Raw genomic sequence first — 124,451 nt, forward strand, 5'->3', positions numbered from 1 at the left:
TCCCTGAGCGCCCGGCCGGGTCCTGGGGCAACCGATGCAAACACGGGGGCAGGAGCCAGGGTCAAAGGTGCTTCAAGAGGGGCCCGGACCCGAGCTCAGCGAGCCAGCCCCCGGAGTTGGGGAGCAGCGCGGAACAGCCCCGCAGGCCCCGGGCACAGACAGCCTGCCCCGGACAGGTGGACGGCCGGCGGCGCCGGAGCCAGGGCCCTAGGGCCGCGTCTCCACGCTCCCCCGGGCTCCCGGCGCAGCAGCACCGCCCGGAAGTGGGGTGGGCCGGTCCGGGCGGAGGAACCCGAAAGCTGACGACCCGCCGCCGCACTTCCGGCGCCCCCTTGACATCACACCCGCCCCAGCCGCCGGAACTACGCGTCCCAGGTTGCCCTGCGGCTGGGCGGAAGCGGAAGTGGGGGCGAGGCCCAGCTGGTCCCGGGGACGGGCCCATGAATGGAGGGGGCGGTGCGCGGGCGGCGGCGCGGGGCCGGGGCCCCGGGGGCGGGCGCGCGGCGCTGAGCGGGGCGCGGGCGGCGCGGGGGCGGGCTGGAGCCGGCCACGATGCCCCGCAGGAAGCAGAGCAACCCGCAGCCTGTCAAGCGTGAGTGCGGGGCGGGGGGCAGGGGCCGGGGCGGGGGTCACGGGCCGGGGCGCGCGGGGCCGAGGGGGCGCTGTCCTCGCCCGGCCCCGCCCTGACGACGCGCTGCCCCGCGCGCAGTGGACGCCGAGGACGCGCTGGAGGAGGCGGCCGGCGCGGGCCTGGTGCTGCAGAGCGACCTGCTGCTGGGCCAGGACCTGGAGTTCGACGACAGCAACGACCGCATCATGGGCTTCGAGAAGGACTCGGAAGGTTCGTGCCGGCCCTGGCAGCGAGAGGGGCCACGGTCACGCGCAGGCTCTGGGGCCCTGCGTGCCCGGGATGGAGGCAGCTGTGGCCTGAGCATCCTGGCTGCTGTCATGGTCTCACTCCCTGGTGCCCGAGCTCTGCCTGGGGGCCCCTGCGGGCGTCCGCAAGGTGCAGGGAGCTGCCAAGTGCCGGGCTCAGCCAAGCCAAGCGCCATGGATGGATGGTGTGCGCCGGGCCGAGCGACAGCCGGTTGCCTGGGAACCAGTGGCCTGTCCTGCTCCGAGCTGTGTGGAGCCGTGTCCTGGGTGCCCCATGCAGGCCCAGGGGTGGCGGCAGTGCGCCGGCCTGGCAGCGTGGCACATGGTGGAGTCTGTTTCTTATTTTCAGAAGCTCAGGAAATTCCTGGCAAAAGCGTTGGGGGAGGCAGGAAACGAGTGTGCCAGGGTCCCCCAGGCAACCAGGGCTCCGCCCCCTATGCCCCATGCCACTGCCAGGGTGTTTGGTGAGAGCCCCGTGCAGCCGGCTGTGGCCTGTTTCCCCCCAGCACCGGGGGGGGGGGGGCAAGGGAGGCAGGGCTGGGAAGGACATGGGTGAGGCAGCTTCCCAGGCAGTGGCTGGATGGAGCTGAAACCGGTGCTGTCAGCATGTGCTCCGGGGACAGCATCTGCCCTGGGGTTTTCTCCCCAGCGCCTGGCCTGCTGGGGCCTGTATTCCCCACCTAACTCCAGGGCGAGAAGCCCCAGCACCACGTCTCCCTCTGACATTTGTCTTGGTGCTGCCTGCCTGCACCTCAAGGCCCCATGTGCGGAGGGGCCACAGGAGGTGAGCGAGCTTGTGGCGGTGCTGTCTCCTTCACTGGAGTTCCCAAGGGGAGGCCGATCAGCGCTGGCAGGGATGGGCTGGAAGGAGCGTCCTGCATCCATGCAGGGGTTGGAGCCCAGACAGCCTTCCCTCCCAGTCCTCTCAGCCCTGGTTCTGTGGTGCTGTGTGTGGCCTGGGGGGTGGGGGCAGGGCCTTGCAGCTGTTCAAGGAGAGTAGAGAGTGATGTATGGATGCAACTGCCCCCTGAACACCTCCCCCCAGCTACTGTTGGGACAGGCCCAGCAAGGAGAATACCCCGCACCCTGGTTGGCTGAAGGCTGCTGCAGTATATGCGCTCAGGCTGTCAAGCCCCAGCTGTCTTGCAGCAGGACCTGCTGTCCATGCCCACCTCCAAACACCCTGGGGCAGTGCTTGCAGAGCTCACCTTGTCAGGCCCTGGCTGCAGGACAGGTTTGCTCTGCCTGTGCCCCTGAGCCCAGTGGCATGCAGAGCCTGTGCTGCCACTAAGAGCTTGGGGAGCTGGGGTGGAGGGTGCAGGCAGGAGATCCCAGGTCCTTCATGCTCTCAGGCCCTGTCTGTGACCATGTGGAGCCCTTGCACGTGGACCCGATGACAGCTGGGTGCACAGACTAGCGTAGTTTCAGCAGCTTGGGGAGTTGCTGGGGCAGGACTGTGCAGCCAGCAGCTGAGTGCAGGGCACAGCTGGGGGCAGGAGCCTCTGCCAGGCAGTAGGAATGTGGCTGTGGGGTTACAGGCAAGGCAGATGTGAGTCTTGCAGAGCACTGACCCCAGGCCCAGGCCTTGTGGGGGTGGGCAGGGGGCGGTGTCAGGACAGAGCCACACCTGTCAGTCATGGCTTGGGCTGGCCAGTCCTGGGGCAGCCTCTGCTGCTGCCCGGTGGATTCTCCAGTCCAGAGCTGTTTGCTGCTGGGACCTCACACAACTGACCCCAGGGAAACCTGAGGCTACCAGAGGCCTGTCCCCATGGCCAGCCTGGAGCAGGCCTGTTATGGCTGCCCTGGCAGGATGCAGCTCAGGGGAGTGACTGTTCCTATGGTGCTGGTAGGGGTGGTCCCAAAGCCCAGGAGGATGTTTTGCACCTGTGAGCCTGGCGGGGTCCCATTGGGGGATGACCCTGGAGGGCAGGGGTGGGGGTCCTGCTCCAGAGTTGACCATCGACCCTGGCCCCTGCTGCCCTCTAGCGGCCACATGAAGCATGACAGGAGCTCGCTGTGCTGATTTGCGGGGGGGTGGGGGCAGTGCCAAGGTGTCTGGCTAGATGCTGAGGTGATGGGCCCGGCCCCCTGGGGCACGGCCCTCTTCTGGCAGGCGCAGTCCAAGATGCGCGCTGTGGCAGGCCCAGTGTCATGGGGTGGTGGCTGCCTGCCACGTCTTGCAGAAGGCTCCTGGGACAGGCACGTGGCACTTTCCGGTGCCCTGAGGTCCTGTGGCCCCAGGATGGTCCTTCCAGCAGGCCCTGCCTTTTACGCACCCTTTTCTTGTAGGCTCCAGCTCCCTGGAGCATGGCCAGTCCTTGCTTGCTGACCCATAGCATGGACTGCCTAGCATGCGGCCTCCCTGCCCATGCCCTGGACTGGGCACCCTCCCCACCCCACCAACACTGCAGCTGTTGCACCTGTTTGGTGTGCACTCAGCTGCTCCAGGCCTCTCAGCTTCTGAGTCAACCTGTGGGACTTCGCTTCCCCAGGCCTGTCCCAATGTGAAGCTCCCAAGAAGCCTAATTAACTTGCCATCCCTGACTCACAGTTCAGTCCCCCAAGCTGCTGCTCTCAGCCCTCAAGACTCCTTTCATGTAGCATAGCCCTTGCTGCCCATGGTCCCCAGCAGCATTTCCCTTCGTGTGTCTCCAGGCTCAGCATGCAGTGCCTCACACTTCTAGCTCCTTCCTTGCTCCAGGCCAGGGAGCAGCTTGGCCAGCCATAATGGGTCTCTGCAGCAGGGGAGAGGTTTCCTGGGCAGGGGTGGACGTGCTGGGCATGTGGGCAGGCAGCTGTATGGCCCTGACCCTCTCCTGGTTTGTTTGCAGCAGACTCACTGGTGGGGAAGATTGCCATGCCAGCCTACTCACTAAGTGACGATGATTATTCCTCGGGCTACCAGCCACTGAGCGTGGAGAGTGATGCTGAGGAGGGCGATGCGGATGGGAGGCCACCGGGCACCGGCCTGGGGCAGAGCTGCCTGCAGTGTGCGGCAGGCACGGACACGGCAGTGGGCCGGGGCCAGCGCGTGGTGTACTCCTGCCAGCTCTGCCCCTTTGCCTCACACTACTCAAGCCACCTGAAGCGCCATATGAAGACGCACAACGGGGAGAAGCCGTTCCAGTGCCCGCAGTGTGACTATGCTTCGGCCCAGCTGGTGAACCTGACGCGGCACCTGCGCACACACACGGGCGAGAAGCCCTACCACTGTGGGGGCTGTGGCTTCACCTGCAGCAGCCTGGGCAACCTCAAGCGCCATGAGCGCATCCACAGCCAAGACAAGCCCTTCCGCTGCGGTGCCTGCGCCTACCGCTGCAACCAGAGCCGGAACCTCAAGAGACACATGCTCAGCCACCGCCCACCCGAGGGGGCAACGCACTCACACAACCAGCCCCAAGGTAAGGGTGCACTGTTCTCACCCCTGTGCTGGAGGGGCCTGGGGTGGGGTGAAGGAGGGGGGATAGCCCCATCTCTGTCACCTAGGCAGATCCTGGCTAGGCATTGGCTTCTAGGGCAAGTCCCTGCTGGGGAGACGGGAGCTGCCTGTCCATCAACCAGCTGCTCAGTTATTCTGTCTGTGTGTTGGGCCAGACTGTGCACAAGGGACCTACCCAGCACCCTGGGACAGGGTGTACCATGGCCCCCCCCCATGGCACTGGGCAGAACAGGGGCATTTGGGCGAAGGCTGCAGGGGCAGGGGTTTGGTGTGGGTAAGCCAGGGGTTTGCTTCCCCTCTGGCAGGCACTACTGTGCTTGGTCCTGCAGAGCCGCTGCTGCCGGAGCTGAGCCTGCATGGGGCAGGCGCAGGTGCCCCCTTCCTGCCCGGCTGCGCCCGGCTGCGGGGGGCTGAGGCGGGCACGCTGCCTGAGCTGCTCTTCCCCTTCACGTGTCGGGCCTGCGGGCTGGTGCTGGACGACGGGCTGGCGCCAGATGAGGGGCTGGCTGAGCCGACCTGTGCCCGCTGCAGCCTGGCAGCACTGGATGCCGAGCCAGGCACTGGCCCCCGCCCTGGCACAGCCAAGGGTTTCGCCTGCAGCCTGTGCCCCTTCGTGACCCACTACCCCAACCACCTGGCACGGCACATGAAGACGCACAGCGGGGAGAAGCCGTTTGCCTGCCCACTCTGCCCCTATGCCTCAGCCCACCTGGACAACCTCAAGCGGCACCAGCGCGTGCACACGGGCGAGAAGCCCTACAAGTGCGCACTGTGCGACTACGCCTGCGGCAACCTGGCCAACCTCAAGCGCCATGGCCGCATCCATTCTGGGGACAAGCCCTTCCGCTGCGGCCTCTGCAGCTACAGCTGCAACCAGAGCATGAACCTCAAGCGCCACATGCTGCGTCACACGGGTGAGAAGCCCTTCCAGTGCCGCGACTGCCCCTACACCACTGGCCACTGGGACAACTACAAGCGCCACCAGAAGATCCATGGCCACACTGCCGACGCCTGGGTCAACCCCCGCAGCACCAAGGCCCTGCTCACCCCGCCACCTGCTGGTGCCCCCCTGCCCTAGGGCGGCCTGCAGCCAGGCCAGGCACTGCCACACGGCCACCCTGGGAACTCTGCTGCCTGCTGGGGCCAAGGCAGTCTGGGTCTGGCCCAGGCTGGTGGGAGCAGTGAGGGCCAGCCCTCCCCTGGGGACACTTGCTCTGGGACCAGGCTGGAAGGACAGACAGAGCCAAGCTGTGAGGCCTCAGGTTAGAGGGGGGCTCTGTGGACTGAGCAGGACCCAGTCATGTAGCAGGCCTTGCCCCGCAGCCCCTCCCTGGTGGGGGGAGAGTGGGAGCAGGTCCTGTCACCACCAACCCCCTGCCATCCCTTCAGGGCCTAAGGCCAAGGACATGGGGCTCACACCCCTGCTTGCCCCCCACCAGGGAAACACTCATCTGAAGGTAGTGGCTGCAGCTCAGGGCAGCGAGGGGCCTCATGGGACAGGTCTGACCTCCCTCTCCCAGCTGGCACTTGCCCCTGAGCTGCGGTTGCCACTCAATTCTTGTGTAATTTATATTGTGTATGAAAGCATTAAATGGTCAGTTTCGTTACCTGGGCTGCCTCCCTGGGGAAGCCGGACATGGGCACAGGGGCAGAGTGAGCAGGTGAACAGATCCTCCTCAGTGTGCATCTTTGTGCCCCCCCCAACCCCACCCCAGGAGCCAGATGCAGCCTGTTACCAATCAGAATCTGCTTTTAATTGCCGTTGCCGTGTAAACATCGGTTAATGTCTGTTAATGCAGGGCCCACAGACTGTCCGTCAACAGCAGCGAGTGCGAGTTACAAGCCAAGGCAGTTACTGGAGGTGGGGGCAGGGGCGGGCAGGCTCTGCAGGGGTAGCTTGGCCCGGCCCAGCCATCACCCTGTATGCAGAGGCCTATGCACTAGTTTGGCATGGGGGGGTAGGGGCCCAGCTCGCCCCTCCCGCCCCGGCAGCGTGCGGGGACTGGCTCTAAGTGCAAGCGATGGTCCAGGGCTGCAGGCCCAGGGCAGGGGGGCCCTGGCTTGGCTCCACCCAGGGACACCTCTCTGGTTGCTGCTGCTGCTGCCCCTGCCTTGAGATGGAGCAGCCATGACCCTGCCGGGGCCCCTCAGAAGCCAGCAGCAGCAGCAGGGAAAGGCCGTCCCCGCCCAAAGGCAGCGGCAGGCAGGGGAACAAGGTCCCCATGTCCCCGGGGGGCAGAGGATGGTCCCCAGGTGAGAGGCACATAGAGGGTGACCCAGCAGCAGGTCATACATTCCTAGGGGTGGCCATGGCCCCTGGTTACTACAGGTCCTCGTCACCGATGCCCTCGAAGGCGTAGTTGCCGTGGAAGTCATTGTTGCCAACATCACCAGCAGAGCTGGAGTGGCTGATCCCTCGGAGGCTGACGGAACTGAGCTTGCTCTGCAGGTGAGGGTGCACATTACATCCAGCCCCGATATCCACTCCATGGCCCCCAGCCCCTGCTGCCATCCCCCCAGCCCCAGTGACTCACCGAGAGCTTGGCTATGGGCTCCCTGCTGCCATCCGGAGAGTCCTGCGGGGATGTGGACAAACACTCAGGTGGGAGTGGGGACTGGGGGGCAGGGGCAAGCCAGGGTGAGGCAGCACTTACCAGCAATGGGGGCGATTTCACGGCCTGCTGGCTGTCGGAGCGCCGCAGCCCCCCATTCGCTCGGCGTCGGAACATCTGGGGAGGGCAGGAAAGGCTCAGCAGGGCAAGGGGCCCCCTCCCTGCACAGAGCGTTCCTGCCATGACTGCCCTGGGTGTCCATCCCCACTCAGTCCAAGTCCCTGCCCATAAGCCATGGGGTTGCTCCTGGCAGCCAGATCCCCTGGGGTTGGTGGGGGCCAGCTACAAGCCCCAGTCCCATCCCCCAGGCTCCCACCTTGCGGATACTGCCTCCAGACTTCTTCACCATCAGCTCGTCCACCATGGACTGCAGGCAGATGCTCAGCATGATGGCCTGAGAAGAGCCACAGTCACAGCCAGCCTGGACCCCTGCCCCACTCCACCCAGCTCGCCAGGGAGGCTACGTGTGGCTCTGGGCACTGGTACAGCAAGGTGACAAGGGCAGTGTGGGGTTGGGGAACCTGCTCCAGAGCAAACCTACTGTGGCCCTGGAGCCCCATGCATGGCAGACAGGCTGGAGCCCCAGGAGGGGCTGCAAGGGAACAGGCCCTGGCAGTCTTGCACCTCGGGGCTCTGGCTGGGCACAGGGCCAGGCCAGCAGGGAACTCCCCCCCCCCCCCATTAATGTTTTATTGGCTCTTGGAGGTGGGGGCAGGGCTGAAGGGTCCCTTTCCTCTGGAGCACTGGCTACAGCTGTCCCTGCTGGTGCCAAGACAGCTGGGGATGAACTGTCACCCAGTTGGGACCAGGACTGACTCACCCTCCACCCAAGTCAGCTGGGTAGGGCTGGGGGGAGAGGTGACCCCCCTCTAGCATGTTCCCTGCCACCATGGCTGGGTGAGGCCCTTCTCCCCACATGCAGCAGGGGCTAGGGCATTTTTTTCCCTGGTGGGTGGAATTTATGGCTGTGCAGGGGCCAGAATGGATCATCTTGGGAGTCCTTTGGGCAGATGACAATCTGCAAATGGGCAGCCCCTTCTCCAGCACCAACCCCTGCCTCTGCAGAGGCACTAGCGTGGCTGTACCTGGGGGCTGGTGATGGTGACCCACTGCAGCCGGTCCTTGCTCATCAGGTACTCAAAGGCCAACTCCAGCTTCACCTCGGCCTTTCCCGGGCCACTCCCTGCTGGGCCATTGGTTGTGGGCACCTGTGAGGACTGAGGATGAGGCCAGGGCTGCCCCTTCCCTGCTGAGATCGTGGGGGCATCGAGCAAAGCCCCAGTGCCAGGCAGGGACTGGCTCCCACCCAGGACTGGGCCTGTGCCACAGGAGGAAACACAGACCTCCAGGGCCCGTGGCCCTCAAGGTGACGCCTGCAGATGGGCCCCGGGCCCCTCCCGTGCACTCACTCACCGAGGATGTGACACGCCAGCAGCGCATGCGGGTGACCTTGAAGCTGCCCTCCTTGATCTGCTCACTGGGCAGCCGCACCTGGAAGTTGAGCTCGTTGTTGCCGGCACTGACAACGACATGGCAGCCCCGCTCAGGGAAGTCGGTCACACAAGGGTCGAACTTGAGATAGCCGTAGTACTTCAGCGTCTGTGCCAGCCGGATGAACTGTGTGCAGGAGCCAGAGCCAGGCCCTGGGTCAATGTGGGCCCTGCACAAATCCACCCCCCTCCACCTTGCCAGGCCTAGCTCTCCACAGGCCTCTGGGGCTTTTGAGGTTCCCTGCCCAGCTCTCTGCCGGTACCTCAGGTGCCATGCTGCAGACAGAGACCCTGGGCCAGGGTCAGCAAGGGCCAGGCTGGCGCTCTCTAGCTGGAGACAACCTGGATGGCCATGGCAGTACCCACCTCCTTTTTAGAGACCTTCTCCTGCAGCGACTTGAGCTGCCGGTGCTGTTCCTTGTTCACCAGGATCCAGCCACACTCGATATCTGACACGGTCTGTGTAGGGGCAGGCCAGTCAGGCCAGACTGAGCTGGAAGCAGCCCCAGCACTGCCAGAGGCACCCCCCAGCCTGGGCTGCACTCACCTGGGCATACAACAGGTTCAGCCCCACGCGGTGCTCCATGACATCGTCGTCATAGGCTGAGTCCCAGTAGCTGGGGAGGCAGCGCAGCTCAGTAGTGCAGGCAGAGGGCAGCCAGAGGTACTCAAGATACCAGGCTGGGGCCAGCACTGTGGCCCTGGCTCTGCTCCCCCCATCCCTGCCCCACCACATCAGCATAGCCTAAGAGAGGGGCAGGAACCAGGGGTCTATGGAGAGGGGAGCTGGGAGGTCTGGGCCTGGCAGGGGCGATTGGGGTGCGGGAGGAGTGGGGGGGAGGCCCAGGGCTTCTTGGGTCTATGGCTGGAATGGAGAGGAATGAGTTTCTGCCAGGATACAGCATGGAGCCTAGCAGAGCAGGGGCAAGGAGTGGCCCAGCTGATCTAAACTGAGAGGTGTCAGGCAAGATGCTCTGGCCCCAGCAGTGCCCAGCAGGATGGGGGTAGGGTAGGACTCCCCAGTGCAACTCGCCTCTTGCGTAGGATGATCCTGTACTCAGGGTTGTGCAGGCTGGTGACGGACACATAGGGCAGCTCAAACTCCTGCAGCTTCCTCACAACTGCATGGGAGAGCAGTGCTCAGAGCCGCCCGTGGGGGGGCTGACAGGACCCCTCCCCTCCCCACAGCCCCCACTCACAGGAGAAGCCTCCATCCTTGGACTCTCTCACCAGGAAGAGGCTGAAGTAGCCAACCAGATCATCTGGCAGGTCCAGCTTGGAGGCTGTGGCCTGGGACGCATTTGCAGGAGGTCACTGGACAGGCAGCACTGGCCGCCCCTCCCTGCCCCACCCCACAATTTAGGCACTTTCTGCCCCAGGCCTGGGCTTGGGGGTGGAGGAGGGATCACAGCAGCCCCTGGGAAGCAGTGTCTGCCCCATGTCAGCAGGTCTCAGTAGTGACAGACTGGGGGGATGCCAGGGGCCATGCTGCCCCATGTGGGGAGGCTTCCACACGGTGCCTGGGTCTGTGGGCACCGCACCACTGTTCAGGGACAGTGCCAGACATGCGAGGAAGGCTGAGCACCACTGCCATCAGGGGGTGCTGGGATTGCCCCCGCCCATGCAGCTGCTTGGCAGGCTGCCCATGGTACCTATGTTGAGAGGCACTGGCACTGGAGGGGAGTGGGCTTGGATGCTGGCTCCACCAGGGAGAGGAGGCAGCTACATCCAGGGTCCTGGCCATAAGCCCAGTTGGGCAGGGGCAAGGGCAGGGACTCAGCTCAGCCGCCCCAGGGTCTCAGAGTCTGGAGAGGCAGGGAGAGGGGGCAGCCAGCTCAGCGCACCCGGGGCTCCAGCCCCCGAGTAGGGCCAAGAGCTCTGAGGCAGGGTTCTGTGCAGGGCCTGCTCCCTACTTCTCGCCCTTGACCCCAAGTGCAGCCATGAGGCAGGCAGAGCAAGCACCAGGTGGGGCCTAGGATCCGACTATCCGGTACCTCCAGGACATCCTCGGTCTGGTCTGAGGTGAGGATGGAGACCTCGACCTTCTGCCCGTTGGACAGCAGCACCTGCAACTGCACCTCTTCTGTTGGGATCTGCTGCGTCTCCTGGCAGCAGAGCGGGGCAAGGATGTGAGCACCTGACACTCCCCCATCCCAGCCTACCCCCACAGCACCCCTCTGCTCCCGTGTCCCATCTCTAGCCCCTCACACACCTGGCACCCACCCGGCAGCAACAACTGTGCCCCCCCAGCCTCACACACCTGCTGGGCTTTGCGCAGGAAGCTATTGAAGATCTCGCTGCCTCCCAGTGATGGGTCCTGCCGCACTGGGGATGAATGCAGGCGGGAGTCAGGTCAGGTGGCTGCCCGGAGCTCGTGTGGCATGGAGTCCATGTGGTACCACTTCCCCCCCAACACCGGAGTGACCCGGCCTGTGCTGGGCAGAGGTGGGTTGGACACCTGGAGGCGGCTGGATGCAGCCTCCCTCAAGGGAGCTCAGGAAGTGGCAGTGTCTGGCGTGACCAGATTGAGGCCTGGCAGCCTGTATGGATGTGGCCCAATGCAGGCAGGGCCCCAGATCCTCCAGCAGCACTTCCATGCATCCTGGCTGGCAGCTCTGTGCCACAGGGTCACTTTGGTAGTACACACATGCATTGGGGGCTCACCCGCCTGCATGTACTTTTCCAGCTGCTCCCGCCGCTGCTCCACCTCGGCCGGCGTGAGGGTGAAGATCTTCTTGGGTGGGAAGGCGGGCACCACATTGGCACCGTACTCCTTACGCAGCTAGACAGAGGCCACAGAGCCATGAGCGGCAAGAAGCCCAGGTGCAGCAGAGCCACAATGCGTGACAGGTGCCCCATACCCACCCCACACCCCCAGATGCTTCCTGCCTCCCTGGGTGCAGCTGTGTGGGGTCTGACCCATGCTTGCCTTCTGGCACCCTGTACTATAGCAGCGCAGGGGCTGGTGGGAGCTGCTCTGGAAAGCTGCTGCCCTGGGGGTGGGTGGATGTCTCTGAGCTCATGGCTTGCTGCCCCTCCAGACCCAGCCTTCCCCCATCCTTCTCAGGATCAGCCCAGGGAGGGAGCAGTGCAGGAAGCATGACTGAGCCAAAGGGACCTGATCTTGCAGGGGTGCCCAGCTCCACCCCCCACCCTGCTGCCCTTGTCCCTACCTGCTCATGCAGGCCCAGCAGCTGGCTGTAGCGCACCCGGCAGTGCAGGACGCCATTCACATGGATGTTATAGGCCTGCAGGAGGGGGAGACAGACAGACAGGCACATGTGTTAGGGCCACCACATGCTCTGTGTAATGCTTAGCACATCAGGGGTGAGGGGACACTGGATCAGCCTTCTGCTCAGTTCATGTCCCTTCCCGGTTTGGCAGAGCTGTCCTGCATAACTTCGCTCTGCCCATCCCGCTGGCCAGCAGGGCCAGAGACTGGCAGTGCCATGCAGTGTCACCACCTGAGCAAGCCTGTAACAAATGCAGGTGAGGGGCAGTGGGCAGCTGGCGTCACAAGGGGGAGACCATTACCCCACGCAGCGCCCTGCTTCCTGTTTTGCAAGTGATGGGGAACGCCCTCTGGGCTGCGCAGCCCATTGGCGGGGCCAGGATGTGCTGGGCAGTTCCTACCACCTGCCTCCACGCAGGGCCCGCCCCAGCCGGCCTCCCTGCCTTGCCCTGCCTGCCCCAGGGGCGGCGGGCTCTGTGGGTCGGGCCATCCTGCAGTGAAGGCGCTGCGGCCTGCGCCGTCCCCCGGTCACAGCCCCAGCCTGCTGCTGCCTCCAGCTCGTCGGGGCCAGGCCAGGGTCTGGCTCTAGGATGGGGGGCCCAAGGTCCTGTTGTCCTCACTGAGACCTGACCTTGCCTATCTGTTGGTTGTCTCTGGCCTCAGCCTGAGCACTGCGCCTGGCTCGCTCTCTGCACCCCGTGCCGATGCCTGGCACAAGTTGCCCCTCAGTCACCAGTCACTGAGTGCGTTGTGCTGTTTCTGCCTCTGGCTGTTGGGTGTCCCCCCACCCAGCGTCGGCCCTGCGGCCTCCTCCAGCGCTTCCCCCTGGTGCAGGACCCAAACCAAGAGACCAAGGCCAAAAAAGCTTGGGGACTGTGAGAGGGAGGCTGTTTGCAGAGTATGTGGGGAGTGAAAGCAGCCCTGCACTGGCAGAGCTCTTACTGACAGAGGCAGTGAGATCAGCACTGGGCAGGCAAGGCAGAAGTGACCCATCGCTGTTTCTGTTCTGGGAGGACAATGTGCTCAGGTCACACAGGGACAAGGAAAGACTTTCCAGACCAGCCGTGACTCGGGAGCACGCTGAACAGCATCTGCTATCAACAAACCTGCGTCCGTCCTCTCCAGGGCTCCGCAAGAGTCGTGCAGGAGCTGACTGAGAACCCCGACTCCCTGCATTCATCGTTAACGACCTTCAGCCCAGGGAATTTCCAGAGGCTGGGACAGCGCAAGAACTGGCAGGTGCTGGCCACAGGCAGCAACAAGTCCAGAGAGAGACAGTCCAGCCAGCCTGGCCCCAACCCCAGAGCTGGAAAACGGGCACGATCAAGCAACGGTGACTCACTAGCACCCCTCACTGCATTGTGCTATGACAGGCCACCCTGTGCCTTGGTTTCCTGACACAGGGACCGTGCTGCATGTGCTGGCAGCACGAGCACGGCACGGAGACAGCGGCATCGGCAGGCATGGCCCTGGGCAGCAGCATTCCAGTGGGTCTCCGCAGCCAGGTGCAAAGCCTGACATCCAACTGCATTTTTACCAGTGCTTTGGCAGTGAAGTGACAAGCGGCAGGACACAGGCCTGGTGGGCCCGAACCGGAGGACAGGGAACTGCACGGGAGCCAGGCGCAGCGCTCAGGCCGAGGCCAGAGGCAACCAACGGACAGGCGAGACCTCAGGCCCCCCGGCCTAGAGCCGGACCCCGGCCGGGTCCCGAAGGGCTGGAGGCAGCAGCGGGCCGGGACCGGGACCGCGACCAGGGGACGGCGCAGCCCGCAGGGCCTTCGCTGCAGGACGGCCCGACCCGCGGAGCCCGCCGCCCCCGGGCAGGGAGCGCGGCCGGGGCAGGCTCCGCGCGAGGGCGGGCGGCAGGAGCTGTCCGGCCCCGGTCCCGCCAATGGGCTGCGCGGCCCGGAGGGCGTTCCCCGCCGCTCGCAAAACAGGAAGTGGGGCGCCGCGCAGGGGAGCTCCCGGGCCCGCGGGCCGTGTGCGGGGCCTGGCACAAGCTGCGGGGCCCGCGCCCCCGCCCGGCCCCTTCCCCTACTTCGGTTCCCCGGTCTGTGAAATGGACCGCGGGGGCGCCCCACCCCCGGGGCCCCGCTCACCACGTAGGCGGCGCCGCCGTCCCCGCCGCGGGGCTCGGTCTCGGGGATGGAGAAGTGCATCGTGCCCGGCCCGGCCCGGCCCGGCCCCGGCCCCGCTACCGCCCCGCCATGGCCCGCGCGGACCCCCGCCGGCTGCGCTGATGGGCCGGCCCGGCACGCTCCACTCCAACTGCCCCGCCCCCGCCAGTGGTTGCGCCCAGGGCCGAACCAAGCGCGCCGCGGGGAGGGGGGGCAGGGGAGTGGTACAGTCACCTTAAAGGCGCCGCGCGCTGCGGGCGGGGCCGGTGCGCGTGTGCGGCGACGACGGCAGCAGCGATGGCGGCGGCGGAGTGCGCGGGGCCTGGCGGCGGCGCGGGACGGGCCCCCGCGGCCCAGGTGAGCGGTGGCGCCGGGGGCGACCGCGACCGCGCGGTGGCCGCGCAAGAGCTGCCCCCGGAGCAGAAACTGCAGCTGCGCAAGGAGAAGAAGCAGCAGAAGAAGAAGCGGCGCGAGGAGAAGGCGGCCGGGGAGCAGGAGGCGCGCCCGGCCCCCGCAGCGCCCGCCCCCGCTGCTCCCGACGGGCCCGGGCCGCCCGCGGGCCGCACGAAGGCCGAGCTGCGGGCGGAGCGCCGGGCCAAGCAGGAGGCCGACCGGGCCCTGAAGCAGGGCAGGAAGGGGGATCCGGGCCCGGCCGCCGCGCCCGCCAAGCCCCGCGCCGCGCCCGGCGAGCCCCAGTCCGGTAAGGGGCCGGGGCAGGTGGGGGCGGCAAGCCGCCCCCTTCCCCTCCCCCTGCCCTGGGGCGCCCACTCACCTGTGCACCTGCCCTGCTGCAGTGGTGAAGCGGCTCCCAGAGCACGTGCAGGTGGATGACCCGGTGGCGCAGAGGAAACTGGCCAAGAAGCTGGAGCGGCAGCAGGTGGGCGCTGCCTGGCTGGGCGCAGGGGCAGGGCAGGGCAGGCAGCAGCCGGGCCCTGGGGCTGAGCCTGAGCCGCGTGTCGGCATGTCCACACGCAGGTCCTGATGCGGCAGGACTACGGCCCCAAGGTCAACCTCTTCTCTCACCTGCACCAGTACAGCCGGAAGAAGCCGTTGACGCAGGAGATGAGGTGGGTGCCTTGCGCTGGGCCTAGCAGCCCCCCATTGCAGCCGCATGACGGGGGAGCACTGATACGTGGTGGGGAGGGGGCGCCCAGGCCACACGTATGGGGTGGGCGAGAGCTGCTGTGACCCATGGAGGGCACAGGTGTCCTGGCTGCCGGGTGCACCTCTTTGCCCTGTGGGCTCTCACCTATGCCACCCGCAGCATCCCCTCCACGGTCATCCACCCGGCAGTGGTGCGCCTCGGCTTGCAGTACTCCAGTGGGCTCATCAATGGCTCCAACACCCGCTGCATCGCCCTTCTGCAGGCATTCAAGCAGGTGTGTTGCTCCCCAGCGCCCGTGAGCACCCTGCCGTGCTGCACCTTGGTCGTTCCAGGGGAGGGCAAGGCAATGGGGGCTGGTGCTGCACCATGCCAGGGCTTACATCCTTCCCTCCTGGGCCGCAGGTGATCCGGGACTACTCAACACCGCCCAACGAGGAGCTCTCGCGGGACCTGGTGGCTAAGCTGAAGCCGTACATCAGGTGAGGGCCAGGTCTCACAGGGCTGTTAGTCCTTCCCTCCTACTGCCCTGCCTGGGTCATGCTGGGGCAGTGCCCCCAGTTCATTCAGGCAAGAGGTTGAGGGAGGACTTCTTAGTTATCCCTGCCAGCATGACCTGGAGCTCCCCAGGGACTCTGCCTCAGCGCAGGGGCATTACCCCCCTGTGATGCTGTGGAGCTGACCCTTTGTCTCCTTGGCAGCTTCCTGATCCAGTGCCGGCCACTGTCTGCCAGCATGGGCAATGCCATCAAGCACCTCAAGAAGGAGATCTCAGGTGTGCCAAGTACCAAGAAGGAGGAGGATGTGAGTCCCATGCTCGGGGGCCTTGCAGTCAGGAAGCCTGCAGTCGGTGGGCTCGCCAGGGGAGGGGAGGTGGACAGGTCTGAGGGGTCACTGGACCTATAGCTTGGCTCATGGTAGCACTGAGGCACTGTCAAAGTCTCGGAGTCAGAAGCTGCAGTTAGAAGAGCATGAGCGTAGCTGGAGAAAATGGATTACGAAGGAAGGGGCTGGGGGCACAGAGGGTCCATACCGGTGCTCCAGAGGGACTGGGGTGGGAGGTGGTGGAGCTCACAGAGATGTGCTGGCACCTGGAAACCTGCCATCGCTCCGGGGGCTGGACAGCAGCAAGCTTCCTGCCTGCACTTAACCAAAGCCAAAGGGTGCTGGCGGCTCTCGCTGCCTTGAGTGCCTGTGAGGGCAGGGAGACATGTGTAGTGTGGGCAGGCAGGGCAAGGAGCCCAAGGTATTGAGGCCCCCGGGCAATGGTGCCATCTCTCTGCAGGCCAAGAAGGAGCTGCAGCACTTCATTGACCAGTTTGTGCAAGAGAAGATCTCCCTGGCCGCGGAGGCTATCTCCAAGTATGCCCTTGAGAAAATCAAGGACAACGACGTCATCCTGGTGTATGGATGGTACGGTGGGGGTGGGGGGCTTGCCCGCTGGGTGGTTCACCTGGGTAGGAGGAGTGTGCGGCCTGAGCTGGGGGTGAGCTCTGCTGAGTGGGAGCGTGGGCTGTGATGAGGACACAGGAGACTTGTTTCCTGGGATGGGCCAGTTCCAGCCACTTGTATCCCAATGCGCTGTTTCTGGGGATGGCTTCTCCAAGGCAGGGAAACGCGTGAGCAGCAGGACCTAGGCAGATGGTGGGACACACAAATGGAGCAAGACTTAGAGTTCCCTGGAAGCGACCCCGAGGGTCCAGGAAGCCACAGTTCCTGTGCTGGCTCAGCAGGGAAGTGATGGTGGCGCTGGGAACAATCTAGCTGTTGCAGATGGCCTTGAACTTTGGTTGCAGGCAAGTTGATAGGGAAGCCGTTGCTGCCAAGGAAGTCCACAGTTGGCAGGGCTGGGGCCAGAAGGAGGCTGTTACATGCTGGGGACAAGGGGCATCAGACGGTGCCAGATGCCCCTCATGAGTTGAAGACAATCTAATTGTTGACACAGCAAAGCAGAGGGTTCAAGAAACGCTCTTGTGGGAACGAGGAGCCTGGTGGGTTATGGATTAGCGGTTGCTGCAGGGGCAGCCCTGGGTGGATGCAGTTCGGGGCCTGATCTTGTCCCCCATGTTGAGCACCAGTGTGTGGTCTCACCACAAGGCAGGAGTCCTGAAACACCAGGGAGGTTGCAAGAGACTTAGAGAAGCAAGTGCCTGTAGGCCCATTAGCTTTGACATCCTAGACTGGGCCATTCTGGAGCATCTATTAATAGTCTCAGACACTGCCCACCCTGGTCCGCTGCTTTTCCTGTGGCACTGTCCCATATGATGCCTGGGGCCGTGTCAGGGTGACTGTAGTTTTGCATAGAGGTTGGACAGTGGGTTTTTCTGGGCTGGTTCGGACAGGGCTGATCCTGCCTCGGCAGAGGGTGAACTAGATGTGACCTCTGGAGTTCCCTGCCAGCCCCACGGCTCTGTTTCTAAGCCTTAAGTGACTGCACGCCCGTTAGCTTGATGACCACCCCAGGTCCTTGGTTTGTCCATCCCAGATGAGAAATGGAAGAGCCAATGCAAATCCACACAGAGTCCGTTACCAAGAAGATGCTGCTGGTTCCACATGGTCTTCTGAAGGACAGGTCCCCTAAAATGTGCTTGCATAGCATGAGATCACAAGCCTGTTGACGAATGGAACTGCAGGGACTTCAGCTTATCTAAGTGTGTGGCTTAGCACCGTGGGATTTCTGGCTAGAGCCAGCACTGTGTAGTGCCAGGCTTGGACATAGCCACTCCTATTTCTAGCAAGCCGCCTGTGGCAGGGAGCTGCTGTGGTCCAATACAGGTCTGCAGGGATTAGTACGGGGTTGATGCTGCTTAATATTTTCTTTCAGCTGCATCTTAAAACAGACACATGTCCAGTCATGTGCCCAGGCTATGCCAACAGCCCAGGGGGAGCGTACCCTGGGAAGCCACGACTGCAGAGGATCCTAGTAGACAAGCAGCTTTGCTTGAGCTCCTGGGGCAGTGCTGTGCAAAAAAAAATATGAGCCCTGGATGTGTGAACAGGGAGGGGTTTAGCCCTGTGTGCAGCCCTGGGGCATCTGGTCGCTCCGGGCTGTGGCTTCTTGGGAGCTGTGTTCTAAACAGGATGTTGGAAAGTTGGATGGGAGCCATGAGCCACAGATAACAGCCTAGGACAGGAAGAAATGCCCTCCAGTGCACCTCTAAGGGCTCAGCATCAGCGGGAAAATAGAGAGGGCACTGGCAACGAGGGGAAAAATCAGCCCATGGGGCTGGCAGGGAGCTCCAGCAGTCACGTCTAGTCCCAGCCCTGGCTGAGGTGGGATCACCCCTGTCCAAACCTGGTGTCCAGCCTCTGAGCAACAGAACACTGTCACACCTGGCATGGCTCTGTGAGCACTCGTGGTGCTCTGGTGAGGTGCCGGAGGACTGGAAGAGGGCCAATGTGGTCCCTATCTTCAAAAAGGGGAAAAAAGAGGACCCGGGAAATTACAGGCCAGTTAGTCTTACCTCAATCCCAGGTAAGCTCTTTGAAAAAATTATCCTGGCACACATCCAGGAGGGCCTTGCGGGGGAATGCATGCTCAGGGGCAACCAACATGGGTTCATCAGTGGCAGGTCTTGTCAGACCAACCTGGTGGCCTTTTACGATCAGGTCACCAAATCATTAGACGCAGGGGTTGCTGTGGATGTAGTCTTTCTGGACTTCCGGAAGGCTTTCGACACTGTCTCTCACCCTGTCCTCATCAAAAAGCTGGGAGACTGTGGTGTCGATGCCCACACAGTCAAATGGGTCGCTAACTGGTTGGAGGGCCGCACCCAGAGGGTGGTAGCGGATGGGTTCTTCTCGACCTGGAAGGACGTGGGCAGTGGGGTTCCGCAGGGCTCGGTCCTCGGGCCCGCACTATTCAACATCTTCATCAGTGACTTGGATGAGGGGGTAGAAAGCACCCTGTTCAAGTTTGCTGATGACACTAAGATGTGGGGGGATGTGGGTGTACTAGAAGGGTGCAATAGGCTACAAGCTGACCTTGACAGGTTGCAGCGGTGGGCGGATGAGAATAGGATGGGGTTTAACGCTGATAAGTGCAAGGTGTTGCACATGGGGAGGAAGAACCGGCACCACACTTACAGGTTGGGGAACTCCCCTCTTGCCAGCACGGAGACGGAAAAGGATCTTGGAGTCGTCATTGACTCCACGATGAACATGGGCCAGCAGTGTGGGGAGGCAGTCAAGAAGGCCAACCGTACCCTGTCATGCATCCACAGATGCATCTCGAGCAGGTCCAGGGAGGTGATCCTCCCCCTCTATGCGGCACTGGTCAGGCCGCAGCTGGAGTACTGCGTCCAGTTCTGGGCGCCACACTTCAAGAGGGACGTGGACGATATGGAAAGAGTCCAGAGGAGGCCACTCGTATGATCAGGGGTCAGCAGGGCAGGCCTTATGAGGAGAGGCTACGGGACCTGAACCTGTTTAGCCTCCACAAGAGAAGATTAAGGGGGGACCTTGTGGCCTGCTACAAACTAGTCAGGGGGGATCAGCAGGTATTGGGGGAGTCCCTGTTCCCCCGTGTGCTGCCAGGAGTGACCAGGAATAACGGTCACAAGCTGGCGGAGGGTAGGTTTAGATTAGATATTAGGAGGCGCTACTTCACAGTCAGGGTGGCTAGGGCCTGGAACCGGCTTCCAGGGGAAGTGGTGCAGGCTCCTAGCCTGGGGATTTTTAAAAGGAAGTTAGATGAGCACCTTGCCGGGGTCATCTGACCCCGGTGCTCTTTCCTGCCAAGGCAGGGGGTCGGACTAGATGATCTACCTAGGTCCCTTCCGACTCTAGCTACTATGAAACTATGAAACCTGACACAGCCCCAGGCATTGCCCCTGACCCTGGGATACAGGGATGCCAATGTCCTGCTGCTGCTGCCAGGGGTGTCATGAACGCTGCGCAGACCCCAGCTCCCCACAGTAGGGGAAGGGAACAACACCCCCCCCGACCAGTCTGAGCAGGGGGAATCTCTTTCTTCCCCAATATAGTGTTGGGCTGAGCCTGAGCACAGGGGCAAGACCCTCTAACAGGACCCTGTGGGGTTGGACCCAGCTGGGTTCTCAGATAGCTCTTCAGGCCAGCAGAGGAAGGCAGGCTGCTCACAAGAGAAATGAGGCCATGCTGGGGACTGATCATTGGCACCAACCCCTGGGCAGCTCAGACCTCAGGGCCCGGTGGCTTTGGCTACAGATTGGAGCCCTCCTGCAAGATGGCAGCTGCCCACGGATCCCCAAGTGTCAGCAGGCAAAATCTCTGTCCTGGGGTTTGCTGGAGCTGGGACTTGGTGACCCACAGCCCCTCCTGGCACCAAGCAAAGCCCACGAGGTCAGCAAGCATGGCAGGGGCTGGGCATGGCTCAACTGGGCTGGGCCCGCTGGTTGGCACAGCCTCTGCTCATTCTGCCTCTGTCAGCTCCTCTCTAGTGAAACGTATGCTGTGCGATGCCCATGACAAGGGCCGTGTCTTCCGTGTGATCGTGGTGGACAGCCGGCCGCGGCTGGAGGGCCGGGACATGCTGCGACAGCTGGTGCGCCAAGGTGTCCATTGCACCTATGTCCTCATCAGTGCCATCTCCTACGTGCTGCCCGAGGTGAGGGGGCCCTGTCTGTGGGCAGGATGGGAGCTGCTGGAGCCTGTGGCCGCAGCACCAGGATGCTCATGGCTTCAGCCTCCCTGCAGGTCTCCAAGGTGCTGCTGGGCGCGCATGCACTGCTGGCCAATGGCTCCGTCATGTCACGGGTGGGGACATCACAGATCGCGCTCATGGCCAAGGCCTATAATGTGCCAGTGCTGGTGTGCTGCGAGACCTACAAGTTCTGCGAGCGAGTGCAGACGGATTCCTTTGTCTCCAATGAGCTAGGTATGCACCCCTCCCTCACTGCTTTTGTGCTCCTGCAGCGTCCTGTAGCTGCCCCTCTCCTGCTGCCTAGAGGCTCCTCAAGGTGGAGGGAATCCCTTCCAGTGCTTGGAGGCTTCTGCAGGAGGGAGATGTCCCAGTCCTGCTCCTGGGGAAGGAGGGGGGAGGGGTTGTCCCTATTTCAATGTTTGTATTGATGGTGGGGGTGATCTCTCCTCTGGCCTTATGCCTTGCAACCAGCCAGATGGGGAGTGGGGTGGGATGGGCTGTTCAGGTGCTGGGGTAAGGGGTGGGTCTGGTGAGGTAATGTTAGTGCCTATAGGAGTGGGGGCAGGGCCCCATGGGTCTTAGGAAAGGGGCTGGGCCTGATGGATCTCAGGGCTAAGCAGATGGGGCTGAGGGTGGTGGGTCTGGGAACCAAGTGGTTGGGCCCCTGGGTGAGGGGGCAGGGGGGGTGGTGTGCGTGCCCCTTTCTCCCTGACCCTGTCGCTATGCCTAGATGACCCAGATGAGCTGGCAGCACAGCGTGCGGGGGTGCTAGGCAGCTGGCAGGAGCACCCGTCGCTAAGGCTGCTGAACCTGGTGTACGACGTGACACCACCGGGGCTGGTGGCGCTGGTGATCACAGAGCTAGGCCCGCTCCCCTGCAGCTCTGTGCCTGTTGTGCTGCGAGTCAAGAATGTGGAGTAACAATAAACACGCCTGCTTTGTGCCTGCATCACATGCTGGGGGGAGAGGGAGGGGCGGGGCGGGGCGGGGCGGGGCAGGGACCACCATCATGGATGTGCTGGTCCCTGTGGGGAAGGAGAGGCTGCATCAGGCCCAAGCAAGTAGTCTCCAGCCACCCCATATATACTGCACTGCAGGGCTGGGCTTGGGCTCCTCCTCTTGATCCTGGTGCTGTGCCTAGATGACCTGCAAGTGCTGCATAGCTGGGGCAGGGAAGGACAGGGCAGGGAGCTTCACCTCCAGTCCCTGCCCCCTAGACAAGCTGGCAGCATGGTGGACAGGGGCTTGTTTTTTGAAACTGCTCAGGAACACTTCTGAATTATTTCTGACCTTGCATGGGGTGAAGTTCTGGGTGTTCACTCTGGGACACGTGGCTGGGCCAGGTTAGCCCCAGCTCCATCTCTATGCTGCAACCAGAGTACCTTGAGCTCCTGCTCATGCTGGCGCTGTGCCTCCCGTTGTTCAGCCTTGAGCTTGTGCTTGCATTGAGCCTCCTTTTCTCCTAGCTCCGGCTGGTATGACTGGAGTTCCAGCTCCTGGGCCTGGATGAGCAGTCACTCCTCAAGCTTCTGCTCTGGAGGCCTGCTGGAAGAGGCTTCAGCCCCACTCAGAACCGAGGCGAGAAGTCCCTTAGCATGATCGCTGTCCCACAGGGCTTTAATCAGGTCCTGTTTCTTTTGCCCTTTTTTCTTTTGAAGGCTTCTGTTTTTCATTTCCTTCACCAAGCCATCTGCTGTCAGGTGGACATACCTGTCAGCCATCCTAGCTAGCTACCCTGTCCAGTTGACCTGATGCCAAATTAAAGACTCATTTGCTCAAGCATTTTCAGTGACTCAGCTTCCTTCCCCAAAATTATGCCTTCCAGACAGGCTGTGGGATCCCACCACTACCACCACGTGTGGCAGACTAGTCCTCCCGGCCAAAAATCAAGCTCTGAGAGTCTCTCCTGGGTCACCTATGACCAGCCAACCTCCTTCCTGGAACACACCCACAACCCTGGGGTAACTGCAGCCCCCACCCAGCATCTGGTTTTTGCCAGGGCTCTGTGCCCCCTGGGGTACAGACCTTATAGACTGTGTGGGTGCTCAACCCACTGTGGGAGTCTGGGGTGATTCTGTAGCCTGAAGCATCCAAAGATAACATCAAATACCAGAGGAAAATAAACAGCCTAGCCCCACTTTCTCCAATGAGCTAAGGAGAAAAGTTGGGGAAGCATTGAGGTCACAGATGAGAGGGGAGCCAAGTGTACAAGAGAGGTTGCTCCTTAAGGAGACAATCCTCCAAGCCCAAAGGGAGGTCATCCCAACACCAATCAAAGGGAGCAGGAGGACACATAAGCCCCCATGGCTCGCCAAAAGCATCCAGGAACGTCTCCTAGCTAAAAGGGAGATGCATACCCAATGGCAGGGAGGGGCCATTCCCAGGGATGACCACTGCGGTTGCTCAGGGATGCAGGGGGGCAGTCAGGAAGGCCAAGGTGGAGATGGGACTGGGACTAGCGACCTGGATCAAGGACAACAAGAAGTCCTTTTTTAAACACATAGGGGGCAAAAAGAAGGTTCCGGGTAATGGGGGGGCCCCTGCAGGACACACCAGGAAATTTGGTCGTCACGCCAGACGACAAAGCCAACATATTTAACAATTTCTTTGCCTCCATTTTCCTGAGCAGGGACCGAAACAGTCCCCCCCACCACCACTTTGGGTCCCCTTTAAACTCCAGGGGAAGTATACCCAGGCCAAGGGTTAGCGAGGAACTAGTTAGGGAATGTCTGGAGGGACTGGATGTATTCAGGTCAGCTGGTCCGGACGATCTCCACCCCCGAGTGCTGAGGGGTCTGGCTGAGGTCATTGCAGGACCCCTGGCACAGCTGTACGAGCACTTGTGGTGCTCTGGTGTGGTGCCAGAGGACTAGAAGAGGGCCAGCGTGGTCCCCATCTTCAAAAAGGGGAGGAAGGAGGACCCGGGGAACTATAGGCCAGTTAGTCTTACCTCGATCCTGGGCAGCCTTTTTGAGAAAATTATTCTGGTGCATGTCCACGAGGGGACAGCAGGGGAGATTATGCTTAGGGGCAATCAACACGGTTTCATTAGCAGCAGGTCCTGTCAGACCAACCTGGTGGCCTTCTACGACCAGGTCCCCAAATCCTTAGACGCAGGGGTAGCAGTGGACATGGTCTTCCTGGACTTTTGGAAGGCCTTTGACACTGTCTCTCACCCTGTCCTCATTAAGAAACTGGGGGACTGTGGTGTCGACACCCACACAGTCAGATGGATCGCCAACTAGCAGGAGGGCCACACCAAGACAGTGGTGGTGGACAGGTCATTTTCGAGTTGGAGAGATGTGGGTACTGGGGTCCCCCAGGGCTCGGTCCTCGGGCCCACACTGTTCAACATCTTCATCAGTGACTTGGACAAGGGGGTAAAAATCACCCTGTTCAAATTTGCTGATGACACTAAGATGTGGGGGGATGTGGGCACGCTAAGAGGGAGGAATAGGCTGCAATCAGACCTAGACAGGTTACAGGGGTGGGTGGATGAGAACAGGATGGGATTCAACATTGACAAGTGCAGGGTGCTGCACCTGGGGAGGAAGAACCAGCACCATACCTACAGGCTGGGGAACTCCCTTCTAGTTAGTGCAGAGGCAGAAGAGGATCTTGGAGTCATCATTGAGGCCAAGATAAACATGGGCCAGCAGTGCGGGGACGCAGTCAGGAAGACCAACCGCACTCTGTCGTGCATCCACAGATGCATCTCAAGCAGGTTCAAGGAGATGATCCTCCCACTCTATGCGGCACTGGTCAGGCCGCAGCTGGAGTACTGTGTGTCCAGTTATGGGCACCACACTTCAAGAGGGATGTGGACAGCATGGAGAGGGTCCAGAGGAAGCCACTCACATGATCAGGGGCAGCAGGGCAGGCCCTACGAGGAGAGGCGACGGGACCTGAACCTGTTCAGCCTCCACAAGAGAAGGCTGAAGGGGGATCTAGTGGCCTGTTACAAACTAGTCAGAGGGGACCAGCAGGCATTGGGGGAGTCCCTGTTCCCCCAAGCACGACGAGGAGTGACCAGGAATAACGGTCACAAGCTGGCAGAGGGTAGATTCAGACTAGGTATCAGGAGGTGCGACTTCATGGTCAGGGCGGCTAGGATCTGGAACCAACTTCCAAGAGAAGTGGTGCTGGCTCCTACCCTGGGGGTCTTTTAAGAGGAGGTCAGATGTACACCTTGCTGGGGTCGTTTGACCCCAGTACTTTTTCCTGCCATGGCAGGGGGTCGGACTTGATGATCTGCTCAGGTCCCTTCCGGCCCGACCAACTATGAAATTTCAGCAGCCCAACAAAGGGAGCAGAAGACTAGCTTCTCCCCTCTCCCAGTACCACAGCCAGGCACGCAGTAACTCCATGCCTCTACTGATGGGGGGGAGGGGAGGGGCTGTACAAGGAGGTGAGGAATACACTTTAAGCAAACAAAAGTAATTTGAGCCTTTGCCGATACTGGATTCAAGGATACTACTAGAGGCAACTGCCTGTACCCATCTCTAGACTTCTGGCTAGTTTCCAGGTCCTTACTTACAGAGAACCATGCAAGGGAGGCTGGAAGTGCGCTCACACCACTCCCGGGAGAGAAGGGGGGGAGAGAGCCCTCCCCTCGCCCAGGACTTTTACCTGCCTCGGTCACCTACCAGGAAAGACCCAGGAAATACAGGGGTCAGCGGGCTTGCCCCACAACAGAGGGGCTTTCCGCCCGGGGACCCCGGGGTCGGGCCCTGCCCTGGAGCCCTCGCCCTACATTTCCAGCACGCGGAGTAGGTAGCGTCACACGTTGGGAAGGAGGAGGGCCGGGGCCGGGGCCGGGGCCGGGGCCGGAAGTGGCGTACAGGCGTCTCACATCATCAGTGCGCGCCGGTGGAGCCGCCATCTTGGACGCGCCGGTCCCGGCGAAGAGGAAGAGGGAGGGGGCGGCACCGGGGCCAAGCAGCAGGTGCAGCGAGGATCTTCCGGCCGCCCTGTATGTACCGCGCCGCCCTCTCCCGGCCCCGGTGCCTCCTTGCTCGCGGCAGCAGCCAACACCGGGGGCGGCTTGGCCGCAGCGGGAGGCCTTGTGCCGCGTCCCCGGGTTGGTGCTGAGCCGGGGCCCCCGCCGGGGAGGGCTCGTGCCCCGGGGGCAGCCCTGGGCCGGCTGGCGAGAGGCGGCGGGCGTTGGCGGGGGTGACGCTGCTCTCCGCAGAGCTGTGTGGGGCCTGCCCGTGCGGCGCCGGGCTGGCGGGCGGCCCGCATGTGCCGCGCTGCTAACTCCGGCCCCTCTTCCCGCACAGGCGCCGTTCCCGCCGCGATGGATGGGGACGTCTCGGCCGAGTCCGGGGGGCTCCCGGAAGCGGCCACGCCCGGGAGGAGACCCGCCCGGAGCCAGAAGCCCAGGAGGAAGCCGCGTGCTCCCCCCCACCCAGCCCCGGCAAAGGCCGAGGAGCCCGGTGAGGCCCCTGCAGCCCCTGAGAACAGGCCGGAGCCCCCTGAGAAGGTGCCGCGGAAGAGAGGCCGCAAATCCAAGGCGGAGTTGCTGCTGCTGCAGCTGTCACAGGGTCCTCTGTGCACACCACAGCTGGGGGACAGCGAGGTTCCTGAGGGCATGGAGACCACGCCGGGTGGGCGCCCCAAGCGGCGAGCTGCCAAGGTGTAAGATCTGGTGTGGGGAGCAATGCCGGGGGCTGCTGAGAGCGTTACCATTGCCTTTGTGCCCCAGACTCCCCTTGGTTACGCTGGCTGGAGTGAGATGTGCGGGAGCCAGCCTGTCTGCCCGAACAGGCCAGCTACCCTGCCCCGCCCCACCCCACCCAGGGCTGGAGCTGCTTGCTGCTGCATTCGGGCTGAACAGCCAGCCCTCACGGTGGTGCGTCCACAGGAGACAGTGCCTCCTGCTACAGGCCTTGTACAGCCCTAGGACAGGGCTACTGGCATGCGCCTGGCCCAAGTTTTGTGCAGCTGTTTGAGGGTGCTCTGTAGGCAGCGTCCCCCCCAACTCCCAGCCATTCCAGGTTCAGATTGCATCTTTCCCCGGGTTTTGCCTGACAGTGATGTTCACCGGACAGACTTCAGGGCAGTACAGGCAGAGGCTGCTTTGGGTGTCAAGGGAGTTGGGAGCTCTGATTATCCAGGACTCGGGCACTTTGCCAGGGGGGTGGGCTGTCTGTACCCAGCAATGCCAGGATGCAGGTGCTCTGCCCTGGGAGCGAGGGTGGCAGCAGGGCAGGCAGGTGTCGACACATTCCCACAGGCTGGCCGTGTCGCTGGGCTATGCTGTGTGCCCTGGGCATGCAACAATCTTGCCGGGCAGCTGCAGCAGCAGATCCTCAGTGCGGCACTGCGTTTGTATGCATGTCCCTGCTGGGGCTGCACCAGGACTGTGCTGCTGGCTAAGGGGGTTGGTGCTGATCCGGTCCTCAAAAGGTGGACGTTGGAGTCGGGGTATCTGTCCACAGTCATTAGAGAGGCCACCCAGCTCTGCCTCCTCGAGAGCAACCCTAGCTCAGCTGCCACTTCCCTGGGCAGGAGGAGCCTTAGGTGCCCAGGGAGACATGTGAGCCTGGCTCCTCAAGGCCCCAGGGCAGCCCTGCTCTTTCCCCAAGCATAGGCTGGGCTGGGGGCACCTTTACCCGTTGCCCACTCATCAACCTCCTTTGCCTCTAGGGCCCTGCTGTACCTGCAGGAGCTGGCGCAGGAGCTGTCATCTGTATACCAGTCCCCGGTGCCCAGTGAAACTGTCCCAGACCAGGAGGCCGATGGCCCCAAGAGGAAGCGCCGTAGCCGCAGGAGGGAAGGAGAGGAGATGGAAACAGATGGTGATGACCCCTCCCAGGATGCTGACTTTGTGCCCTCGGCCGAAGTACTGCTGCAGGCAGAGGAGGAGGAAGAGGAGGAAGAAGAGGAGAGTGAGGCCCTGCTCAGCCAAGTCTCGGAGCTGGAGCCAGACATCCCTCGCAGGCACAGCCTGAAGGCAGCATCTGCAGGGGTAAGGACAGTGCCACAGGTGGGGAGCAGCCCCTGCCTAACAGACCCCAGAGCTGGGCAGAGCTGGTGCTCTGCAGCGTGGAGGGGAAGCCCTCCCCTCAAGGCTGGCAAAGTGGGGGCAGGGCTGTGTCTGGAGCCTGGTACCTGAAGTCTGGCATGCTGCCAGTAACCCCAAGGGAGCTCCACCCCTGGCTGCAGCCTGTGCTTTGGGGCCTTTGGGATGCAGCCAGCCGGGGCAGGTGCTGGAGAGAGCTGTCCTGGTCTGGCTGAGCCCTGGCTTAACCCTGCTTTCTTGTGGGTGCAGAGATCCAAGCCTCAGTGCCGAGGGTTCGCCGCCAACGGCTTCCACAATTCTATCATGACGCCGGTTTGGAAGTGCTTCAGCATCACCCGAAACCTGTGAGTGTGGCCTCCCTGCGGGGGTTGGAGGGAAGGTTGTGGCTTATCAGCAGGCATTAGTGCTGCAGGGGCCTTGAGTGGGCACTGGGGGGCAGCACAGGCAGCCTGGACCAACAACCGTTTTGCTGACAATAAGGTAGATTTGCACCTTTAGAAAGTGACTGTCATGAGGTTCCATAAGCAGCACCTGGCTTCAGTGCCATGGTGGGGGGGGTGCTGCAGGAAGCAGCTTCTAAACAGGCAGCAGGGACTGCTAAGCTTGGGCTGGCGCCTATTGGTCAGAGCCTGCCTCACTAAGCAGATGGCTGCGCCTGGGGCCTGACACTTCTACCTGCGATGCACTGCCTCCAAGCAATAGTGTGGGGTGGGGTGAGGCGGCTGGGGACCCATCTGCTTCCTGCGGCTGGACGGGGCTCCTGCTCCTCGGGCAACATGTGGCGAGGCACTGTGGGGGTCTGGGGGGCTGAATCTTTTCATGCCCTAGTGAGGACGTTGCCAGGGTGCCCCTTGGGAAGGGATGAGGGTCAAGCTGGGTCAGCACCTGCAGGGCTGGGCTGGGCCCACATCCTTTCAGGCCTGCCTCTGAGGGGGATGAGGGCATCCTGGGAGCAGCTGCCCTTACCTAGGGGTTGCCTCTGCAGGCGAGATCGCAACTACTCCCCCTGGGAGTTCCCAGACTGGATCCCTCTGGCCCACAAATGGACCTTTCTCTCTGAAAAGTAGGTACCCCATCCGGTAGGCTGGGTCTGGGACAGGGACAGGGGTGGGGAAGGCGGGGAATGAGCAGAACCCTTGTCACACCTCAGGAGGGACCTGTGGTGGGTCTGTCAGGGCTGAGATCAGGGCCTTGTTTCTCCCCAGGAAAAATCTGGGGTCACTTCCTGGGCTATGGGGAGGGTGGGGGGCTCTGCTGGGGAGCAGTGTTGGGGCTGCAGGTGAAGGAGGTCTGCTGCTGCAGCGGGGTCTTGGGAAGGGATGGGATGCAGGTGCCCAGCGCGCGCGCTCTGCCCACAGCGAGGCTGCCCCGTACTTGCCTGAGGAGGTGAAGTCTCCACTCTTCTCCATCCAGAGGGAGGGCATTGAGGAAGATGGTATCCTGTACCGGATCAACAGGTACCAGCACCAGACCCCAGCTTGACATCCAGAGAAACTGTCTGGGCACACCAGGCCCCTTTGATGCGGGGAGGGTGGGGTGTCCAGCATTGAGGCAGCTGCACCTACAACAGGGCAGGGGTGGCTCTCCCAATGGGCAGCTCTGGGGGCTGTACCGTGGTGTGGGCAGGGCCATAGGGCCTGGCCACGACTCTCCCCTTCCAGGTGCTGGGGACATGTTGCTCTGCCTTGGTGTGTGTTTCCTTCCTCTGGCAGTCCCGTCCATACCAGGACCTGCATGCCCATCTCCCCACTCCCTCCACAGCTCTGTCCCCAATGCAGGGCCCTGTCTGGGCATCTTCCCTCCCCCACAACACGGGGGCCTGCTTAGCCATCTCCCCTGCCCATCCCCATGGCTCCCTCTCTCCTTACCTCCCCTGCAGGTTTAACTCCCTGCAGCCCCATGAGGAGCGATGGGATGTGTCGTTCTTCGTGGGTGGCCCTGTATGGGCAATGGAGTGGTGCCCCACGCCCGAGGGCTCCGCTGCCAGCCAGCATGTGGCACTCTACTGTCACAGGGGCATGGATGAGAAGCACAGTCTGGCCAAGGTCCATACTGGCCCCTCACTGCTGCAGCTTTGGAGCCTGGGCCCGCTGCAGCATGAGGCAGGGTGAGGTCACTGGGAGATGGGGCTGCCAGGGTGGGCAGGCAGGGAGGGGGCAATCTGGAATGGCCTGGCCTGGGAGCCAGAGTCTGGGGATGGAAGTGACCTGGAGGCTTGGCCTGTGCGTCCAGCTAGCTGAGCTGCCTCCAGTGCCCAGTCCCCTGTCTCCCTCCCTCCCACTCCTCCCCGGTACCCTGGGCTGGCAGTTTGCACCAGCTCTGAGCTGTTGGCTCAGGGGCTCTGAGCCTGGGGCTGGCGCCTTCTGACTCACTGCCTGCCTGCAGCTCTGCCACCAAAGCTGCACTGGCCTACGCCATTGCCACCAATCACGGCTGCATCTGGGACATGAAGTTCTGCCCAAGTGGAGCCTGGGAGCCCCCCATGACTAGCAGGAAGGTAGGAGAAGGCAGGGGGAGGTACTGCCCCAGGGCATCCTACCAAGCTGCTAATCTCAGTTCTGGCTGCCAGTGCCCAGCTTCCAGGCTCCCCTACCCAGCCTGGGCACTGTGCCTGCTCCCCTGGCACTGCTCTGAGCCTGGCAGGGCCAAGGCAGGGTGAGAGTCTGTGGGGTTGTTCCTTGGAGGAAGGGAGGTCTTGGGGGGGGAGGGAGGGGGCGATGGGGTGTGGCATGCCCCCTGGGTGAGTGGTTGGGGGCATTGGAAGATGGGGGTGGGTCCTTGGGCAAGGGTTCCCTGGGGGGCAGCTGCCATCCCTGATGGGTGTGTGTCCGGCAGCTCCCGCAGTTGAGCCGGCTGGGCCTGCTGGCCGTCGCCCTCTCAAACGGCAGGGTGGTGCTGTACACGCTGCCGCACCCTGAGGCGCTACAGGCGCTCAAGAGAACCCAGGTAAAAGGTAGGAAGAGCAGCATGCTAGCGGGCGGGTCATGGGCAGCCCAGCCCCTGCCACCTGGCACGTGGGCCAGGCTGGTACCCAGGGCTTTGGGGGGGGCTGGGGCTGGCCCTACAGAGACATTTGGCCTGGGCAGGGAGTAGCTGAGGAGGCTCTTTGCCCTCTGGCACTGGGGGACAGCTGGGGGCAGCTGCACATGGAACTGAGCTGTAGAGAGGCCTATAGCTGGATCTGGGGTAGATGAGAGGAGCCGGGGCTTGGACCCCTGCTTCCTGCTCCATCCTGGTCCTGCTCAGCCTGACCACAGCCCAGCCAGGAGCAGGGCAGCACAGTGACCACTCATGGTTGTGCAAGGGCCCTGCTGAAACCCAGCCCTGGATCAGCCCCCTCTGCCACCCCACCTGCCCTGTGCTGTGGGTGGGGGGGTTGGTTGCTGATCCCCTGTGGCAGGAGCGTGGGGGGCGGGAGCGGCAGCAGTGGCACCACTGGGGACTGACTGCTTCTCCCCCTCTTGGCTCATTCTGGTGGGTAATGATGCTTGTAACCAGCCTGTCTGCCGGGCTGGCCTGATGGATGGCGGCCTGCGCGCGCCACACTCGGGGGCGCTCAGCCATGTCCGAAGGCTCCTGCGCTCCATGGCAGCCGCAGGAAATGGATCCTGTGCTGCAGCACATTGGCCAGCCAGGCCCTGTGCAGCCCCAGTCTCCTCCCCCAGCCTGCGCCACCCGGCACCTGCTTCAGTTGCCCTGGGCAGGGGATCACAGCCCTCCAGGGTGCCTTAGAACCTGTGCTTCGTGGCAGGAGTCCAGCTCTGCTCAGCCGAGAGGTGTTGAGGCCCTTGGGCCCTTCCCTCCCCCAACACAGGGGTTGTCTGCGTACCCAGCTCTGTGCTGTGTCCTTGAGTAGTTTCTGTGACTGGGATTGTCTGCCTTATGGAGCTGCTAATGACTGGGGGGAGGGGGGGCGTCATGGACTATTAACTCGCACATGGTCCATGCTGTGCAGAGCTGTGGGTGTGTCTGGCAAAGGCCCCAGTGGGGAGTGACCGTTGTTGCAGCTGGGCCAGCCAGGCCTGCTACACTGCCTCCCTCCTGCCCCTGTCACCAGACCCTGTGCACTCAGCCTCCCCTGGGTCACAGAGACAGCCCTGCCCTGGCTCAGGGCCCTGACTGCATGTGCTCGTCCTGATTATCCTGCTTTCTTCTCCTAGACGAGCCTCTCCCAAAGCACACAGTCTGCCAGGTGAGTGTCTGTGCCTGGGGTGGCCCTGGGAGCCAGAGGCCAGTGCTATGGGGGCTTGTCAGTACTGGCAGCCTCCAAGCCCACGGGAGACCAGGCAAAGGCAGGAGCCAACTCCCTTGTGGCAGCAGAATGGAGGCTGGGAGCTGGGTTGTGAATGGTCTGCCCTGCAGGGCCAGATGAGCCTTTGCTCTGACTTGTAACCCTGACACCTGCCACCGCTGCCCCAATATGTTTCCAGTCAGGCAGGAGCTGGGAGCCCTTGGCCTCTGTGACGTGTGCCTCCTTCCCCCCTGCCACCCAGGTGCAGTGCATTGCCACGCTCCAGGTGGGCTCCATCCAGGCTGGGAGCTCATCTGAATGTGGCCAGTGCTTCAGCCTCTCCTGGATGCCAACCCGGCCCCACCACCGCCTGGCAGCTGGCTTCTATGATGGTGAGTGCCTGCTACGCTGGACCCTCGTGGCTCCCAGGATAGGGTTGCACATGGTGCTGCCCCTCACCCCGCCATGTCTGCAGCCATGGGTCAGTGCTTTGCAAGCAAGCTGTTGGCGCCCAGCGGCCATGAGTTCCTTTGGGTACCCTGCCAGCCCCTCTGCAGTGAGGTATACACTGGAATGAGTCAGGTAGCACGTGAAATGGGCACCGTTCAGTTCACAGTAGCTGCAGAGGGTCTCTAGCCTGAAAACGTTGAGGGCTGCTGCCATAGTCCCTTGGGGACCAGGTATGGGGAGCTAGGTATGGGGTGGGCAGCAACAGGGAATGTCTCAGATAAAGGAAACTAAGAGCATTGGCAAAGCTGCTCAGGTGGAACAGTCTGTGGGGAGGGAGCAGGCTGGGTGCTGGAACCCTGTGACCCACATCTTCCTGCTGCCCTGCCAAGGCTTCACCCAGCTCTGCCCGCCTCCTTTGTCCTGAGCCACAGCCCTCTGCAAGGGCTGGGTCCCCGCAGCCCTGGTCTGTAGCCCCTGCTTCCCTAGTCCTGGGTCTCACATGTGGCTGTTGGTGCCTCTGCCCCATGCCATGGCTGGACAGGTCCCTGCACCATGCCCCCAGCTGCATGCTGCAAGCCCTCATGCCCAGCCCACCAGCAAGAGGTGGCTGGTGCAACAAGCACTTCGTGTTGCCCCCAGGCACCGTCGCCATTTGGAACCTGAGCACCATGTCCCTGCTGCAGCGCGTGTACCGACCCGATGGCTCCCTCAAGCTCTACCCAGCCCAGTGCTTCCTGGCCCATGACCACGCTGTCCGCAGCATGGAATGGTGCAAAGCCAACAGGTGGGGCTGGGCCAGGGTGGTGGGCTGCTCTGTTCCAGGCAGGGGCCCCAAGGGTATGGGAGGGTGCTCTCTTCTTTGGGATCAGGGGCCCAGATACGGTCCTGCAGGGGCCTGTTGTGGCATTGGATGGCTGGGGCGCAGCTAGTACAGGCCAGGTTCGAGAGTCCCTTATAGTTTCATAGTTTCTAGGGTCGGAAGGGACCTGAGCAGATCATCTAGTCTGACCCCATGCTAAGGCAGGAAATAGTACTGGGGTCAAACGACCCCAGCAAGATGTGCATCTAACCTCCTCTTAAACACCCCCAGGGTAGAAGCCTGCACCACTTCTCTTGGAAGCTGGTTCCAGACCCTAGCTGCCCTGACCGTGAAGTCGCGCCTCCTGATATCTAATCTAAACCTACCCTCTGCCAGCTTGTGACGGTTATTCCTGGTCAGTCCTGGCGGTGCTTGGGGGAACAGTGACTCCCCCAATGCCTGCTGATCCCCCCTGACTAGTTTATAACAGGCCACAAGATCCCCCTTCAGCCTTCTCTTTTGGAGGCTGAACAGGTTCAGGTCCCGTAGCCTCTCCTCATAGGGCCTGCCCTGTTGTCCCCTGGTCATACGAGTGACCCTCCTCTGGACCCTCTCCATGCTGTCGACATCCCTCTTGAAGTGTGGCGCCCAGAACTGGATGCAATACTCCAGCTGCGGCCTGACCAGTGCCGCATAGAGGGGGAGGATCACCTCTTTGGACCTGCTCGAGATGCATCTGTGGATGCATGACAAGATGCGGTTGGCCTTCCTAACTGCCTCTCCACACTGCTGGCCCATGTTCATCTTGGAGTCAGTGATGACCCCCAGATCCCTTTCCGCCACCGTGCTGACAAGAGGGGAGTTCCCTGACCTGTAGGTATGGTGCTGGTTGTTCCTCCCGAGGTGCATCACCTTGCACTTGTCTGTTGAAACCCATCCTATTCTCATCCGCCCACCCTTGTAACCTGTCTAGGTCTGATTGTAGCCTGTTGCATCCTTCCAGTGTGCCCACGTCCCCCCACATCTTAATGTCATCAGCAAATTTGAACAGGGTGCTTTTTACCCCCTCATCCAAATCGCTGATGAAGATGTTGAACAGTGCAGGCCCGAGGACCGAGCCCTGCGGGACCCCACTGCCCACGTCCTTCCAGGTTGAGAAGGACCCATCCACTACCACCCTCTGGGTGCAGCCCACCAGCCAGTTGGCGACCCATTTGACTGTGTGGGTGTCTACACCACAGCCCTCCAGTTTCTTAATGAGAACGGGGTGAGAGACAGTGTCAAAAGCCTTCCGGAAGTCCAGGAAGACTATATCCACTGCTACCCCTGCATCTAATGATCTGGTGATCTGATTGTAAAAGGCCACCAGGTTGGTCTGACAGGACCTGCCACTGATGAACCCATGTTGGTTGCCCCTAAGCATGCAGTCCCCTGCTGGCCCCTCCTGGATGTGTGCCAGCATAATTTTCTCGAACAGCTTGCCTAGGATCGAGGTAAGACTAACCGCCTATAGTTTCCCGGGTCCTCCTTCCTGCCTTTTTTGAAGATAGGGACCACATTGGCCCTCTTCCAGTCCTCCGGTACCTCACCAGAGCACCACGAGTGCTCATAAAGTTGTGCCAGGGGACTTGCAATGACCTTGGCCAGTTCCTTTAGAACTCTAGGGTGGAGATCATCCGGGCCAGCTGACTTGAATACGTCCAACCCCTCCAGAAGCTCCCTAACTAAATCCTCGCTAACCCGTGGCCCAGATGTGCCTCCCCTGGGGCCCGAGGGGGGCCCAGCAGGGAGGTAGCTGTTCTGGTCCCTACTTAGGAAGATGGAGGCAAAGAAATCATTAAACATGTTAGCTTTGCCATCTGGTGTGACAACCAAGTTTCCCATGGCGTCCTGCAAGGACCCCACGTTACCCGGGACCTTGTTTTTACCCCCTACGTATTTAAAAAAGGACTTCTTATTATCCTTAATCTGGGAAGCTAGTCCCAGTTCCATCTGTGCCTTGGCCTTCCTAACTACCCCCCTACATCCCCGAGCAACTACAGAATAGTCCTCCCTGGTGATGACCCCTTCTTTCCATTCTTCCCTCCCTGTTTGCAGTAACTTCCTGGTGACGGCAGGGAATGACCGGAAAATCAAGTTCTGGGACCTGCGGCGCCTCTATGAACCCATCAACAGCATCAAGCGGTTCCTCAGCACTGAGGTCGTCTGGCTGCTGCCCTACAATGGAGTCACCGTAGCCCAAGACAACTGCTATGCCTCGTGAGTGCTTGCCCAGCCCTGCTGCGCCCAGTTGGCTGTATCACCCCAGCAGGCCCCAACGTTGGGCCCTGGGAAGGAGCTCCCTGCCTGCCCCTGCCCTGCTTCTTACTCTCCCACCTGTGTCTCTGTTGCAGCTACGGGCTCTGTGGAATCCACTATATTGATGCCGGCTACCTGGGCTTCAAGGCCTACTTTGTGGCCCCACGTAAGGGGACAGTGTGGGTAAGTGGTGGGTGGGGTTGCCAGGTCTGCCTGGGATGAGACCTCAGCATCATGCTCTGCAGGAAGAGGCGTGTGCCCCCTACTCACCCTGAGCCAGTGCACAGTAGTGCTGTGACAGGGCAGAGCCCACCCAGGCACAGAGGAGCCCAGGGCCTGGCCCCATCATGGGCAGGGTGGAGGCTGCAGTGGCAAGTTGCTCAGGCTGACTGTCCTCTCCCTTGGCAGAGCATCTCGGGCTCTGACTGGCTGAACACAGTGGTGGCCGGGGATGTCACTGGGGAACTGGTGGCTGCTGTGTTGCCCGACTTGGCCATGAACCCGCTCAACATCAAGCGCCCCTCAGAGCGCAGATTTGTAAGAGACCGTGCCTGGGGTAGGGCTGGAGGGAGAGGGGAACCACGCAGCGCTGTTGGGGAGGCTGAACTAGGCAGGTGTGGGGCTGGCTGGAGCAGGGCCTCAGCCTCCCCTGACCCTTCTGTATGGGGCAAAACCGGGGGTCCAGGTATGGCCAGGCCCCACTGCCAGCCTCCTGGGTGGGCCCCACAGTGTTTCATGCCTCAGTGGAGGAGCAGGCCTGGCCAGCACCCAGTGCACCGTGCTGGCTGAGTTTTTTGGCTCCTCAGCCTGCTTCTACATCCATAAGCGGGGCTGTGGTGCCCAGGGCCTGTTCCAGCCTCAGTGTGTCTCCTCCCGCCCAGCCCATCTACAAAGCCGACCTGCTGCCCTGCAGCCCTGTGGGCACCCAGGACGTGGAGCAGCCAGCACCCAAGGCTAAGACCTATGGCGAGATGGTGGCCCAGCACTATATCCGCTTCCAGGACACCAATTTGGTAGGGACCGGAGCAGCTTGGGTTGGAGGGGGGCTGACACCACCAGTCTCCTATGGGAGCCCCCTTGAGACCATGCGGGAAGTGCTCACTGCTCCCACTTCCTAGAGTTTGTGAGCCCCTGAGATATGGAGCAGTTCCCCTCTGCTGTCCTGGGCCTTGTGTCCTGTGAGCAAGCAGCCTGCTCTGGGCCCCTGGAAGGCAGAGCAGGTTGAGGGGGATGGGGGTAGCAGAAGCCAGCAGTGTCTGGATCATGCTGTGGGGGGTGGGCAGGGAAGCTGTCACAACCACTGCCTGTGTCTGGCCGATTAGGCCCAGTGCCTCCCTCCACCCCCACTGTCGTTCTGGGAAGTGACAGCCCTCCCCAGGGCTCCATCAATCGCTGCACTGGGGAGCAGATGGTGCCACGGGCCTGGGAGGGGAGGGGAGGAGCCAGAGTTGCAGGGCTTCCCCTCTGCCTGAGAATGTGCAGGACCCCTTCAGGAATGGGCTGGGGTATGGCACATGAGCCCTTCCCATCATGGTACCTAGGGCACCCTCTGGCAGCAAGGCCCACAGCAGAGCCCATGGCCCTGGGCTTGAGGACACTTGGCAGTGGGGCCTGTGTCCAGCACCAGCAGGATCTTGGCAGAGTAGTGCCTGGCTGAGTACTAGCCCTACATTGGTGCCACTTCCAGGCTCATGGTGCCCCCTCCCTGCCCCACAGCGCAACTTCCAGAACTTCCCCAGCCGGGAGCCTATGCGCCGGATGCATGTGCAGGAGGTGAAGTCGGGGCTGAGCCTGGACCGCCTGCAGCTGGAGTCCATCCACAAGGTGAGCCTTTCTGCCCTCCCCTGCCCCTTCCTTCCCTCTGCTGGAGTAGCCCCCACCTCCACCCCAACTCTCCTCTTCCCGCAGGTTCGCTTCAGCCCCAACCAAGACTCTCACGGCTGGCTGGTGTCAGGGGGCCAGGCTGGCATTGTGCGGGTGCACTGCCTTGCAGGGCTTGCTCTGCCTGGGGACTGCCAGCCAGTGCCAGGGCTGGACCCTCCACCCAACTCTGCATCACAAGAACCAACAGCCAGCCCCAGCCCTGGTCCCGCTGGGCATCTACTGTCGCCAGCTGAATAGGCTTCAGGTTGAGCTGCATTGCAGAGCCCCTGGCTGGTGCAGCCCCTCCAACCTGGCCTCTGGGTCAGACCCTGCAGGGTGTGGGGTGAATGTGGATCTCCAAGGGGCTCTGGGCCCCAGCCCCAGGGAGGAGCCTGCAGGGCAGATGCTCCACACTGGGCCTTTGGGGCAGGCCCCAAGCTAGGGGCACGGGTGGGGGGGCACAGTGGGGGGCCCCAGGGCCTGGCACTCCACCTGTGTGCATGTGGCTTTGTCGCATCCTGTTTCCTCCTGGCCTGCAGCTGGCTCCAGGGAATTGTGTCTTTGTGCTGCACTGCGGGGGGCCGGGCCAGGGCCGGGCAGTGGGAACACTGGGCAGTAGCCTGTGGCCCTAGCTGTGTGGCAGCCACAAATTCGCTCACATTGAGCCTGTGATCTTAACCGTTCAGTAAAGGTGTTTGTTTTGTAAAGCCGCCTCCTCCTCCCTGCTGTGCACAGCAGGGTTTGGGCACGGGCACATAGCTCAGGTGTTGGCCAAGACCTGTGACGCCACTGTTCTCTCCACACACGAGGGCACAGGTGCTGCCTGGGGCCTCTATGCCCCAGTGCATGGGGTCTGTGCCTCCCCCCGAAGAACCGCTGAGACCAGTCACTTGCTTGAGGACAAGTTTATTGGGGGCCGTCGCCACATGCTGTGGGGACAGTGAGCCAGGCTTCTCTCACAGCACAACAGGCAGGCGGACAGGACTGACACAGACACGGACAAACAGACACACTCCACAGGTTCGACAGACGCTGACTGATGGACAGACGCACAGAGGGGTGGGGGTTGCCAAGCAAAGCGGGGCAGGAGCTTCCTGGGTGCAGACAGCTTGGGGCTGGCTTGGCTCTGGGGGAGCAGGGACACCTCCAGTGCTCCAGACCCACACAAATGGGAGTGGCAGAGCCCAAGCCAGCCCCTGACTTACCTTCTGCTCTGCCCTGCCTGCAGGCCAGGCCTGCAGTGTCCAGGACCCAGCGTGAGGCTCCGTGCTCTGGGCTATGCCCGCACCAGGCAGGGGGGCAGAGGGAGGGAGGTTGGGGAGAAGAGCAGAGACTTGGCTTGGGGGCTGCTGCAGCCTGACAGCCGGGGGAGTGCCAGGCAGGGCCCCTGGTTGAGGCTGCAGGGGAGGGAGCTCTGCCAGGCTTGGGGCTGTACTGCAAGGTGCAAGCCAGACCTCCCCCAGCCCCTGGCAGAGCAGGTGCGAGCCCGAGGGCCAAGACAGGCAGCCCCAGAAGTCGGCACTGGGGTCTCCCAGGACAGTGCCCAGCACTGCTCTGGGCCGGGGGGATGTGGCTGCAGGGTCCAGGGCTGGATGGGGAGGGGTTGGGGGGCGGGGGATCCCACCCCCTGGAATGTTGGACAAGGCAGCAGTGCCACGGCACAGGCAACCCCGGCAGGCAGAGTCACACTGGCCCCAGTGCAGGGGGGTGGGGCCTGGCCTGGGGGTGGAGGGGCAGCCTTGTGGGCTGTACTGCCAGGCCAGAGTCGGGCAAGGACACAGCTTGTGTTACAGGGTGGTCCCAGGGTGGCAGCCTGGTTAGGGTGTCCCTGGGGGGGTACCATCCTAGAGCTCCGGCCAGCTCTTGCCCGGGGTCCCTGTGGCACTTGTGCCTGCTGGCAGTGGAAGGAGAGGGGCAGGCGGTGCCAGGTCCCTGCTGGGCTGCGCAGTGCACCGGGTCCAGGCCACTGAGCCAGGGCTCAGTTGTGGGGGCCCTGGCACTGTGGGCAGGCAGCCATATCCTCCAGGTAGCGCTCCACCTGTACCGTGCATGACACGAAGCCAAACTTGCTCTGCAGCTCTGCTGTGGCCTCCTGAAGCACGGCCTCTGTGTCTGCGCCTACGTCTGTGGGGAAGTGGGACAGATCAGCATGGGGTGCCACCTCAGGCCTGGGCAGCCGGCCAGGGCAGGGGCACTCACCGATGGCCACATGCACAGACACCACGTGGTGGCTGAGGGTCAGGGCCCAGAGGTGCAGGTCGTGTGTGCTGCGCACGCCCTTCACAGCCAGCAGCGCATCCCGCACTGCGTTGAACTCCACGCCCCGTGGTGCCCCTGTGGAAGCACTCGGAGTCAGGCCCACACTGTCACCCTCCTGGACCCTGCCTCAGGCCGGGCAGGGGCAGGTCCAGACTGGGCCCCAGTGTGACCGGTCAGCGGATGACCTGGGGCATGGGGGAGTTGTAGGGAGCCCACAGTTCAGCACCTGCCCAGCAGAACCCAGTGGGACAGGTGCCCGGGCAGGTACTGGTGGAGGGGCTGGGAGGCAACTGCAGCTCCAGGATCCTTGAAAGGGACTTGGCTGTCCCTTGGTGCCCATTGCCCTATGGCTGGCAGTGTGCTCTGCCTCTGCTTCCCCCTGGCCCAGCCAGACCACTGTTTCCTACCCTGCCTCGAGCCCAGGCCCACTTCCAACCCCTCCTCCCCCGACCGGCACCACTCACCTTCCATGAGGACCCTGAAGACATCCCTGAGGATAGTGAGGGTGGAGCCCAGGACACAGATGGAGAAGAGAAAGGTGCTGATCGGGTCGGCAATTTTATACTGGGGCTGCAAAGAGCAGGCACCATGACCTGGGGGCAGGGACAACCCCAGCTTCATGGCCCGGGATCTCAGCCCCCTCGGGCTTGGCTTACATCAGCCAGGGTGTGGGTGCTGGGGCTAGCAGGACAGCTCCTTGGGCACAGGTCTCACCCCACGCTGCCCACGGCAGAATGAGCTTGTGGCCCTGGGTACACCTGCACAGGGGGGTGGAGCATGTACCTTGAAGTAGATGACGATGGCGGCCACAAGGATGCCCAGGCTCTGCAGCAGGTCACCCACAACGTGCACGAAGGCGGCGCGCACACTGGTATGCCCTGGTGTAGGGCCCCCGCTTGTGCTCTCCTCCATACGCTCGTAGCCCCAGCCATGGCCATGGGGCACGGGCGACTGGTGCAGGATGCAGGCCATGCTGGAGAAGCAGGACCGCTGAGCGTGGGCCCCGTGCCTCCAGACACTGCCCACAAGCTGGGTCAGGGCCAGAGCCAGGGCAGGGGTGTCCATGCTCACAGGCCATGCAAAGGGGTCCGCTCCCCACCCCCATGCCTGCCCTGCAGGCTCTGCCCCAGATGTAGCAGGGTGGGAGCTGCCCTTGCACCAGCTGGCCCCTGCAGTAGGGGTCGTCATGCAGGGGAACCAGAGGGGACACACGTAGGGGGCATGGAGAAGATACAGCTCTTTGGAGGCCAGAGTGGGCAGGCACAGGACTGGGCAGTGGGGGCTGCTGGGGCTGGGGGTGCGAGCAGGCGGCAGGGGGCACAGGGCAGGTGGGGTGTGGGGCTGGGGTGGGCAGGCAGGGGCAGATGGGGCTGGGGCACATACATGAGGTTGATAGCCACGGCGCCGACAGATGTGGCCAGCATGGCACGTGCCTCAATCTCGTAGTCGTTGTTGATGATGCGGGCAGAAGCCAGGTAGACCAGGACACCCGTTACAACCCAGATGGACAGCACCGAGGCCAGTGCACCCAGTGTCTCTGTGGGCACAGGGCCTTCAGTGCCTGCCCATAGTCATAGCCACAGCCTAGGCTAGTGTTGGGCAGCAGGGAGGCCCTGGCCTCCCCTCAGGGAGGCCAAGACATCCTGAGTAATGGGCTCCACCAAGGCTGCCATCTCTGTGGCAAGGCCTGGTGGCCAAAGCGAAGCCCTACACAAACTGCTCCTGGCTCGGGAGGAGTCTCCCTGCCCTCCCCCAGGCCACAGGGGTGCAAGGTGGTAGAAGTCTCACCCGAGCGGTGCCAGCCAAAGCTCATGGTTTTGGTGGGCGGCCGGGTGGAGACCCAGAGGGAGAAGAGGCTGACAGACATGCTGCCCACATCCGTCAGCAGGTGTGCTGCGTCGGTCATGATGGCCAGACTGTGCGCCAGGTACCCGCCTGCCGGGCACAGCTGCCCTCAGTGCCAGCTCCAGTGCCCCTGCCCTGTCCCACCACCCACTCGCCTGGAGCCTTTTGCAGGAAGGGGGCAGCCAGGACCAGCGGGGTGTGCAGGCCTGTGGCTACTGCCTGGACCCTGTTGGGGGGATGGGGCAGAGTTCCCCTGGCTGGGATGCAATGGGTGCTGCCCACCTACCAACAACCTCACCGACCATGAAGACAACGCAGATGGCACAGGCGAGGCTCAGCTTGCGATGGGCCTGGAGGTGCTCACACCCGGGGCCAGGACTGGGGAAGCCGCGGTGGCAGTGCTCAGCCAGGCGCCGCTCCAGCTCCATGCCCGCCCCCCCGGGGCCCTTCTCCGCGGATAAGGGCTGGAAAGGCTCCCCGGCGCCTGCAAAGAGACTGAGGAGCCCAGGGGTCAACAACCCAGGCTACCCCCCCAGAGCAGTAGGGGAGGCTAGTGTGGCCGCTCCTGCCCTCCTGTCCCAGAAACCCCCCGGCAGCCCGGCGGAGCCCCGGGCACGGACCCGGCGAGCGCGGAGGCACCCGGGGCTGGTGCGGGGGCCGGGGAGCCGGAGCTGCGCCGCCCGGGGTGCGGGTCCCCCCGCCGCAGCTGTTTCACTCCTAGGCGTCCCGCGCGCGGCTCCGCGCAGACACCAGACGTGATTCGGCCGGGAACAAAGCCGCGCGCGCAGCCCTGTTAGGGTACTTCTGGAGAAGCTGGACGTGTTCAAGTCCGCTGGTCCGGACGATCTTCACCCTAGGGTTCTACAGGAACTGGCTGAGGTCATTGCGGGACCCCTGGCACGGCTCTATGAGCACTCGTGGTGCTCTGGCGAGGTGCCGGAGGACTGGAAGAGGGCCAATGTGGTCCCTATCTTCAAAAAGGGAAAAAAAGAGGACCCGGGAAATTACAGGCCAGTTAGTCTGACCTCAATCCCGGGTAAGCTCTTTGAAAAAATTATCCTGGCACACATCCAGGAGGGCCTTGCGGGGGAATGCATGCTCAGGGGCAACCAACATGGGTTTATCAGTGGCAGGTCTTGTCAGACCAACCTGGTGGCCTTTTACGATCAGGTCACCAAATCATTAGACGCAGGGGTTGCTGTGGATGTAGTCTTTTTGGACTTCCGGAAGGCTTTCGACACTGTCTCTCACCCTGTCCTCATCAAAAAGCTGAGAGACTGTGGTGTCGATGCCCACACGGTCAAATGGGTCGCCAACTGGTTGGAGGGCCGCACCCAGAGGGTGGTAGTGGATGGGTTCTTCTCGACCTGGAAGGATGTGGGCAGTGGGGTTCCGCAGGGCTCGGTCCTCGGGCCTGCACTGTTCAACATCTTCATCAGTGACTTGGATGAGGGGGTAGAAAGCACCCTGTTCAAGTTTGCTGATGACACTAAGATGTGGGGGGATGTGGGTGCACTAGAAGGGTGCAATAGGCTACAAGCTGACCTTGACAGGTTGCAACGGTGGGCGGATGAGAATAGGATGGGGTTTAACACTGATAAGTGCAAGGTGTTGCACATGGGGAGGAAGAACCGGCACCACACTTACAGGTTGGGGAACTCTCCTCTTGCCAGCACGGAGACGGAAAAGGATCTTGGAGTCGTCATTGACTCCACGATGAACATGGGCCGGCAGTGTGGGGAGGCAGTCAAGAAGGCCAATCGTACCCTATCATGCATCCACAGATGCATCTCGAGCAGGTCCAGGGAGGTGATCCTCCCCCTCTATGCGGCACTGGTCAGGCCGCAGCTGGAGTACTGCGTCCAGTTCTGGGCGCCACACTTCAAGAGGGACGTGGACAATATGGAAAGAGTTCAGAGGAGGGCCACTCGTATGATCAGGGGTCAGCAGGGCAGGCCTTATGAGGATAGGCTACGGGACCTGAACCTGTTTAGCCTCCACAAGAGAAGGCTAAGGGGGGACCTTGTGGCCTGCTACAAACTGGTCAGGGGGGATCAGCAGGTATTGGGGGAGTCCCTGTTCCCCCGTGCTCTGCCAGGAGTGACCAGGAATAACGGTCACAAACTGGCGGAGGGTAAGTTTAGATTAGATATTAGGAGGCGCTACTTCACAGTCAGGGTGGCTAGGGCCTGGAACCAGCTTCCAGGGGAAGTGGTGCAGGCTCCGAGCCTGGGGATTTTTAAAAGGAAGTTAGATGAGCACCTTGCCGGGGTCATCTGACCCCGGTGCTCTTTCCTGCTAAGGCAGGGGGTCGGACTAGATGATCTACCTAGGTCCCTTCCGACTCTAGCTACTATGAAACTATGAAACTATGGTCCCCCCCCCCCCCCCGCGGCGGTGAAGCCCGCTCCGCCCCTGCCACTGCCCCACAGCCAGGCAGCCCGGGCCCCCACGGCGGGGCCGCCCCCACGGGCTGGACGGCTTCTGCGTCGTCGCCTGCCGGAGCCCGGGCTCGGGCCGGCTCTTGCCAACCCCAGTGCCCCCGGCTCCTGGTCCGTACCCCCACCCCCGGCTACCCCGTGAGTCAGGAGGCCAAAGCCGGGCCCGGCCGCCTGGGCTCCAGGCTAGCGCGGAGCCGCCCCGCCCGCCGGTCGCCTCTCGCACGGCGCCCGCTCCCTCCTGGCTGCGCGGTGCAGCTCCAGCGGCCCTGGACAAAGCGGGGGGCCGGAGGGGACAGCGGGGCTGGGGCTGCGCAGGGCGGGGGCACCGGGGCAGGTCGGAGGAGCTGGGGCCGCGGGGGGGCGGGCTCTGGGGGCGGCGGCGGCGGCTGCCGCAGGTTGGGGGTGCGGGCGCGCGGGCTGGGGGCGTCGGCCGGAGGCGGCGCGGGGCGCAGGGAGGCCCCGGCAGCTCCACGACAGCTGCCTGATCCCGCCGGCTGCCCGCCCCGGCCCAAGCCCGGCGCCCACACTCCCACGCTGCAACCCCCCGCGAGCCGGGGCCAGGGCCGGGGCTGCAGCTGCGTCCCCCCCCGCGAGCAGCGCGGCGCGGCGCAGGCCACGCTCGTTCATCAGCCTTATCTGCGCGCCGCAGGCCCCGGCAGGCGGGAGCGAGGGGCTGGGGGAGGGGGCGCTGCACCCCGGGGCGGGAGCCGGGCAGGGCGGGCTGTACCGAGCCGCGCTCCCCCCGCCCCCTGCCCCGGGCTCCGCCGGCCGGACGCAGCCCCTGGGCCCTTGCGCAGCGGCTTAGCCCTGCGGGCAGACGGACCCCTCCCGAGGCCAGGGCCCAGGCAGGGCAGTGTCGGGCCCTAGGGGCAGGACGAGCCCCCCCGGCACCCCGTCTAGACCTGCAGATGCACCGGGGGTGGTCCCGGATCGCTCCGAGATGTCGCCCCTGTCCCCCCGCCTGCGCGGGGCCCGACCGGGCCGGGGGAGCGGGACCGCGTGCGGGGGTCGCCATCGGTCTTGCATCCCGGACGGCCCCCCTCACCGGGCTCCTCCGGCCCCAGCCCCGGCCCCTAACCGGGGCGTGCAGGGCCTGGTGCGGGGCCAAGCGAGGGGGAGGCCCGGCAGGGGACCGAAGGGTGGGAAGAGGGAGTGGGAAGGGAGAGGCCGGAGGAACAGGTCCCAGGGGAGGGGGGCGTCCTCTGCCCAAGACCCCCCTGCCCTAGCCCTGGGCCCCCAGATCCCCCCGCCAGGCCCGTTGGGAACCCACCCAGACCCACCGCCGGCCCAAGGGCCAGGCTGGGCTCCCGCAGCCCTAGGCCCCGGCGGAGCTCATCGCCCCTGGCCCCGTTGTGCCCCCTCCCCGAGATGGCTCCGGGCCCCCGGGAGAGTGGGAGGGGGCACTGCGGGGGTCTTGGGCCCAGCCCCGGCGGGGCCGCTTCAGCCCGACAGGGAGAAGCCACCTCCCGGCGGCTCCTGCCACCCGCCGCGCTGCCCGCCGGGGCCGGGGCGCCGGGTACGGGGGCGAGGGGACGCGGTGGGGGGCGGGGGCGGCGGTGCAGGGCTAGGGTGGAAGGACGCGGGGCCGGAGGGCTGCAGGGGCGGGGACGGGGTGGGGCGCAGGAGGGGACGGGGACGCGGGGCCGGAGGACGGAGGCGCAGGGCGGGCGAGAACGCAGGAGGCCCCGGGGTGAAGGCGGGTGGGAGTCACGGCTGGACGGCCGGGTGCGGGGCGCGGGCGCACGGAGGCCCCGGGGGAAGCCGCGGAGCCGGGGATGGAGGCAGGACGGATATCCGCACGCCGGGGAGGGACGTGGGCGGCAGGGTCTGGGGGCCGGGGCCGGCCGGTGCTCACCTCTGCAGGCGGAGGCTGCCGGCGCTGCGGGCGGCGCGGGGCGGCACGAGACGGCTGGTTTCCGAGGCCCCGGGCCGGGCGGACTCCATGGCCGGGCGGGCTCTTGCAGCACCCGGGACAGCGGCCCCGCGTGCGGGCAGGTGCGGGCCAGTGCGGGCTCGTGTCCCCGCCCCCACACGCGGCCCCGCCCCGTCTCCCGAGGCCCCGCCCCCAGAACCCCGGCCCTGCACCTGGACTGCCCCTGCAGCCCAGGGCGCCTCCGGCGTCGGGGCAGCTGCGAGCTGCGGCCCCGAACCCGGCCCCGGCCCCGGCCTCCGTCCCACCAAGGGGTGACAACCCTGGGGGCCAGGGGCAGCCCCAGATCCGGGACCCTTCTTACAGGCTGCGGCCGCAGGCCCGGGCCCAAGCTGTAGGGGCTGGGCCGGACACGGCCCCTCTTCGGATTTACAGCCTGCAGGCCCCGCCCCACAACTCGCTGGCCACACCCCCAGCCCTGGGAACCCGGGCCTGTAGAATTATAGCCAAGCCCCCAGCCCTGGGACCCGCCCTAGAGCCCCTAAGTCACGCCCTCGGCTCTGGGAGACCTCTATAGACGTAAGGCCTCGCCCCCCAGCCTTGGGACGGCCCATAGAGCTCTGGCCACGCCCCCTGCCCTGGGACCCCGTTTATAGAAGTACAGCCTCACCCCTGCCCTGGAACCCCTATAGAACCGCAGCCACGTCCCCACCCTTGGGATCCGTTATAAACTAGCCACGCCCACGCCCCAGCACCGGAACGCCTACAGAACTCTAGTCAGGCCCCCAACACTGGGACCCCCCACCCCAGAAATATAGCCTCGCCCCTCCGCCCCAGGATCACCCCCCTACAGAAATCTAGCCACACCCCCAGCCTTGGGACCCCTTATAAACTGTAGCCGCGCCCCAGCCCTGGAACCCCCGCATAGAAGTATAGCGACGCCCCCAGCCCTGTGGGGCGCGCGGGAGGCGGCTGGAGCTGGGCCACGTGTGTGGTGCCGTCTGGGGAGAGAGGGGCGGGGAGAGGACCGGTCTGGGGGCGTGTCCCCGGGAGGGGGAGGAGCCAGTCCGGGTGAGGGGCGACGAGAACAAGCAGGAGCCCGGCGAAGGGGAGGGGAATGCGGTGGGGCGGGGCCTTGGCGTCCGCGCGGGGCCTGCCGGGAGTTGTAGTTCGCGGGAGCGTGGCCAGTGGGCAGAACGGGCTCCGACTCCCAGCAGCCCCCGCGCGCGGGCAGCGGAAAGATGGCGGCGCCGGCGGGCGGGTTGGAGCGGCCGGTGTCGCGGCGGGACAGGTGGGGGGGCGGGGGTGGGCCCCGGTGCCCAGTGCGGCGGGGCAGGGCGGAGCCTGGGGCGGCGCGGGACGGGGTGCCCAGTGCCTGGGCAAGGCGGGGTCCGGTGAGGGCCCTGGGGCGGGATCCCGGGCCACAGTGCGGGGGATCAGGGCAGGCAGGGCAGAGCTGTGGCCGGTGGGCCCGGTAGGGGTGGGATCCCGGGTCCTGGTGCGGGGGCCCCTTGCCCGTGTCTGGGGGCTGACGCCAGGTGGTCCTGCAGCGGGAGCGGCAGCGGGGAGGACTCCCTGGATGCGCTGCCAGCACCGCGCCTGCCCCTGACGCCATCGCTGTCCCCGCGCAAGCGGACGCCGAGCCAGTCGTGTGCAGAGCCACCCCTGCTGCGCGCCGGGCAGCGAACCATCTACACGGCCGGCCGGCCGCCCTGGTACACCGAGACCGGTGCGCCGCTCGACGAGGCCTTCGTCATCGGTCAGCCCCTGCTGCGCTGGGCTGTGAGCTAGGCGCCCTTGGGGCGGGGGTGGGGGGCGCCATGCAGCCTGGGGCCGTGGGGTCTGCCCAGCATCAGGGCTGCCTGCGGCAGGGAGGAGCTGGTCTGTGAGGCTGCCTGGGGGTCCCAGGCCTTGCTGTGGGGGCGCAGGTGCAGGGCAGTGCGGTGCACCGTTCCCAGCAGCCTGTGCCCAGCCCTGGGGCAGAGAAGGGCTGGGAGCGCCTGGCCATCTACCCCCATCCATCACTGCAGGGTCTGGGGTAGGGCAGGGGGGGCCTTTCTGTCTTCGTCTCGCTGCACGGGAGGCGTCCAGGGCTGCAGCAGCCCCCTTGCCCACTGCCCATCCCTGCCAGCTGCTCTGCAATCTTGGTAGCTGCCAGGCCTGGGGGGACTGGCAGGGTGGCAGGTACTTTGCTGAGCTCCGTCCTTGGGTCCCCGTGCTCGGTGTGGGCCTTCCCCGGGGGTCCTGGCTCTGGGCTGTCATGTCCCTGTAGGCTGACTCCTGTCTCTGGGCTGGCTTCTCTCTCCAGGTCTGTGTGGAGGGAGTGCGTCGGGCAAAACCACAGTGGCCAACAAGATCATTGAAGCCCTGGATGTGCCCTGGGTAGTGCTGCTGTCCATGGACTCTTTCTATAAGGTGACTGTGTAGGGCTGTGCCCAGGCAGGGTGAGGGGGATGGGAACCCACCACAGAGCCCCTTGGCCTTGCTGAGGCCTTGGGAGCTGGCTGCCCTGAATTCCCTCCCAGCACCATGCAGAGAACCACCACAGTGAATGTGGAAGGGGAGGCCTAAGCTGGGCTGGGTCGTGAGCTGGGGTTCCTGGCTCTGCCTGGAGCATCAGCGGGGCAGCTGAAGGGGTTTGGTGCCAGGCCACATCTCTAGTGAGCTCCACCACGGTGGGGCTGGGCCACAGGCTCAGGTGCAGATTGTGAGTCATTTCCTGGAGCTTCCTCTGTTCCCAACCCCAGTCTGGCTGCTCCCCTCCGGCAGGTGCTGAACAAGGAGCAGCAAGAGCTGGCGGCCTGCAGTGAATACAACTTCGACCACCCTGATGCCTTTGACTTTGATCTTCTGGTCAGTGTCCTGCGCAAGCTCAAGAAGGGCAAGAGCGTCAAGGTGCCGGTGTACGACTTCACCACACACAGCCGCCGCAAGGAGTGGGTACGGCATGGGGTGGGGCTGGCAGGTGGCCGTGTGCGAGGGGAGGGGGCGTGCAGGTTGTGACCCTTCCCTCTCCGCAGAAAACCATCTACGGGGCCAACGTCATAGTCTTTGAGGGCATTTTGGCCTTTGCCAACAAGGAGCTACTGAAGGTAATGATACCCGTGGGGACCTGGCCCCCACAACCCTCCTTGGGGGAGACCAGGCTGTGGGGCTCTTCTAGGAGGGAGGAAGAGTCTGGGACTTGGGATGGGGGTGGAGGAGGTCCCCTTGGACCCAGGATGGAGCCCGCGTGGCATCATGCCTTTCCCCCACCAGCTGCTGGACATGAAGGTGTTCGTGGACACAGACTCGGACATCCGGCTCGTGCGGCGGCTGCAGCGTGACATCATGGAGCGCGGGCGTGACATTGTGGGTGTCATTAAACAGTACAACAAGTTCGTCAAGCCGGCCTTCGAGCAGTACATCGAGCCCACTGTGCAGGTGGCTGACATCGTGGTGCCCCGGGGTGAGGCTGCGCTGCATGGGGTCGGAGGAAGAGGAGTTAGAGGCTGTGCTCTGTGGAGGGGCAGGTTGGCGGGGGGGGAGGTAGACAGGCAGATGCCTGGCTCATCTGGCATCTTTGCCTTCCTGCTAGGTGGGGAGAACTCTGTAGCCCTGGATCTCATTGTGCAGCACGTGCACAGCCAGCTGGAGAAGGTGAGGGGCTGGGCCAGGCATGGGGAAGCAACTGGGGAGTGCCTGGGACCTGCCATGATCTTGCTACAGCAGAGCATGCCTGCCCTGTCCCTCACACTCTGGTCTGGCTCTAACCTCCTGCCCTGCCCCTCGCTGGGCTCCTCGCAGTCAAGCTCATGCCATTCCAGCCCCTTGATGTGCTGTCCTTCCCTGTGACTCTGCGCACATCCCTTGGTCCTGCCTGGCAGCCTCTGACCTGCCAGCACTGCCCTACAATCCCCTGTGCAAGCCCAGCCAAGCTGCCTCCACACCCTAGCGGTCTCAGCCCTGTTCTTTGGCATGCCCGGCTGTGCTGATGCCCTGCTGCAGGAGCCAGAGGAGCTGCCTGGGAGTTGGTCTGGGGGCCAGGTGCAGCTCCACTTGGTCAGGCTCAGTGACTGGGTGTCTGTTTCTCTTCCTACCTGTTGTGTTGTGGTGATGTTGCTGTCTCGGGCTGGGCTCCCTCCACAGCGGGAAATCACCGTCAGGTATGTGGCTGTGGGGTTGGGACTGTCCTGCCATGTGGGTGCAGTGTAGCACACTGGGAGTCAGCTGGGGATGTGGACCTTGCTGGGGTTCTGGCCCCAGGCATGGAGCCTTGCTTATGCTGGGCTTCTCCCTGCATTCCTACCACTTGGCCAGGCATCCCTGCTGCTGGAGGAGCTCCCTGACTATAGGGCATTTCCAGGATCCCTGCCTGGCAGCTGCCATTCCTGCCCCAGGGCAGTGAGGCCAAGGGCCAGGGCCCACCTGAGCCCAGGGGATGCTGGCTGTGTCTGGAGGAGATGTGTGTTGGTGCAGTGGGAGCTGCTGTCAGGCCCTCCTGGGTGTGGGGTGTCAGGCTGTGCTGTGATGGGGGTGGCATCCCTTGCCCCAGCTCTCTGGTGGGGTGGTCTGCTGTCCCCTGCCTTGGGGCTGAACAGGCAACTCTGCAGGAGGTGCTGTCCGTATCTTCTGGTGGGACAGTGCTGGACCCAGCTCCAAGGAGCCATGCGGACAGGCACCAACTCTGGGGCTGCTAGTGCTGGTGCTTAGGGGCAGGCAGGCACTGTTTCATGTTGATGGGCATCTCCCTGCAGAGCAACCCTGGCCTCCGCCCACCAGGGGCAGCCGCTGCCCAAGACTCTGAGTGTCCTGGAGAGCACGCCGCAGGTTCGCGGCATGCACACCATCATCAGGTACTTGCCCCGCCCCCAGGCTGACACTCCAGGTCATGCTCCAGCCCTACCGGTTGGTGCTCCCTGTCCTTGTGTGCGAGTGGGGTGACTTGGTTCTGCTGGTCTGTCACTGGTATCCCAATTCGCTGTTGCTCTTGGCATCAGGGTCTGGTTTGGAGGGCCGCCCCAGCCCTCCCTCATCAGGTAAATGCCCCCCAGCTTGTCAGACCGTTGATCCCACTGTGCTGGAGACTGAGCTGCGTGGCTTTCCAAGTGGTGCCCTGCTCCTCCCTCCTCTCCCCTCCAGTTCATCAGGGCCGGTTCCCTTGGCCCTTCCCAGGGTCCTGCAGAACAGTGCCAGGAGCTCTGCCCTCCCATGAGCCCAGCTGAAGGGCAGGACTCAGCTCTCACTCCCTCCCCTGCTCTGCTCTGGACCTGCAGGAACAAGGACACAACCAGGGACGAATTCATCTTCTACTCCAAGCGCCTGATGCGGCTGCTGATTGAGCACGCCCTCTCCTTCCTGCCGCTTAAGGTCTGTGCCCTCTTCCCCCTGCCCTCTGCCATGACATTCCCCTGTCCTACTGGGACCTGTCTCCATCAGTGGGTCACGCCAGCCCCTGGTGTGGGCAGTCTTGACCCTGTGGTGACGCTTGTCTCTCTGTCGCAGTCGGTGACTGTGGAGACGCCGCAGGGGACGATGTATGAGGGGAAGCGCTTCCATCGGCAGCGGGTGAGCAGGTGGTGCCAGCCAGGCTCTGTGCCCATCCTGGGGTTGTGCTGTGCCAGCCCGTGTGGCATTCTCTGTCCCTTGGCCCCCCACTCCCCTCATAGCTGGGGTCAGAGCTGCCCCACCCTGCCCCACAGATCGTGCAGTGCCCAGGACCAGGGCTGGAAATCCCTTTGGTCACTTATACCCCTCTAGGCTCCAGGGCCTGCCCCATGCTTTGGGAGCAGGTGGTGCAGACATCTCCAGATGAGTTTGGGTGCAGAGGACCATGGGGAGGGTGGCCTGGGCTTGTCCCCTCAGGACTGCGGGGGTGCCACTGCCCTGGGTTACTGGGGTAGCTGGGGCTGCCCTGGTGAAGGGTCCACACATCAGCAGGGGATGGTGGGAAGCCTGGAGCTGGCCCAGGCAGAGGCCTGAGTCCCTGCTTAGCCTGGGGGTAGTTGCTGTGCAGCAGGGGCTGCAATGTGCTGCCCCCCCCCCCCACTGACCAGCAGTGTGTCCCATCCCTGCTGTACATGCAGATCACGGGCGTGTCCATCCTGCGTGCAGGGGAGACCATGGAGCAGGCCCTCACAGCCGTCTGTAAGGACATCCGCCTGGGCAAGATCCTCATCCAAACCAACCATGACACGGGAGAGCCCGAGGTGAGTGCTGTGGCCAGAGTGTGGATATCTTTGCGGGCCCTGCTGTGCCCAGCCCATCACTGTGGCTGCAGCCCCCTGGGACCTGTGGGGGTGGGGTGCCCAGGAGGTCCTGACATAACCCATGCACTTCCCGCAGCTGCACTACCTGCGGCTGCCCAAGGAGATCAGTGAGGACTACGTCATCCTGATGGACAGCACTGTGTCCACGGGCGCTGCTGCCATGATGGCTGTGCGCGTCCTGCTGGTGAGTGTGTGACCCCTGCACCCCCCGGGCATGGACCCCCAGCCGCTGCCTCCTGGGGCTGGGCTGAGGGCTGGCTGCTGCCGCAGGACCACGATGTGCAGGAGGACCGGATTTTTCTGCTCTCGCTGCTGATGGCAGAGATGGGGGTGCACTCTGTGGCCTACGCCTTCCCCCGCGTCCACATCATTACCACGGCTGTGGACAAGCGTGTCAGCGAGGAGTTCCACATCATACCCGGCATTGGTGAGGCTGCGGCCGGCACCGCTTTCCCCCCCAGCACAGCCACGCTGGGGCTTCCTGTCTGTCTCCCATCCTAGCCCTGTAGCCCCCTCTCTCCTGCTGCTGCTGGCATGTGCCACGGGACTGCAAGCAGCAGTGTCTTGCAGCACTGCTTCCTCTCCTGGGCACGAGTCCCTTGTCCTCCTGTATTTCCCTGGGCCCTGCCACTGCATTGGTTCTAGTGGGGTTAGGCCTGGGGGGGAGACTGGTTCAAGCTGGGGGCTCCTCTGGCTGTTTTTTTTTTTTTTTTGGGTGGGGGTGCTGCAGGGGCTGCTGTGCCAACGCCTCACTCGCGCCTTTGTGTTCAGGTAACTTTGGAGACAGATACTTTGGCACCAACGCCCCCCCCGCAGCCTGGCTGGAGAGCGAGAGCATGGACTGCTGAGGAGGCCTGGTCCCCCCCCTCCCCCCCCCCGTTAGGGGGCCAGCCCCTTTCCCCCTCTCCTGCCCCCTCGGGATCCCTGGTAGGCTGGGACCCAGCAGCCGCTGGAAGCGCTTCCTGGGCGGGCTCCTCCCACAGCGCCCTGCTCCGAGGACGGAGGGGGCATCGCTGCAGCGCCCTGCCCTGCAGGTGGGGCCGGCGCCCGCTGGGGCGGATCCGTGGGCAGCGGGTGTGGGCGGGCAGTGGGGTTCCTGCCGCGCGCTCTATTTATTCATATTTTTGGGGAGCAGCCCCATCCCCCCCGCCTTGCGAAGGGGCCACGCCACCCCGCGCATTGCTGCCCTGCTCCGGCTCCCCCCAGTGCCTTGGGCGGCCCCGGCTCCCGCTTTGCAGGCCGTTGCACCAGGCGGTCCCGGCTCCGGGACACGGGATGCCGCGCTTCTCGCCGCAGCCGTTTTATACCAATAAAGCGTAACCGCTCCGCCGGCTCCGCGCTGCTTCCCGGTCGGGGCGGGGGCGGGGCCTGGCTGGGGCGCACTGGGCGGGCATGGGCGCAGCGCGCAGGTGCCGGGCGGGGGGCGGGACGGCGCGCGCGCGGTACAAGGTGCGGGCGGCCGGGTCGGAAGTGGCGGCAGACGCGGCCGGGTCGGGAGTGGCGGCAGCGGTGAGCGCGGGCTGGGGTCGGGGTCCGCCGAGGGGGGCGGGCCGGGGGCGGAGTGGCGCGTGCGCGGTACAAGGTCCGGGCGGCCGCGGCACCGCTGAGTACGGGCCGGGGTCTGCCGAGGGGGGCGGGCCGGGGGCAGCGCAGGGCCTGGTCTACTCCGTCCGGTGCGTTGGGGCTGGGCTAGGGCTGGGGGCGGCGGGCTCTGGGGCGGCTGTGCTCCCGGGCCGCGCTCGGGCGGGCTGGGCCGGGCCGGGCCAGGCTAGGCCGTGACGGGCGGGGCGGGCGCGGCGCAAAGCCGCTAAGGCTCTTACCTGGCGCCTGCGCCGCCGCGTGCGGCTAGAGCCGGGGGCGCCTGGTGCCGGGCGGGGCCTGCCGCTGACCCCCTGCCCGCAGGCAGGATGGCGGAGCCCGGGCGGCCGCAGCGCAAGATGTCCCGGGCCGGGGAGAGCCTGTACCTCGTCCTGGGGCTGCAGCGCGGCGCCTCGGCCGACGAGGTGAAGAGGGCCTACAGGTAGGGCAATGGGGAAGCTCCGTGCCCAAGTTTGGCTGCCAAGTGGGGCCAGGCCGGGAGCAGAGCACCACTGGTGTCCTTCAGCTGGGAGCAAGGGTGGCCCCAGCCCAGCCCTGCTCTGCCAGGCCTTCAGCGTGGGGGGGGTGCAGGGCCAGGAGCAGGGGAAACGCTGCTCAGACCCGGGCGCTCCCCTTCCTGTCCCCACTCTCCCTGTGCTGCAGCAGGGCAGTTCTGCTCCTGCAAAGGGCTCTGTGGGCCGAGTGCACGGTTCCCTGGGGTGCAGGCTCGGGTGGTGTCTTGGGGACATCTGGGCTGGGCTGGGCTGGGTGGCTGCCTCAGTGCTGCCCCTCAGCCCCTGCCCTGCCCCGGCAGGAAGCTGGCGCTGAAGTACCACCCGGATAAGAACCCAGATGACCCTGAGGCGGCTGAAAAGTTCAAGGAGATCAACAACGCGCACACAACGCTGAGTGACGAGAACAAGCGGCGCGTCTACGATGAGTATGGCTCCATGGGGCTCTACGTGGCAGAGCAGTTTGGCGAGGAGAGCGTCAAGTACTACTTCCTCATGTCTGAGTGGTGGTTCAAGGTGGGTTCTGCAGCGCAGCCTGCCCAGGGGGCTTCTGGGGCTGGGGGCAGTGCCCAGGAGGATTTCTGACATGGCCCCGTGTCAGGGAGGGCGGAGGCTCTGCAGCCCAGAGCCCTGGGGCAGGGCCGTGGTGGCCCAGCCTGGCCTGGGAGTCTTACCACTGGCTCCTGCGCAGGCCCTGGCTGCATGCTGCGGCATCCTCACTTGCTGCTGCTGCTGCTGTTGCTGCTGCTTCTGCTGCGGGCGCTGTCGCCCGCCGGAGGATGACGACGCCTACAAGTATGTCAACCCTGAGGACTTGGAGGCCCAGATCCGTGCGGAGGATGAAGGTGAGGCACCGTGGGCACCGTTGCCCTCCCTCTGTGGGCGAGTGTTGGGGCCTTGGAGCTGTTGGGTTCTGGCCCAGGCTGACAGGGAGACGGAGCCCTGTTGTCCCTATGGGGATGCCCCCATGCTCTTGCTGGGGGCCCAGGTCGGGGGAGGGGGGGGCGAGGAGTTGATCGCTCCTTGTGTTGGGGCCCAGACCTCAGGGCAGCCAATGACACCCCCTTTCCAGGTAAGGGGATGTAGAAGGGCAGTGCCCCCTGCCCTGTGGGGCAGCTGGGGCTGGAGCAGGCTCCGGGCAGGGCCTGTGGGACCTGTTCAGCTTCCTCTCCCCTAACTGCAGGGCTTGCTCCTGTCCCTGAGCCTCCACCCCTGGCTCAGGAGCAACTCGCCTCCTGCACCCTGGGAGCACTGAGCTGAGCAGGCCTGGGGCTAGGCTGGGCCAGGCTGCTCTGCCGGGAGTGGCCAGTAGGGAGAGCCCCACACAAGCAGCCCTGCCTCCCTTGGCAGAGGGCCTGCTGGGTGCTGCTGCTATGGGGTGGGGGCTGTGGTGTGTATGGTGCAGCCCCCACTCCAGCATCTTTCTCCCTGGTCAGGTGGAGGCTGCTTGTATTGGAACCAATGGGCAGGGAAGGGGCCAGGTTGCCTGCCCCCAGTCCTGGGCATGGTGCAGTGCTCCCTGCTGCATGCAGCAGGCTAGCAACTAGGCACGGGCTGCCCCAGCACAAGGGTGGGGTGACCACAGCTCCCTGTAGGCCTTGGCCTGGTGACGCTGGGCGCAGCCAGCTCGCACTTGCTGCCCTCAGAGCCCAGCTGGCCAGCAGGAGGGAGCTGAGGGTGCTTGTGGGTGAGCAAGGCCCCACTGAAGCATGGGGGCAGGGAGGACTGGTGCCCTGCGAGGGACACCAGTGCTGGTCTGCACCTCATGCAGGGCCCTGCCTGCGGCTGCTGCCATCGTTGGGCTATGCAGTGTGCCCTAGCCCTGGCTACTCAGGTGGTGCCCCCAGATCTGGGCCAGCACCCGGGATTGTTTTAGACACCCAGGTCTGTCCTGGTCCTGGGCTGGTGCCTCTGGGCTTGCCTCAGGCTCTGGCAGCCAAGGATAGCTGTCTGTGTGGCTTCAGTGCCTCTAAGCATAGACCAGGACTGGCTTGGTCTGGGGGTTGGGGTCCCATGGCAGAGGTAGAGATGTAGGGTTGGCTTCTGCTGGCCTTGAGAGGGGCAAGGCCTGTGCCCCTCACAGTCTCTGATCCTCTGGTTTTTTTCCCCGCAGAGACCCGCAGACCCATTGTGGCACAGCCCCCGCCAGTTGCTACCAGAGCAGAGACCCCATCGAGCGCCAAAGCCCAGACAGAAAAATGAGGCTAGTCCATGTCCCGGAACCTCCCCCAGGACTCAGCGCGGGGCTCCCCCTAGTTGTTGCTGCCTGGGCGTCCCTGTCCCACTGCGCTGGCAGCACTGGCCCGGCAGCCTTGCCACAGCAAGAATCTCAGGTTAAAGGGGCCAGCGCCAGCCTGGCTCCCCGGGGCGCCCTGCTGCCTGGTCACACTGGTGGTTGTGGGAGCTGCATGGTAACCCAGAGCCCCTGGTACCGCGACAGCTCCCCATGCTCCCTGCACCAGCAGTGACACTGAGCCCCACAGCAGGGGGTCATCCTCAAGGCCCAACCAGAGACCCTCACTGGAGTCCCACCCTGCACCAGCCTGGCCCCCACTCACCAGCACACCCCCCCTATGGCTCCCCCCTTATTCCCTGGCCCTGTCCCCAGGCCTGTGGGTGCCGTGTTCTCTGGGCCGGGGCCCGGCCTTTGCAGCCTGCTTGAGAAGCACACGTGTGGAGGCCGGCTGGGCCAGACTCCGCCTGGGCATGAGTGAGACCGGTAGCACTGTACCTGACCCCCTGGGCTGGCAGTAGCAGGGGTCGGTGCCCCAGCAGGGCTCTTCCCTGCATGCTGGGTGCCAAAAGCTGCTCCCGGGGGCGGGGGCACAGCCCCCTCGATTTGTAGCACCCCTTTTCCTGCGGCCTGGCCAGAGCTGCCTGGCACTAAGCCGCCACCCAGGCCCTTTGGCCTCACCTGGGCCCATGGCAGCAGGGTCGAGGAATCTTTTGTATGGATTTTATAGACACCATTAAAGGATGAGTGGAGGGTGTCTGCCTCACTGTGTCTGTCCATCTGTCCTGGGGCTGGGTACCCCCTGCTTCCCCTGGCAGTGCTGCAGCCTCTGTGTCCTGGTCCCCCTGTGAGCAGGTCTCCAGTGCCCCCAGCCCAGGTCATGCTCATTGCACCTTCTCTGGGGGCTGCTTCTTGCACTTGGTGCTGGGTCCTGTTGTCTGCTTCAACCCAACTGCTCATGCTGCAGCTCACCCAGCCTGTGCCCCTCACCCTCTCTTAGTCATGGGCCTCCGGCATGGGGGCCCAGTGCTGCAGCTGTGGCTATCCCCTTGTAGGTCCTTGTGCTACTCTAACTCAGTGGGATGACAGGGTACCCAGAGGCTGTGGCCCTTGTCCTGTTACTGTGGAGTTGCAGGCTGCTCTCATTTTCCTTGGCTGCTCTTTCCCCTCACAGCATGGCGGGGGATGGGGAACTTATCATGGCTAGGGTGGGCTCTGGCCTCCCCCAGTGCTGCTGCCAGTGCTGGGAGCAAGTGTCTGGGCCCATGGGCTGGGCTGAGCTGTGTGAGGTTGCTGTGCCAAGCTAAGGTGTGGGGTGGCAGCTGCCCCTGCCAGCACTGGTGGGGAGCTCCCCACAGCAGAGCCCTGTGCTGCAGCTGCAGCTTGGACCTAAATCTGCCTGTGGGCTTTGGGCCTGGGCTGGGCCTGGTGCCACCTGCAATAGTTCAAGGCAAGTAGTGTCCTGCCACCCAGGCTTGTGCTCAGCACAGGCCGTACCCACCAGTGCAGCCCAGGCCCTGCCTCACTATCTAAATATAGTGCTGGGGCTCCCTGCCAGGATGGGGGCAGGTGTGGGGGCACCAGGCTGGGCTGTGCCCCCAGCAGGAACAAAGGTCTAGCAAGCGGGTTCCAGCAAAGATGGGGGATGGGGGAGGTCTCTGGTGACTGCGTCACAGGTTTACAGAAGCTTAGGGGTCTGGCAGTGCTATCTGCTGCGTGGCTGCAGGGGCCAGGGGGCCTTACCGAGCCCCAGCTTCTCCTAGCTGCCATCGTCCTTGCCTCCTAGCTGCCGTCGTCCTTGCCTCCTTGCCCCCAGCTCCCTGGAGGGGCCCAGGGGGGTGGGGGCCATGGCCTGGTGCTGGGGGAGGAGCCTGTGCTAGATTTTAGACTGGGAGTGCTGGCTCCAACAAGTCATGGCCTGGCTCCCTGTCCCCCAAAGCTCAGGCCCAAACGGGGGGCACTTGCTGATGCCCAGGGTGATCGCAGGGCTGTGGCCTGGTGTCTGGGTGTGTCCCCAAGCACCGCATGCGAGCTCCTGGGATGTGCCCAGCGCAGTGTGTGTGGGCTCGAGCTCCCTGCTCAGAGCAAGCCCAGGCCCCAGGGAGGGAGCTGTACCCTTTGCTCCCACGGCCGCCCTATCCCTCACTGCCTGGAGACACAGGGTCTGTGGCCCACATCGTCCCCCAGCCATGGGCCTTGCTGGCCTGGGGGCCGGGGCCTATGTCCCAGTGCCACAGCTGTGGCTGTCTGCTGGTGGCAGGAGCAGTGGTGTCCCATGGGCACATAGGGCTGGGGCCCTTGTCCCAGCCCTGTAGCTCTGTCCTGGTGGCAGGGGCCGCAGTGCGATCCAGGCACGTGGGGTTGGGGCCTGGGCTTTCCCGTGATGGCCACGGCGCACCCCCCAGGCCTTCCCCACATTCCCCCTTGTCCCTGGCAGACCCCTCAGCACCCTCCTCCCCTGGGCTGGGGGCAAGTAGGGGGTCCCATGGGCTCCCCCAGTATAGGTGCCTGCCTGTCCCATTCCCCTCTCCCTCCGGGAGAGTGTGACTCAGTGTCACTCGACGCTGCTGACAGCTGCAGCCGCCGCCAGGGATAAAAATGGAGGTGGAATTTCAGGGACGCGGCACAGCACAAAGCTCAGCTAAAATTAGCCACTGCTCTCACCCTTGCGGGAATGGGCAGAGCCCAAGGACCGGCAGAAGAGCCCCAGACGTGCTGGGGGCAGCTCTGGGACAGACAAAGAGAGAAGGCAGGCTGAGCACGGGGCAAGTGAGCTGAGAGCAGGACTAGCTGGTGGAGCTAGTGGGGCAGACAGAGAGGTACTGGGGCAACCCGGCAGGGCAGGTCAGGCCGGCGGCAGTACCGGGGCAGACAGAAAAGGCGCGGCAGACATATTGAGGTACTGGGGCAGCTGGACAGGGCAAGACAAGCCGGCAGGCCAGTGGTGGCAGTGGGGCTGAGGTGCAGTGGGGTGGACAACGAAACCGTGGGGATGAACTTTGCGGTGGGCTTCAAGCCAATGCTGGGGGATGGGCAGAGCATGGACACACTGGAGAAGCAGCTCATCTGTCCCATCTGCCTGGAGATGTTCACCAAGCCTGTGGTGATCCTGCCCTGCCAGCACAACCTGTGCCGCAAGTGTGCCAATGACATCTTTCAGGTGCGCCAGCCGGTGGGGCTATGAGGGGCGTGGCCCTGCTGGGAGCCTGGGGCAGTGTGGGTTGGGGGCATGTGGACCCCATGGCTGGGCCTGGCCACAAGACTTTCACCCCCCCTCTCCCTGGCGCTGACTTGGTGTCACATCTGGCCATGCTGTGTCACCCCTGTGGCTTCTGGCTGGGGTTGGGGAGGGGGCATGTTGGGTCCCCATGGCCTAAGGCCCAGCCATGTCACCGAGGGGCTGCCTGTAAGGTGCCTGGGCGCTGCAGCAGAACTGTGCTTGTAGACACCCTCCCCACACCATTACTGGGGGGCTGGCCCCTAGCTGGCAGCTCTCTCTCGAGTGAGAGTGTGGGGTCTGGGGGTCGCCAGGGAACAAGGGGTTCTGGGGGCCCGGGCCCAGGCCCAGGCTGGGAGTCCAGGCCTGTCCTGCCAGGCTGGGCTACGCTGCCTGAGCCCACCTCCCTTTGTCCTGGCCTCTTTGCTCAGGCTCCTCCTGCCCCCTCCGCCTCCCCTTCCTCAGTGTTTACCAGCTGGGTATTTATAGGCCAGGCTGGCTCCCAGCCCGCAGCCCCAAGCAGCTCCAGGCCCTGGTGCTGCCCCCCACACGCAGGTCAGGTTGGGGATCCATGGGAAGGCCAGGGCACTGCTGGGCCTGTCCCTGCTGTGGCCTGTGACCCCGGCTGGAGCAGGCAGAGCTCCCCGCTCCCTTGCTCGCAAGCTGGTGGCAGCAGGGCACTGTGCTCCAAGGGCCAGGGGCACCCGAACTGCTGCCTGCATGACCCCTGGCACTTGTGTGCCCCTGCCCCAGCTGCCCCATGCCAGCTGGAGACCACGGAGCCAGCATCACTGCTCTCAAGGCTACGGCCCAGCAGCCAGGCCCATGGTTGTGGGGGGTGGGGTGCTGCGGCTGGGGCCAGGAGCCAGGGGGGAGCAAGGCACAGGCAGCATAGGTTCCCTGAGCCCACGCAGCTGCCACAACCCCGTGGCTGTGCCTGCAGGCCTCCAACCCTCTGTGGCAGTCGCGGAGCTCCAGCACGGTGTCGTCGGGCGGGCGTTTCCGGTGCCCGTCGTGCCGGCACGAGGTGGTGCTGGACCGGCACGGCGTCTACGGGCTGCAGCGGAACCTGCTGGTGGAGAACATCATCGACATCTACAAGCAGGAGTCCTCCAGGTGCTGCTGCGGGGGGACGCTGCCCCCATGTCCCTGGCCCAGCCGCTGCGGAGCTCACACTGTGCCCCCCACCCCAGGCCGCTCCACACAAAAGCGGAGCCGCAGCTGATGTGTGAGGAGCACGAGGAGGAGCACATCAACATCTACTGCCTGAGCTGCGAGGTGCCCACCTGCTCCCTCTGCAAGGTCTTTGGTGCCCACAAGGACTGCGAAGTCGCGCCCCTGCCCGCTGTCTACAAGCGCCAGAAGGTGCTGGCACCTGTGCCTGCCAGGGCCCCGCATGCCCCCACAGCCTGGGGTCCCAGGGCCCAGCAGGCTCTGGACAGAGGGAGGGGGCTGGGTGCTGCATCAGGGCCCGATCCTGGCACAGGACTGGAATGGGTACTCCTGTGGGGACACTATCCTGCTAGAGGGTGGGGGTGGGTGGTCCTGCAGGGGCCCAGTCCTGGCCAGGTGTAGTGCCTGCCTGGGAAGTGTCCTGTGGGGACTGTGCCTATACCCCTACTTCCATGCCTAGTGCTCACCCCCATACTATGCCCGCATGGCAGAGTGAGCTGAGCGATGGCATCGCTATGCTGGTGGCAGGGAATGACCGGATCCAAGCCATTGTCACGCAGATGGAAGAGATCTGCCATGCCATTGAGGTTGGTGCTCAGGGGTCCAGGATCCAGGCACTCTCAGGGTTCTGGGTGGGGCAGAGGGAACGGGGGCTCACAGAACAGGTGGAGAACCCAGCCACCTGGGCTCCCAGCCCTGCAGCATGGAGGGGAAGATGTGTGGCCCAGCCTACCCCCCCATTTCCCCCCCCGCCCCCCGCCAGGACAACAGCCGGCGGCAGAAGCAGCATCTGAGTCAGCGCTTCGATGGGTTATGCGGGGTCCTGGAGGAGCGCAAGGCTGAGCTGCTGCAGGCTGTGGGGCGGGAGCAGGATGGGAAAGTGCAGCGCGTGCGTGAGCTCATCCGCCAATACGGTGACCATCTGGAGACCTCCTCCAAGCTGGTGGAGTCAGCCATCCAGTCCATGGAGGAGCCGCAGATGGCCGTCTACCTGCAGGTGTGTGCAGCCGGACCATGCTGGGGTCACTGGGGTCTGTCCAGCCTCGGGGGTGTGCTGAGTCTCTGCCCCAGGCTGCAGCCCAGCTGCCATGACTGGAGCTGCTGCCTCCTGAGCATGAGGGGCCACAGGTGTGAATGGGGTAGGGGCAGGGGGGCCCTTGGAGCCAGTGGGGCCCCACTCACTCTCTGCCCTTCCTCCGCAGCAATCCAAGGAGCTGATCAAGAAGTGAGTCTGGGGTGGCGCTGGGGGGAGGGGGCAGGGGTGTGAAATTGTCTCCCACCTAGTGCAGCTGGGCCCCACCACTCACCGAGACAGACCCCAGCTCCGAGGCAACTGCAGCACCTCTGGCCTAGCTTTGACCCCAGCTGCAGTCTAGCGCCCCCGCATAGCCCCCATGCTGCTTGTGTTCTCGCCCCAGCTGCCATGGTGCAAATGGGCCAGGCAGGCTGTGGGTCTGGAATTGGGGGGTAGCAGGGGGTGTCTACAGCCGTGGGACTGGAGGAGTGGGCAAGGGTGACTCTGGCCGTGGGGCTGGCACTGGCTGGCACTCAGTGGCTAGGTGCCGGCTCCTTGCAGGATCATGGACATGTCCAAGATTTCACTGAGCAGCCGCCCAGAGCCCGGCTATGAGAGCATGGATCACTTCTCCATCAATGTGGACCATGTGGCTGAGATGCTCAGGACCATCGACTTCCAGACAGGTGATGTGGGGCAGGGGGCACATCACCTGGGACGTGGGGGGTGGACCTCATCCCTACCAGGTGAGCCCATCTGAAAGGTCTGGGGGGTGGTGCAAAGGCACCCACATGTGAGTGCACCCTACATGGCCCCAATAGATCAGGCTCAGGGTGAGGGGTGTCCAGGGAAGGGGGCTGAGCTGCAGGGCTGTGAGCAGTGAAAGTGCATGAGAGGGCTGAGTAATCCTGGCAGAGCAGCTGCCCCTCAGCTCCAGCTCTGTTTCCTACAGCATCCAGGGTCCCCCCAGACCTGCCCCCGGCCCACTGCACAATAGGGCCTGGCTCTGGGGTGACAGGCTCTTGCTCCTGCAGACCCCCTGGGTGAGGAGGAGGCTGAGGGGCCCCTGGGCCTGGATGGTGGTGACGTGGCAGGCGAGGACCAGCGGCTGGATGGATCGGATGGACTGGAGGGGCCAGAAGGTGATAGGGGCTAGGGGCAGGGGCAGTGCCCAGTGTGCTGGGGATGGGCAAAGGCAGAGCTTGGCATCCTGGGCTGGTGCTTTCACCCCAGGTCCTGCCTGATGGGGTGCGGAGGGCTCAGCCCTGGGGCTGGGGGTCCAGGCAGGCACTGGCCTTCAGGGCTGGGGGCAGGTGCTGCCCATGTGGCAGGGGGCCCTATGCTTGGAGGGGAAGCCCCAGCTGGTGCCCCTGGGGGTAGCTCTGCTCCCAGCCAGGCCTGATCCCACCCCATGGTTTGTTTTGTTTTTGTTTTTGCACCGGTCCTGGGAGCACTGTAATACCAGGTCAATGCATGGAGTGGATGGAGCACGCTCCGGTTCCACCACCCAATACCAAAAAGAATCTGCTCAATATAAACCTCCTGTGGAGGACATATTAGCGGGCCAAAAGCCCCACATGAGCGGAATGCAGGGAGAGGCTGCAGGGCCTGCCCGGCGTACAGCTATGATGGGGACAGTCCAGGCCAGGGTCTCTACCCCTCTGCCTCACCCCGTCTCTCCCCCACCAGATGCGGGACCCAGGCAGAAGCTGGTGAGCTCCCGGCATGGTAAGGCCCATTCCCAGCTGGTCCCTGCTGGGGGTGTGGCAGGACAAGCCCTGGGGTGGACATGACATCCCTTCAACCCACCCTGATCCTGCTGTTGTCCTGCTTCTCTGTGTAACAGCCCCATCTGTCTCACCTGCTGTGCCTCTCTGCTCCCTGGACATTGATCCAGAGGCTGCTCAAGGCCTGGGCAGCTCTCCCTGTTCCCTACCAATCCAACCGACCCTGTGGGGGTTTGGGGGCCTTGGCATGCTGGCTTCAGGTGCTCAGCTCCCCACAGGGATCTCTTGCACCCCGGTGCACCTACTGGTGCCTGGCTGGCACAGTGAGCTGGTGGTCACCACCCATGGCCTGACTGGCACTTGTTTAAGCGTTAGAGCCCTTAATAATGGTCTCCTGTAGCCTCCATGGCTATGGCTGGGCCTTGCAGATGTCACTTCATCTCTGTTGACCTTCTTGTGTCAGCTTTGGCCTTCCCAGCCTTAGCTTACAGGTTACTCTTGCTCTGGCCTGACTGGTGGCCTAGGCCCACTGGCACTGGCCTGGCTTCTCACTCAGCCTCTGCTGGCCAGTTGTGTTGCCCCACTCTGGGCTCAGGCCCTGTCCCACTTGGGCTCAAGCCACTTCTGTTGCCCTACTCTCAGCCTCAGGCCCTGGCGTTCTTGGCTGTAGCTTGCCTGTGCCTCATGTCCAGGGTCAGGTCCTGGCTCTCTCAGGCTCAGCTTGCTTCTGTCTCGCGCCTGTGCCCCTGGCAGGGCTCAAACCCTGGCATGCCCTTAGGCACCCCTGTGCCCACCTTTCCACTGCCACCCCTGGTCCTCCAAGTGAAACTAGAGCAAAACTGTGAGCGCACCCCCTGCTCTGGGTTTCAGCTGGTGGCCTACAGCTCCCAGTCCCCACCAGCCTGGGCTGGCTGGAGCTCCTCTCCTGGCAGAGCTCAGGGCTTCACTGCCCCCACCTCAGGGACCTGGGCTTGTATCCCTTGGCTCCTCTCCTAACTGCGCCCGTCCCCTCCAGAGCAGCTTCCTGCACTTTCCCTGGCCAGGCTGTAGCAGCATCCTGCTGTCTGCCCTGGCGTTGCCCTGCTGTCTCGTGCTGGGCAGCGAGGCCCCCAGTAGGCACCTGGAGTCCATGGGCCCCTAGTAGCCCGGGCCCCTGGTAGCCCAGGCCCCTGCAGCCAGCTCAGTCCTCCCCGACTTGGGGACAGCCCTGGTGCAGCTTCTCCCTTAAAGCAACAGGTGCCCTCAGCTTCATTACAGGGGCACCCTGCACGGCCACCCCAGGGCAGCAGGGGCCCAGTGCCAATGTGGGGGTTGCAGCAGGGTACAACTATGGGGGGGTGTGGAACAAAGGCCAGGTATGGGGGTGCAGCGCTGGGCACTGAGTCTCCTTCTCCCCCGCCAGGCCAGCACTGAGCATGTTGCAGCAGGACGGGGTTGTGGAGCTACCAGCTCATGAGCGTGAACCCAGACCTGGCATCACCAGCCATGGATTCTACCCTGCTCACTACTGCCCCCTCCTGCTCCTCCACCCCTCCCCACACCTTTTTTTTTATAGTTCATGAACCTTGGAGTTGACATGGTCGCCTGTTGGTTTATTAAACACGTGTGAACATCCGTGTGCAGACCTGGGGGGGTGCTGCCTGCAGGTCCTAGTGTTGTGTGTGTATTGGGGGGGGGAACGCTAGGAGCTCGGGCAGGGCTAGGATTGCTGAGACCTCCACAGCTCCCTGCCTGGAAACAGAGACGAAGTTGCAGGAACTGGCAGGGCCGAGATCAAGAAGGCAAAGATGGAGAACAAGCTGCGCCTGGTGAGGGGGGTTAAGGACAAGCAGGGCTTCTTTAACCTGTAAGTCTGTTGGCCAGAAAACAGGGACCACGGAAGCTGCCGGTCCTCTAGATCGAGCTGGGGGGACTCCTAACAGTAGATACAAGAAAGTGGAGCTACTCACCATCCCCTTTGCTGCAGTCTTCACAAAAACATTATGCTATTGGCAAACACCTCATAAGGATGATTTGGATAAGGAGGAGGGGGACAAGGGGAGGGAGGAGATAACAAGAGAGATGGTCAGAGAGCTTTTGATGGGTCTGAATGAACTCAAGTCAGCAGGGCCATAGAAGCTTCATCCCAAGGTCCTGAAGGAACTGGTAGAGGAGACGGCAGAGCCCTTGGCAATGATCTTCATGCAGTTGTGGGAGGTGGGCCAGGTACCAGAGAACTGGTGAAAGGCTGGTGCAGTGCTCCTCTTTAGAAAAGAAGGACTGGGGGAATGGCAGACTGGGTAGTCTCACCTCCATACCTGGGAAGCTAGTGGAGAAGATCCTAAGGAAGGCCATTTGCAGACATCTGGAGGAGGAAAGGCTGATCACAAGGAGCCACACGGTCAAATGGGTCGCCAACTGGCTGGAGGGCCGCACCCAGAGGGTGGTAGTGGATGGGTTCTTCTCGACCTGGAAGGACGTGGGCAGTGGGGTTCCGCAGGGCTCGGTCCTCGGGCCTGCACTGTTCAACATCTTCATCAGTGACTTGGATGACGGGGTAGAAAGCACCCTGTTCAAGTCTGCTGATGACACTAAGATGTGGGGGGATGTGGGTGCACTAGAAGGGTGCAATAGGCTACAAGCTGACCTTGACAGGTTGCAACGGTGGGCGGATGAGAATAGGATGGGGTTTAACACTGATAAGTGCAAGGTGTTGCACATGGGGAGGAAGAACCGGCACCACACTTACAGGTTGGGGAACTCGCCTCTTGCCAGCACGGAGACGGAAAAGGATCTTGGAGTCGTCATTGACTCCACGATGAACATGGGCCGGCAGTGTGGGGAGGCAGTCAAGAAGGCCAACCGTACCCTGTCATGCATCCACAGATGCATCTCGAGCAGGTCCAGGGAGGTGATCCTCCCCCTCTATGCGGCACTGGTCAGGCCGCAGCTGGAGTACTGCGTCCAGTTCTGGGCGCCACACTTCAAGAGGGACGTGGACAATATGGAAAGAGTTCAGAGGAGGGCCACTCGTATGATCAGGGGTCAGCAGGGCAGGCCTTATGAGGAGAGGCTACGGGACCTGAACCTGTTTAGCCTCCACAAGAGAAGGTTAAGGGGGGACCTTGTGGCCTGCTACAAACTGGTCGGGGGGGATCAGCAGGTACTGGGGGAGTCCCTGTTCCCCCATGCGCTGCCAGGAGTGACCAGGAATAACGGTCACAAGCTGGCGGAGGGTAAGTTTAGATTAGATATTAGGAGACGCTACTTCACAGTCAGGGCGGCTAGGGCCTGGAACCAGCTTCCAGGGGAAGTGGTGCAGGCTCCTAGCCTGGGGATTTTTAAAAGGAAGTTAGATGAGCACCTTGCCGGGGTCATCTGACCCCGGTACTCTTTCCTGCCAAGGCAGGGGGTCGGACTAGATGATCTACCTAGGTCCCTTCCGACTCTAGCTACTATGAAACATAGATTAATGAAAAACAAATAGTGTCAAACAAACTTGATCTCTTTCTTTGACAAAGTAATGACTTGGGTGGATGAGGAGAATACTGTGGATATAGGGGATCTGGATCTGCAAGGCTTTTGACAAGGTCCCACATGGCTTTCTTGTAAACAAAATTGGAGACGCATGGGCTGGACAGAAGTACTCCAGGGTGGACAGACAACTGGCTTAATAGCCACAAGCAAAGTGTAGTTATGAGTGGGTCCATGTCAGGGTGGCAGGAGGTTTGAGTGGAGTCCCACAAGGGTCTGTCCTGGGCCCAGTGCTATTCAATGTGTTTATGAACAATTTGGATACTGGCATAGGCAGCTTTGGGAGCAAGTTTGCAGATGACATGAAACTAGGAAGGATTGTGAGCATGCTGGAGCAGATGAGCGCAGTTCAGAAGGTTCTCCGCAGGCTGTGAAGCTGGGCTGGAGCAACAGGATGAAGTTGCTTATGGACCAATACAAGGTGCTGCAGCTCAGGAGTGTAACCTTTCCACCAGGCACCAGGGGGCAACAACAGGGCCAGGGTTCAAATTTCAGGGGACCTAAATAAGTTTCTCACACAGAAATCTGGGATCACTGAATTGAACAGGGGTCTTACCCTTCACAGCCTGCAAGAAGGGGTCTGTGTAAATGCAAAGATCAGATTCAGGTAAAGACAAAGAAAACCCAAAATGCAATTTGAAACGCTGTCAATTGCAAAGTGTTGTCTCTGGTTTGCACATCTTTGGAGAGACTCCACCTGTGCCCAGGCAGCCTGGGACTTGGGGCTTGCCCAAAAGGTTATTTCTAGGGGCCTGCACCCCCCACCCATCCCTGCCACTTAGCAACAGGCTGGAGAGAGGGACCCACACTGGAGAGTCCCAGGAGCTGCTCCTGGGGTTTGCTGTGACTTGGAGAGTTGCTAGTGAGCATTGGTCCTTCTGTGGTGCAAGGGGCCCCTCATTGCTCCCTGCAAGGCTGTAGGATGCAAACCTCCATTTCCATGTGGTGCCTGGGGGGGGTGGGGAGTGATGGTGGCTGCAGTCAGCATAGCGTACCTCCAAATTCCTTGTCCTGATCACACAGCTCTGCTGGGGCAGAGAAGATCACAAAAAGCTCAGGAACCAGGCCTACCCATGGCAATGCCCATCTGCATTTCCCCTTCCACCTTGGCTCCTCTGGCTGGGGCACCTCTCTGGGGTCCTTTCTCCCAACTCACAGCACCAGACCTACAGGCTGGGGAACTCCCTTCTCATCAGTGGGGAAGCAGAAAAGGATCTTGGAGCCATCATTGATGCTAAGATAAACATGGGCTGGCAGTGTGGGGACGTGGTCAGGAAGGCCAACCACACCTTGTCATGCATCCACAGATGTATCTCGAGCAGGTCCAAGGAGGTGATCCTCCCCCTCTATGCGGCACTGGTCAGGCCACAGCTGGAGTACTGCATCCAGTTCTGGGCACCGCACTTCAAGAGGGATGTGAACAACATGGAGAGGGTCCAGAGGAGGCCACTTGCATGGTCAGGGGACAGCAGGGCAGGCCCTGTGAAGCGAGGCGATGGGACCTGAACCTGTTCAGCCTCCACAAGAGAAGGCTGAGGGGGAATCTAGTGGCCTGTTACAAACTGGTCAGAGGGGACCAGCAGGCACCGGGGAGTCCCTGTTCCCCTGAGCACTGCCAGGAGTGACTAGAAATAACGGTCACAAGCTGGGAGAGGGGAGATTCAGGAGGTGCGACTTCATGGTCAGGGTGGCTAGGATCTGGAAACAATTTCCAAGAGAAGTGGTGCTGGCTCCTAACCTGGAGGTCTTTAAGAGGAGGTTAGATGTACACCTTGCTAGGGTCATTTGTCCCCAATACTCTTTCCTACCATGGCAGGGAGTCGGACTTGCCGATCTGCTCAGGTCCCTTCTGACCCGACCAACTATGAAATTATAATCTTTTAGAATTAGTCTTTGCCTACAGCCAGAATCCTTAACAAAGAATGATGTGTAAGTTGCAGCATCCCAGCTGTGGCCTTGCAACTCAGAGGTGCATCTCTAAAGCACATTGCCCCTGCTTCTCCATTGTCCTGAAGGGGAAAAAATTGTTTTTTGGCTTATTTCAGCAAGAATATTCCCTGTAACTCCCAGCTCTCCTGCTCCTTTTGGGATGTTCTTAAGCTTCTTAGTTCTACAAGACCAGTTTCTGACTCCTCCATACTCCCGTGCATAAGGGCATAGTCCAGGTCTCTGCTAAGGGGCTGGACTTGATAATCCTCCGGGGTCCCTTCCAGCCCAAATCTCTATGTCTATGAAAGCTAAAGCTCCCAGCTCCAGCCCCCTTCTAGCTAACTGTCCTTCCCATGTACCTGGCATGACATCACCCTAGCTTTCCCAGTCTTACTTTCAGGCCTCCCAACCAATTAATTTAAATGAACCCTGAAGACCCTGGCCAATGAGACCAGGCTTCAGATATCCCCTGATTTGCAGGCTGTATGCTGGAGACCAGGTTTTCTGATCTCAACACAGTGGGGGATGAGGGGGTGGTCCTAAAACAAATGCCACACAGGAGGGGGCTTTCCTGCCTACTGCCCAGGCATCATGCTTCCTCCAGATCAACAATCAAGGGAGCAGGCAGGGAATGGAGGGGCTTGATAAAGCTCTGGCTGGGATGATGTAGTTGGGGGCTGGTCCTGCTTTGAGCAGGGGGTTGGACTAGATGTGACCTCCTGAGGTCCCTTCAACCCTCACTGTCTATGAAAGGAAAGATGCAGTATTAAAGGAAAATAGACAAGGGTCAAATTAAAGCACACTACAGCACAGAACAATACACACAGCAAATATGAAACCAAAACATGTTGCAGCACAACATGGCACATACATTCAGTTTATTGCATGCTCCCTACATTTTGTGCATCTTGCAGGAAGAATAATCAAAAGCATAGCTACAAAATGGGGGACCCCTGGCTAAATAGCAGCACCATGGAAAAGGACTGGGGAGTCCTGGTAGATCACAGACTCAATAGGAATCTGCAGTGTGATGCAGATGCACAAAAAGCCAATACAGTTTGGGCTCCAGCAGCAGAAACATCAGGTGCAAGACATGGGAGGTAATAATGCCTCTGCTTGGCATGGGTCAGACTTTATCTGGATGCTGTGTGCAGTTCTGGGCTCCATATTTCCACAAAAAAAGATATGGAGACATTAGAGAGGGTCCAGTGGCAGCAACAGATGATCCAGAGCTTGGAAGGCAAGTCATATGAGGAGAGGCTGGAGGAGCTGGGCAGGATCAGCTTGCAGAAAAAGTGCCTAAGCGGGGTCATGACAGTAGCCTGCAAATCCCTGAAGGGCTGCCAGAGCGAAGAGAAAAAGCCCCTCTTCTCTTGCTGCAGAGAGGTGGATGTGGAGCGATGGCTGGAAGTTGCAGCAAAGCAGATTTAGGCTGGAGATCCAGAGACACTTCTTCCCGGTCAGAGCAGGGAGGCTGTGGAATAGATGTCAGGAAAGTTGTGGAGGCTCCCTCACTGGAAGTATTCAGGGAGAGGCTGGACAGCCACTGGGCAGGGATTATCTAGCTGTAGCGATGCCTGTGCTCTACTGTGGCATTTCCTAAGCTTCTGGGCTGTGCTGTTTGCCCCTGCTCTCCTTTTCTGCTATGTTTGTCAGGGGGGTTTTAAAGCCTCCTTCAGGAGCACTGGGTGGTGGCTGTAGCCCAAGCTGCAGACCGTGTTTGGGCTGTGCCAATGATCCTGCTGGGACTCAAACTCAGAGAGGCTTGCCTTTCTGCTCTCCTTCTGGGGTCAGGCTGACTGCATTTGGGGTCAGGAAGGAATCCCCCCCTTTCCCCCCAGACTGGGGAGTTTCACCTTCCTCTCTAGCAGGGGGTATACTAGTAGGGGGCTATAGTTTGTGCCTGGGGTTTCTTCAGTGTCTCTGAACCCTGTGGTAGCAGCAGGACATTGGTGGCTGTGCCCTCCCCCCCCCCCCCACACACACGCTTTCCCTGGGGGCAGGGGTGATGCCTGGGGCTGTGTCAGAGATGACTGTGTTGTGTGGCTCCGATGTCGGACATGGGGTTGGTTTGGACGGGGCTGAGCCTGGCTCAGGCCAGGGCTGGACGAGAGGTGACCCCGCAGCTCTGCCACACCAGGCTTTCTGAGACTTCGTGGCTGTTCTCCATGGTGCTGCCACCCGGCCTGTCCACGGCTTGTGCCTGTGGTTGTGACGCTTCTTCCTGAAGCGCAGCCTCTGCCCCGTCCGCACTGAACTTCACCCCGTCGGGCTGCCCCCTGGGAGCTGTCCGGTCGCAGAGACCCGTCTGAGTCGCGCTTCCGTTCCCCACCAGCTTTCCCGGTCCGTGGGCTGCTCCGGCAGCCCTCGCTTCCAGCCTCTGGAGCATGAGGAGTCTGTGGAGCAGCCCGGGCCCAGGCCGGACCCCAGCAAAAGCCTCCTTCCCACCGACGTCCGAGGCGCCCCCGCCCACTGGGAGTGCGCGCGGGGCACGAGAGCGCCGCGACAGTCTCGAGGAGCCGGGAGGTCGCCCCGCCGGGTACTGCTGCTGCACAGATGTGCCCCAAAGTCCCGCCCCACCTCCCGGGCTGCAGGGAACCGCTGGACCCCAGGCAGCTCGCTCTGGGCAGCCCCAGCCGGGCCCGGCCTGGTACAGTAGATGCCCGGCTTCCCGCCCCCGGGGTCTGCCCCGCGCAGCCGCGGGACCAAGCCCGACGGGAGCAGGCGGCCGCCCCTGGCACCCGCGAGGGAGACCCTCCCCCGCGTCCTGCCGCCCGCCGCTCCCCCCTCCCGGGCCGCCCCGCCCCGCCCCGCCCGCACGCAGCCCGGCTGCTCCCGGCCGCCGCCGCCTCCGCAGGCAATTACCGCCGCGCGCTGAGCAAACAGCCCCGGGCGCGGGCGCTGCCCGCAATTAGCGCCCGCTGCCCCCGCCACTGCCCCCGCCTGCCCCGCACGCGCTGACTCACGCAGCCCGGGACGGGGGGAGCCCCTGGGGCCCCAGTCCCTCTTGTCCCCCGCCTCCCTCCCTGCCCCGCCAGTTGCAGGTTGGGGCCCGCAGCTGCCCGTCCCGGCGGGGCGGGTGTGGAGCGCTGCGGTGCCTGCTTAACCCCTTCCCGTCCAGTGAGGAGCAGCGCGGCGCGGCAGAGGCAGGGACGGCAGTCACACGTCCGAGCCACGCAAAGTCCTGGCCCCGCCGGCGCTGCTGCCCGGCCGGAGGTCGTACTCGGACCGTGGCTCGCCGTCCCGCGGCCCCTAATCCTGGCCCCCACGGCCCGGCCCCTCACTGCGCCCAGCCCACCCCACGCAGATTTGCAGACATGGGGGGTTTCCAACAAGTTTTATTAGAAAATCGCGGCGTCTCCGCGGTTCCGGCCCAGCCCCGGCCCCGGCGCGGGGGAGGCGAGGGGCGCGGGCCCCGGGACGCTGCTGGCGCGTCCCCCGCCGTGCGTGGGCCCTGAAGGCCGGGCCGCCCCGCTACTTGCCGACGGCGTCGAGGACCAGGCGGTTCTGCTCGGCCTGGGCACGCTGGCTCTGCGTCCGCGCCAGGCGCAGCATGTGGCGCAGCAGGTGGAAGGTCAGGTCGATGGAGAGCGGCGGCTCCTCGCGCCGCGTCCGCCCGGGGCCTGGCCCCGGCTCCCGCTGCCGGCCCGAGTCCCCATGGGCAGCGCCGTCGGGGGGCAGCAGCAGCAGCAGCAGCGCCGGCAGCAGCAGCGCCAGCAGTGCCCACCTCATGCTGGGGACGGCCGGGACCTGCGGACACAGCGGCGTCAGGCGCAGCAGGCGGGTGGCGGACAGCCTCCCGGAGCGGCGGCCCCAGGCCCCGCCTGCACTTGCCCGGCGGACGCAGGGCGCGGGACAGTGAGCGGCTGCCTCCCGCCCCCCGCCGGGGCGCCCAGCCCGGCCCAGCCCCGCAAGCTCCCCGCCGGCCGCCGGGACTCAGTGCCGCTGCCCCGGGAGCCGCAGCCCGGCCAGCCCCCCCGCGCCGCTCCGGCCGGCCCTACCTGCAGACCTGGAGCGCGGAGCGGGTCCGGCCGGCGGCGGGGATGCGGCGCGGCGCGGGGCGGCGACGGGCGGGAGGCTTTTATAGCGCCGGGAGCTCCCGTTGACGTCAGTGCGGGACGGCCGCGGAGTCGAGCGGCGGCGGGAGCCCGGGGCCCGGCCGGGCGGGGCCACCGGGGACCCCCTTCCCGGCGCAGGGGCAGGCTGTGTCCCGCGCTCCCTGCGCCCTATTAGGCCGTTCCCCGCGGCCGTCGGGGCCCCGGGGGCGCAGGAAGGGCAGCGTCCGGGGGCGGCGGCCTCGAGCCGATGCCCCCGCACCTCCCCGTACTGCCCCCGGCCCGATCCGGTCCGCCCGCCCCGGCGCTCGCCGCTGTCCGCGGTGCTGAAGCGTGCGAAGCGCGGCCCGGCCCCCACCCCACCTGTCCTCCCCCCATCCCCAGCCCCGACCGGGGGTGCGCGGGGTGCGGCGCGGGACACCCGTCCAGAGGCCCGCACCGGGCGCGGAGGACAGGACTCCCGGGGCCAGGGCCACCCGCGCGTGGGCGGACTCTGGCCCGGCCGTCCCCAAGGTGCAGCGTCCCAGGCTTGCTGGAGCTTTGCTGCGCGCGGCAGGAGCCGGTCATGTTCCCCTGCACACGAGGCCCCGTGTGTGGCCATGGGCCCGGGGTTGCGCGGCTGCTGCAGCGGCCAGAGCGACACGGGGACACACGTGGGCCAGGCCATGACTAGCCGTGAGTGACGGTGGCCACCATCCTCGGGATGCTATGGGTCCTACGAGGGATCTGGGCGCGGGTGCGGCAACGGTCCCACGTCAGTGTGGGGCTCCCCACAAGGCCTCACTCCGCTCGGGCGGGTCAGGCCGGGCCCAGGGCCCCTTGGGGCTATTGCCGCCTTCCCCCATGGGGACTCTGCCTCAGCCCCCGGCTCTGGCCCTTCCCAGTGATGCCTCAGGGAAACACCAGGTGATGCAGGAGCACCTTGCCCCTTGGCTGGGCCCAGCCACTCGCTGCCCGGCCCAGGCTCTGCGGCCAGGGTATGGGCAGCGACCCCCAGCCCCAAGCCCGCTCAGACAGGAACGGAGCAGCCTGGGCCCTGCCCCACTGTACCAGAGTGGGCCTTACCCTGCGCCAAGACCTGTCGCTTTCCAGCAGGGCAGAGCTCATAAGCCACTGGCCACAGGCATGGCTGCTGTGGGGCCCTGACACTGTGGGCATGACTCAGTCGCAGCCCCAGAGGCCACTGCCACCCACAGGCCCCATCACCACCATGGCAGCTGGGATGGTCCCCAGCTGTGATGCCCTGAGCTCTGTCTTGCAGTACCATGTCAGCGGGAACAGGGAGTGGGACACCTGCCTGGACCTGCCATGTCCCCCTGTGCATGGTGCCTGGAGCTGGACGGGACTGGGCCTCCAAGAGCCTTGGCAGCACCCAGCCCCTTCCCTGCAGGGTCTGCGTACAGTCCATGACCCTCCCAGGGTGGACGCAGGGACAGGTACCCAGCACTCATCCACCACATTTTATTGTCCCGAGTGGGGCTTTCCCACATTTTATTGTCCCAGTGTGGCCCCGCATAGAGGGATGGAGGGGCTGGTGGGGCAGCTCGGCTCCCTCCACAGCATAACTTGGTCTCAGCCCGGGCTGGGGCCAGGCCTGCGCTGGGGCAGTCGTGGTGCTACCCCTTGGGCCCTGTGCTGCCCCTTGGCTGAGTCTGGCTGGGGTGGACCTGCCAGGGGGCTCCCAGCCCCTGCCATGCTACAGATGACCCCTGAGGACCAGCATAGCATGGGGGGGGAGGGAGTGGGGCCCAGGCCATGGGGCCACCAGAGGCGTGTGGGCAGCCATGTGGGATGTGCCGGGGGCTCACGGCTGGTTCGCCTTCCAGGAGAGGTAGGAGTTCCACACGATGGCAACACACTGCACCACGGCCAGCCTGAGGGCAGACAGGAGGGGCCAAGAGGTCAGAGTGGGGCAGTTCTGTGTCAGCTCAGCAGCTTGGGGTCCTGGGGAAGCCAGCCCATGCAGGGAGGGGTCCAGTCTCCTGCCCTGATGCCCCAAGGGTCAGGGTCCCTCTCCCCAGCCCAGGCAGCAGTCCAGGCTCCCAGTGGGACAAGTCCCAGCCACCCCCACCATCAGGATGTAACATCTCCCTGGGGCAGGGGCAGGAGGGGACAGAGTAGGTGCCAGGACACCACCCTCCCCCCATGTAGGCTAGAGCACAGGGCTTGGGGCATGGTTTGGGGGTCCAAGGAGCAATGGCCTAAGGGTCATGGTGCTGGAGGCCAGGGGCACAGGGGCAGCTGGGAAGTGTTGGGCCAGTGGAAGGAGGGGCAGGTGTGGGGGGACTTGCATGGGGTACAAGGCATGCTAGGGTGCTTGGGCTGGGTAGGGGACAGGATGCATGGGGTTATTCTGCCTGGAGGCCTGGACAGGGCCAGGGGGTGCAGGAAGGGGAAGGCACCTGGGCTAGGAGGGTGCTGGGCTAGCAGTGGGAGGGTGCAGTGTGACCTGCTCATACCTGTAGTTCAGGGGGATGAAGTAGAAGTTGGCAACCTGCACTGCCGGCCAGATCTGGGGGAGAGGCATAGCGGTTGAGGGGCATGGAGGCCTTCACCCTACCCCAGGGCCCTGGGGCAGTGGTGTGGCCATGTACCCTTCCCCTCCTGCCCATTTCCCCCACCCCAGCACTGGCTCCTACCCCACCTCCCTGGGCCTCCCACCAGATTTGGGGAAAGCCCACTGCAGGCTTCTGCTGGGAGACCAGTGATAGGAGCAGTGGGCTCCATGGTGGAGCCCAGTCCCTGGGGCTGGGGGGGCACCCAGCCTCATGCCTAAGCATGAGCCCCAGGGTGGACTGGGCCTTGCATGTGATAGTGCAGGGGGTGCACTGCCAGCCCACTGGAAACCAGTATGCACCAGTGGGGGGCAGAGCTTTCAGTTGCCTGCTACGCAGGTCTAAGCGCTTGTTCCATGATCACCTGGGCGCAACCCCGCTCCCCTTCCTCAGGCACTTACATAGTAGTTGGTGACAAGGGCATCAGCATAGTCCTGCAGGCAGAGAAGGGCTGGTCAGTGCTCACGTGGCCCCTTGGGCGAGCCCCACCCCTCTTGGGCCCAAGGCCAGGGGCCTGCAGAGGTCATGTGGGGGATGAGGGTTCCTGCTATGGTCCCCGATGAATGGCTGCTTAGGATGTGGCTGCAGCAGCCACTCATCCTGTGGCAAGCAAAGCACCCCCCACCCCATGCTGTGTGGGCCAAGCCCCCAGCTCTTGGTACCTAGGTCTGGATTTTGGATGGGGATGGAAGAGCCACGGGCAGGAAGGGTTCACTCCCAAGTACCTGGCACCTGGGGACCATGATTAGATCTGGGTGTGGGGGATGCCCTGCCCTGAAGTCCCCTGTCCAGCCCAGTGCAGCCCAGCCCCAGAGGATCATGCCCCAGGGCAGGGGGTAATGATGGACCGCCCTGGCCCTGTAACTCTGATGTGAGGCAGCCCATCTGGCCACAGGTTTGGGTGCTCTCTGCAGCAGGCAAGACCTCTGCTCCCCCACACTGCCAGCAAGTGCCTGTAGGAGTGGCAGGCCCCCTGGGGACATGGGGACTCTGCCCACAGCTCTCAGTGGACAAGTGCCCTGGGCAGCCATGCTCACTAGCCTGCAGCCAGACAGGGGGCTGATGCCCATTGCCTGCCTGCTGCAGCAGTCAAGGGGGATGCTGTCCTGGCAGGGCAGGTTGGGGGCAGTCCACTCCACTGGGGGTGCTGGGCTGGAGGGTGCAGGCAGGGAGGCCCACTCTCCTGCCATGCCAGGAGGGACAGACAATTGGCCCTATGACTCACACCAGGGTCACCTGTTCCCGCCGTGAATCACGCCCAGACTCACTGACTCAGCCGCTTGCGTTGGTTTTGGGAGATCTGGAGGCCTGAGCCATCAGGGTAATGGCTTTGGGAGAGGCAGCCAACAGCAGTGCCTGGCGCACCCTCACCCATGGGACCTGTGCCCAGCACCTGCCCCTGCTCCTATGGGGCCAAGGGATGCCCCTGCTGAGCCTCCCCATTACCTCCACTGGGGCCTCCTGGTCCGCATTGCCAAGGTCAGGGAATGGTCTTGCAGCAGTCAGGCTGCCTCTACAGAGGACGGATGGACAGGGCACTGCAGCCACCCAGCCTCAGCACCTGTGGGGCTGAATGCAAAGGCACTGGGCCCAGCCCTCTGCCCCCAGCACAGCCCCAGGGACTCACCCGCTGGATCTTTTCCCAGTTCTCTTTTGCAGACAAACTGTTGACCGCACCAGCGATGGCAAGGAAGCTGCCGAGGAAGATGGGGGCGAAGCCAACCTGTGGGGGAAGTGGGTGAGTGCCACAGGGCAGGGCTGGCCCAGAGCATCCCTGTGCCCTGACCCCCAGCCCCTACAGATGGGTAATGGGGATCTGTGGAGCACTGGGGTGGTGGGGTGGGAGTGAGGGGGTGGGTCCAGGCTGCCTCAGGCTAAGCACATGTGGCTCATCAGTCCTAGCAGAGTTGCTTGCATTGGTTTTGGGAGACCTGGAAGCCTGAGCCATCATGGAAATGGCTTTGGGAGACAGTCAACAGCAGTGCCTGATGCACCCTCACCCATGGGACCAGTGCCCAGCACCTGCCTCTGCTGAGACTCCCCCTTACTCCCACTGGGGTCTTCCTAGCACCCTGTGGGGCTAGGGCGTGTATTGCCAAGGGCAGGAAATGGCCCCACAGCACTTGGGCTGCCCCTACAGAGGACAGGAATGGGCAGGGCATTGTGGCCACCCAGCCTCAGCACCTGTGGGGCTGAATGGAAAAGGGCTGGGTCCAGTCCTCTGCCCTCAGCACAGCCCCAAGGACTTGGCCAGAGCAGAAGGGAGTGCAAGACCTGCTGTGCTGAGTATTTGAACCACTGGGAAACGATGCCTCCAGTGCCAGGGGGGCTGTGAGGCTCACAGCGGGGGACTGAGGCTGGTCCTGCCCAAGCCCAGAGGACACCTGGCACCTGCACACACAGGTCACAGCAATGCCCACCCCCGCCCCATGCATACCAGCCCTGCCCCTCCCCACGAAGGCAGCACCCACCTGGTCCAGCACCATCTTCTTCACGGCCACTGTCTTTGTGGTGCCAAGGACAAGCCGATCCAACAGCTTGTACCAGCCTCCCAGCACAGGGCCCTGTGGGGAGCTGGGAGTCAGCAGGCTCCACCAGTGCTTGCACCACTGCCATGGGGCAGGGGAGGGCACCAGCTTGCACCATGTGCTCCTGTCTGCACTTATGGCTCCTAGCGCTACAGCCAGGGCCAGTGGATGGAGGTCCAGGCCCTGCCATGGGCACAGCCAGGGCAAGCAGCCTCTGCAGCAGGACGGTCCCTGGGGGCAGCCAGAGGGTACCCCCCCCACACACACTCCCTCCAGCTGGTTCCTGTCCTGCCCCATGGCAGGGCCCTGCTGAAGGCATGTAGCTTGTAAGCTGTGTACTGGATACCCTGGTCCCTGGCTCCTCTAGTTGTGGCTGGTGGCTCCGATGTGCTCTGTGCCCTGGCAATGTGGCCCTGCCCCAACCACCCAGCTGGATTCCACAGGTGCTGCCTGCCCCATACGCCTGTTCACGGGGGGGGCACTGTCCTGGGCATGGGGGTCTTGGGAGCAGGAAGGGGCAGAGGCTGCCTGCCTAGCACTGCTCCCAGCCACTCACTACTGCAAAAGCAGCAAGCTGGGGAGTGCCACAGCAAGATGGGGCAGGCAGGCAGCTCCTGGTGTAGAGCCCCAGGGCAGCAGGGTGGGACCAGCTGGGAGCCAGAAAGAGCCAAACTCAACACTGCAGCTGCTGCCTGGCAGGAACAGGGAGTGGGGTGGGGACCGGGGCACCCACAGTGGCTAGTACTGCCCATGGCTCTGGCTGGCTGGTCCAGGCTCCAAGAATAAAGCTGGGAGCTGTTCCAGCCTCAAGGAACAAGGCTGCCAGGGTGTCTGAGTGGGACAGCAGGGAGCAGGCTTCTTGCATAGGCCTCTCTCTGCTCAGTGCCTGGCACAGGGGCCAGCTGCAGAAGATATGTCACTCCCCATGCCAGTGGACAGCAAGAGGCATGGACCCCTCCCTAGCCCTGGAGACTTCACTTATCCCCCTTACCCCCTCAAGCCTGGCAAAGCCCATGCCAGAGGCTCTGGTCCCAAAGCCCTGGTGGGGTCTTTGGCCACAGCTCTGCACAGGGTGGCACCGTGAGGCCCAGGTGAGGCTGGGCTGGGCACTCACCACAAAGCAGAAGCCGATCGCCATCATCCTCAGGGTCCTGCGGCCACTGTGCCCCCTCAGGCCTTTCTGCTCTACCAGCTGTTGAGAGACCACATCTCCAACGCCCATCAGGGCCCCTGGGCAGAGCACGGACACAGTGATGAGACAGGGCTGTGCCCACTTGCCCCTCCAGGGAACTGCCTGGCTGGGCCAGACCATGGCAGCACCAGATATCCAAGGCAGGTGAACCCACTGTCACTGGCGCAGAGTGACTTAGTACTTGGGAGACCAGCTGGTGGGGCCCATAGGCAGGTACCCAGGCCAGACCTGCAGCTGGGTCAGCCCTGCCAGAACCTGGCCACTTGCGAGAGCAGGGGACATCTGCCATGCCCAGGGACTGTCTAGCCCCTTAGACCCCAATCCAGTGCTGTAGCAGAGCCTGAATCAGTCTTGCCCAGGACCCAGCAGTCAGGAGTCCTTTGTCACCATTCAGTTGCCATGGGTTGCATGGGGGATAGCGGAGCCTTTCCTGAGCCCAGCAGAAGAGGCTGGGCTGGGTGCCAGCAGGCTGATCTGCTCAGGGGTCTGCGCCCTCGGAAGTATCACACTGCTCCAGCAGCCCTGTAAGGGAAAGAGGCTCTGGGGAGCTGGACACTGGAGCCAGAGCAAAGGGCGCAGGCACGGCAGGGCCCACGTCAGCCTCCCATGCGGGACAGAGGCGGCAGCTGCAGGGAGTGGAGAAGGGGGAACGGATTGGGGGGGAAGGGCTGCTTACCAGAGAAGCTGCCAGGGCCCTGGCCAGCACTAGCCAGGGAAGGCAGGAGGCTTCCCCAGCACAACCACCCATGGGGTAGGGGGACATGCAGGCCTGTGGGGGCACCCAGCCATAAGCTGTCACGGGCCATGGCAGTGCTCCTGAGGCCAGGAGCAGGCTGCATCCCACACTCATTGAGAACGCTGCAGCTGTGCCTGCCTCATTCATGGCAAGGGCAGGCAGGCAGATGGGGCTGCCTGCCAGGCGTGACGGACATGCGGGGCCAGTGCCAGGAGGCGCCCACGTCCCCTGTGTGGAGATGGATGTCCTGCGCTGCGGTGACTTCACCACTCGCTCACACCTGGACCAATGCCAAACCCCCACCCCCTGAACAGGGATTGCCCAGGCGAGTCGGTCATTAGCCCTGATTGATTTCCCTGTGCGATGGACACAGGGCAGGGGGCTGGCAGTGGCAGTGGGAAGGTTGGGGGCTACACCCATGGGGCAGGAGAACTGTGGACCCATCCCCCATGCACAGAGCCAACCCATCTCAGCATGGCATCTATGGCCACAAGCTGCTTCATGGGGCAACTCCAGCTTAGGGCAGAACAGTAGCCAGCATAGCAGCTGCCAAGAGCAACAGGCCAAGCTGCAGCCTGTGAACAAGGGATGTGAGGCAGCCTGGGGCTGCAGGGGCTCTACTCCCTGTGCTGTAGTGCCCGGCAGGCAGCTGGCGGGACCAGGAGGGATGCCTCTGCTGCCCTGCTGGCTGTGCCCAAGTCACAGCCAGGGCACGGGGATCGCCAAGGCTTCCCTGGGTGCTGAGTCCAAGGGTAGATATCCCAGGTAGAGCAGGCAGGGCCAGGGCAGACTCCCCAGCTTCTTGGGGGGTGTGGGGGCCTTGCCCAGGTGCGTGGGGCCCACTTGGCTCAGGGCAGTGCCTGGTGGAGCTGCGGCTGCTTCTCATTCTGGCCTTGGGTCTGGAAACAACCCAAGTTTAAGTAGGCCACGGTGTCTGCGGTGCATGCAGGCGCGATTAGATCATCATCCACCATCCATTTGCAGATTGCCCTCACCAGAAACGCCATGGCTGCTCACACTGGCATAGCCACAAGGTCATGGCTACAGCCATGGGCTGCTCCCCACACTGCCTTCCCCAGCTGCTCCACTCCCCACCCAAGACACACATTGAAGCACCCCTGCACCTCCTCTCCGGCCTGCCGGCCCTGCTACTGCAGGACGCAGGGACTGAGATGCCTGCCCTGGGTGCAGGCTGAACCAGGTCACCAGAGGACACTGGCAATTTTGGGATCATATGACCCCAGCTGACTTCCTGCCCTTTGGGCGGGGGGCTGGACTCGATGATCTTCCGAGGTCCCTTCCAGCCCTAATGTCTATGAAATCTATGAATGTGCTGGCACGTGGTCAGCACCCACCGTGATTGCCTGGCGCAGCTCTGCTGGTCTCTGCTGTAGCCCCTGGGTTAGCTGCCACATACTAGCTCCCCGCAAGCCCCCATATCCAGGCATCTCTCTGGGCACCAGCCCCACGGCACCCAGCAGGTAAGATGAGGCCAGTCCCATAGGGTGACAGTGAGGGGTCTTGGACAGCCCTGCTCTGGGTGCACCTGGTTCTGCAAGCTCACAAGGCTGGCAGCGCTCTGTGCCCACACTGGCTAGGACAGGACCTGGGTGGCCACGGAACAAGTGCCACAGCCCAGGGTCTCAGGCAGGACAAGGGAGAGCCAGTAGCTCTACCGTGCCTTCACCAAGGTCCCGGGAAACTGCAAGGGAGGAGGTGCTGCACTGTAAGCCAGGCCTGGGGTCCAAGGACTACATGGTACCCACACCCTCTGCGTGCCCATGGCAGAAGCAGCCCATGGGGTAGGGAGCTCCCATACAGCCAGGCCTGTCCACAAAGAGAAGAGATGGAGCCTCCAGCCACCTGCACATCAGACCTGCCCCAGGCCAGCCTGGCAACCTGGGGCAGAAGGGACAGCCCCTGGCAGGGAGGCCCCACTGCATGCCTCCCCCAAAGTAGAAGCCTCCACAGCCCACAGCACAAAGCCATGGTCCCAGGCACAGGCGCCTGCTTCCGAGAGCTAGACACTCTGCAGAGGCAAGAGAGTTTCTGCAGTGCAGCTGTGTCCTGCAGAACCTGCTTCTATGGCTGGCAGAACTACCCCCCATGATCAGGGACAGGTGCACAGGCTCCTCTGAGCTGCTGGCACCCAGCATGCAGAGGGCCAGGTCTCCCTCATGTCAGAGCCGTAGGTCAACGAGACCAGCTGCCCAGGGCTCTGCAGGCTCCTTGCCGGGGCCAGATGGAAGTTGTGTGGGCAACTGCCTGCACTGGGTCAGGAGCATCGTGGCCTGTCTCTAGGCAGCAGTGGGGCTAGGCAATGCCCAAGCCCCCTCCAGTCACACCCAGGATCCTGAGATTCCTGTGCCCCAGAGACACACTGACATTGTCTCATGGCCTAGCCCAAGAGATGGCTAGCAGCAGCAGCCCAGGTGCTGGGGGATGGGCCCCAGAAGGGCAAGGTAGCCTGGTGCAGTGGGCAGGCACAAGGAGCTCCACAACCTGAGGCCAGGTAAGAGGCACTGTCTGCCCCAGGCCAGGGGAATTAGGACACAACTGCAACACTGAGTGCCTGCAGCTCTGCTTGGGCCCTGCATAACCACTGCACCTGTGACCTGTGATGTGGACAACATGGAGAGGGTCCAGAGGAGGCCACTCGCATGACCAGGGGGCAGCAGAGCAGGCCCTACGAGGAGAGGCGACGGGACCTGAACCTGTTCAGCCTCCACAAGAGAAGGCTGAGGGGGAATCTAGTGGCCTGTTACGAACTAGTCAGAGGGGACCAGCAGGCATTGGGGGAGTCCCTGTTCCCCCGAGCACTACCAGGAGTGACCAGGAATAATGGTCACAAGCTGGCAGAGTGTAGATTTAGGCTAGATATCAGGAGGCGCGACTTCACGGTCAGGGCGGCTAGGATCTGGAACCAACTTCCAGGAGAAGTGGTGCTGGCTCCTACCCTGGGGTTGTTTAAGAGGAGGCTGGATGAACACCTTGCTGGGGTCGTTTGACCCCAGTACTCTTTCCTGCCATGGCAGGGGTCAGACTACTCAGGTCCCTTCCAACCCTAGAAACTATGAGACCCACACAGCCAGGCCACTGCCAGACCTGCCCGAGGCCAAGGCTGAACAGCTTTGCCTGGCAGCAGGAGTGTTCCTCAGGGGAGGGCACTCCTGGTTGCAGTGGGGGGCTCAGGTGCAGGCACTAGGGGTGACTGTGCTGGTGACCTCACATCTAGGGCACCACGTTGCAGACAGCCCTGATGCCCCCTGCTCCCTGTGCCTCACCTGGGCCTGCAGAGGGCCCTGCAAGCCCCGCACAGGCACACGTGGACAAAACAGGCAAACCCATGGTCAAGAAGCTACCACCAGGCTGGGCGAAGGAGCAGATGCCTGTCACAGTGGGCTGCTGCAGGGAAGGAGCTGTCATGTGCACAATACGCTCTGTCACGAGCCCACGCCTGCTCCATGCAGTGGGGCAGGGAGTACATCCAGGCTGGTGGCATGCACCACAGCTAGTTGGTGCACTACAGCAACCCCACAAGCTGCATGCTCACCTCTACCGGCAGGCATGACCTTCCCCTTGGCCACAAAGAGTGCAGGCACCTGCCTCTGACTCCATGGGCCTGGCCCCAGCTCCAGCCAACTCCAAGGATGGGACCTGGGCACCTGAGGCCAGCTGCTCTCCCCAGGGCTGTGCCTCCCAGGGGGTGAATGAGCTGATAGCAGTGTGAGGGAGGGGGGCCTGGGAGGGGGCAGTGTGTCCTTGAGGCTGGTGGAGACATTTGCGTGATTGGGCTGGCACACCTGGCCCTGTGCCAGCACCACGATTTATTCCACCTTCCGGGCAAGTGGCAAGGCGACAACCCTTTTAGGGAGATTAAATTGGTCCGGCAGGGTGCTGAGCGTGGGGGCTGAGAGCCATCAGCAGGCCCCACCCACAGGAGGTGCTCACAGACACATGTGCCATGCTCTGCTCAGCACACGGCTTCATGTGTGAGGGCAGGGCCCAGCATTGGGGCTCCCTGCCCAGGTGTGTGGGACAGGGGCCCAGGCAGGGGGGCCACCGCTTCCTGTGCTGGCTAGTTCAGGGGCAGGAAAACTCCTTGGGAACCTACACCCACCTGCGCATGGGGCTGGGATCAGCCCAACCGTCTACAGCTTGCAGAGGTCACCTGGGTGACTCAGCTACTGTGGGGCATGGCCCCATCATGTGGCCGCTGCAGACACACTACCAGAGGGGCTGCCCTGCGCTCCTGGTCCCTGTGGTCCCCCAGCCAGCCTGTGACTGAGTTAGGGACAGAACCCAGGTGCCCTGTGCCAAGTCCAGAGCTCCCCTGGGCTGCTGCCATCTCACCGCCCATGAGGGCTCTGGGCAAAAATCAGTGGCATAATATCCTGCAGCAGGGCAGGGCTGTTCTGCTCCCTGCACAGGCCCCGACCCAGTGAGAGGAAGGTCCAGCAGCTCCCTGGGCAGATGTGAGGCACTTACGTTGGGGAGCCCAGAGCAGGCTGGAGAGCAGCTGGCACGAGCCTGGCTGGTAGGGCATCCCCCCTATGCCTCCTCTGAGCCCCATGGGTTCAGCCCCTCTCAGCCCTCCCCGAGCCCTCTGCAGCTGCTGGCTTCTCGAGGGAGGGCGGGGGTGTCAGACCAGATGCGGTACCCAGGAACCTTAGGTCTAGTTCTGGGGCTGGGCAGGACCAGGCACCCTCGGCCCCTGAGCTCACACCTGGAGTCCCCCTGCACCTGCCACCCGCTGGTGACTCCTGCACCCCTCCCCAGGTGGGTTTGACCCCTTGGGCCTCTCCAGACACTGCTGGTATTGACCACCTGAGGCAGTTACCAGAATGAATCTGCACCAGCCCGTCCCAGCGCCTACCCATCTCGACCTGAGCAGCAGGAGGGGAGCTGAGGGCCCGGTTCTTGTCAGCAGGTGCCAGAGCCAGGGGAGACCAAGTGTCTGCCCGCAGGGCAGGGGCCAAGGGAGGCGCAGGTGCAACTACCCAGGGGCTCAGCACTAGCTCCGGACGGGGGGCAGCCGCCCCTGCCCCGCGTCCTGAAAATCACAAACTGGGGGTGGGGGGACGACCTCGTGGGACTCGCAGCCGCCGGGAAGGGCAGTGCCGAGGTCTGCGCCGCTCCCCGCCCCGGGTCCGGACACGCACGTGGCGCGGGCCCGCCCCCCTTACCGGCCGTGGTGATCTGCACTGTCCAGGGCCGCCGCGCCACGAGCCGCCCGTAGCCCCGCCACAGCCACAGCCAGCGCGCCGCCATGTCCGGCCTGCGGGAGCGCGCGTCAGCCCAGCCGGGCCCGGGGGGAAGGGGGCCGGGCCCGGGGGAGGGGTGGGGGAGGCCGAGGCCGAGGCGGGTCGCGCGGGGGTGCAGGTCTCGCCCCGCTGGGGGGGGGGGGCGGCGTCTCGGGGGGGGGGGTGTCACTGAGCCGTTGTCATGGCAACAGCGCCCCACGCCGCCCCGCCCGGAGTCAGCAGCCGCGGGGCCTGTTCCCGGCCGCTCACGTGGTGTCCCCCCGCCCCCGCCGTGGCGTCACTCACTCACCTGAATTACAACGTAGCAGTGACGTCAAAAACGGGCCGGCCGGGAAGTGACACGCCCCCCGGAAGCCCAGCTCTGGAGGACTTCCGGCCGCAGAACTTCCGGCTTTCGAACGCCCACCCCTCGCATGGCAGCCACGTGTGGCGCACATGGCGCCTCCCTCGCCCCCCACACACTGACACAGGCGGGTGCGGTGGGAGGAGCTTTATTGTGGCCCGCGCGCCCCTCCCCCCATTCCAGTCCTTCCCCTCCTGGTCTCGGTCCCACGATCAATCCGGTCTGCTCCAGGTGCTGGGCCATGGCTCTGCTCGTGGCTGCAGGGCCGGGCTGGGCCTAGTAGCGGCCCAGCACAGTGGCCAGCAGCGCCATACGGATGTACATGCCGTTCTCTGCCTGCCGGAAGTAGGCGGCCCGGGGGTCTGAGTCCACCTCCACGCTGGAGGCAAGACATAGTGTCAGGGCAGGCGGGGGAGTGTAGCCCAGCATCACCCAGCCAGAGCCCACCCCCCTTACCTGATCTCGTTGACACGGGGCATAGGGTGCATCACCACCATCTTCTTCTTGGCCCTGGTCATGCTGTGCGGGGTGAGGACAAACTGCCCGAAGCACTGGGGAGAGAGTGGGTGTCAGCTGGCTGCCTCCCCCCCCACTCCATGTTTAATAGGCCCCCTGGCAGTGATACAGCCCTGCCCACAGAACCAGCGGGGGCCCAAGATATACACTGCCAGGAGCGGCACTCACTGCCTCATACTCCTGCGTGGAGGCAAATCGCTCCTTCTGGATGCGGGTCATGTACAGCACATCTGTGTCAGGGAGAGCCTCCTCGATGCTGTCAAACTCCTCCTGCAGGCAAGGGGATGAGAGTCGTTAGTGTGCGTGTGCACGTGTGGGTGTGCGCATCCACGTGGGAGGGGGAAATGTGGCCGGCTCACCTGCTTGATGCCCTTGGATGCCACAAAGTGGATGATGTCGTCAGGCATGCGGAGGCTGCGTGGTGTGACGTAGCGCAGGTTGACGCGGTACTGGGTGAGCAGGCATGCCAGCGAGTGCACCGTGCGCCCATGCTTCAGGTCCCCCACCATGGTGATCTGGGGGGAGGCAGCAGCTAGTACTGTCCCTGTCCCCCAAACCCTCCTCCTGTGCTGGACAGAAGCCCCCCACCATGCAGTGGCCCCCTGTGCCCCCTTGCCGGGGACCAGGGCTGTGGGCCTTACCGTCATGCCGTTGACAGTACCCAGCTCCTCACGGATAGTGAAAATGTCCAGCAAGGCCTGCGTCGGGTGCTCTCCAACCCCGTCCCCGGCATTGATCACGGGCTTCCGGCAGTGCCGGGCAGCCAGCTGGTAACAGCACAGGGATGAGCCTGGGAGCTAGGACACCCAGACTCCCTGCTCCAGCCGGGGTCCCGTCCCCACTGGCAGGAGCACTGCCTGGGGCTGACAGTGTCTAGTGTGTTGACTCTGCTGCGGGTGGGGGGAACGACAATGACACGGGACAGAGGTGGGGCGGGCAGAGGCAGAAGGGCAGCAAGATCCTGCAAATAGGGTCCAGGGGAGAGGAGCATTTGCACCCTGAGCGGCGTCAGGGCTGAAGCCACCAGGGCAGGACCTATGACCAGGCAGAACGGGCTCGTTTCCTCCAGCCTCCAAGATGGCCTGACCCCACAACCACACCCTCCTCCTCCCCCTCCCTCCCCCCCAGCCATTTATGGGCCCACAAGGACTAGGGGAGGGACCTGGGCACAGCTCTGAGGGCCCCTCACCTCAACAGCCCCTGGCTGGGGGTGGCGCAGCACAAGCACATCCGCGTAGCAACTCATGGTCTGCACTGAGTCAGCCAGGGACTCGCCCTTCTGCACCGAGGATGTGGCTTCGGAAAAGGACAGCACTGCACCCCCCAGGCGCGACATGGCAGCCGCAAAGGAGCTGCTGGTCCGTGTGCTCACCTCGTAGAACATGGAGGCCATGACCTTGCCCTGGGGAGAGGGGCTGTGAGCGTGGTGGGGCCGATGCCACCCACCCCCAGACTCACCCCTGCTTCCCACATGCCTGGTGCCCCCAACTCCCTCGCTTCCACTCACCTTCAGGATCTCCAGGCTGCGCTCCTTCTGCACCATCATGCGCAAGGTGTGTGCCACATTGAACAGGTGTGACATCTGCAAGGAGATGGGGCTCAGCCAGGTCCTGGCTCTGCACCCCCAACACAGGGCAGCCACATGCCTAGCACCAGGGTGGCACTGGAGCCAGCACTACCCATGGGGCCTCCACCCCCTTCTGGGCCTGCCCTTGCCCCCATTCCCAGCCCCCACAGTTGCCCTCTTGCCCCTGCCCCTAGGCAGTGTTGGCACCTGATCCTTGGTGAACTGCTTGACAGAGAGCACATGCTGGCCAACGAGGGGGTGCAGCACCGGGGAGGTCGGTAGGTGGGGCACAGTCTGGGGCGATGTCTGTCTGGGCACGGGCCCTGGTGGGTAGCAGCTGTCCAGGACCCCAGCAGGATCTGCAGCACCGGGGAAGGGAGTAAGCAGCTATGTAAGTGCACTGCAGAGCCTTCAACAGCCTCAGCCCTAGGCCCCACGATCTTGGTCCTACCCTTGGTACACCCTGCATAGATGGGCTGCAGCACCAGGGTTGTGGGGGGGGAGTGGGGAGGGGCCGTCCCCCAAGCCTCACCCACTGGCTAGCAGGGACAGAAGGGGAAAGACCCTGCGCAGAGCATGGCCCTGGCGCCCCCTGGGAGCAGATGCTGCTGGTGACAGGGCCTGCAAGGCCATGGGGCAGAGAGCAATAACTGCCCCACGGGCCCTGCTCCGAGCCCCCAGCAAGACGTGGCAGCTGGAAACCACCCCCCTCCCCACCTCTCCCCACCAGCTCCTGCCCAGACTCCCTGTGTGGCAGGGGATGGGGGGACGCACCTGGCTCAGATGCCTTCTTGACAGCCTTTTCTCTGGAGTCCTCAGCTGGCAAAATGACAACTTGGTTAGACAGCGATGTGGCTATGAGTACCTGCTCTCCCCCACATCCTGGGCAGATACACTGCCCCCACTCAGGCCCTGCTACCCAGGGAAGGGCTGTGGCACCAGGCCCCAGCCTGTTGCAGGCCCCTCTGCCAGCGGGACAGCTGTAGGGGCAAGAGCACCAGCGCTGGGAAGACAAGGGAATACAATGGGGCTCCCAGCCTGGCTTCAGGTGTAAGGGCTCTGCACCCAAGGAGGCCCTGGTGCTGGGGAGTTGGCAGGGAGCTCCAGACAACACAGGTAGTCGTGAGTCCTGGCCTGGCTCCCAACACCCTCCCATGCCAAACCCTGCCATGGTCTCCCTCAGAGTCCACCCAGCAGCCCGAACTCCAACCCAAGCCAACGGCAGTGCCCCATGGAGGGCTGGGGCTGCTGCACATCCCGCCTCATGCATCAAATCAAACCAGCTGGCGAGGTTGCCCGTGACAGCTGGGGCCTGGGGGAAGAGTTTGGCAGTGACAGTGCTGGGACCCAGTGCCACAGGTGAACTGCACGTGAGAGGACTGGGGAGGGGGATGTGCCGCATGGAGATGACTCAGGTGCAGCATGCAGCAGCCACAGGGCAGCCTCCAGTGACAGGGTGCTGTGGCCTGCCAGGCCCCCTTGCCCCTCTGACTGCAGGCCTCTGCTTGGGCTGCTGCACTAGAGGAAGGGGAGTGCACTCATTAGCTGCTGATTAGTGTCTCGTTAGTACAAATCACACTGTATCATTAGCAATGAGTGAGTTAGTCCCCACCTCGGCTGTTACCACTACCTGGGGCAGCTGTGTGGCAGAGGGCTCCTGGCCTCCATAATGCCGGCAGGACACAGAGGGCAGGAGGTCAGCTTCGCGCTGCCCTGGCCGTGCATGGGGACACCCCATGGCAGGATGCAGGGCAGGCACTCCCAGCCCCTCCGCCTCAGAGCCAGGGGGACCCCTCAGCCTTGGCTCACAGGCTGCTCAATGTGCTGCCGCCAAGCTGGACACTCCCTCAGCAGGACACGGCGACCCCCTGGTGCCTCACCTGGCAGGCCAGGGTCTGAGGCACGGTGGATGCGGGGCGGCAGGTGGAAACGCCCATCACCCACGGGCCCCGCACGGCGGGGGCTGGAAGCGCGGCTGCGCAGGGCCTCACTCTGCACCGTGTGCCGGGGCCGCTCTGGTGTCTGTGGGGACAGAGGGTCACAGGTGAGCAGAAGCACACCCGCCGATGCCCCCCAAGCCTGAGCAGAGCAGCCTGCCTGCCCCTCCCCACCCACTGGAGCATCAGCCACCCCCCACCCTCAACAGCCCTCTCCTGGCCCAAGCCCAGCCCCTCCCCAGGCCCAAACTCCCTTGCCCTCACACACCTTCAGGATCTCCTTAGCAGGGGCAGTGTGTGGCACAGGCACGGCTCCCGCAGGCCATTTCCTCACATCCTGGCCATAGCCCGGGGGCACCAGCACCTGCAGGCAAGGAGTGGAGAGTTGGGGGCTTCATGTTGCATATGTGCAGCCCTGGCTGCTCTGGTTACCCCAGTCGGGTGGCTCCAGCAGGTAGTGGGGGGAGGGCAGGGCCTTACCTGCCCATCAATGTAGGCAACCTCTCCACGCAGCACCACCCTGCGCACTGTCCCCTTCACCTTCATCCCCTCAAATGGTGTCCACTTGGCCTTGGTGAAGGCCATGCAGCTGGGGACGACCCACTCGTGCTCCAGGTCCACCTGCCAGGACAGTGGCACTGGGTCAGCACACGCCGAGCACAGAGGGAGGCTCTGCGGCGCCCACTCCCTTGACAGCCCCAGTCCAGAGCCACAGCCCCAACCACAGGGGGCTTGTGGGCCCAGACAGGGCCCACCCACCCCCAGTGCAGGCCCCCAGCATGGAGGGACTTGCCTGGCCCCAGCCACCCTCACCTCAACATAGGTGTCATCCTGGGCGGGCAGGGTGAAGATCTTGCGGGGGTTCTCGTACAGGCGCTTGACAATGTCCTCAATGGTGAGGCGCCCCTCAGACACTGCTGTCAGCAGCAGTGGCAGCATCGTCTCCAGCCCGGGGTAACCCGGTGGCGGCTGCTTCCCCAGCTTCTCCTCCACCGTGTGCGGGGCTGCGGACACCAGCATGGCGCTCACACCAGGCCCTACTCCAACTTGTGCTTCCCCCCTAGGGCCCCATGGCCCCCTCAGCCTGCAGCGCCCAGCCCCAAGTCACAGCCCCAAGACGGGCGCCTGCCCATGCCCCTGCCCTATCTCAGGACAAGGCCCCCTTTGCACCCAGCTTGGACCAGCCCAGGGCCGGAGGACACAGCCCCCTAATGCTCTATTGAGGGGTACAGCCCATGCCCCACCCCTGCCTGCCCCAAGGCCACATCTGGTGCTGGCTCCCCAAAGTCACCCGCCCGGTTCTGCACCGTGGTCAGTGGCGAAGCAGTCGATGACGTCCATGTTCTCCCATAGGGCCTCCAAATCCTCATGCGTGCCCAGCATGGGCCGCACCTGCCCACGCCCCTCCCCGAGGCGCCCCAGGTCGTCCTGGCACAGGAAGAGGTGGTGCGGTGCCACCTCGCATGTCACCTGGATGCCCTTCTGCTTGGCCGCCTTGATGATCAGAATCTGCAGGCCCCAGAGCCAGCAAGAACATTACACCACATCGTGCCCTGCCCTGCCCTGGGAGATGCCCCCATCCCACCTCCCAGGCTTACACCCACCCCTGGGCAGTCACCCCCTAGGCCTCCCACAGACACTCTCAGCCAAGGTCACCAAAAGACACCCCTGATGCCAGCAGCAAGGGCGAGGGACATGGTTACCACAGGCCACAGACACACCCCAGCACCAGGGGACAGATGCCGCTGCTGCTGTCCCAGCTGCGGCCTCTCTCAGCCCCCTCACCTCCTCCTTGCGGGCCACGTGGCATATATGCACAGGGCGCTGGTACAGCTGGGCCACCATGAGGATTGCGGCCACTGTCTGCTTCTCTGCATGTGCCACGATGGGCAGGTGCCGCGGCCACTGCTCGAAGTGCTGGGAGGGAATGGGGCAGGAGTGAAAATCGTGCTGTGCTGGGGGAAGGGAGGCCACTGGGGGGAGTGCAGGTGTTGTGCGCTAAGGTCCTTGGGTTCCACATCAGGGGCTGAAATGGGGGTAGAGATCCTCCACCCGCATCCAGCACGAGCAGAAAGCAGTGCCCAAACTCAGCCACACTGTGGCACACTGAGGACATCCTGGCCCCAGGCCCAGCCCCTGCCCCCACCTCCATCCAGAGCGAGACGTTGTCCATCCTGAGGTCAGAGAAGGTGTCGTTCAGGTACATCTTGAGCCCGGCAGCCACACCAGACATGGGGCCTAGGGCACTGGCGTTGTCCGACGAGGCCCCCAGGTACAGGGCGAAGTCGCAGCGTGCACCCGCCTCAGCCAGCTGCAGGAGACAAGGGTCAGGTGCACCAGCCCAGGGGCCCTGTGCACCATGTCAGAACCCCCTCCCCAAGCCCCACCAGACCCCATGGCTACGGCCTGGCTGCCCATGGGGCTGGGTGTGTCAGCTGCAGTGTGGCTGCCAGCTCAGTACCAGCCCTGCAGCAGCAGGAGGGCCCCAGGCAGGTGCCTACAGTGGTAGTGGCAGTGGCAGTGGCAGTGGGGGTGGGTTCTCTGCACAGTGCAAGAGGTGCAGGGACTTACCTTCTGCACAAGGGCGAAGGAGGCAGCATCAGTAATGGCAGGGCTGGTGTTGGGCATGGCACACACCATGGTGACGCCCCCCGCTAGTGCAGCCGCTGTGCCCGATGCAAAGTCCTCCTTGTGGGTGCCCCCCGGCTCGCGCAGGTGCACGTGCACGTCAATCAGTCCTGTGGGGAGGGCACATCAGAGCCTGGGCCCCATCTGCCTAGCCCTGTGCTGGCATCCAGCAGCCCAGGACCTGCCAGTCTGTCCCCTCCCAGGACACAGGGCCCTGCCCCTCCTCCCCCATAGTTTCATAGTTTCTAGGGTCGGAAGGGACCTGAGCAGATCATCTAGTCTGACCCCCTGCCGTGGCAGGAAAGAGTACTGGGGTCAAACGACCCCAGCAAGATGTTCATCTAACCTCCTCTTAAACACCCCCAGGGTAGGAGCCAGTACCACTTCTCTTGGAAGCTGGTTCCAGACCCTAGCTGCCCTGACTGTGAAGTAGCACCTCCTGATAGCTAACCTAAACCTACCCTCTGCCAGCTTGTGACCGTTATTCCTGGTCGCTCCTGGCGGTGCTCGGGGAAACAGTGACTTCCCCAATGCCTGCTGATCCCCCCTGACTAGTTTATAACAGGCCACAAGATTCCCCCTCAGCCTTCTCTTTTGGAGGCTGAACAGGTTCAGGTCCCGCAGCCTGTCCTCATAGGGCCTGCCCTGTTGTTCCCTGATCATACGAGTGACCCTCCTCTAGACCCTCTCCATGCTGTCGACATCCCTCTTGAAGTGTGGTGCCCAGAACTGGACACAATACTCCAGCTGCATAGAGGGGGAGGATCACCTCTTTGGACCTGCTCGAGATGCATCTGTGGATGCATGCCAAGGTGCGGTTGGCCTTCCTGACTGCCTCTCCACACTGCCGGCCCATGTTCATCTTGGAGTCAATGATGACCCCCAGATCCCTTTCCGCCTCCGTGCTGACAAGAGGGGAGTTCCCCAACCTGTAGGTATGGTGCCAGTTGTTCCTCCCGAGGTGCATCACCTTGCATTTGTCTGAGGCAGAGCCCTAGGTTTTGGGGAAAGCCAGTCGCAGAATGCCCAGGGCTCCTGGGGCCACAGCACCTCAGGGTGGGACAGGCACCAAGGCGCAATCCCTGGGGCCCCTGCACTCCAGCTCCTCAGCTGCCTCAGTCTAGTGACCTCTTCACCCCTCCCAGCCAGTCCCCCCAGCCCTCCCTGGCATACCTGGCAGGCGGATAAGCTTCTGGGAGGTCATGCAGTCCACATGGATCTTCAGTGGGGGGGCTGCCCCAATCTGGCCCAGTGCCTATGGGAGGCAGGGAATAGGTCAAGGATGGCAGGGCCCTGCTGACAGTACCAGACCCTTTTGCTCTCCTGCCCCACCCCTGCCTCCTCTGCCGCCCAGTGCCTCTGGGGCAGAGGCACTCTCCCAGACCTGCAATTAGGATACTGAACCCAGCCCCACCCCTGTCCCTACCTCCACAAAGAGCTTGGTGCACTTGATGTCGATGATGAGAGGTACAGAGTAGTCAACAGCCAGGCGCCGTGTACGGTAGCCCTTGGTGACAAAGGAGGAGAGGCGGCGCCCACCCGAATTGCGCATGGACAGGTTGATGACCATCTCAAAGTGGTTCTCTGCCAAGTAGTCCAGGATGCTCTTGGTGCCTGTCTCACTGCCATCGGTCTCCTCAAAGTGCCAGTCCACAGCCATCACCTGCCCCGGGGAAGTGAGACCTACTCCAGCCCCAGGCCCTGCAACGGGGACCCCCACCCTGCACCAGTGACACTGACATGGATCCAGGGGCCCTTGCCCCTGCACCAGTGACACCAATGAATACTCCCAAGTCCTGGACTTGGCAATGCCAACGGGGACCAGAGGGTTGTGCTCCAGAGGCAGGGCCAGGATACCCAGAAGCTGCAAGCTCAAAGTGCAGGCCCCACAACCCCGGGCAGAGGGAGGAGACAGGCAGAGAGCCCTGCCGTGGGCTGACTGTTGCCCCTTGCTACCTTGATGCCATGCTCGGTGTAGAAGTCGGCAGTGCCCAGGCTGGCATAGAGGTTGTAGCCCAGGCTCTCCAGTGTGCGCACCGTGGGCAGCAGCTCACTTTTGTTCTGCAACAGTCACCAGGGAGTCAGCGCCTGCTGCACCCCTGCCTCCACCCAGAGCCTGGCAGCCCCTGCCCTCACCATCCCCATACCTTGTAGCTGCCAATGGTGAGCAGGATGTTCTTCTTGGGGATGCGGAAGCCAGTGCTGAGCATGGCCTTCAGGTAGGCTTCGCAGCGGTTCTCCCCGAAGCAGGCCACCTCGCCCGTGCTCGTCATCTCCACGCCCAGCACCACGTCCGCACCCGCCAGCCGGGAGAACGAGAACTGTGGCACCTGGGCCAGGAGTGCAGTGTGACCACTGGGCACCAGAGTCAGCACTTAGCTCTTCCCCTGCCCTGGCCCAGGGCAGCAGCAGTGCACAGCCCCTTCCCACACCCAAGCCCCAGGCAGCACCAACACATGGCCCCTTCCCTGCCCTGACCCATGGCAAAACCAGCACTGACCCCTCCCTTGGCTCACCTTTACACCAACGATACCAGTACCGGTCATCAGCCCTACAGACTCCACCTCCTGGCCCATGATCACCTGCGTGGCCAGGGCCACCAGGTCCACACCCAGTGTCTTGGAGACGAAGGGGAAGGAGCGGGACACGCGCACGTTGCATTCGATCACCTTTAACTGGTCATCCTGCCGGGAGAGGCTGTGAGGTGCCTGGGGAAGTGGGGGGCCCTGCACCATGGCAGGCTGATCCCTTGTCCCTGGGGCCCTGTGCCCAGCCCCTGTCCAGGCCAGCTCCTCCCTGCAGTACCTTGGCGATGAGCTGCAGGTTGAAGGGCCCTGTGACCTGTAGCTCCTGCCCCACAGCATGCACGATGGCTTTGATGCGCTCCAGCGTCTTGGGGGTGATGTCCTGGGGGGGTGTCACCAGGGTGGCATCGCCCGAGTGCACACCCGCGTTCTCCACGTGCTCTGAGATGGCAATGGCCACCACCACCCCATCACAGGCCACGGCATCCACATCAATCTCCTGCCAGCGGGAGCTGCCGTCAGCAGGGATGGGGCAGCCTGGACCAGAAACCCCACAAACAAATCCCTCAACCCAGCCCAGCCACCCCCAGTCTGTCCCACAGCCCAAGAACGGAGGGGGTGGGAAAGGCTCTGGGGTGGCTGGCAGGTGAGGCGGTCAGAGGTCTGCAATCTTGGGCAGGAGCGTGATGGGCCCAGGTGGGAGATCAGAGCTGTGCTGCCATGCGGGGGTGGCATGGAGGCGGCAGCAAAGCTCTGCAATTGGCTCTCAGTGATGTCATGTGCCCCAGGCCACCCCCCTTGGCAAGCAGGAGTGGGTGCCCACGGCAGGCAGGACAGCCCCCTGACCTTGGCCTCCTGGATGAACTTGGAGATAACCACGGGCTGCTCTTTGGACACGGCCACGGCGTTGCACAGGAACTTCTCCAGATCGCTGTCTGAGTAGGCCACGTTCATGGCGGCACCGCTCAGCACGTAGGAGGGGCGCACCACGCACGGGTACCCCACCTTGCAGCAGAACTGCTTGGCCGACTGCAGGCACGGCTGGCATCAGGCAGGCGCAGAGCCACCCACCACTGGCCTCCCCCTCCCAGATCTAACCCCAACCCACTCCACCACCCCCAGACTCCTGCCTCTTTGCCCAGCCCAGCCAGGACCCAGGCACTCCCTGGTCTCCCTCCCACAACAATCACAGCCCCAAACCTGATAGCCCACTCCCCAGTCTCCCTTTCCCCTGCCCAGCCCAACTCAGACAGGACATACTCGCCTGCCCAGCCCCCCACCTAAACCAGCAGATGCCCGGGCTGCCCCACCCCAGCACTGCCAGCCCCAACCCACTCTTACCTCCATGTCAGAGAGCTCCTTCCACAGGGGCTGGCTGATGCCAATGGTGTCTAGCAGGCGGGAGAACTTGAAGCGGTTCTCGGCAGAGTCAATGGCCTCAGGAGAGGTGCCCAGGATGCGGCACTGCTGCCGATGCAGCGCCATGGCGATGTTGTTGGGCAGCTGCCCCCCCATGGACAGGATTACGCCTTCGGGGCTCTCCAGCTCATAGATGTCCATCACTACCTGTGGGGCAGGAGCAGAGCGGGGCATGCACTTGGGGATGGGCACCAGCTAGCAGAGCAGGACCAGGCTCGGGTACCATAGGCTCCCGTGGCAACCTATGCTCTCTCCACCAACCTCTGACAGCCCCCCCTGGATCAATGCCCCAGGCTCCTCTCCCCCGCAGCCTACTTGGCCTCACCTCAAAGGACATCTCATCAAAGTAGAGCCGGTCACACATGTCATAGTCAGTGCTCACTGTCTCGGGGTTGTAGTTCACCATGATGGTCTTGAAGCCCATCTGCAGGAGACATCAAGTGCGGGATGGGGGTTGCAGCAGGGCCCAGGCCAGGATCCCAGAGCCCTCCTGGCCTGAACCCCTGGGCACGGACCTTGCGCAGCTCCTGGATGCAGCCAACAGCGCACCAGTCAAACTCAACACTGCTGCCGATGCGATAGACACCGGAGCCGATGACCATGACATGGGGCTCGCGGAAGGGCAGGTCATGCTCACGGCCATTGTAGGTCAGGTACAAGTAGTTGGTCTGTGCCGGCCACTCAGCCGCCACCGTGTCAATCTGCTTCACCACAGGCAGGATCTTCAGGTCCTGCCGCATCTTCCGCACAGCCAGCTCTGTGCTGGGGACAGAGAGGGGGAGGCTGAGCCAGGGCAGGGGCTGCTTGTACAACCCCAGGGCACCTGGCCATTGCTGGGCTGCAGGAAGCTGCTCGCTCCACCCCCTGCCCTCCTGCCCCCAGTTCACAGGGTGTCAGAGAAAAACCAGCTGCAGGAAACAGGAAGTCCATTTTGTTAAGATGCCCTGTGTCATTCCCCAAATGGGGCATGACGGCCAGAGACAAAACCACCCTGTCACCAAGGTAACATACGTCCCAGACATCCTGCCGCTCGTAATGGCAGCATGCTCCACGGGCCTGACAGCCATGCACACAGCCTCCCCGGGAACCTCCTCCACCCTCTTGGCCAGGGCCGCACTAGGGGTTGTGCATCTCTGGTCATGGAGGGGATGGGGCACTTCTGCAGGAACAGGGCTCACAGCCTCTGGTCCAAGCCCGCAGCTCATGTGACCCCAGTCTGGGAACAATCCTTGGCCAAGCCGTGAACTTTCCAGTGCCTGTTACACATCAAGCTTTGCTGGCTCATGGAAGAGGCACTGCCACAGTCCATGAACAGCCCCATGGTCCAGCACCTGCAATGTGGCAAGTAAAGGACTAACCAGGCACTCGTATCCCCAGTGCACAGGGCCCTACCCCTCACTGCAGGTAACCTCAGAGGAGGGAGAGAACTTCAGAGGCGGAAAAGGTTGCCATCATCTCCAAATCCACTCACCAACAGGGAATACCAATGAATACCAGCAAATACCAATAGGGCTACAGCTCCACCTATCTATTTTACTATGTTCTCTCTCTAACACCTGCCCGCTGCCCCACCCTCAGCCCTAGGTGGATACAGGCCTGCTGTGGCCTCAAACTGCCAGATCACCTGAGCACAGCAAGGGCCACCTGCTTGTCAGAGAAGCCCAGCTGTTTGGCCTTCTGCAGCACGGAAGGTGGCATGGGGCTGCCCTGGCGGTAGGACTCCAGCAGCAGTGCATGGTCTGTGATGTTCTTCATCTTGTGCAGGAACCACCGGTCGATGCGTGTCAGCTCGTACAGGCGCTCAATGCTGTAGCCGGCGCGCAGAGCGGCTGCCAGCACGAAGATCCGCTTGTCTGTTGGTGTCGCCAGCTCCTGTTGGGGGAATGGAGGGGGTGACCTGGGCCCTGGCAGGATCCACCAGGCAGCCCCAGGTGCCCACCACCCCTGGTCGGCACTCACCATGTCTGAGGCCGGCTTTACAGTGTGGTCGAAGCCCACGCAGTTCTCATCCACCATGCGCAGTGCCTTCTGGAAGGCCTCCTCGAAGTTACGCCCGATGGCCATAACCTCTCCTGCATGGGGGGAGCAGTGGTGTCAGCAGCCACTGGGGGTAGGGGCAGGGCCGCATGTGAACCTGGTGCAGCCAGTGGGGAGGAGTGGGGGGGCATGCTGGGCAGAACCACAGGGCAGCGGAGGGGGGAAGGCACCAGGCCATGAGGGAGCCTGGGTGTTGTGGGAAGAGGGGGCTGGGCTGGGCTGCTGGGCCAACGGGTTGCTCACCAACACTCTTCATGGAGCTGCCAATCTTGGTGCTGACACGCAGGAACTTGCTGAGGTCCCAGCGTGGGATCTTTACCACGCAGTAGTCCAGGCTAGGCTCAAAGTTGGCCGTGGTGGAGTTGGTGACTGAGTTTCTGCCAGAATTGGAGCGTCAGCACCCAGCCCTGGGCTCAGCTGCAGGGTGGTGGGGTGAGACCTGAGCCTGCAGAGGGGGGCTACAGAGGTGGGACTGGGCAGGGGAAGGAGGGAGGCAGGAAGCATCTCCCGGGGGAGGCTGGGAGCTCATCAGGCTGTTCTGCTCAGGGAGAGGTTGGCGGGGCAGAGCACACTGCAGTGCAGAGGACTCTGGAAGCCAGGCTGGCCAAAGCCAGGGGGTTAGAGCACCAGGGTCTGAGGGGCTGAACCCTCCAACCACCAGGTGTTCTCCCTCCCTGGGTCCAGCACTCCAGGATGCTGCCAGAACTGCCATGAGGGCCCAGACATCGGACCCTTCCCATCCACACCCCACCTTCCCCCAGGTTGTGGCGGGGTAACAGCAGGCCCCAGAGCCCGGCAGCCATGGAGTAGAAGCAGTCTGGCTGGTAGGGCTCTCTGGAGGTCACAGCTAACTCTGCCCCCACTCTGAGCAGGATCAGCCTCATCCAAACCATCCCAGACACGTCCTTGCCTGACCTGTTGCTGATGTCACACAAGTCAATTTTGTCACACAGTCAGGTGCCCCAACAAGACACTGACAGCCCCTGGCCCTACCCCAGGTGCAGCTGGGGGACAAGGGCTGGTGGTACCCTGCTGTTGCCAAAGGCATAAATGCACAGAGATCCCAGGCTGGGCCATGCCACCACTACAGAAGGCGGCAAATCCTCCCCAGTCCATACTGATCTGACCGGGGGGGAAATCCCTTCCTGCCCCCAGTGCAACGTTGGTCTGATCCCTAGCTGGGGGCAAGACCCTCTAGCCAAGACCCTGCAAGGTTGGTGCCAGGAGCAGTGGCACAGCCCTGTCCTCCTCCCCAGCCTGGGATGCATCCAGCACACAGCACCTCTGGGGGAGGTGAGAAAATCCCCTGACGCAGAGCAGCAAGAGGGGAAACAATTCCTTCTCAGCTCCATGCAGCAAGCAGCAAAGTCCAGAACCCCAGGATATGCCAGACACCTCTACTCTGCCCTTCAGTCTGGGGGAAGCAGGCAGAGCCCACCCATCGCCCCCTCTTCCCAACAGACAGGACTCCCCTATCTTTGTCCCCCTGACCCTCAAGGCCTGCTGCAGTGCCAAGCAGGTCCAGCACCCCCACCCCTGCGCACAAGGCTGTTACCTGAGGACAGGCAGGGGGATGCCCAACGCCAACTTGGCTGCCACATAGGCCAGGGGGTAGCCAGTCGCCTTGCTGGCCAGGGCCGAGCTGCGGGAGAGCCGGGCGTTCACCTCGATGATGTAGTACTGAGGGGGCAGCAGGGCCAGCATGAGGACTGCACCACAGTTGTAAAGCAATACCTCCAGCCCCACTCCGCAGGGCCCCCTCACAGCAAAGCGCAGGGCGCGCAGTGCCCAGCTCTAAGGGGGCCCAGGGGTGGAGACCTGCCCCCTCTCCCTGGTCCACAAGCAGGCTACTATTGTGGGGTGCAGGGCACTTGGCAGGCATGGGATGGCACCAGGACACGTTCTTGTACCACAGACCGCCACCTGGAGCACAGCACACTGTGGCTGCAGGGCACCACAGGGTAAGGGACGCTGTCCCACCAGTCCTCACCTGCTCAGACTCAGGGTTCAGTGCATACTGGATGTTGCACTCGCCCACGATGCCCAGGTGCTGCACCACCTTGATGGCTGTGTGCCGAAGCATGTTGTACTCCCGGTCGTTCAGCGTCTGGCTGGGTGCCACCACGATCGACTCGCCTGTGTGGATGCCCAGAGGGTCCAGGTTCTCCATGTTACAGACCTGTGGGGACGGGTGAAGACAAGGATCTGTCACCATGCGGTGGGGCCCTGTCCTCCTGCACTCAGCTCCCACTGAGACCATGAGCAGAGAGAAGGTCCTCTCCCAATCCTGGCCCCGGCCCTGACTCACGGTGACACAGTTGTTGTAGGCATCACGCACGACCTCATACTCTATCTCCTTCCAACCCTGCAGGGACTTGTCCACCAGCACCTGGGACGTGTGGGCGAAGGCCTGGCTCACCAGTGCCGTCAGCTCCTCCCTGCTGCTGGCGAAGCCGGAGCCCAGGCCCCCCAGCGCATAGGCTGAGCGCACCAGCACAGGGTAGCCCAGCCGCTCAGCCGCTGCCTGGGCCTGTGGGACAAGAGCAGAGTCAGTGCAGACGATGGGGTAGAGGTAGGGGCACAGGTAGGGTACGCAGGGGGAGACAGTGCTATGAACACAGGGGACACTGTAAGGCCACTGGTTTTAGGGGCCCAGGCAGATTCCCCTCATGCGACCAGCAGGATGGACCTGGTGCCAATGCCCCAGCACAGGGAACACAGGATCCGAGGCCTATGCTGGAAGCCCCCCGCCCAGCATGAGATGCCAGCCTGGGATGCTGGCACAACCCCCAGGGCCCTGGCCAAGGACATCAGGACACTGAGCCCCAACAACCTCCTGCTCTTCCCCACACCTGCTCCAGGGAAAATGCAGCCTCACTGGGCGCCACGTGCTCATTGATCTCCTCCATCTTCTCCACAAAGACCTTGCGGTCCTCCGTCATCTCAATGGAGGCCACAGGCGTGCCAAGCACCCGCACACAGTATCGCTCCAGCACACCGCCCTTGGTAAGCTCCACCCCGCAGTTCAGGGCCGTCTGGCCCCCGAAGGTAAGCAGGATCCCATCTGGCCGCTCATTCTTGATCACCTGGCACCAAAATGGCAGTGAGACAGGAGCTTCCTGCTGGCAGGGCCCCTGCCCCCTCCCCCTGCCCCAGGCCCAGTGCTGCCCATGGGACTCACCTGGGTGACATAGTCTGGGGTGATTGGCAGGAAGTAGACCTTATCAGCTAGGCCCTTGGAGGTCTGCACTGTAGCGATGTTGGGGTTGATCAGTACTGTCTGGATGTTCTCTTCTTTCAGGGCTTTGATGGCCTGTCAGAGAGTCAGGGGGGCCTGATGACAGCCAAGAATCTTTCTGCACCCCCTTGCCATCATACCAACTGTCCCACATCCCTGGACCCCTGCTATCACAGGGACCCCCAACCCCACCATCATAGAGTCCCCAGCTGTGTCCTGCTACCGCGTTACCCCATGTCCCCACAACATTTCCCCTTCGCATGACGACTCCACCTCCTGTCCCTGAAGGCCACTGAACACTGTCTTCCCAACACCTGCCTTCCCCGAGCTGTAGGGCTCACCTGCGAGCCAGAGTAGTCGAACTCCCCAGCCTGGCCAATGGAGAGACCCCCCGAGCCCAGGATCAACACCTTGCGTGGCCGGGCTGAGTTGCCACCTGCCGGGGGCTTGCTGTACATCAGCCACTGCCGCAGACGTTCCCGCACTGCAGAGAGCGTAGCCCAGTACTCATTACTCAGCACTCACAGCAGGGCCCCCACTGGGACACCCCTCTACCCCACTGGGACACATCCAGGCAGGACCACGAGCTAAGTGGCTGCCGTGCCCAAAAGAGCTCAGAGAGGGTGCCCAGCATCAGGAGCCCCCCCCCGAGGCAGCAGCACAGCCCAGGTCCCTTCGCTTGGGACATGGCCCTCCCCAGGCCACACATGCTGCCACAGCCACGGCCCAGAGGCGTCTTCTTCCAGGGCAAGGCCCATGTGCCAGGCCCTGCAGCAAGCGCTCAGCGATGAGGGGCCCCAACAGGCCACATCTGCACCCACAGCTTCCCAGACCAACCCCCCACCTCCTCCTGGCCCAGGATCCCACCTGTCTTGGGGCTTGGGCTCCCAGCACGCAGATCTCGCACTGTGTCCAGGAAGATGTCAAAGAGGCCCTCAAGGTCGCTGGGGCCTGCCCGGTGCTCGGGGTGGAACTGAACACTGTCATGGGACAGGCAGCTGGCTCAGACGCGCCCTCCTGCCCAGCCTCCCCACAGCGGTACCTTTGCCAGGCCAACCCCATTGCCATGACAGCACTGGGCCAGTTAGACAACCCCTCCCCCACCACCGCAGGCCCATGCCAGCATCCCACAGCACCGTGGTGCCTGGATCAGGCCAAACCCATCACCATGACGACTAGGCCTGTGCGAGTCGACAGCGATTCAATCTGGCTTTGGATCTGGCCACTTCAGACGGCCGCGATCTGACCCGGAGCTCCAGACCCGGTTTCCACCTCGATCCGGCTCTGAAGCTTCGGAGCCGCCTCGGAGATCCAGCCATAGGGTATAATGGGGAATCAATGAAATATCTATAACTTTGGGGTTTTTTCTGTCCAATTTGGATGAAACTTGCAGGGATGGTAGCCACTGATGAGAGCATGAAACCTGCCAAGTTTCAAGAAGATTGGTGCAGGGGTTTGGGGGGAACTGTACCCCAAATTCTTGAAAGCTAAACTCATGTCACGGCTGGGTGTTACAACACAGGGGGGGTCAAAACTGCAGGGCTGGTAGCTGTTACTGAAGCCACAAAGCCTGCCAACTTTCAAGGAGATGGGTACAGGGATTGGGGGGGACCTGCACCTCAAGCTGCTGACATGCAAAACTTGTGCCATGGGTGACACTTGAGTGTGCTAGGGCGCAGCAGGGTGACAGGTGCAGGGGTGGTGGCCCCTGCTGTGACGCTGCCAGCTGTCAAGGAGATGGGTGCGGGGGGGTCTGGGGCCCTGCACCCCTAGCTACTGACAAAACTGGTGCCAAGACTGTTTCCGTCTTGGGGCAGTTGATTGTCTGTATTGAGTCTTTCCTCTCCTTAGCCTGGTTTTGTAGGTGCTAACTGTTGCTCCTTAAGTCGTTATGCAGTAGCTAGGTCCTGTGTATTGAGCTGTACCCCGAGTCCATGGTCCCTGAGTGAATCATGATGGATTGATTGGTAACTGGGAACACAGCAGCTTAGCAGCCAGGCCTGCAGCCTCTCTCCCCTCCCACCCCAAGACAGACACAGTCAGTCCCACAAGCGCCCATGGCACGAGTTTTGCTTGTCCGCAGCTTGAGGGACAGTTCCCCCCAAACACCTGCACCGATCTTGCGCCTTGTGGCCTCAGTAAGAGCTACCACCCCTGCAGTTTTCACCCCGCTAGGTTGTAACGCCTAGACATGACATGGGTTTTGCTTTCAAGAATTTGGGGTGCTGTTCCCCGCAAGCCCCTGCACCAATCTTCTTAAAACTTGGCAGACTTCATCCTCTCTGCAGAGTCTGCCACCCCATCCAAATAGGACAAAAAACAACAAAGTTATAGATATTTTATTGTTTCCCCATTATACCCTATGGCCGGATCTCTGAGGCGGCTCCCATCCGCTTTGGGAAGCTGAACGAGGCAGCACTTTGACCCGGAAGTGCTGCTTCGGCCCCCGAAGCATCCGAAGCTTCTCCGGATCCGAAGCTTTGTCCGAAGCTTCGCACAGCCCTAATGACGACACTGGGCCAAGTTCCCTGCCTGACCTCCCTACAGCACCACAAGTCTGACACATCACCACGACACGCCCTGTCCAGCCTGGCCCAGCCCAGCACCCACCAAGGTGCCAGGCCAGGATGGACTAGACACATACTGCCACCTGCCATGCCACACCTGGGGCCCTCCACGTTGCACCCAAGCATGAATGCAAAAGGGAAGGGCCACCCCAGCACTGCCCGACCCCCCTGGAGTGTCAGGGTGGCAGCCGGCCCTCAGCCCATTCCCACCCCCTCGGTCTACCCACCTGAAGAAGGGCTTGGTGTTGTGCACAATGCCCTCATTGGAGCGGTCGTTGGCATTAGTGAAGAGTGGGGCCCAACCAGCAGGCAGGCTGCCTGGCTCCACTGCAAAGCCATGGTTTTGTGAGGTAATGAAGCAGCGCTTTGAGTCCTCATGGATGCACGGCTGGTTGTGCCCACGGTTCCCGTACCTGCAGGATATGGCGGGGCAGGTCAAACGACACATCTTGCAGAGCCCATGGCTAAGGAGGGTGGGGGCACACTGGCCAAACCCACCCCAGGCAGGGACCTTCCTGCAGCACCAGTGGGCATGAGAGGCAGGCAGCTGGTTAGGGGTGCAGGAAGGAAATTTCCCCTCTCTAGGCCCATGGGAGACCCAGGCAACCTCATGGACTGGGCTGAGGGGTTGTGGGGGACATGGGAAGAGGGGGTCCATGCCACCACTCAGGGCCACTCCCATGGGCACAGACCCAGCTGGGGCAAAGTCCTCAGCCCCCCACAGCCCTGTGCCAGGAGCTGGGAACCCAGCCCAACTGCCCCTGTGGCTGGGGCTTCCTTCCCCCACACTCACTTCATCTTGTAGGTCTTGGCGCCAACGGCCAGTGAGAGAAGCTGGTGCCCCAGGCAAATGCCAAAGACAGGCTTGGGCTGGGGTGCAGCCAGCACATGGCGCAGGCCAGCGATAGTCTCCTGGCAGCACTGTGGGTCTCCTGGGCCATTGCTGATGAATAGCCCATCAAACTCTGTGGGGCAAGGGTTAAGGTTAAGGGACAGGGATGGTCAGAGCAGGCACTGGCCCTGCCCTGCCCAACTCCCCTTCCCCCCCTCCCAGCACTAATGGCTGAGAGGATTTGTCACTGGGTTCAGCACTGTTTGGGGTGATGCACCAGGGCTCCAAGCTCCAGGTGTCCCCTGTCCCTCAACCCACCCTAGCAAGCTCCAGGCCCCCTGCTCTCATGCGCACGCAGCTGGCTCCACCATCGGCACCTGGCCCTCATACCCACACTCAGCCTTACCAGTGACTGCCCCCAGCCCAGCCGAACAGGGCCCACACGCACCTGCACTGTCCAGGGGGTGGTCCCAGGGCACCACGGTCACGGCTGCTCCACGCTGGCACAGGCATCGCACCTGGTTGTACTTCAAGCCGCAGTCCACAGCCATGATCCGGACTGAGCCACTGGGGTTGAACACTCGGGGCTCCTGTGGGGTTCGAGGGTCAGAGTCCAGCAGCCACATGGCCACCAGGCCAGGTGCAAGCCCCTGCTGACCCAGGAGCATGGGCCCCAGCCTGAAGCTGACAGCACTTCCTGGGGCCAGTGGGGAAGAGGGCACAGGCAGAGACCCCCAAGACCAGCAGGGCTGGAGGGGAGTGGGGAAACAACCTAGTGCCCAGGATGCTTCCGTCACCCATGTGGTCAGCACTGGCCTGTCCTCCCCATGGCCCCCACCCCCTCCACGGGGCAGAGGGCCTGGCCATACCTTCAGGGAGACCTCGCGCACCAGGTGCTGTGTGTTGGGGTCTTCAAAGGGCAGGCTCTTCTCGGGGGTCCCATCTGGCACCAGCTTTCCCAGCAGTGTCCCCTTCTCCCGGATTCGCTTTGTCAGTGCACGGGTGTCCACCCCTGGGAGCGATGGGCATTAGCACCAGAGCCCCCTGCACGCCCCCCGCCCGCCCCGCCCCACCCCACACCCTGCCCAGGCCCACCTTCCAGGCCGGGGATGTTCTGCTCCTTCAGCCACTGGTCCAGGGAGAGGGCCGCGCTCCAGTGGCTGCAAACCTGGGAGCACTCGCCCACAATGAGTGCTGCGACATGGATCTTGCTGGACTCGAACCACTGTGTGCAGAGGTGGGGTGAGCAAGGTGGGGAGCAGGGCCTGGGGGAGCAGGGAGCTGCCCTGAGGCACAAGGCTGCAGGACTGTGTGTGTCCCATTCTCGGGGTGCAGCAGACACTGTGGCCTGGCCCTCTTCCATACGGAGCCCAGGAAGGGACTGCGGTACCCCAGAGGGGCACACTCAGGCCTTCCTACTGCCCACAATCAGCCAAGGCCCTTGGAGAGGGCAGAAGTCCTGGTGGTGGCAGCCCTGGGTGCACCAGTGTGTAACATGCCACCAGCACGAAGAGGACAGGTGTGACCCAGGACACACCAGTGAGGGGCTAGGAACCTGTCGGGCCCAGGCCAGGGAGGTCACAGCAAAGGAGCACGCATTTGCTGTAGGGGGAACAAGCTAAGCCGAAGGACGGGGCTGGCACAGGGGCAAGGGGGACATATGACCAGGAACACCCCCAAGGCCGGACGGGAGCAGAGGACCTAGAGCAGGGTGGAGGGATTAGGCCAGCCGCCCCGCAGGGCCACAGTCAGGACAGAGCTGGATCCATGTGAGGGGGGCGACAGGGCACCTGCCCGTGATAGCAAGGCTGGACTCTGACCCTGGGACTCCTTACTGGCAAATGCCCTGCAGTGATGAAGGACCGGACACAAGCCCTGAGACACTTCTGGGGAGCGAGACACGCCCGGCCCAGCCACTCAGGGAGGACAGGCTGGAACTCCTCCTGGCAGCCCCGCGGGCCCTTACAGCCCCCCACAGCCAGTCTGTGCAGGCCTGCAAGAGGCTGCACGGGCATGGGCTCCCTGCTGACCCATTGCAGAGCTGTGCTGATGCAAAGCTCCAGGGGAGCCAGCAGTCCCAGCACATGCTGGCTCCTGGGCGGCGATGCTAACGCAGCCAGACAGGTGGCATGGCCGGTATGTGGCTGCCCGGGGCTGCAGATTCAAAGCTGGCTCCCTTAAGGGAGAGGCACTGCCTGGCACCATGGGGCAAGGCAGCGCTCACAGCACAGCAGAGGGGCCCTGCCCTGGCCTGTGCCGGAACGGCAACCCTGCCAGCCAGCCCCAGCACGCAGCGTCTTTCCCCAGCGGCTGCAGGCCCATCTGTGCCCCTCCGGCCAGCCCCAGAGGACAGCCTTGCCATGCTGGACAGTTGCCAGGGCCCATGGGAGTCTGGGTTGCTCCGGCCAAATTCACAGCAGAGCTGATGCCAACCTGCCGCTGGCTGCCAGCAGCCCGGGCCTGCCTGGCTGGCTGTGTGGCCCCCGCCGGCACTCACCCGGCTGAGGCCGTGTGGGTCGGGCTCATCCTGCGGGACGCCGTAGTTGCCCACGAGGGGGTAGGTCAGCACCAGGACCTGGGACTTGTAGGAGGGATCGGTCAGGGCCTCGGGGTAGCCCACCATGCCGGTCTGGAACACTGCGGGGGGGGGGGGCGTCAGGGGCAGCCCGGGGCGGCACAGCCGGGCAGCGGCCCGCGGAGCCTGGCCCACGCGCCCCGCCCCCGGCCCCGGGAGCAGCGGGAACGGGCCGGGCGGCCCCACGTGGGCGGGTCCCCGCTCGCGTGGGCCACGGGCAGAGCCGAGGACCCCCGCCCCGCCCCGCACTCACCCACTTCGCCGGCGGCCGAGCCCGGGGCCCCGAAGGGGCGGCCGCGCAGCACAGCGCCGTCCTCCAGCACCAGGGAGCCCATGGCCTGGCTCGACTCGGCCCGGCTTGGCCGCACGCAGAGGCTCCGGGCGCGGGGCCACGTGCGCGGCGGGGGGAGGCGGCGGCGGGGCCGAGGCGGGCGGACGGCGCGGAGCCGCGTCAGCCGAGGGGCCGGATCCGGGGCGGGGCCGCGACAGCTCCAGGGCAGGCTCCGCAGCGCCGGCCTCCCCCGCCCCGCCCCGCCCCGCCCCGCAGCCTCCGGCGCGCCGCCCGGGCGGAGAGAGGCCTCGGGAGCCTGCGCCGGGCCAGCCTCGGCCTGTCCTCACGCGTGCTGGGGCGCGGCGGAGGCCTGCAGGCGCCCGGCCCGGGGCTGGCCACAGGCCCCACGCGGGGGATCTGCGGGCCCCCCGGCCAGGGTTCGAGCGGCGGGGCAGCTGGGGGCGCTGAGCCCCCAGAAGAGACAACAGCTCCCCTGTAAGATTTGAAAATGTAACGGGGGTCTCCGATTTTATTAGGGCATCATGATGAGCAGCCAGTTTTTTTGCAGCCTGCCCCCACCCCCGGTTTCGAAGTGCAATTCGAGCCCTGCCCTTAGGCCAAGGATCAGCCCGGTCCAGACTAGTCCCTGCTGCAGAAGGCAACCCCCGCCCCCCCCAGCAGGGGGGAAATCCCTTCCTGCCCCAGCACAGCTGAGACTGAGCCTGAGCACAGGGGCAAGACCCCCCCAGCCAGGACCCTGCCAGGTTGGTGCCAGCAGGAGCATCAGCACAGCCCCATCCCCAGCACCTCTGGGGAAGGCTTCAAAACCTGACACATGGAGCAGAAAGTGGGAGTGGGGGCAACCAGCACAGCCCAGAAGCCTGGGACACCCCCACAGCAGAGCACAGGCAACCCGCCTAGATCCTCCCCCACCGGTGTCCATCCAGCCTGTGCTCGACACCTCCACTGGTGGGAAGTCCTCCCCTGCTCTGACAGGGAAGACGTGTTTCTGGATCTCCAACCTAAACCTACCTTGCTGCAACTTCCAGCCATTGGTTCATGTCTTCCTCTCCAAAGGGGTCACAAAGTGGCATGCCACAGCCACTGCAGGAAGGACACAGGCTCCCCTTGAGGGCTAGAGTTGGGAGCACACTACACCACACACCTGCATGGCCCATGTCACCAGCTGCCCCAGCTGCAGCACCCCGAGGACCTGCCTGCACTTGCTAGCTAGAGGATTTCCCTGGTGCAGCAACACACAACTGGTGAGAGAGCACCAGGGCACCCGGTACAGGCTTGCTCCAGCCCACCTGCACACCCACCCTAACACAGCCTTCCTCTTCCGTTGCCTCCCAGGTGTCTGCAGTTGCACAAGAGCCTGTCTGCAGATGAGCCAGGGAGACCGTGAATGCAGTCCCGCGCTGCCACAAATTGTGCAGTTGAGTTTCCTATGCGTGGGGAAATCGCAGGGGTCAGCACACCTGGAGTGCAAGGGGTGAGACTCACCCTAGGGAAACACCACTTTATTATTCATAGTATTATTGTGATGATGATGTTTATTGTACCAAATTGTAAACATGTTTCTCACACTTTGTTGCCCCAACAGTCCTGTTGCTGGAACACCGCTTTCCACCACAGACACTTCAGAACAAAGCCAAGCCCCTCCTCAGCATTTCTTGTCCACCAGTCTCCTAACGGGAAGGAAAAGAACAACTGTGTTCACACAGCTCTTGATCTCAGGGCCATGTCACACCTCAGCCAGCTTCCATACAAGACAGGCATAGTTTTAATTTTTCTTACATAGCAATCACCAGTCGTTTTGTTTCCATTTGCCTTTGGCCTCCTCTGCCCCCAGGTCCCCTGTATAGCGTGACCGGGCAGTCTGAACAGTGAATTCCACCCTGGGAAAACCAACTTCTTTTTGATCTACAGTTTAAAAGAGAGCACATTCACTTGCCATTTAAGTCTGAAGCCAATGAGATGCCAAACCCAAACACCCAAAGCTCAGTACAACCCATAGTACCCACTTCTCATCAGTTTCCCTCAGCAAACATCTATGCAGCTGCCCTTGCTCAAGGGAGTGCCCTGCTTGGGCCTTAACCTGGCCTTGGCACCCCGCCCCCCCCGGCACAGCGCTGCTCTCAGCACGGGAAACATGGAGGACCCCCCATGCTGCCCATACTCAGCACCCTGCTGCCACATGTCTTGCTCTTGTCTGTCTCCATGTGCTCTCCCTGCACTGACATCACACAGTCTTTCCCCTTTTCTTCATGTGCACTGCTCACTTTCTGGCCTGGGCCACGTGCAGAGAACCCCTGGGTACAGCTGGTCCCGCTACTGCTGCCCCTGCCCTAACACTCACTGTCTGTGCCTCAGTCCGGTCTCTGGAGGCTGCCATGCCAGGCCTGTGCAGCCTGTACTCAGCACCAGGCTCTCTCCTGACCCCAGTGGTGCTGGGCAGGCAGCTTACCTCAGCCACCGGCATGCAACTCTGCTCTAAGTTCCCTGTACATCAGCTCCATCCTGCTGCCCTGGGTGCCCCATGCCCAGAGATGAGTTGCCCTGCTGGGTCCTCTGCCATGGGCAGGGCTCCCCTGGCCTCAGCCCAGGACGCATCGCCGGGGCAGCCTGGGCCTAGGCTGCAGCGGAGCCATAGACATACTCTGCTTGTGAGCCTCCGGTGCGACCAGGCCTTGGCCTGCCCTGGGGTGGGGGCAGAGGTGGCCTTCAGAGCCCCAGGAGCTTGGGCAGTCACACTGCCCTGGCCCTTGGTAGCCCTGGGGCCTTCCCAGGAGTGGGGGTAAGCTCTGGGCCGGGGAGCCAGGTGGCTCCAGGAAGTTTCATAGTTTCATCGTGTGTAGGGTTGGAAGGGGCCTGAGCAGATCATCTAGTCCGACCCCCTCCCATGGCAGGAAAGAGTACTGGGGTCAAACGACCCCAGCAAGGTGTTCATCTAACCTCCTCTTAACCCCCAGGGTAGGAGCCTGCACCACTTCTCCTGGAAGCTGGTTCCAGACCCTAGCTGCCCTGACTGTGAAGTAGCGCCTCCTGATATCTAACCTAAACCTACCCTCTGCCAGCTTGTGACCGTTATTCCTGGTCACTCCTGGCGGTGCTTGGGGAAACAGGGACTCCCCCAGTGTCTGCTGATCCCCCCTGACTAGTTTATAACAGGCCACGAGATCCCCCCATCAGCCGTCTCTTTTGGAGGCTGAACAGGTTCAGGTCCCGCAGCCTGCCCTGTTGTCCCCTGATCATACGAGTGGCCCTCCTCTGGACCCTCTCCAGGCTGTCGACATCCCTCTTGAAGTGTGGCGCCCAGAATTGGACGCAATATTCCAGCTGTGGCCTGACCAGGAGGGAGAGGATCACCTCCTTGGACCTGCTCGAGATGCATCTGTGGATGCATGCCAAGATGCGGTTGGCCTTCCTGATTGCCTCTCCACACTGCCGGCCCATGTTCATCTTGGAGTCAATGATGACCCCCAGATCCCTTTCCGCCTCCATGCTGATAAGAGGGGAGTTCCCCAACCTGTAGGTATGGTGCCGGTTGTTTCATAGATTTCATAGACATTAGGGCTGGAAGGGACCTCGGGAGATCATCGAGTCCAGCCCCCTGCCCAAAGGGCAGGAAGTCAGCTGGGGTCATAGGATCCCAGCAAGATAAGCATCCAATTTACTCTTGAAGGTGTTCAATGTAGGTGCTTGAACCACCTCCGCTGGCAGACTGTTCCAGACCTTGGGGGCTCGGACAGTAAAGAAATTCTTCCTTATGTCCAGCCTGAAACGGTCTTGCAGGAGTTTGTGACCGTTCGACCTCGTCATCCCTTGGGGCGCTCTGGTGAACAGATGTTCCACAAGATCCCATTGGTCACCCCTGATAAACTTATAGGTGGCCATCAGATCACCCCTGAGCCTGCGCTTTTCCAGGCTAAAGAGTCCCGTGGCTCTCAGCCTGTCATCGTAAGATCTGTTTTCCTGACCTCTGATCATGCGCGTGGCTCTCCTCTGGACTCTCTCAAGCTTCTCCACATCCTTTTTGAATTGTGGAGCCCAAAACTGGACGCAGTACTCCAGCTGCGGCCTCACCAAGGCCGAGTACAAGGGGAGAATGATGTCCCGGGATTTGCTCGAGAAGCATCTATGGATGCACACCAGCATTTTGGTCGCTTTACTAGCCGCAGCATCGCATTGGAGGCTCATGTTCATCTTGTGGTCAATGATGACCCCCAAGTCTTTTTCTTCTGTAGTGCTAACCAACGTAGCACTGCCGAGCCTATAAGGGTGCTGCAGGTTTTTCCTCCCAAGGTGGAGAACTTTGCATTTTTCGGTGTTAAATACCATCAAGTTCTCGTCTGCCCATTTGCTGAGCTTGTCCAGGTCAGCCTGGATCACCCGCCTATCTTCTGGCGTGGATGCTTTGCCCCAAAGTTTGGTGTCATCGGCGAACTTGGCCAGTCCACTCCTAACTCCAATGTCCACATCATTAATGAAGATGTTGAACAGTATGGGTCCCAGGACAGAGCCTTGAGGGACCCCAGTGGTTACAGGGCACCATGATGATTGACTGCCATCAATCACAACCCTCTGGGTCCGACCACGAAGCCAATTTCCCAGCCAGCGGATCGTGGTGGAGCCAAGGCCACAACTGGGCAGTTTGGCCAAGAGGTGATCATGGGATATGAGATCAAAAGCTTTTTTGAAGTCAAGATATATGACATCAATCTCTTCTCCCTTGTCCAGGTGATAGGTCACCTGGTCATAGAAGGAAATGAGATTGGTCAAACAAGACCTACCTGCAACAAACCCATGCTGGCTGTCCCTTAGAATGTTAGCCTGGGCCAGTCCCTCAAGGATGGCCTCCTTAATAAACTTTTCTAAGATCTTCCCCAGGATAGAAGTCAGGCTAATGGGCCTGTGGTTAGCCGGATCCACTCTCCTCCCTTTCTTGAAGATCGGCACCACATTGGCCTTCTTCCAGTCTTCGGGCACTACACCAGAGCGCCAGGAGTTTTCAAAGACCCGTGCCAGGGGCTGGGCTATGACGCTCTCCAGCTCCTTGAGTACCCTGGGGTGCAGGTTGTCAGGGCCAGCTGACTTGAAGGTATCCAGCTTCTCAAGGTGTTCCTTCACGAGGTCAGCATTGATGGAGGGTAGGGGATCCCCCTCACCCAGATTTCCCTGTCCCATAGCAGGCATGGGCATTCCGTGTGACTGATGAAAGACTGACGCAAAGTACCTATTTAATAGGTTGGCTTTTTCCTGGGCGTCAGTTGTCAGTTGCCCCATCTGGTTTAGCAGGGGTCCAACATTGCCCTTGCTTTTCCTCTGGCTCCCCACATACCTGAAAAAGGACTTTTTGTTGTCCTTGATGCCTGAAGCTAGTTGGAGTTCAGTTGCAGCCTTGGCTTTCCTGGTTTGGTCCCTGCAGGACCGGACCAGCGCGGAGTAATCCTCCTTGGAGGTGAATCCCGTCCTCCATCCTTTGTAGGCTTTCCTTTTTAGCCACAGTAGGTCCGCTAGGTCTCTGGAGAGCCAGGGGGGCTGCTGTGCCTTCTTGCTGCCTTTCCTCCGTGTTGGAATAGATTTAGCTTGTGCACTGAGGATCGCTTCCTTGAGAAGCAACCACTCTTCTTGAACTCCCATCTCCCTGGGGTCATGGTCCCTGAGGGCCTGACCGACTAGCCTCTTGAGCTTGTCAAAGTCGGCTTTTCGGAAGTCAAGGACTTCTGTGTTGCTGACCGACTTGCCAGCTTTACGGCGGATGGTGAAGGTGATCAGCTCGTGGTCGCTGTCACCCAACTTCCCATCGATCACTAGGTCGCCGATTAGGTCATCCCCCGAGGTGCATCACCTTGCACTTGTCTGTGTTGAAACCCATGCTATTCTCGTCCGCCCACCCTTGTAACCTGTCTAGGTCTGATTGTAGCCTGTTGCATCCTTCCAATGTGCCCACGTCCCCCCACATCTTAGTGTCATCAGCAAACATCTTAGTGTCATCAGCAAGTGGGGCGTGCAGAGACCGGGGGTGCAGCTCAGACCCCCATGGGCCCAAGTGAGAAGCCAATTCTGGTCAGGTCCTTCCTGTAGAAGCCCTGGGGCCAAGGTAAAAGTGACCCCCAGCCTTTGGGAAGGGAGAGGCCTTGGCTGGGCCAGTGCCAGGAAAGGCCAATGGGTCCGCCCCATTGAGGCTTGGCACTGAATGGGCCATCTGGACCCATGTTGGGCGCCTGCCCCTCACCCGTACAGACAGGGACACTCGGGTGCAGGGACAGGGGCTGCATGTAGGGAGACTGGGAGTGCTAGTGTGGAGGTGGGGTGCAGGTTGGGAGCCCTGGAGTCGCTGTGGGGTGGAGGCTGAGGCATGGCAGGGGATGGGGCAGCCTGTGTTGGGGGCCAGGACCATGACCAGTGTCCTTTGGAGGCTGTGTGCACCCACTTATGGCCCTGCCCACACCTGCAGGTCAGCAGGAGGAGAGAGCAGGAGTCCCAGCAGTATGGGGCAGGGAAGGCTGATGCAGCAGCGCCACAGGAGGGGACGGAGCCTGCTTGGCAGCCAAGGGCAGGAGTAGATGAGATGGTATGTGCCTGGGAGCCATAGACTGGGGCAGGTCAGCTCCTGGGGCTGCTCCACTGCCCATCAGCCTGTCTACGGTTGCCAGGTACCCACTGGTCCGTTCGCTGACTTGCACGTGACTGCCCTTCTTCTGGGCACCTTGCAGCAAGGGGATGGAGCATTGATACACCTGTAGCATCTAATCTCCCTGTGTCCCAGTTTAGCCTGGAGGCCAAGGGCTGCGCGGAGCCGGTCTCAGCACTGCTGGCCTGCATCCAAGCCAGGCTCTGGTGCGGGTGGCACAGGGCAGCCAAGCATCTGGAGCCAGCTGAAAGCATGCATGGCCTTCCCTCCTCTTGCCTGGCTCCTGGCCTCCGCCAGGGGAGCGGGCCAAGGCGGGGAAGCACCCGGCAGTGGAGCAGGGGCAGGAGAAGGCCCCTGCGCCCCACCCCACACACGGCCTCCGCCAAGTGCCTCAGCATCCTATTGATGCCACTGAGGGACTCTCCCAAAGAACCCTGACCATAGTTCTGCCCAGCCCAGGCTGCCAACTAAGTGCCCCCATGCCTCTATACTATAATGGCTTGAATAAGGAGCTGGCTTTTGGGCTAGGATTATAGCTAGAAACTCTGCTTGGGCCACCTATAAGAATACCTCTGCACCACTAAGGGGTTCTACCGAATGCATCTGACCAGAGTCTTGTCCAGCCCAAAGTGCAGTTTGGCCATGCCAGGCTGCCAACTGACAGCAGCCTTGCCACTGTGCTAAGTATATGGACCCAAATAATGAACTGGCATTTGGGCTGGGATTATGTCCAGAAATCCTTCTTGGGCCACCCCAGAATACATCTCTGTTCCATGGGAGGACACTCCTGGACATTGCTGATGAAAGATTTGCCTGGCCCAAAATAGAGTTTGGCTATGCCAGGCTGCCGATTGACAGCACCCCAGCCACTGTGCTAAGTATTTAGACCCAAATTAGGAACTGGATTTTGGGCTGGGATTATAGACAGAAATCCTTCTTGGGTCACCCCATGCCATGCCTCTGTGGCACTGGCGGACTGTCCTTGACATCTCTGACCATAGACTTTCCTGGCCCAAAGTGCAGCTTGGCTACGCCAGGCTGCCAACTGACAACAGCCCAGCCACAGTGCAAAGTATATGCACAAGAGTTGAATAAAGAGTTCTGAATAAAGAACTGAGGGGTCTTGGCCTTCCCAGAGCCCCAGCCTCACATCAGCTGCCTGGCCTCTGACTAGCTGGAAGCAGAGCTGGGAACCTGGGTTGCTGCTCAGATCCTTGCTGGAGCGGGGGAGCCTCTCCTGCTGGCCCACTGCGCTGCTGAGAGTCCCACTGCTGCCTGCAGGTCCCACTCCTTCAGGCTTTTCTGGGGCAACTAGTCCCAACCCACTGGCCCAGCCCTTTGAAGCTCCTTCCTTGTGGCCCCTCTGGTCCCCCAGAGTCACCTGTGCTGCCCCTTTTATCCCCCTCCAGGTGACCCAAGGGGCCAATCAGGGGACGGGATGGGGTGGGGGGTGAGTCTCTGGGGCCTGATTGGTGTGGAAAGGGAATCCCAAACCCTCCAATCATCTTTTGCATTTTCAAAACTCCTGGTCCAGGTCACTGCCAGCCAGGCTGTCACACTGGGCTCTATTGTGCATTGTGCAAGGGCTGAAATGACCGGGAATTACCGGCAGAGGAAAGGGGCGGGGAGGCGCCCGCTGCTGGGGAAGATCGATGAGGGGCGGGAAGTCCCGCGCGAGGAGGGGGCGGCCCTATGCAGCCCGGAGAGGGAGGGGGTGGGGCGCGGCGGCGGCAGCTCGCTGCGGGGCAGTGCGTGCTCGCTGTGACCTCTGCCGTCAGCGGGGGAGGTCTGCGGGAGTCGGGGAGCACTCCCATCCCTGTAGGAGCCAGATGATGCGATGCTGCAGGTGGCGGGGGGAAGCCTTGGCACCTTGCATGCCCGGCTGGGTCTGGCGGGGGGGGTCGCCTTGTCTCGCGAAGCAGCAGAGCAATTGTTTCCAGTCTAAGCACAGCGCCCCCAGCGCACTCGGACTCACGGCAGAGCCTCGCATCGCCCCTGTCCTAAACACGAGGCGCAGGGGAGACGCGCAGGGGGTGCACGCGCAGCCCTGAGCGGACCGCTCGCCGCTTAGGCGATGGGGGGGGGGGGGCGGAGCGCTTCTGAGGGGCCGCAGCGATCGGCCGTAGCTGGATCGGCTGCAGGGAGACCTTCACGCCCGAGCAGCGAGATCTGCCACCGTCCCCGGTCGGTGGGATTGGTCGCAAGGAGGGCACGTGCCGCGGCACCAGGCAACGCGAGATCTTATCGCTTTAGCCTAGACTGAACAAGGCTAACCAACATCGCATTGCATCCCACTAAACACAACGAATCAATCCCGCACCGCATCGCCCCCACCCTGAGCATAGCGAGGGAATGCAGCATCGCGTTGCCTCTGACCTAAGCACAATGAGGCCATCCATCTCCAACCCCAACCCCAGGCCAGCCAACATCGCATCGACTCCTGCCTAAGCCCAACGAAGCAATACAGCCTCACATTGCCTCTGACCTAAGCACAGTGAGGCAAGCCAATATCGAATCATGTTTTACCAGAACCGGAGTGTTGCAAAAATTTGCGGTTCGTTTCTCGGGAGGCACACGAAGAACTCAGACACACACTTATTAGCAGCACAAAAGGTTTATTTGCAAATAGGGTCGGAGCAGAGTCAAAGGACTCAGATTACTCAGCCCCCTGAGGAAATTCTTAGCTGGGTTTTATCTCTTCCCTCCTGGGCACGTGTTCAGAAACAGGAACTCTTACAGCTTATTTCCGGTTCATACAAACATGTATGTGATCACGTCACTTCATCCGTCGCATGTATATTATAATTAACTACTTAAGTATGTGGGGCGGATAGGCAAATATGCTTCAGCTAATTGCGCATGCTCAGATAGCTCTCTAGGTCACCAAGAGTTGAAATCCCCCCGCCTTTCAAGGACACAGTCAGTTGAATTCCAGCTTCTGTAATCTGCATGTGAAAACCCGGAGGAGTGTGGAGGAAGGAGTGATTTAGCATAAGAAACAAGGCTGGCCAAGGAAAAAAGTCCTTGGCAGTGTTTTTTCTTATCAGGTACGAGATGCAAACTGTGCAGTTCTAACAACACTCCATTTCTAATCATATTCTAACAATACTCCATTTACTGTGCATTTCTAACAGGAGGTTAATCGGGGTTTAATCCTCATTAAATTAAATTGGTTTATAACATTAAAAAAAAAATTTCTACAGCGTTGCCCCCGTGTTTGCAGGTGCTACCATGTTCTCCAGCACATTAAGCATGCTGTACAATTCCCTTTAGATTCCAGCAGGGGCCCCTACCAAACTACCCTCTGCTTTCTTCCCTACTGAATGACAGCAGGGGGTGCAGGTAAACCAGTTATACACCATGAATCCAGCCTCATGCTAACCCTCCCCTTAACCCCCTCTGCCAAACCCCAGACACCCTGAAACCAGGTAAACATCTGCCTCTCCCTCATCCCCTCTCATGCCCCCCTGAACCCCGTTAAAGGGGCCTTCTCCCCCACAAGTGAGGTCTCTTCGTGGTTGCCCTGGGGTCATCACAACCTCAGACCATCCATCCCCAAACCCAAGGCAGCAGTGTGGTGGGATCTTTCCTCTTCCCCCATCCTCAACCCTCCAAAAATTAGGTAAATATTGTCTTAATTGCAAAAAGACTCATCATTATCAATGCACACTATTCCATACAATAACAGAATAACAGAACATAGAAGATAGGTGAGAACAGATTTTGGCCTTACCATCTATGAATCCATGAAAATCCCAGTATTAGCACCAGTAATACTAGCAGTAGACATTCGTCTGTCTTGCAAGGCAATAGTTTTATGCTGAGTGAGATATCAGCTTGCTGAAAGTAATACTTGCTTAAAAGATAAAGTGAAGCACAAAACCCTGGACAGTATATACAGAGACACTGAGCTGCTCACACACCCCTTGCAGCCTTGCTGCTTTAATCCAAAGGAAAAGCAGGTGCCAGGATGTTTAGAACCAGCTTGGCTGCAGGAGCTGCCGGAGCAAAGGAGATTATCCATTCATCCATCTATTGGAGCTCCACTCCTAGACTGGCTGCCAACCAGGGTTAAAGAACCCAGTCTACCCCGTCATAGAGTGGACTTCAGTTCCATATTTTTTGGTGGCATTTCCTCTGCCAGGGATAAGACTAGTGTCTGCCTCTAAGGTGCTCTTCTGCACAAAGCCATTGGCACTCTAGAGGTTGCCAAGTTATTTAACTGATAGCCAGCACTTGGCAATATCAGTCCCAGGTAGTTCTATCTACTGTAAATTATGGTAGCAGGTGAACCTGACCTGTACAGTGTTCCCAATTCCTGAGATGAGGCTTTGGTATATATTTAACAACCTGTGTGTGCCCTTGCTGGTGTCCTTATTGTTTCTGAGACATTTGTACAGCAACAGCATGGCTTGGTGCACTTTTCTTCCTAAGAGCTCTGGAGAACTATTCTTCAGTGTCCGGTGGATCTCCACACCCAGTTTTTTTAAATTCTAAAATCCCATTGTGGTAATGCCAGTTCTCAGTTTCACCAAGTCTGTGGAAACGTACAAAATGGTTCCCAGTTGGGTTACACGTTACCCCAACTACCTTGTACCTGTAATGAGAACACCTTTATTTTAGCAAACTCATCAATTTGTGAATATCTAATGTTTTATGTTGAATTAATCAGCACTGGTGACATGTTTTAACTAGCAACATTCCAGATACTTAAATAAAAGAGACCTGAATATACAAGAAAGGGATTATGGGGGCAAGGGAATAGGGTACTACCATCTCCAAAAAGCTAGCAATTGGCATTTGAGAAGGCATGTTTTGGTAATTTGATATAGAGCTAGAAATGCATATAGGATTATTTCAATTTACTTCATGTCATCACAGCTTCAAAAAAAACCTCTTATGCTACCAACTTACTTAATGTCATTTACAGAAATCTCTGGCAGAAAAAGCCAAAGATCAAATGCGGCCTGAAAAGTCTTCTTTGGGAGCAGAGCCAACCTGAGCAGGGTGTAGGGCCTGGGGCAAATCAGGTCTTGTGGGGCCCTGCCCCCATCCCAATTCTGTGTGCCCTGGATGTGAAGAAGCCAGCAGCCCCAGGGTGGGGAGTGAGTGCACGGACACTAAGCCAGCGGTGGTGGTGCAAAGTCCTCATGGCCATTTCACCCGGCTCTGCAGGGCCCCCCAAAGTGCAGGGCCTGGGGCAGTTGCCCTGATTTGCACCCCTAGGGCAGCCCTGTTTGGGAGAACACTCCCCACTAGACACCCCACTCCAGGGGTGGAGAGGTTAAGTTTGAAGTAACCAGGAAAGGATTTTGCCTGGAAATACCAACTCAACCCCAGCCCCTTATTTGGTGCTGATTAGTTGTCACACAAACCAGGAGGGGTGCTCTCAGTTAGCTGGCTGGCATGCAAAAACCAAGCTTTGGGCCACGCAGCATCCTGCCCAGACTTATTCAGTCAGGGAGATGTGTGGCTTCAGGTGACCTAAAGTGGGTTTTGCCCCATCATCCCAGCACAAAATAATATTCTTTTTTGGCACAATGTACTTAGCATGCAGGTATTGAGGGGTGGGTGTCAGGTAGCAGGCTAGCACTCAAAAATGAGCGCTGGGTCAAGCCCGGATGTGCCTAGATTTCTTCCAGAGAGTCTCTGGGTGGTGGAGTGGAGTGTTGCAGGGTGATCCAAGGTGGATTTTGCCCTATAATCCCAGCCCCAAATCAGCTTCTTAGTCACAGGAGTGTACATAGTGCACAAGTCTGGGGGCTGTCAGTTTACAAACAAGTATTGGAATCCTTCCTTACTCTTAGGCAATTTGTCAATAAAATCAATTTGAATTCGGTGCCACTGTCCAAAGCATCTTTGACACATCATCGGTTGCCAGTGTGGGGGGGTCAAGCCTTTTCCGTGGCACTTTCTAACCCATATTTCCACATCATCTTTAATACCTTCCCAGTTAGCAATCTGCTTGACTTTCATAGAGTTCCCTTGATACCCTCATGCATAAATCAATGTGCCATATTAATTAGTTCTTGCTCTTCTCTTTTACCAGGGATGTGTTGAGGTAACTCATCCTCAATATCAGCATTTAAAGGAATTGTTTGGTCTGACTTCTTTGCTTGACTCCTGGTGACTACAGCTATAGGTCTTTCTCTTGCCACGGTATCTACTTTATTGTTCCAATATGTTTCTAAATTGCCATCTTTATTGTGTGCCTTTACATGTCTGATTTTCAGTAAATCGAGGTGTTGAGCTACCCAGTGGAAAATCCACTGCCACTCTTTTACATATGCAATATCTTTTCCGTCTGTACCTTTCCAATTATTTCTTGCCCAATTGACATCGAGTACTGAATCCCTTTCTAAATCCCTTCCTTCCTTGTTGATAGGACTGGAGGGTCAGATACAAATTGCTTATGCCTCTACCACATCCTCCACCTCTGCCTCTAAAGTGGCCCCCTCCTCATTTAAACTGGGCACCACTCTCATTAGTGTATGTGACTGTATCCAATGCTGCTACAAATGGCACTCTTTCTTGTTTAATCTGAGGGACTGCATGGGTCATAATCTGTCTAATCTGGTCCAGGATGGTGACCAGAGAATCGGGTTACCCCGTGGCCCATGGCCCTATTCAGCTAGCACATCGGGGAGTAAGCGAGGCTGCAGAGTTTTGGAGAGCATTTACACCAAACTTGACTGCATCAAGATTAGTCACAGCACTCCCCTGTGTGGGGCTTTATGGGCTGGGCTACTCCTGCCATCAGTTGCATCAGGCCCTGATAAAGATACAGTTCAGGGTCTTGGAGCCAGAGTTGAGCCGTGCACGATGCTCGTGCCTGGAGGTCCCTGGCCCTGCCATCACCCGGCTGGGCTACTACTGGATGCGCGTAGCTACTGTCAATCCGTCTCCTCCGTCGGCGCGGCTATCCCCAGGCCCCGCGGGAGAGGCAGAGGGTGCCCGGGGCAGGATGCTGCGCCGAGCACCCGCTGCGTCTGTCTGTTCTGCTGCCGCCGCCTGCACCCGGGGCTCCGCTCAGCCCATCCCTGCCGCAGCTGGGGCTGGCGCCGGCGCACCAGGGCCCTCGGCTGCGCGCCCCGCCCTACGCTTCGCCCCAATTCTTGCTCTCCACTTGCCCCGGCCCCGGCCCTGCTCCACCCCGCGCCGTGCCCACCCCCACGTCCGGCGGAGCTGCCGAGCCGCGGGGGAAGGTGTCGCCCGTGGCCGCTCCGCGCGCGCGCCGGGTGTGCGGGGACTCGCGCTGGCGCCGCTCGCTGGCAGCGCCGGGCCCAGCGTGGAGCCCGCAGCCCGCAGCCGTGCCGCTACCGGGCGCGGCCGCCTAGCCTCGCCTCGGCCCGAGCGCCCGGCTGACGGGCGGCCGCTGTGTCCCCAGAGGATTGCTGTGGGTGCCTGTGGTGCAGGCTGCCACACCTGTGTGCCTCCACGCGGCACCTGCCTGTGCCCTTGGCCTGGCTCTCAGGTGCTCCCTGCCCACTGCTCTGCACAGCGAGCTGCTTTGCACAGCAGATGGGGGCAGCTGGTGCTAGACTGGGCTGACAATGCGGGGAGCCACCAGTACCCGGACCCTGGCACATGCCCCACACTCCTGCTTTTGCCTGGCACCACCAACAGCAGTGAGGCCTCCTACATCCTGCACATGGTGCATGGGGCCCTGCAGGCTGGCTACAGGTGAGGCTTGCTGCGATGCCAGTAGGGGTGGCCACTGGCCCTAGCTGTGCTGCCCAGGCAGGGCTGAGTGCTGGCCCATGTCCACATGGCTGCTGAACTGCTGCCAGGTGGGCTGGGGCTGGGTTGGGGTGAACACCTTGACTCTTTCCCTCACACACAGGTGTATGGTGCTCAACTACCGTGGCTGCAAGGGGGCTGCTGGTGAGTGCCTGTCACCCCTTGCCTGACCAGGCTGCCCTGGGGCTGGGGTGGGGTTGGATTTCTGGGCCAGTTCCCTGGCTCTCCCAGGCCCCGGGGAGGGGGGGGGGAGCGGGGAGCTCAGCACTGAGGCTGGGGGGCGGGGAGCTCAGCACTGAGGCCCTGCACACCTCTCGCTACACTCCCAGCTCCAGCTGTGCTGGGGGGCCAGGCAGTGGGATTTAAAGGCAGGTTTAGCAGTATATGAGCCCAGCTGCCGGGTGATGCCCCCTCCCCCAGGCAACCACCCCCGGCCCTATTCTGCTTCCAGACCCCAAAAGCCTTCTCTCCTGCCAGTACTAAGGACCTGGAGACCACCATCGCCCACTTCTGGGCGCAGCTGCCCCAGGCCCCACTCCTGGGCGGGTAAGCAGCAGGGGAAGCCAGGATGGGGGGGACATGGGGGGCACAAGGCAGGGAGAAATGCATATCCAGGGTCCTGGAGGTGCCCGGCTGGGATGTAGCACAGGTCTCATCAGTGGCAGGCTTGGGGAGGGGCCACAGCAGGCCCAGGTAGGGGTGCACAGGGAGGCTGCAGCTTGGGCTCAGACCTGGCTTGGATGGGTGGTGGCAGGGCCCCCATTCCCTGCAGCGGGAACTAGCCTTCGCCCCCCTGGGCCTGGGGAAGGGTGGATGGGTCACGTGACGTGCAGGTGCTCGCAGGATGCTGGTGCTGCACTACCTGGGATGGACAGGCTACGCTGTGGGGCTGGAGGCTGCCGTGATCTTCTTTGCCCCCTGGGATTATGAGGAGACCCTGCACTCACTCGAGCAGTCCATCAACATGGTAGTCATACATGGGCCCCTCACGGTCCTTCTGCGCCAACTGGTCCACAGTTGCGTTCTGGGACAGATGGATGTGATCCCAGGGGCCACTGCAGGGCAGAGTGGAGTGGGGTGGGGCTGGATGTGTGGCTGGGGCCTGCTGGGGACAGGGCAACCTTGGGGAGACAGGGCTCAGGGTGGGACGGGACAGCAGAGTCACTGAGGCGAGCAGGGCACTTTGGCTGGGTCCAGGACAGGAGGCACATGAGACCTGGAAGATAGACTTCTAGGGGCCAAAACTACACTGGAGCAGGGACTGGGGGAAAAAGTCTGAAAGGGGTTCTTGTCAGCAGCAGCAGAAGGCCAAGTGTCCAGGGAGCTGTGCTTCCCTGGTGCTGATGGTGCACATCTGCTCCAGGAACAGGCAGGCGATTGCAGCAATGCTAGATGTAGACCACATCCTCAAGGTAGGACTTACTCTCATTCCCATCCCCTTTCCTACCCCTGGGGCTGGCAGTGTGCTGAACCCATTCCCCCCAGGGTCGCACTCTGCGGGAGTTTGATGACCACTACACAGCACCAGTGTTTGGTTACAGGTCATGCAAAGAGTATGTGCGGGCAGCCAGCCCCGTGCCCAGCCTGCCAGCCATCTGCGTAGTCCTGCTCTGCCTCACTGCGGCCGATGACCTATTCTCCCCATTGCATGGTGAGGACCCCCTCCCATCCCCTCCCTCAGGCAGTGGACCCATCCTGTATCACTGGGCTGGGGCTGGGGCTGGGACCTGGTGGGGCGGGGCACGGAGGTAGGGCTGATTGGCTGTCAGGGCTATTTTCCAGCCATCCCCACGGAGATGTGGAGGCACCTGTCCCACACAGCCCTGCTAGTGACAGCACACGGGGGGCATATCAGCTTCCAGGAGGGGCTGTTGCCATGGCGACACAACTACCCAGCCCACCTGTGCATCCAGTTCACCACTGCTGTGCTGGAGCAGAGCACAGAGCTGCATGGCCTTGTGGGAGACCCAGGCATGGGGATTGGGGCCAGTGCAGAGCAGCTGGAGGCTACAGAATAAAGATCTCATGCCAGACATGGGCTGCCATCTCCTTTGACACTAGTTGGTGCATCCCTTTTACAATAATTTTCAGTTTTACTGCCTTAATTATGCCTGAAGTTGTATTTAGAGTGTTTCCTATTTTAGTATGTACCCACTGGCACTGCAAAAATATTATACTGAGAAGGTGAGAGAAGCAAATTCAGACAAATGAAAATAATTTCAGTTCCTGAATTTCTGTACCACAATTCATAATTTCTGCATAAGAAAACTAGCTATTTCATGTGCCTTATGCAGAGATTAATCTGATTACTCTGGTGACATCTCATGTTTGGTCCAGTAAATGTACCTCGTGCATGTTTTCTGGACTGCAACTAACTGGAAGCAGGCCCTTCAGTAGGGCAGCTGGTACTAATAAAGGTCACATTCCCAAAAGGGCATTTTAAGATACTAAGCAATCTTCTACACTCATTCTCCTGGAACAATAAAACTATATTGTCACAAACAGGATCACAAACAAGTCATTGTACAAATGGATAGAAGCATGGTGATCATGAAAAACACATGCCCA

At 62.3% G+C, this 124,451-nt stretch overlaps 11 protein-coding genes across 25 annotated transcripts; 6 read left to right on the plus strand and 5 right to left on the minus strand.

The window, feature by feature from the left end:
• Positions 1–433: 433 nt before the first annotated feature.
• ZNF513 (zinc finger protein 513) lies at positions 434–5,986 on the plus strand. 3 transcript variants are annotated; one of them, XM_090031298.1, is made up of 4 exons: positions 434–592; positions 710–841; positions 3,708–4,277; positions 4,621–5,986. In XM_090031298.1, exons 1-4 carry the CDS (start codon positions 553–555, stop codon positions 5,391–5,393), a joined length of 1,515 nt encoding a protein of 504 aa, XP_089887424.1. In that variant the 5' UTR covers positions 434–552; the 3' UTR covers positions 5,394–5,986. The 3 variants fall into 3 exon arrangements, with proteins under 3 accessions (XP_089887424.1, XP_089887423.1, XP_089887422.1); XM_090031297.1 differs by having other exon boundaries at positions 3,711–4,277; positions 4,645–5,986; XM_090031296.1 differs by having other exon boundaries at positions 4,645–5,982.
• Positions 5,987–6,047: 61 nt separating this feature from the next.
• Positions 6,048–13,963, minus strand: SNX17 (sorting nexin 17). Of its 2 annotated transcripts, none has more exons than XM_090031300.1 (15): positions 13,751–13,963; positions 11,591–11,665; positions 11,082–11,199; positions 10,678–10,742; positions 10,412–10,522; positions 9,617–9,707; positions 9,451–9,538; positions 8,965–9,034; positions 8,784–8,876; positions 8,341–8,544; positions 8,013–8,135; positions 7,244–7,321; positions 6,970–7,044; positions 6,850–6,891; positions 6,048–6,758 (listed from the first exon to the last, which is right to left on the minus strand). In XM_090031300.1, exons 1-15 carry the CDS (start codon positions 13,808–13,810, stop codon positions 6,639–6,641), a joined length of 1,413 nt encoding a protein of 470 aa, XP_089887426.1. In that variant the 5' UTR covers positions 13,811–13,963; the 3' UTR covers positions 6,048–6,638. The 2 variants fall into 2 exon arrangements, with proteins under 2 accessions (XP_089887426.1, XP_089887425.1); XM_090031299.1 differs by having other exon boundaries at positions 8,013–8,144.
• A 22-nt stretch (positions 13,964–13,985) lies between these two features.
• EIF2B4 (eukaryotic translation initiation factor 2B subunit delta) lies at positions 13,986–21,434 on the plus strand. Of its 2 annotated transcripts, none has more exons than XM_090031291.1 (10): positions 13,986–14,468; positions 14,563–14,645; positions 14,744–14,835; positions 15,033–15,147; positions 15,276–15,352; positions 15,572–15,674; positions 16,156–16,232; positions 20,280–20,457; positions 20,547–20,727; positions 21,224–21,434. In XM_090031291.1, the coding sequence occupies exons 1-10, from the start codon at positions 14,066–14,068 to the stop codon at positions 21,412–21,414; spliced, it is 1,500 nt and encodes a 499-aa protein (XP_089887417.1). In that variant the 5' UTR covers positions 13,986–14,065; the 3' UTR covers positions 21,415–21,434. The 2 variants fall into 2 exon arrangements, with proteins under 2 accessions (XP_089887417.1, XP_089887416.1); XM_090031290.1 differs by having other exon boundaries at positions 13,988–14,468; positions 16,156–16,283.
• Positions 21,435–25,363: 3,929 nt separating this feature from the next.
• On the plus strand, positions 25,364–37,857 carry GTF3C2 (general transcription factor IIIC subunit 2). 4 transcript variants are annotated; one of them, XM_090031302.1, is made up of 18 exons: positions 25,364–25,465; positions 25,773–26,130; positions 27,142–27,463; positions 27,767–27,861; positions 28,503–28,580; positions 28,876–28,974; positions 29,397–29,624; positions 29,903–30,014; positions 30,353–30,470; positions 31,678–31,709; positions 32,011–32,140; positions 32,838–32,982; positions 35,095–35,256; positions 35,391–35,478; positions 35,704–35,832; positions 36,177–36,308; positions 37,012–37,119; positions 37,204–37,857. In XM_090031302.1, the coding sequence occupies exons 2-18, from the start codon at positions 25,790–25,792 to the stop codon at positions 37,414–37,416; spliced, it is 2,532 nt and encodes an 843-aa protein (XP_089887428.1). In that variant the 5' UTR covers positions 25,364–25,465; positions 25,773–25,789; the 3' UTR covers positions 37,417–37,857. The 4 variants fall into 4 exon arrangements, with proteins under 4 accessions (XP_089887428.1, XP_089887429.1, XP_089887430.1 ...); XM_090031301.1 differs by having other exon boundaries at positions 25,454–25,573; XM_090031303.1 differs by lacking the exon at positions 35,704–35,832 and having other exon boundaries at positions 25,451–25,573.
• A 200-nt stretch (positions 37,858–38,057) lies between these two features.
• Positions 38,058–46,273, minus strand: SLC30A3 (solute carrier family 30 member 3). Of its 2 annotated transcripts, none has more exons than XM_090031305.1 (8): positions 45,559–46,273; positions 41,549–41,757; positions 41,206–41,352; positions 40,801–40,954; positions 40,201–40,390; positions 39,882–39,907; positions 39,358–39,492; positions 38,058–39,282 (listed from the first exon to the last, which is right to left on the minus strand). In XM_090031305.1, the coding sequence occupies exons 1-8, from the start codon at positions 45,645–45,647 to the stop codon at positions 39,003–39,005; spliced, it is 1,230 nt and encodes a 409-aa protein (XP_089887431.1). In that variant the 5' UTR covers positions 45,648–46,273; the 3' UTR covers positions 38,058–39,002. The 2 variants fall into 2 exon arrangements, with proteins under 2 accessions (XP_089887431.1, XP_089887434.1); XM_090031308.1 differs by having other exon boundaries at positions 38,996–39,282; positions 39,882–39,987; positions 45,559–46,270.
• A 480-nt stretch (positions 46,274–46,753) lies between these two features.
• LOC149875821 (uridine-cytidine kinase-like 1) lies at positions 46,754–52,890 on the plus strand. 2 transcript variants are annotated; one of them, XM_090031309.1, is made up of 15 exons: positions 46,754–46,864; positions 47,124–47,332; positions 47,882–47,988; positions 48,343–48,513; positions 48,594–48,665; positions 48,832–49,021; positions 49,151–49,212; positions 49,702–49,718; positions 50,310–50,408; positions 50,829–50,922; positions 51,058–51,120; positions 51,639–51,761; positions 51,898–52,005; positions 52,092–52,248; positions 52,593–52,890. In XM_090031309.1, the coding sequence occupies exons 1-15, from the start codon at positions 46,815–46,817 to the stop codon at positions 52,667–52,669; spliced, it is 1,599 nt and encodes a 532-aa protein (XP_089887435.1). In that variant the 5' UTR covers positions 46,754–46,814; the 3' UTR covers positions 52,670–52,890. The 2 variants fall into 2 exon arrangements, with proteins under 2 accessions (XP_089887435.1, XP_089887436.1); XM_090031310.1 differs by having other exon boundaries at positions 47,124–47,302.
• Positions 52,891–53,237: 347 nt separating this feature from the next.
• Positions 53,238–56,901, plus strand: DNAJC5G (DnaJ heat shock protein family (Hsp40) member C5 gamma). Of its 3 annotated transcripts, none has more exons than XM_090031313.1 (5): positions 53,238–53,330; positions 53,671–53,841; positions 54,214–54,427; positions 54,603–54,756; positions 56,025–56,901. In XM_090031313.1, the coding sequence occupies exons 2-5, from the start codon at positions 53,729–53,731 to the stop codon at positions 56,111–56,113; spliced, it is 570 nt and encodes a 189-aa protein (XP_089887439.1). In that variant the 5' UTR covers positions 53,238–53,330; positions 53,671–53,728; the 3' UTR covers positions 56,114–56,901. The 3 variants fall into 3 exon arrangements, with proteins under 3 accessions (XP_089887439.1, XP_089887440.1, XP_089887441.1); XM_090031314.1 differs by having other exon boundaries at positions 53,266–53,330; positions 53,724–53,841; XM_090031315.1 differs by lacking the exon at positions 53,238–53,330 and adding an exon at positions 53,476–53,494 and having other exon boundaries at positions 53,724–53,841.
• Positions 56,902–58,768: 1,867 nt separating this feature from the next.
• TRIM54 (tripartite motif containing 54) lies at positions 58,769–64,890 on the plus strand. 2 transcript variants are annotated; one of them, XM_090031311.1, is made up of 10 exons: positions 58,770–59,304; positions 60,305–60,477; positions 60,555–60,726; positions 61,026–61,121; positions 61,298–61,531; positions 61,737–61,759; positions 62,111–62,235; positions 62,584–62,691; positions 63,239–63,277; positions 64,679–64,890. In XM_090031311.1, exons 1-10 carry the CDS (start codon positions 59,137–59,139, stop codon positions 64,687–64,689), a joined length of 1,149 nt encoding a protein of 382 aa, XP_089887437.1. In that variant the 5' UTR covers positions 58,770–59,136; the 3' UTR covers positions 64,690–64,890. The 2 variants fall into 2 exon arrangements, with proteins under 2 accessions (XP_089887438.1, XP_089887437.1); XM_090031312.1 differs by lacking the exon at positions 63,239–63,277 and having other exon boundaries at positions 58,769–59,304.
• Positions 64,891–72,045: 7,155 nt separating this feature from the next.
• UCN (urocortin) lies at positions 72,046–74,385 on the minus strand. The gene is made up of 2 exons (XM_090031320.1): positions 72,720–74,385; positions 72,046–72,468 (listed from the first exon to the last, which is right to left on the minus strand). The coding sequence occupies exon 2, from the start codon at positions 72,448–72,450 to the stop codon at positions 72,193–72,195; it is 258 nt and encodes an 85-aa protein (XP_089887446.1). The 5' UTR covers positions 72,451–72,468; positions 72,720–74,385; the 3' UTR covers positions 72,046–72,192.
• Positions 74,386–74,425: 40 nt separating this feature from the next.
• MPV17 (mitochondrial inner membrane protein MPV17) lies at positions 74,426–85,370 on the minus strand. Of its 3 annotated transcripts, XM_090031318.1 has the most exons (8): positions 85,338–85,370; positions 84,971–85,062; positions 78,971–79,086; positions 77,800–77,892; positions 76,956–77,051; positions 75,730–75,762; positions 75,233–75,285; positions 74,426–74,647 (listed from the first exon to the last, which is right to left on the minus strand). In XM_090031318.1, exons 2-8 carry the CDS (start codon positions 85,053–85,055, stop codon positions 74,578–74,580), a joined length of 546 nt encoding a protein of 181 aa, XP_089887444.1. In that variant the 5' UTR covers positions 85,056–85,062; positions 85,338–85,370; the 3' UTR covers positions 74,426–74,577. The 3 variants fall into 3 exon arrangements, with proteins under 3 accessions (XP_089887444.1, XP_089887443.1, XP_089887445.1); XM_090031317.1 differs by lacking the exon at positions 85,338–85,370 and having other exon boundaries at positions 84,971–85,318; XM_090031319.1 differs by lacking the exon at positions 85,338–85,370 and having other exon boundaries at positions 78,971–79,570; positions 84,971–85,318.
• Positions 85,371–85,523: 153 nt separating this feature from the next.
• On the minus strand, positions 85,524–107,723 carry CAD (carbamoyl-phosphate synthetase 2, aspartate transcarbamylase, and dihydroorotase). The gene is made up of 44 exons (XM_090031321.1): positions 107,486–107,723; positions 107,155–107,294; positions 105,753–105,882; positions 105,527–105,669; positions 105,106–105,247; positions 104,619–104,790; positions 104,053–104,238; positions 102,126–102,238; positions 101,600–101,742; positions 101,202–101,333; positions 100,873–101,106; positions 100,329–100,550; positions 100,011–100,199; positions 99,576–99,700; positions 98,264–98,397; positions 97,943–98,055; positions 97,608–97,855; positions 96,499–96,745; positions 96,309–96,407; positions 95,906–96,130; positions 95,411–95,593; positions 94,845–95,063; positions 94,556–94,723; positions 94,187–94,369; positions 93,996–94,100; positions 93,466–93,702; positions 93,213–93,294; positions 91,983–92,149; positions 91,558–91,722; positions 91,197–91,328; positions 90,719–90,920; positions 90,225–90,415; positions 89,892–90,032; positions 89,680–89,775; positions 89,355–89,496; positions 88,249–88,293; positions 87,682–87,833; positions 87,415–87,489; positions 87,097–87,309; positions 86,549–86,674; positions 86,267–86,422; positions 86,076–86,177; positions 85,848–85,942; positions 85,524–85,770 (listed from the first exon to the last, which is right to left on the minus strand). The coding sequence occupies exons 1-44, from the start codon at positions 107,565–107,567 to the stop codon at positions 85,668–85,670; spliced, it is 6,699 nt and encodes a 2,232-aa protein (XP_089887447.1). The 5' UTR covers positions 107,568–107,723; the 3' UTR covers positions 85,524–85,667.
• Positions 107,724–124,451: the final 16,728 nt, after the last annotated feature.

The sequence above is a fragment of the Crocodylus siamensis genome, chromosome 1, assembly GCF_052110815.1.
Source record: "Crocodylus siamensis isolate JL-2025a chromosome 1, ASM5211081v1, whole genome shotgun sequence".
NCBI lineage: Eukaryota > Metazoa > Chordata > Crocodylia > Crocodylidae > Crocodylus > Crocodylus siamensis.

Excerpts from the sequence above, each read along its gene's own strand:
- ZNF513 (XM_090031298.1), top strand. The coding sequence starts at position 553 with ATGCCCCGCAGGAAGCAGAGCAACCCGCAGCCTGTCAAGC. Across the intron at positions 842-3,707 it reads CTTCGAGAAGGACTCGGAAG|CAGACTCACTGGTGGGGAAG; the intron begins GTTCGTGCCGGC and ends GTTTGTTTGCAG. Across the intron at positions 4,278-4,620 it reads CTCACACAACCAGCCCCAAG|GCACTACTGTGCTTGGTCCT; the intron begins GTAAGGGTGCAC and ends CCCCTCTGGCAG.
- SNX17 (XM_090031299.1), bottom strand. The coding sequence starts at position 13,810 with ATGCACTTCTCCATCCCCGAGACCGAGCCCCGCGGCGGGGACGGCGGC. Across the intron at positions 7,045-7,243 it reads CTGGAGGCAGTATCCGCAAG|ATGTTCCGACGCCGAGCGAA; the intron begins GTGGGAGCCTGG and ends TGCCCTCCCCAG. Across the intron at positions 6,759-6,849 it reads AGCCCATAGCCAAGCTCTCG|AGCAAGCTCAGTTCCGTCAG; the intron begins GTGAGTCACTGG and ends CCTCACCTGCAG.
- EIF2B4 (XM_090031290.1), top strand. The coding sequence starts at position 14,066 with ATGGCGGCGGCGGAGTGCGCGGGGCCTGGCGGCGGCGCGGGACGGGCC. Across the intron at positions 15,353-15,571 it reads AAGCTGAAGCCGTACATCAG|CTTCCTGATCCAGTGCCGGC; the intron begins GTGAGGGCCAGG and ends TCTCCTTGGCAG. Across the intron at positions 16,284-20,279 it reads GTCATCCTGGTGTATGGATG|CTCCTCTCTAGTGAAACGTA; the intron begins GTACGGTGGGGG and ends TGCCTCTGTCAG.
- GTF3C2 (XM_090031301.1), top strand. The coding sequence starts at position 25,468 with ATGTACCGCGCCGCCCTCTCCCGGCCCCGGTGCCTCCTTGCTCGCGGC. Across the intron at positions 28,975-29,396 it reads ATCCTGTACCGGATCAACAG|GTTTAACTCCCTGCAGCCCC; the intron begins GTACCAGCACCA and ends CCTCCCCTGCAG. Across the intron at positions 32,983-35,094 it reads GAATGGTGCAAAGCCAACAG|TAACTTCCTGGTGACGGCAG; the intron begins GTGGGGCTGGGC and ends CCCTGTTTGCAG.
- SLC30A3 (XM_090031305.1), bottom strand. The coding sequence starts at position 45,647 with ATGGAGTCCGCCCGGCCCGGGGCCTCGGAAACCAGCCGTCTCGTGCCG. Across the intron at positions 40,955-41,205 it reads CTTTGGCTGGCACCGCTCGG|AGACACTGGGTGCACTGGCC; the intron begins GTGAGACTTCTA and ends CTGTGCCCACAG. Across the intron at positions 39,908-40,200 it reads CCATCGTCATCTACTTCAAG|GGATGTCTTCAGGGTCCTCA; the intron begins GTACATGCTCCA and ends CACTATCCTCAG.
- LOC149875821 (XM_090031309.1), top strand. The coding sequence starts at position 46,815 with ATGGCGGCGCCGGCGGGCGGGTTGGAGCGGCCGGTGTCGCGGCGGGAC. Across the intron at positions 48,666-48,831 it reads CCAACAAGGAGCTACTGAAG|CTGCTGGACATGAAGGTGTT; the intron begins GTAATGATACCC and ends TTCCCCCACCAG. Across the intron at positions 52,006-52,091 it reads TGGCTGTGCGCGTCCTGCTG|GACCACGATGTGCAGGAGGA; the intron begins GTGAGTGTGTGA and ends CTGCTGCCGCAG.
- DNAJC5G (XM_090031313.1), top strand. The coding sequence starts at position 53,729 with ATGGCGGAGCCCGGGCGGCCGCAGCGCAAGATGTCCCGGGCCGGGGAG. Across the intron at positions 53,842-54,213 it reads GAGGTGAAGAGGGCCTACAG|GAAGCTGGCGCTGAAGTACC; the intron begins GTAGGGCAATGG and ends CTGCCCCGGCAG. Across the intron at positions 54,428-54,602 it reads TGTCTGAGTGGTGGTTCAAG|GCCCTGGCTGCATGCTGCGG; the intron begins GTGGGTTCTGCA and ends GCTCCTGCGCAG.
- TRIM54 (XM_090031311.1), top strand. The coding sequence starts at position 59,137 with ATGAACTTTGCGGTGGGCTTCAAGCCAATGCTGGGGGATGGGCAGAGC. Across the intron at positions 61,122-61,297 it reads AGATCTGCCATGCCATTGAG|GACAACAGCCGGCGGCAGAA; the intron begins GTTGGTGCTCAG and ends GCCCCCCGCCAG. Across the intron at positions 62,692-63,238 it reads TGGACTGGAGGGGCCAGAAG|ATGCGGGACCCAGGCAGAAG; the intron begins GTGATAGGGGCT and ends CTCCCCCACCAG.
- UCN (XM_090031320.1), bottom strand. The coding sequence starts at position 72,450 with ATGAGGTGGGCACTGCTGGCGCTGCTGCTGCCGGCGCTGCTGCTGCTG.
- MPV17 (XM_090031318.1), bottom strand. The coding sequence starts at position 85,055 with ATGGCGGCGCGCTGGCTGTGGCTGTGGCGGGGCTACGGGCGGCTCGTG. Across the intron at positions 77,052-77,799 it reads AGAAGATGGTGCTGGACCAG|GTTGGCTTCGCCCCCATCTT; the intron begins GTGGGTGCTGCC and ends CTTCCCCCACAG. Across the intron at positions 74,648-75,232 it reads TTCATCCCCCTGAACTACAG|GCTGGCCGTGGTGCAGTGTG; the intron begins GTATGAGCAGGT and ends GTCTGCCCTCAG.
- CAD (XM_090031321.1), bottom strand. The coding sequence starts at position 107,567 with ATGGGCTCCCTGGTGCTGGAGGACGGCGCTGTGCTGCGCGGCCGCCCC. Across the intron at positions 102,239-104,052 it reads AACACCAAGCCCTTCTTCAG|TGTTCAGTTCCACCCCGAGC; the intron begins GTGGGTAGACCG and ends GTCCCATGACAG. Across the intron at positions 93,295-93,465 it reads GCACCAAGCTCTTTGTGGAG|GCACTGGGCCAGATTGGGGC; the intron begins GTAGGGACAGGG and ends TGCCTCCCATAG.